At 38.7% G+C, this 142,764-nt stretch overlaps 21 protein-coding genes and 1 pseudogene across 24 annotated transcripts; 11 read left to right on the top strand and 11 right to left on the bottom strand.

The window, feature by feature from the left end:
• Nucleotides 1-1,418: 1,418 nt before the first annotated feature.
• LOC129726808 (PDZ domain-containing protein 8) lies at nt 1,419-69,083 on the bottom strand. 4 transcript variants are annotated; one of them, XR_008728415.1, is made up of 9 exons: nt 68,207-69,083; nt 23,034-23,231; nt 22,730-22,922; nt 22,300-22,510; nt 21,160-22,155; nt 20,162-21,101; nt 19,995-20,076; nt 2,639-3,046; nt 1,419-1,963 (listed from the first exon to the last, which is right to left on the bottom strand). XR_008728415.1 is itself a non-coding variant. In XM_055683929.1 (9 exons), the coding sequence occupies exons 1-9, from the start codon at nt 68,378-68,380 to the stop codon at nt 1,887-1,889; spliced, it is 3,009 nt and encodes a 1,002-aa protein (XP_055539904.1). In that variant the 5' UTR covers nt 68,381-69,083; the 3' UTR covers nt 1,419-1,886. The 4 variants fall into 4 exon arrangements, 3 of the variants coding, with proteins under 3 accessions (XP_055539904.1, XP_055539903.1, XP_055539906.1); XM_055683929.1 differs by having other exon boundaries at nt 2,906-3,043; XM_055683928.1 differs by having other exon boundaries at nt 2,906-3,046.
• An 8,796-nt stretch (nt 69,084-77,879) lies between these two features.
• On the top strand, nt 77,880-83,647 carry LOC129727408 (histone H2A). The gene is made up of 2 exons (XM_055685233.1): nt 77,880-77,887; nt 83,272-83,647. The coding sequence occupies exon 2, from the start codon at nt 83,273-83,275 to the stop codon at nt 83,645-83,647; it is 375 nt and encodes a 124-aa protein (XP_055541208.1). The 5' UTR covers nt 77,880-77,887; nt 83,272.
• Nucleotides 80,088-80,515, bottom strand: LOC129727405 (histone H3). The gene has a single exon (XM_055685229.1). The coding sequence runs from the start codon at nt 80,496-80,498 to the stop codon at nt 80,088-80,090; it is 411 nt and encodes a 136-aa protein (XP_055541204.1). The 5' UTR covers nt 80,499-80,515.
• Nucleotides 80,896-81,288, top strand: LOC129727407 (histone H4). Its single transcript, XM_055685232.1, has one exon. It carries the CDS (start codon nt 80,907-80,909, stop codon nt 81,216-81,218), a length of 312 nt encoding a protein of 103 aa, XP_055541207.1. The 5' UTR covers nt 80,896-80,906; the 3' UTR covers nt 81,219-81,288.
• On the bottom strand, nt 82,646-83,028 carry LOC129727406 (histone H2B). The gene has a single exon (XM_055685231.1). The coding sequence runs from the start codon at nt 83,018-83,020 to the stop codon at nt 82,646-82,648; it is 375 nt and encodes a 124-aa protein (XP_055541206.1). The 5' UTR covers nt 83,021-83,028.
• A 19,110-nt stretch (nt 83,648-102,757) lies between the features above and the next one.
• On the top strand, nt 102,758-103,414 carry LOC129729764 (histone H1B-like). Its single transcript, XM_055688582.1, has one exon. It carries the CDS (start codon nt 102,758-102,760, stop codon nt 103,412-103,414), a length of 657 nt encoding a protein of 218 aa, XP_055544557.1.
• A 1,399-nt stretch (nt 103,415-104,813) lies between these two features.
• LOC129729761 (histone H3-like) lies at nt 104,814-109,692 on the bottom strand (annotated as a pseudogene).
• On the top strand, nt 105,605-106,358 carry LOC129729775 (histone H4). The gene has a single exon (XM_055688593.1). It carries the CDS (start codon nt 105,635-105,637, stop codon nt 105,944-105,946), a length of 312 nt encoding a protein of 103 aa, XP_055544568.1. The 5' UTR covers nt 105,605-105,634; the 3' UTR covers nt 105,947-106,358.
• Nucleotides 107,551-107,968, top strand: LOC129732937 (histone H2B-like). The gene is made up of 2 exons (XM_055694409.1): nt 107,551-107,566; nt 107,656-107,968. The coding sequence occupies exons 1-2, from the start codon at nt 107,551-107,553 to the stop codon at nt 107,961-107,963; spliced, it is 324 nt and encodes a 107-aa protein (XP_055550384.1). The 3' UTR covers nt 107,964-107,968.
• A 387-nt stretch (nt 109,693-110,079) lies between the features above and the next one.
• Nucleotides 110,080-110,490, top strand: LOC129729766 (histone H3). Its single transcript, XM_055688584.1, has one exon. The coding sequence runs from the start codon at nt 110,080-110,082 to the stop codon at nt 110,488-110,490; it is 411 nt and encodes a 136-aa protein (XP_055544559.1).
• Nucleotides 110,491-111,709: 1,219 nt separating this feature from the next.
• On the bottom strand, nt 111,710-112,387 carry LOC129729762 (histone H1B-like). The gene has a single exon (XM_055688581.1). The coding sequence runs from the start codon at nt 112,385-112,387 to the stop codon at nt 111,710-111,712; it is 678 nt and encodes a 225-aa protein (XP_055544556.1).
• A 12,922-nt stretch (nt 112,388-125,309) lies between these two features.
• On the bottom strand, nt 125,310-125,709 carry LOC129729767 (histone H2A). Its single transcript, XM_055688586.1, has one exon. It carries the CDS (start codon nt 125,682-125,684, stop codon nt 125,310-125,312), a length of 375 nt encoding a protein of 124 aa, XP_055544561.1. The 5' UTR covers nt 125,685-125,709.
• Nucleotides 125,710-125,936: 227 nt separating this feature from the next.
• Nucleotides 125,937-126,311, top strand: LOC129729772 (histone H2B). Its single transcript, XM_055688591.1, has one exon. The coding sequence runs from the start codon at nt 125,937-125,939 to the stop codon at nt 126,309-126,311; it is 375 nt and encodes a 124-aa protein (XP_055544566.1).
• Nucleotides 126,312-127,581: 1,270 nt separating this feature from the next.
• On the top strand, nt 127,582-135,123 carry LOC129728981 (histone H3.v1-like). Its single transcript, XM_055687455.1, has 4 exons — nt 127,582-127,984; nt 130,011-130,200; nt 132,466-132,819; nt 134,612-135,123. Exons 1-4 carry the CDS (start codon nt 127,582-127,584, stop codon nt 135,027-135,029), a joined length of 1,365 nt encoding a protein of 454 aa, XP_055543430.1. The 3' UTR covers nt 135,030-135,123.
• Nucleotides 131,467-132,196, bottom strand: LOC129729769 (histone H2A). Its single transcript, XM_055688588.1, has one exon. The coding sequence runs from the start codon at nt 132,194-132,196 to the stop codon at nt 131,822-131,824; it is 375 nt and encodes a 124-aa protein (XP_055544563.1). The 3' UTR covers nt 131,467-131,821.
• LOC129729768 (histone H2B) lies at nt 132,422-132,823 on the top strand. The gene has a single exon (XM_055688587.1). The coding sequence runs from the start codon at nt 132,449-132,451 to the stop codon at nt 132,821-132,823; it is 375 nt and encodes a 124-aa protein (XP_055544562.1). The 5' UTR covers nt 132,422-132,448.
• On the bottom strand, nt 133,815-134,243 carry LOC129729773 (histone H4). The gene has a single exon (XM_055688592.1). It carries the CDS (start codon nt 134,209-134,211, stop codon nt 133,900-133,902), a length of 312 nt encoding a protein of 103 aa, XP_055544567.1. The 5' UTR covers nt 134,212-134,243; the 3' UTR covers nt 133,815-133,899.
• A 780-nt stretch (nt 135,124-135,903) lies between the features above and the next one.
• LOC129729765 (histone H1B-like) lies at nt 135,904-136,560 on the bottom strand. Its single transcript, XM_055688583.1, has one exon. The coding sequence runs from the start codon at nt 136,558-136,560 to the stop codon at nt 135,904-135,906; it is 657 nt and encodes a 218-aa protein (XP_055544558.1).
• Nucleotides 136,561-138,945: 2,385 nt separating this feature from the next.
• Nucleotides 138,946-139,571, bottom strand: LOC129729777 (histone H3). Its single transcript, XM_055688595.1, has one exon. The coding sequence runs from the start codon at nt 139,563-139,565 to the stop codon at nt 139,155-139,157; it is 411 nt and encodes a 136-aa protein (XP_055544570.1). The 5' UTR covers nt 139,566-139,571; the 3' UTR covers nt 138,946-139,154.
• A 377-nt stretch (nt 139,572-139,948) lies between these two features.
• LOC129729776 (histone H4) lies at nt 139,949-140,567 on the top strand. Its single transcript, XM_055688594.1, has one exon. The coding sequence runs from the start codon at nt 139,976-139,978 to the stop codon at nt 140,285-140,287; it is 312 nt and encodes a 103-aa protein (XP_055544569.1). The 5' UTR covers nt 139,949-139,975; the 3' UTR covers nt 140,288-140,567.
• A 658-nt stretch (nt 140,568-141,225) lies between these two features.
• LOC129729771 (histone H2B) lies at nt 141,226-141,600 on the bottom strand. The gene has a single exon (XM_055688590.1). The coding sequence runs from the start codon at nt 141,598-141,600 to the stop codon at nt 141,226-141,228; it is 375 nt and encodes a 124-aa protein (XP_055544565.1).
• Nucleotides 141,601-141,834: 234 nt separating this feature from the next.
• On the top strand, nt 141,835-142,227 carry LOC129729770 (histone H2A). The gene has a single exon (XM_055688589.1). It carries the CDS (start codon nt 141,853-141,855, stop codon nt 142,225-142,227), a length of 375 nt encoding a protein of 124 aa, XP_055544564.1. The 5' UTR covers nt 141,835-141,852.
• The last annotated feature ends 537 nt before the right edge of the window (nt 142,228-142,764 follow it).

The following is a 142,764-nucleotide window of genomic DNA, read 5'->3' on the forward strand; positions in this document are numbered from 1 at the left end:
GTCGATGGTTGTGGGGTGGCATGATCCACTCACAACCAACCTAATTGGCCTAAATTCAATTGTAGCCGGCACAGGGAGATTTTCTGAGGCGAAAATCTGTGGGATCAAGCCTTCCGTCGCATGAGGAAGTAAAGCCGTTGGCGCCGGTCAACAACGGATCATGAGTTAGGGTCCTGGGTGGAATCGCCTCCCCGGGCGTCGGTGATTGGCACAACAACAGTGGCAGAACTAGACCGACGGAAAATAAGCGAGCATGAAAAAACTCTAAATTTCACTGTGCTCTTAGTAAGATGTTTGATCAATATGTTAGAAATCCCATTGTCACCTGGTGCTTTCATATTTTCGAAATTTTCAATCATTGACTTAATCTCATTCAGGTTAGTTTTTATTATTTCTGTCTACATCGTTCTATTTGTGTTGAAAAAAATTAATTCAAGATCAATGACATAAGCAATTTCCAAAATCTCCGCACAAAACGTACGTAGTTCTCATTTCTAAAAAAATGTTAAAATACGTTTGGCGAAAAACGACATGTTTGTTCAAGACTGTATTCAGACATCGAGCCACTTTCAAAAGAAAAAGAATACGATGAGTGCACTGAACACTTGTTCTACCGTAACCATTTACAAGCCTCCTCACGAAATCTTTGAGCCTTTTGTTAATTGGACACAAGGAAACGATCACCATCTTTTATAACCAGAACTGGTTTTGAAGGTTTCTCTATAATCTTCGATAGCTTTTAAAAAGGTTTTGAATATGGTTTCAATTTTTTCAACTTTAGTTTTGAAATTTTGATTTCTCAGAATAGTGAATCTATGTTTAAAATCATGCTTGAAATATTTATAAATAGTTTTGAAAACAGGGCTAGGAGAACGCTGATATTGACGTCTGCGAACATTTTCGACAATTATTCTTGAATCAAATTTCATTTGAGCCTTTGAAATTATTCTGTTTGTGGTATTAATAATTGCACATTTCAATACTTTCAGAAAGGTAAAAAAAGTTTATTAACTTCATTTTACAAATTTAGCTCTTTATTGAAGTTATTCTCAATATGAGTTTTATAGCCTTGTCAATTAGCCTTGTGATAATTAAGACCAGAACTCATAGACTTTGAAACTAATTCATATGATGTGAAAAAAGTTATTAGAGGATTTTCAGAATCATAATCAGCATATCAGCATCATATTAACTACATTTCTCTACATACATGACTTTAATCAGTTAGTATCAAATCGATCGTTGATGGATTTTATACAGAAGAAAAATATGAAGGACTAATCGGAGATGCAATATCCTGAGGAACAATCATTAAACCAAATTTTTCAATTGGATTTACTTTGAGAATTATTCCATGATCGGAATTTAACTGCAAATGGATAATGTGATACTATACCCTTAGATCTATCAAACATAGATTTATTCTGTTTACAATTTTCATTTATTTTCATGAAACTTGTATTTCTTTTATATACTTTCAATACTCTGTTGCCACCAAATAGTTCAACCTTGCTTAAAACACTTTGCACGCGCAGCCGAGACTGCAGAAGTAAGTCGAAATGGATGTATAATTGTATATGTCTGATCCTATCAATTCAATCAATAAAGTCATGTATATTGACTAGTTTTGTAAAACAACTGCGTATGTGAAGCGGGTTTCGTGTAGTGTATGTAAGCGATTTTTTTTCTGCTGCCAAGGGAATTTTGATACCTTCTACATCAAAGGTTTGCGGAAGTATGATAAAAACCGCTTATAGTTGATTGATGTGTTAGCGCTGCTGTTTATAAGTGTAGTGCATTGGTTTCTGCTGTCTAGAGCAGTGTCCTTACTCAACTCGAAAAATACGAGAATAGGTATATTTGAGTATAGTCAAGTTGTAGTTGATTCAGAAGAACGATTCTCGCGGTAACCCTGCGCCCATCCGCCGGAACAGTTCCCTCTCCCAGGGGGATGAGATGGATCCTAATGGAAAAATAGTGTTAGTTTCGTAGGTAAGTAGTATTCACGACCGGAGCGAACTATTTATGGAGATCACACTTTTAGTTTTGACATTGGTCTCATTAATACTATGGAAGCTGGGTTGCAAAACATATCACTTATTCTAAACGCAAATAATGTTTTCTTTTTTTTTCGCTAGAACCGTTCAGCTTAGACGTGCACAATCGCTCATCCATGGGTGACCGAGCAACGGAAAACATACAGTTATGGCTTAACCACTCTTCTACTCACTGAGAGTTATCATCAGCTTATCGAGAAGTAAATACTATAAAACCACACATAATTATGCAGAAATGATTGCATTCCAAAAGCTCATAATCGCGTGCTAAATGTATTCACCGTACTTCGGTCTCCCTGACAGATGTTGCCAACTAACATTATCTAATGAGGGTGCTTTTAAACCATTGGTTTGGTGTTATTTGATCGTCCAACGGGGAATGTGGTGTGCTTTTGGGTTGATGCTTTGAACTACATGTTTCGCTAAGCTGCTACGACAAATGCTACGGGTCCGTTGATCAAAAAGCAGCGTAAATCCTTGTCAAGCAGGGGGGGCATGATTCTGTTTACTATGTGGAATGTGGATTCAGGTGTTTTGGTATGTGGGAGTGAGCCATCGATTGGCGTTGCTCTTACAATTACCACTTCTAGCGCTGCTAACACTAGCGGAACGTTGGAAAAGGCCCATCGCTCGTTTGCGGCACGACGTGAGCCGCCGTGAGCGAAAAGGACTTTTCCGACCATTCGAACCGCCAGCAATGAAGGATCTATTGAATCGTTCGTCTGCTTCTGCGTTCTCCCCCTGCAATAAAGCGCCCTCTGGTAGAAGGTCCACCAGGGTGGATGGCTCTAGCAGAGACCCTAGCGAGAGCTGCCGAAGCAAGCGGTATTCTCATTGATTTAGATTACCCTGGGCATGCTGCAAACCGGAGCACAAGTGAAGCATCAAAATGCTTAGCGCCTGGACGCGTTCCTCCGATTGACCCGCCAGGAAGGCCGATCGGGTGCCGTCTGGTGTTTGAACAGAGCTTTTCGGTTTCTCGTCCTCTGCTGGAATGAAAAAAATAAACGTAAGTAAGTAATCAATGCTTTTGGATCGGGACTAAATCATGTGTCAAAGTATGTAAAGTAAGTATGTCGTCAATAAGAGTAGAATGGGGGAATTCATCAAACAACTATGAAAGATCACGTAGTGAGTTGGGGCTTTAAAAAACAAACCACGTAGTCTTCGTTGTTTCAGAACTTCATGTTTCTCTGTTACCATCAAATACCAATTCATTCCAATACCAAGAGAAATGTTCTGTTTTACTGTTAGGAAAGTTACTATTTTATTTGAATTCAACGTTTATTTCATGTTTGCAGCATCTCAAGTTAGTCTGGCACTCTTTTTGAGTTACACTTGACAATTGCATAATACTTTTCTATTAGGGGTAATTGAGAGGATTGATATATTTTTTAAAGTAATCTACCCCATTGTCACGGTACCACTGAAGCTCGCATCGAATGTAATGGTAACTTTCCAAATCTGGTCAAAATTTTACCAGACCTTTGTGAGCCTTACTTCCTTTAAATTATCGAGTTCGTTGTCTTGTTTGTGACCAGACTTGGTTTTCTATGCACAGCTCGACAAATCAAGAACTTCCTGGCAAATTTATTGGCGAAATCGAGTTGAAATTGGCTGGAAAAACTATTTTCTAATAGTGACTTTGTAGAGCTTCCGGCCTGGAAGTTGACCAAAATTCATCTTTTTGATCCCTAGACCAACAGAAGACAAAACTGGTGATGTGAAGAATGAGTTCTGCGAGCTGCTTGTGAAATTTATGAAGAATCCCAATAACATGACATAAAAATATCGAAGATATGAACGCACAAGTCGAACGCAAGGAATTCTTTCTCCTCGTAATTAGTAACGAAGGTCTTTACTCTACCACCAAAGACAATGGTTTAAGGCTAGTTGATTTCGTCGCGATCAGGAAAACGCAAACCCATTTTGCAGTTCCGAATATTCAGAAGCACACATGAAGACACATGGTCACACGCTGATTGACGACCGATCTTTCCAAGAACCAAACGTCGACTCAGATCATTATTTAGTAATAGGTAATATTGACATCCGGCTGTCCAACGTATTTAAAGGGTGTTACGGTCAACTTCAATTTGTCGTATTATTTTTATCGTGTATCAAAAACCTTAACACCCCTAATTTTAAGGATTTGTGAATAGTATCATGTTAGCAGAATTGTTGAATCTACCAAACCAACCGTCACCAACGTAATAAAAGTGTTTGGAGAACGTTTGTCGACTGCTAGGAAGACATGATCGGGGGGAAATAGAAATCCGAAGACCGCAAAAACGATGAAAAGAGTAACCAGCAGTTTCAAGCGAATGCCTATCCGTCCAAAATCTCGCAAGCAAGCTGGAAGTTTCGTCCACAACTGTGGATCGAGCAAAAACACGAGCTGCACTGTCAGTGACGATAAGTTAAACAAGTTGACCAGACAACGATCGCGGAACCTGCACGTGAAGATGCCGATGAAGTTTGATAGTGTGGTACAGGATGATGAAACTTACGTCAAGGCAGACTTTAAACAGCTATCCTGGACAGAAATATGATACGGCAACTGGAAGAGGAAAGATGGCAGATATTTTCAAACACATTAAGCTGTCGTTGTTTTCAAAGGTATATCTTCCAGATTCCGAGTTGTGCTCTCGTCGTGTTCGGTCGCAATTTCATTTCGATCTCGATAGTGCCGACCAGTTAATCGCCTTCAAGGTCACCGTGCATTGTATTGCGTGTGCACTGCTGCTCGTTGCCGTCGTCTATTGAAGACAAAGAAACGCATCATCGCCTATTACTACCGTACGCCACAGACTGTACGTTGTGTCGCTACTGCGAGAGATCCAGTACCCGGCGTACTGCTGTTTGGCTATACTGGTGCTGCTGTGTGGCTGGAGCGGCTGCAGCTTTTGCTAGCGGACTCTTGTGTGAAGGACTGGAGATTGGCATCGCCCGTGTGCTGATTGCGGTGGAGAGCGGCTGCAGAAGATAAGTAGTTTTTTTTCTCTTGGTTTTTTTCTACAATATTATTTGTTGATTGGCATTTTGCGTGTGTGGCTTACGCGTCCAACATGGACGACGAACGCGGGGATGAAAACCCGCTCGTTCTACCGCCTAGCCCTCCAGGATACAAAGTTCCAAGGGTTAAGAATGGAACCCCGCAGGAAGCTACCCATCGGCTTAAGCAGTATCCGGAGGGCAAAGTTGGTATTGGGGCTGTATTTTTCCGGCCGAAAGTGAAAGCATTGAACACAATGCAAATATGTAAAGATATGGCACGGTTTACAGCCGTGACTGAAATTACCAAAGTACGCCCGAATAAGCTGCGTCTTTTGGTGTCCGACCTCAAGCAAGCAAACGAGATTGCTGCTTGTGAGCTCTTCACGCGGGAGTACCACGTGTACATTCCAGCTCGCGTAGTTGAGATTGACGGTGTGGTCAGCGAATCGAGTCTGACTGTCGAGGACCTGTTGAAGGCTGGAAAAGGCCTTTTCAAGGATTCTAGCCTTGAACCTGCCAAGATACTTGAATGTTAGCAATTACATTCAGTATCGCTCGACAAGGGTGTAAAAACTTACACCCCTTCAGACTCTTTTCGCGTGACTTTCGCCGGGTCTGCTCTGCCGAGCTATGTGTTCGTGGATAAGGTGCGTCTGCCCGTGCGCTTGTTTGTACCGCGGGTAATGAATTGCCTCAATCGCAAACAGTTGGGCCATACGGCCTCCCACTGTGGCAATAAAGCACGTTGTGGCAAGTGCGGAGAGCAACATGCGGATGACGCCTGTAATAAGGGTGCTGAAAAATCAGTATGGTTTATATAGGGTGTGGCAATTGTATTATACTTTCACATTTACATCTAGATTAATTTTCTGTATCATGTGTAAAACTACTATGATTTTATTTACCCAACCGTTGCTACGAAAGGGTACTACGTCATACCAATGTTTGGGTTTCATATTCTTGCAGCGCTTAAGTGTAATTAAATAAAAAAATTGGTTATTTCGCTGCCAAAATTAAGAAGATTAAGTAATGCATAATTGTGCAGTCCCCTGTTATGGTTCTACTAATGATTGTGCTGGAATAAGGACCAGTTTCGATTGCTCTCCGGAGAAACAGGCGTCACGAAAAAAGTGGATATAGTTTTGAGCAGTTGAAATGGATCATTCATTTTTGAAATCATAGTGCAGGTGTGCCAGAAAAAACAGGTACATGCTTTGAAAATATGGAATAATATCGTTTAGTTAGAACGAACTAGTTCTAGTTGTCCCATCTATTGACTGCCGTCACCTGATAAATCACCGGACCGTGTTTAAAGCTGTATTTCCAAAATGCGATAAAGCAGCCTACCTTGAATTTATCGAAAGTTTCGAGTGATATGATAAATTCAGATTCGGATTACGTGTTGTATTTTTCCGCCATTTCCAGTGAAACTGGCAGTTTCTTGCAGAGCTTCGGATCCAGTCAGTTAATGATTTCAAAAGAAACCGATATGTAAATACAGAAATTCTGTCAGAGTATTCTCAAGATAGAAACTACAAAATGAACAAATCAACTGCTCATCATGTCCTTCACAATTAAATCGTAAGCGTAGAAAAAGATGTCCAGACGCAATTGATGATTTTGGTCCATCAGATTAAGAAAAAAAATATCGGCATAAATTTATGAAATCATACTTCTTATGTTTGTTGACTATAATACAAGTCAAGCTATTTCAATTTTTATTTCAAGCAGCAAATGTGGGGTTGTCGATTAATAAATGTAGAAGTTGTGGATTCGAGTCCAAAGTACATTTTTCAATCGGTTACCTCACATTTACTGTTTGAAATATAAATTTATGAAATGAAACAGATCAACATTTGGACGATCTTTGAAAAGCCTACGCAAAGATTACTTAGAAGAAGAGAATACACCAACACGAATACCAGTAAAGAGCAATAGTAAAGACAACAAAAATAAAATTAAATTAACGAAATTGACAAACAAAAAATAAATCTAAATTAATTGAATAAAGATTGCAAAAAGTCTTGTATAAAATGTATTAAACGTTAGTTCAATTTTTAGAATAATTTTGGAAGTTTCTGATTATAAATTAGTGAGTTTTTAAAATAGTGCGGTTGGAATTACTACTGTTTCGTTTGCAACACCAATTTCACTTCTTATAGTGCTATAAGTTATAGCATATATCCTAATAATTTGTTGGTCGTTTCGCAAAATTTCCTAGTCATCTTGTGGTTTCGGTACTGCTTTTTATTGCAAAAACCAACTGGTTTGAATGGAAAAAACAACAAAAAAGACAGTGTGAGAGTAATACAATCCTCTAATATATTATTTAAAAAAAATTATGTGTGAAATAAATATAAATATAATATCAAAAAAAAATATCCATATGAGATTGTACAACAATTTGCGGTATGACGTCACCACTGTTCACTTGGATGGTGTTTACATTTTTAGACTCGCCACTACAATCTTACTTATACTTCTTCCACACCCTATATCAACCATACTGCTGAAAAATGCCTTTATTGTGGACAGACTCCGCATGAGCTGTCTGCATGTCCCGCGTACAAACAGCGCCAAGAAAAGAACAAGCGGTCTCTGAAAGAGCGCTCTAAGCGCACTTTCGCAGAAATGCTCAAAGAGGCCGCTGCCACCAAACTGGTTTCCCCGAATCTCTTCGAGGTCTTGCCATCCGATGAATCTGATTCTGACGATTCAGTTGGGGAATCTTCTTTTGTTGAACCCGGGAAATCTAGGAAGAGAAAAAACCTTTCTTCTCCTAGGCTTCCTAGGAAAGGACAGAGAAGGTCTCCATCTGAAGTGACTGATACTAAGAAACAAAAAAGTGCTATAGAAAATCCGAAGCAAACTCCTCCGGGATTGGCAAAACTGAATTCAAATAAGGAGTTTCCGGCACTTCCAGGAACATCAAAAAACTCAACTGTTCCTTCTTTTTCGTCCAAGATTCAGCCAGAATCTGGACTGCTGAAATTTTCAGATATTGTGGACTGGATTTTTGAAAATTTCAACATAACTAACCTCTTAAAAGTCTTCTGCTGGAATTTCTACCAACAGTTAAAACGTTTTTGAAGCAGTTGACTGCTAAATGGCCCCTCCTTGCAGCGATCGTATCCTTTGATGGCTAATTCATCGGCTGAGATGAAGGATTCTATCTCTATTTTACAGTGGAATTGTAGAAGTATCATCCCCAAAATTGATTCATTTAAAGTTTTGATTAATAAGCATAAATGCGATGCATTCTCCCTCTGTGAAACTTGGCACACTTCAAATATAGATCTTAGCTTCCATGATTTTAATATAATTCGCTTCGACCGAGACACCCCTTACGGAGGAGTACTTCTAGGGATTAAGAAGTACTATTCCTTCTATCGTATTAACCTCCCCACGGTCCCAGGCGTCGATACAAGGTAAAGAGCTTTGTATTGCTTCAATATATATTCCTCCCAGAGCACAGGTTGGGCAACGGCTGCTCTTTGATTTAATAAGAACTTCTTCCCTCACCACGTTTGATTTTGGGAGATTTCAACTCTCACGGCGTGGCTTGGGGTTCCCCTTCTAATGATAACCGTTCCTCTTTGATCTATAACCTCTGCGACGACTTCGACATGACAATATTAAACAACGGGGATATGACACGCGTTCCGAAACCTCCAGCGCGCCCCAGTGCTTTAGATTTATCTTTATGTTCAACATCGCTACGGTTGGATTGCATATGGAAGGTAGTCCTTGATCCCCACGGTAGCGATCATTTGCCTATTCAAATTTCAATTGATAATGGTTCAACTCGCCCGCGATCAGTTAATATTCCGTATGACCTCACACGGAATATCGATTGGAAATTATACGAGGAAATGATATCAGAAGCTGTCGAGTCGATTCAACATCACCCACCACTTGAAGAATACAACCTCCTCGCGGGCTTGATTCTCGACGCCGCGTTGCAAGCCCAAACGAAGAAATATCCCAGCGTGACGATCAAAGAACGGCCTTCCACTCCGTGGTGGGACAAAGAGTGCTCCGATGTCTACACGGAAAAATCCGACGCGTTTAAGGCCTTCTTTTGGGTGAGAGGCCAACCCGACGACTTTAAGCGGTATTTGGAGCTTGAGACCAAGTTCAAAAGCTTGGTCCGAGCAAAGAAACGTGGATATTGGCGCCGGTTCGCAAACGAAACGTCGAGGGAGACATCGATGAGCACTCTTTGGAACACAGCCCGAAGAATGCGAAATCGTATAACGGTCAACGAAAGCGAGGAGTCTTCAAGTCGGTGGATATTTGATTTTGCCAGGAAAGTATGTCCGGACTCTGTTCCTGCGCAAAACTTTGTTCGCGATACGTCTCCGGGCCACGATGCGATAGAATCACCTTTTACGATGGCAGAATTTTCAGTTGCCCTCCTGTCCTGTAACAATAACGCGCCTGGGTTAGATAGAATCAAATTCAACTTGTTGAAGAATCTACCCGGCAATGCCAAGAGGCGCTTGTTGAACTTGTTCAATAAGTTCCTGGAGCAAAACATTGTACCGCAGGATTGGAGGCAAGTGAAGGTGATCGCCATCCAAAAACCGGGAACTCTTATAGGCCGATTGCAATGCTATCCTGTATCCGGAAATTGATGGAAAAAATGATACTCCGTCGTTTAGACCATTGGGTCGAATCAAACGGTCTACTATCAGATACTCAATTTGGCTTCCGCCGTGCCAAAGGAACGAATGATTGTCTTGCGTTGCTTTCTACAGATATTCAGCTAGCGTATGCTCGCAAAGAACAAATGGCATCTGTGTTCTTGGACATTAAGGGGGCTTTTGATTCCGTTTCTATTGACATTCTTTCGGGCAAACTTCACCGACAAGGATTTTCACCAATTTTGAACAATTTTTTGCATAATTTGCTGTCCGAAAAGCATATGCATTTTACGCATGGCGATTTGGCAACTTTTCGTATTAGCTACATGGGTCTTCCCCAGGGCTCATGCTCAAGCCCCCTTCTTTACAATTTTTATGTGAATGACATTGACGCATGTCTGGCAAATTTATGCACGATAAGACAACTTGCAGACGACAGCGTGGTCTCTGTTACAGGAGCCAAAGCTGCCGATTTGCAAGGACCATTGCAAGATACCTTGGACAATTTGTCTGCTTGGGCTTTACAGCTAGGTATAGAATTCTCTCCGGAGAAGACTGAGACAGTAGTTTTTTCTAGGAAGCGTGAGCCTGCTCAGCTCCACGTACAGTTAATGGGTGAAACGATTTCTCAGGTTTTGGTATCTAAATATCTTGGTGTCTGGTTCGATTCGAAAGGCACCTGGGGATGTCACGTTCGATATTTGATGAAAAAATGTCAACAAAGAGTGAATTTTCTCCGGACAATTACTGGATCATGGTGGGGCGCCCACCCAGGAGACCTCATAAGGCTTTACCAAACAACGATATTGTCGGTGCTTGAGTACGGGTGTTTCTGCTTCCGCTCCGCTGCAAACACCCATTTAATCAAGCTGGAACGATTGCAGTATCGTTGTTTGCGTATTGCCTTAGGTTGCACGCATTCGACCCATACGATGAGTTTGGAAGTTTTGGCGGGCGTTCTCCCATTAAAAGTCCGCTTTTGGAATCTGACTACTCGTATTCTCATCAAATGTGAGGTTTTGAACCCCTTGGTAATTGAAAATTTCGATAGGCTAGTTGAACTTAATTCTCAAACCCGTTTCATGACTGTGTATTTCAATCACATGTCTCAAAGTATAAATACTTCCTCATACACCTCCAATCGTGTCAACTTATACTTCTGTTTTTACTGTGTTTTTCGATACATCCATGATGGAAGAAACTCGTGGAATCCCGGATCATCTACGCGTGCAGCAGATCCCTAAAATATTTTATAACAAATATAAAAACATCAACTGCGACAATGCGTTTTATACTGATGGATCACTTCTCAACGGGTCCACTGGCTTCGGTATCTTCAACAATAATTTTACCGCCTCCTACAAGCTCGATAATCCTGCTTCTGTTCACGTCGCAGAATTGGCTGCAATTCAGTATACCTTAGGGATTATTGAAACAATGCCCACGGACCATTACTTCATCTTTACAGACAGTCTCAGTTCTATTGAGGCTCTCCGATCGATGAAGGATGTAAGGCACTCTCCGTATTTCCTGGAGAAAATACGGGAACATCTGAGTGCTTTATCCGGAAAATCTTCTCAGATTACCTTAGTGTGGGTCCCCTCTCATTGTTCCATTCCGGGCAATGAGAAAGCGGACACTTTGGCTAAGGTGGGCGCAACAAACGGTGATATTTATAACAGACCAATTGCCTACAATGAATTTTTAAAATTTTCACGTCAGAGTACACTTGTCAACTGGCAGGCCTCGTGGGATAAGGGAGAACTTGGGAGGTGGCTACACAGCATCATCCCAAAGGTTTCCACCAAACCTTGGTTTCGGGGGTTGGATGTAGGACGAGATTTCATTCGCATGATGTCTCGGATTATGTCCAACCACTACGGGCTAGATGCACATCTCTTGCGTATTGGGCTGGCGAGCAGTAATCATTGCGTTTGTGGATTGGGGTATCAAGACATTCAACACGTGGTTTGGGTGTGTGCTGAATTCTGCGACGCCAGATCTCTACTCTTGGATACCCTCAGGGCCCGAGGAATACAGCCCTATGTGCCAGTTCGTGATATTCTCGCTCAGCGAAACTTGCCATACATGCTACATGTTTATAGCTACTTGAAGAGCATCAAGGTGCCAATTTACCAGCGAAACAAAAATAAAAACATGTTAGTTTTAGTATTAGATTTAGTTTCAGCTCGTAGTCGGCAGCGAGGGTAAAGAATTTGCCTTTAGATTATAAGGTATTCTATACCATAAGGCATTAGATTTAATTGGCCCCGTAAAACATTAATTTGTATTGTGCCGTGTCAAATAAATGTTGTGTGAACAAAAAAAAAGGTATATCTTGTGTGGCAGGCCATCCTGTGGTTTGAAGAGCAACATTTTCATCCCAAATGGTTCCAAAAAATTTATGTGCAGGAGTGCCTGAAAAAACTTCTGCTGCCTTTTATCAGACTAGACTGTTAATCCGTTGTGTTTTGGCCGGATTTGTCATCTTGCCATTACGGAAAACGGCAATGGAGCCGCGAACAACGTCCAGGTGGTAACAAAGGACGCGAACCCCCTTAACACACCAGAGCTCCCCCAATAGCGAAACTCTGGGCTATCATCAAGCGTAACCTCAAGAAGATACGAAAGACAATTGTCAACGAGATGCAGTTCTAGGCTAACTGGCGTTCTGCAACGAACAAAGTGACCAAAACGGCTGTACAAAACTTGAAAGAAGGAGTCAAGAGAAAGGTCCGGCACTTCGCATTCGCTAAAAGAGAAGCTTGAGTCAATATTTTTCAAACAAAAGAAACATGATTTGAATTTTTAATGAGAAAAAAAGACCGATTTACACACATTTTTGTTCAACCAATTTTTGACCGTAACACATCCAGGGGTTGTTAACTGAAGGTGCTACAGAGTACACTAGGAAAGTTGATCGACGGAGCGATGAGTCAGTTGAAGTTGACCTGAACAAACCGTGGAAGCACATCCAACACACGGTGAATGCAACAGCGCGAGAGATGATAGGCCTGACAATGGGAACCACCCTTAGTGGATGGTTCAATGCTAAGTATCTAGAGATGACGGAAAATAAGAAAAAAGGACCCACGCAAACATGTGAATATCAGTAGTCGAGTGGCTTCAGATACGGAATAAATACCAAGAAGCTTACTAGGTACAAAACGAGGAGCTTCTACAGAGCGATTGACGGAGTCAGGAACCTGTGTAACGACAGGGTGGAACCTGGTTACCGATAGGTCTCAAATGGCCAGGCATTGTAAACAACACTTCGAAATGTTGTTGAACGGTGAGGAAATTAGTTAAGCCATCAAGGGGAACACGAGAGAAATAGAGGAGGATGGACAAGTTGTGTATCAGCGAACTTGTGACGTGGTGAAAAAGGGTTGTAAAGAACTTAAGAACCGTTTGAAAGACGGCTTACCGGCCTAACGTTTCAAAGTCGGGAGCGAATGGTGTGGTCTGAGAAGAAACTACCTAAATGACCAGGTTTTTTTATGGTGGGAAATCTGCAGGTAACAGACAGGGTGTGGGGATGGGTTATCTAGGGCCGACCCAATAAAACCCCCAGTCTCCAGATTTAATATTAAATGCTCCCTAGAACTACCGTTAGGTATTACTTCAGGGAACCGGCCTTTGTGCTTGATGCACCCTCTTTTTAAATTCGGCTAACTACTAGAAAACAAGAAGTTAGCCTACTCCGGCACTTCGATGATCACCCGTCGATTGGTGCCTTGTAGTGCTTGGATTATCCGGAAATTAATCGCGCTGACCACTCTTCAGATGGCCTTGTCCGCGCACATTGTACTAATCAAATTTTTCGGGGTGGTCCGGTCCGCTCACCACCAACACATCGCTGCTGGCTTGCACGAAACGAGGACATACGAAGAACACATGCTCTGCAGATTCCTCCGCATCTGAGCACTCGAGACACCACGGCGAGTTTGAATGGCCACATCTATGCAGATACTGCCAGAATCAACCATGGCCTGACAGGATCTGTGTCAGGTGAAAGTTGACTTCCTCATGTCGCCTCTCGACCCATCCGGCTACCGCCGGTCTATATGTCTACCATTGGTAGAGTTGGACCAGTATGTTAGTAGAGTTGGAACAGACTGTCTTGGTGACGGAGAGAACAGCATCCACCGTAGACCTACACATGCGGAAAGTAAACTGGTTGCTTGATAAACCGTTTCCACCTTCCTTGAATCCCACCAGTCTATTGAAAAAAAAAAAAACCTTTTCGGCAACAGGACCAGTCTCTGTCGCTTCCAATTATATGGAAAAAGGCAATCTTTCAAGCATTTCTGTATGACCGCCCTGAACAACCCGGGGGCTACCTTCATGGCCGTTTCAATGGTCATGTTCGGGATTCCGTCCAGTCCTGGCGTCTTGCTCAGCTTCAACGAGTTTGCGATATCAAGAAGTTCCTCGTTCGTAACACTTACCGCCTCCTCGACCTCTGCACGGCTGCCGTCACCTACAGTTTGTTGTGGTTGGACAACCGGAGGCCAGGGACTTGGATCGTGGCATGGAAATAGTCCCTCACTGATCCTTGCTAACATCTCTGGTGACTGTTCAGTCTGTGCCGACCCTCCCCTAGTGTTGGCCATTACGATCCTGTAGGCGTTACCCCACAGATTCGTGTTGGCATTAGCGTATAGGCTCGTTCGCTCGCCTACTGGTTGTGACTCGAATGCGGTACAATGCTCCTCTCTTTGTATGTCAGTACGCGCCCGCCGCAATCTCCGCCTCGCACGACGGCACGCTCTGCGGTGTTCTGCTATCGCGTCAGTCCACCAATTTACGGGCAGTCTTCCATTTCTAGGTTGCCTTATCCTAGGTACGGGCGTCGCACGCTCGCTATAATATAGCAGTTAGGTTATCAGCACTCGGGTGACACTACCCACCTTCGTGTTTTCTTCCCCAAATACATCAGCATCGAAGTATGATGTACTTTGTAGTACCTTTGCGTGACTTCCTCTCAACAAAAAATAAGTCCCTCTTATCAATAAAATTGGCCAGAAGGATGCATGACGAAACTCCTCCAGCGAATTATAATTGGTGGTATTTGGCAGGAGGAACGAGGCTCGGAATAGAAGAACAGTAAGCATGTAAAATAAAGGGTAGCACGTTACACACAAGCACTGAAAAAAAAAATAATTATAATAATAATCATGCCATTTTCCAATAGCGGTATTGCTAATAATAGAAGTGCGGGATACAGCAGACACCCGGGCATGTCTCACAATAGATCCGTAGTCCATACAGGAAAAAAAACCGTCGCCTACCCTCCAATTCCTGAACCAGTGTTGCCACATTTTCATCTGTACTGGGAGCTACAAAAATCTTTTTCATTTGTACTATTTCCGGGAAAAATTTGTACCAAAATCTGTACCACTGGCCCAAAGTCTTTTTTTTATATTTTTGAAAAAACAACTTCAACGTGAATTGTTTAGAGAAAACTGTGACTGCGTTGACTAAGTTTCAATTTCAAATCACTAGCTCGTTTGTCAATAAAACTCTTGCACACTTAAGAATGGGGCTCGGTAATGCATATTACCGAGCCATTGCGGTTCAATCTCCTGAAAATTCAGCTAAAAACAATGAAAAAAAACAACGAGATTTACGGAAAATGAACAGCAGCCGTTTTTTAACCGAGTGATGCCATTCTCGGCAGCGAATTTCTGAGATTTGGCAGTAAATTCTAAGTGCGTATATTGCAAGATCGCATTCATTGTAGTGTTGCAGAGTCGGTCGAAAAGTTTTGTCTAATCTTTTCTAGCCATTTGAACTTATCTGTACATTTTCTCGAAATCTGTAATCTGTACGGTACAGAATCTGTACCGAAAAACCGTGAAAATCTGTACATTTCCAGATAAATCTGTACAGTTGGCAACAGTGTCCTGATCAATCCTGGGCTGTAGAACGTCACGACTCCTCGCTATTTCAACTGTAGGTGCACTTATCACCGATGTTAGCCAGATTCAAGTTGAGCTTCGCTAAATCTTCCAACAGGATAGACACAATTTCTTGCACCGGGAGCCTACCTGTCGCTTTTATGACCGCCTTAATAGACTTTTCCGCTACCCAGTTACCGTTTCCGGATGAGATGCGGTACGGGTCTGGAACGATGGTAATGTCGGATTGCGAATCGCATGCTGCTTGGTATAGCAGCTGCTGTGCCGCGTAGCAGTGATTGAGGTTTATTTGGATCGCCCTCACGCCTGCGGCTTAATAACCGGCTTGCTTGCCGGACACTTCGGGCCCCCGTTGTGTGTTTTCCTCCCGTTTGCCATTACATACAATACACTTTGGAGGCTCCATGCAACCTCTACTTACATGGCCTGTACAGCCGTATCTTCTGCAAAGCTAAGACCGATCGATCCCTTTGTATAACAACGATCTATGCCCGCTCTCAAAGCACCTAAAGCAGTCATCGAGCTGCTGGAAAGTACCCAGGGGGCATACCTTTCTCTAGTGGCAGCTTTATGGTGGCTATCTGGGTCCCTGCTGGGACTTCACGGAGGCGAATGGCCTCGGTGGTAACCACCACTCCACACTACTTTTCGAAGGCTTGTGCAATGTCGTACCCTTCGATAATCTTGTGTAGATTCTGGATAGTCACCTCCTGGGTGAGCGCCCGAACTTGCACGCCCTCGCCAAGCACTTTTTGAGCTACCGTTTTATAAGAAGAGCCCTTTCCCTTTGCCTCTTTGCGGAGTTCCAGAATCATCTCACCGCTACGGGACCGACGGATTGTCCTGACATCCGCGCCAAAGTCTTTCGCCTCTCATGGCCTTCATGACTTCAGCGTACTTAGACCCATCAGTTTTGAGAATGAGTGCGTCGCTCCTACGCTTCGCCTTGCCTTTACACGGTTTATCGGGGTGTTTTCACGCTTATCCTGCTTCTGCCGCTTGGTGCTTACTACGGTAGTCCATAGACCGTTACCTGTGGCTTCACCCTTCTCTCCCTTGGAACAAGTTGGCCAGGTTGGCGAGCCAGCCTCTGAGCTTAGCTCTATCAACCGTCTTTTGGTGCTCGCGGGAGTCGTGTCCCCTGGAGACTGCCTTGTCCTCTTTACGGAGCAAACCTCTGCGAAGGTTAACACGTCCGTTTGCACGCATTTGGAAACGGTAGCGATTTCTCGCTTAAACACGAGATTGCGAGCTTTTTAGCTGCTTACTCTGGCGCTTGCGCACGCTTTTCCGCATCTTTGATACTCCTCAGGGTTTTATTGAACTGCTTTCTTGCATCGTTGATGAAGATACGTAGCAACAGAAGATTCTGTATTAAGTCTGTCTGTATTAAGTTAGACAGGCAGAGCTTTAACACTTGGGAGCGTATTCATTTGGCTTTCAACTACATGCAAGGCACCAGAAAAACGCTCATTCTTTGTCACCGTCGTTGGTGTCGCCCTAGGCGTAGTCGTAGCGTCGCGTTGGACGTACCAGCCTTTGTGCCAACCTTCCCTGCATCTTATGTTCTCAGTGGAGACCGTGAGATGCCGCCTCTGGCAAATGGGTTAAGCAGCCCATCAGACTCTACTGTCAATTCCTTTTCTCCTATTGTCCTACCCATTTTGTTTAAGTGGGTCCCCCTCCCAGCCGCAATTCTTGTCCATAGTGGAGTGGTCGCCCATGTGGCCCCATGGTGGCCTATGCCGAAACAGTGAGGTCATGGCTAGGGCAGGTCGCCCATTGCGCCTTATGAGCAACTATGTCGCCCCCAACCGGCGTAAGTCAGGAAAGGGATTTTGGTCCTAAGACCAATTCCCACCATCTTCTGCTGCATAATTTCCACCAGGCAATGAGTGCGGAACGTAGTGAAAGGCCTGCTAGATTTTACGAGACGGTGACCCCTACATCCGTTTGCGACCTCGCCGTTTCATGCCGTTGTCACACTACTAAGAAAGCTCGGTGCACAGGCGCCAGCTCACATCGTGGTATAGGAACGGGTACCGACTCATATCCTTAACTCTGCGATCAGTTGCCATAATTGGAGCCTTACTGGTATCGGACCCAATGGGCGTGGGGTAGTGCATTTAGGTGATGGAAGAGGCCCTACTCGCTCCGTCCGACCTGCTTACGGGTACCATGGCTTTTGCGGTCTGAAGTCCTACAAACTCAAGAAACTCCCTACCAAATTCTCATGCGATTTTTTGATATTACAATGGCTAGAAATTATACAATTATACCGAAGAGTATTACAGGACAAAAAAGATGGCTAAACTCTCGAAGCAATATCTTGTTTGGCAAGTAGTTTGAACCTGTGGCTGAAAAGCTCATCCTGTATCATCACAGGTACAATCTACAAGGAAATTTGACAGAAGAGTATCCACAAAAACGGGTGTTCAGGATCAATTCAACCCTTAATCAAATATGTTCCAATACAATCGACCGAAATTAGGTCTACCTAACACATTATCTTACTTTGAGCCCGACGGTACACTCATGCGCTCACTCAGATCACAGTCACATAATCAGTCTAATAAAGAAATTATAATCGAACACATCGTTTTGATAATTGCTCTCCCGCCGGTCATACCGAAACCCTTTGTCGTTCGGTACGCGTACGCAATCGAGTGGAATTTTTCTGTTTTTGTAAATTTTCTCTCGGTAGTCTAGCGTAACGAAAAAGTCGCAAACTTTGTTAAATAAACCACGCGAGTTAACACTATCCTGGATAGCAAAATCCTAAACAACGGTTGCTGCCTTTCTTGATGAGCCATGATGTAAATACTTTGTTTTGAGCGGTATAAAGCCAATAATGTCAATATTGTACCAAAAATCGCCAATCCGCCCAAGTGTCAAAAGCTGCTCCCAATAGAAAGATATTGGGCTCTGGTGAAGCGAAAGCTTTCAGGAAAGAAGCAGGATGTCAAAGATGACAAATATTTTCTTTCAATTTGGACCAGAGCTACCAGCAAGATCACCGGAGACCCTTTACAAATCCTAATGGATGAAGTGAAGCGCAAAGTACGAGATTTTTACATCAATGGAGTATAATGATGCTTTGAACCCGTGAATTTGTAAATAGTTTTGAAATAAATAGCCATGTAAGAAGAAAAATGCTTGGTGAGTTTTTTATTACATTTTTTGGGTGTCCGGATAATGTTGCGAAACTTTACGTACTCTTCATTGCGGTTCTGTTCACTATACAATTTCAAGCTATTCCTCAAAAAAAAAATTAAAAAGAATAATATTTGAGTTATAAGTTTAGTTCATGAGTATCTTTTTTAAATTTTTGAGCGTGTTCTTTCACCACTCGAAAGTGACTTTTTGATATCGAATGGCCCAATTCTTGTGAGGCGAAATGGGTTCTGTAACCTTGCGGCTACGCAGCTCCCCGTAAACTTTGGCCGTATGGGACAATAAAATAGATGTGGAAGAAAGGATTGTCTCCCCGAACCAATTGTTCATAGTTTTTTTTTTTTTTTATTCTCGCTTATTTTCCGTCGGTCTAGTTCCGCCACTGTTGTGGCCAATCACCGACGCCCAGGGAGGCGACTCCACACCCAGGACCCTAACTCACGACCCGTTTATTAACGGACCGGCGCCAACGACTTTACTTCCTCATGTGATGGAAGGCGTGATCCCAGAGATTTTTCGCCTCAGAAAATCTCCCGGTGTCGGCTAGGATTGAATCTAGACCAGTTGGGTTGGTTGTGAGTGGATCACGCCACCTCACAACCATCGACACCTATGTCGGCGGTGGGATTCGAACCCAGGCGTCGAGCGTGGTTGGCGGAGACGTTACCAACCACACTAGGCCCCCGCTCTTCATAGTTTTTATCATAACTTTCAGTACATATGATGCATTAGAAGTTCTCATTTGGAAGTTTAAAAAAACACGGAAGCCACAGAAGAAGAAACGTGAGTGTGTTGACCAAAAACCGCGATAGGCCACACAGCAAGGAGGAGATATGAAATTCACCAAAATATGACAGCTTTAATACTGCACCTTTAAATTCATTAAAGATTTTTATTCCAATCGTCAAAATATAAGTTATACTTTTATGTATGTAAAATAAGAGCAATAATTATAGGAAATATGTATATCGAACTGAAAATATAACTAGGAAATCATATTTCATCTGGCTTCTAATCACTATGCAAAAGATTAAAATTTGCTTACAATAAAGGAACGAACTTGAAGTAACTAAAAAGGACTCTTCGTATACTGACCAATCTTATTGAATATCAATAAAATATTCTTTCTCGATATGCAAAATTATAACCGAATTAAGCTAACCCAAGCAACCAAAACCGAGCCAGATTAATCTTACCTTTGGTGCAATCACCCTTGGCGGTGCTTAATACCGATTGGTTCAGAGTTTCGCAGTCCAGTGCGATATGCAGCTTGGAAAGCTGGAAAGAGAATACCGAAAGGAGACACGTAAGACGCAACCGGCATAGTGGAAGCGCCCTTTCCGGGGCACCGCGTTTCTCTCACCAGCTTGTTGATCTTCTCGGTTCGCACATCTGACTCGTACTCGGCGTAGATTGCTTTACTGGAACTTTTAGCCAGCGACATCAGCGTGTCAGAAGAGCCATACTCAATCAACGGTGCGACCAATTCCACTATCTGTTCCATCTGTAGGTCTGTGAGATCTTCCGGTAGGCCTTCCAATCGCTGTACTACGACCGTAAAAGGATTGGGGTTTATGCCGGCAAGTGATTGTTTACGCGGTGTTTGCTGTGGTGTCGGGGGTAAACTTTTGCTACTTTGGTTCATGGAAGAAACCATTGGAATTGCCAGATTGTTTACTGAATTCACTCGTTTCAATCCTTGTGTCAGTAGATCGCTGAAACTCTGACGATGGGATTCCAGTCGAGACTTAGCTGCCTGCTGTTGTTGTTCCTCTTCGACAATATCGACGAAGTCCTCAATCTCGATTGTAGGAGAATCCGCTTCAGTCACGCGAAATTCTGGTTGAGAACTTGTTAGAGGAATTGTCGGTGCTGCATCGCCGACATTGCAAACCGTGGAGCTTTGACACTTATTGATACACTTCTTGTGGCAACACATGGCACAGTCACGGCACTGGACAGCGTCCTTGAGCCAAATCTTCTTGCCACAGTAATCGCATTGTGTGGTCCGATGGAAATGCGTTCGAATGAAGTCATGCTGTTGTGATGTCTGTGAGGTTTGCTGTGATGGGGTTTTCGAGTCGACCGGAGAATCACTTTTGTCATTGTCATCCATCTTGTCGGCCGAACCCCGGCTAATACTGATCAGTTTGAGCTTTTTAATATTTTCCGTGCTACTTTTCATGGAGATACTGCTATTTCCTGCGGAAATGGCCGTGCCACTCCAAACAAATGACATCAAGATATCTCCGTAGCAATAGTTCTGATCGAATCCTGACTGCATAGAGAGCGGATGGCTTGATCTGGAATTGGAGAATCGATTAGCTTTGCTTGACACGCATATAAGTTATAAAAACTTACACATCAATTGCTTCCGGTGGAAGCAAAGGATACTTCTTCAAATGGTGCCCTAGTAGAGATTCATTACATTCCAGCAGAATACTGTTTACAGGTATATTCAAATAACCGAGTAATCGATGCTCGTCACTACTTTTTCCAAATACATTAACATTTAAGTACGAAAACTGTTCCATCAATTGGAAATTACACAAATCCCCCATTCGTATGAAGGAGTTAAACTCACAATCTACCGATGCGTGCTGGGGGAAACTATCCCCAAGTGATTTTCTACTAGCTGCTGATGACGTATCATTTTCCGACGATTTCCCGGATGTTTGATCTTCTTTCTTTGATTCCGGACGCTTCACTGGTGTATTGCCAGGCGTATTTGAATGGCTGGATTCTCCACCGCTTTCCTTTGAACTTCGCCGGGAAACTTTTGCCTTCTCTTTAGCAATGCTAGAGCCGATCTGAACGTTGTCCAAATTTTTAGTGAAACTTATATTCAAATTCGGGTCAATTTCCTCGTAGTCTTCCAAATCATCCAGCAAACCGTCATTCTTGATCGTACCGGAAACAATACGCTCGATGCGCAGCACAAACATGGGTCTGTTCAGAGATTTCATAACTTTGGCGACCTGATTGATGGTTGTGACTCGCTTCCCTTGAATCGAGAGTAGCAGATCTCCACGCTTAAGTTCCGCCTTCGACGCCGGTGTGTTTGGTATGACCGCTTCGATGGTGACAAACTGATCCTGTTGCTTGAACACGATTCCGATCTGTTGATTTTTAGCTTTGTGAATTTCAACATCGAGTGAAACGATCAGATTATTGTCATCCTGCTGTCTGGCAAATACCCAGGGCATGTGAGCCAGCGTCAGGGTGCAGTAGACGTGAGTCAATCTTGATGCGGTATTCAAGCGGCTGATTTCCTCTACGGTGACTTCCAGCGTTCCGTTCGGGACAATTTCGTTCAAATCGTAGTCTTCCTCTACGCGGTGGAAGAACGGTTTGTACCTGTGAAGGAGAGATACAGTGAAAACTACAACTAAAACTATTTGTGAACAGTGCGAAACACGACACTGCTGAAGAAATAATAATTCTTGGGCTCCTCAACCATTAATAATGCAACTATCAGTGCAAATGCAAAAAAAATCTTACCTCAGCTTATAGTTAGGGAGAGTGTGTTTCCGTCGTATTGCCTTACGAATTTGATTGGATATTAAGCTCGAAACGTTTGATTGCATTTGACGTCCTTGGAACTGCGATTGCACCTCTAAATCCACCTTCGGATCACCAACGAAGCTCAGAGACCAATGGGTGTATGGTTTGCGTGTAAACTGTAGCCGGGCGATACCAGACACCTGTTTGACTGTTTGGTAAAGAGAAAAGTGGAATGATGAGTTGCGATTTATTTTTATATAAATATACAGTTGAATTGCTTTATAGCGACATCGCAAGGGACCGTCGTTATAGAGAAATGTCGCGATAAAACGAATAATTTTTATGAATATAGAGCAGAAGGAATCATTGAGATTGTCGCTATAGAGAGATTTGTCGCTATATAATTTGTCGACTGTAGTTTACAAACCTTTCAAATCCAGTGACCCTTTTTTGCCGAGTACCATATCAGCGTCGATAGACAACCGAAAATGTCCCTCGTAGTGTAAATCTAGCAGAACGTCTAGACTCTCAATATGATCTTCCTCGGGATGCAGCTCAACCTGGTGAAGTCGAAAGTTTTTTATTTCCGGGAACTGATTGCCCAAATCGAGGTCTCGAATCTACAGAAAGAAAAAAAAATCAGTTAGAATCTTGCGACAATTCGTTTTCCCATCCGACCAAATCCAATGACAGTGCATTGCAGGTGTCGAAATAATAAAAATAACACTTACCGACAGCTTGTCGAACAGTTTTCCGGTGGTGGTTTTACTGATTAATTCATCCAGCTCGAGTGACAGCTTCCGGTGGAACCACTTCCGAACGCGGTTCGAATGGCGCAGTTCGAAGTATAGGAATTGCAGTATTAAGTTAATGGCCATTATGGTCGATTTACTCTCGGCATCCGGCGCTTTAATGCTGGCTAACAGTGTCTGAAAATGAATCGAGAGAAAATAAAAACCACGTTGAGGTGCGATAAAAAATACCTAGCCTTAAGACTAAAATGAAAAAAAAGGTTGAGTGAGCTCATTTTTTAACATTGAAATTTACACGCATTTAGTTTACATCCATTAGTTTCTGAAAGGATAATTAAAAACAATTTTCCAGTACAAGCGAAGATGATTTTTCGATGATTCCAAAAAGGCAATTTGCTTTGATCGTTGTTCGCTACTATAAAAGGCCACCTCCTGCCACGGTTATTAACTTAGTATGTACATTGAATTAATAGTCTCGAAGCTTCTATGTTCAGTACTGAAAATGTTTTGCTTCGTTCCAATGTTTTTGGAAAATCCTTTTTTCAATCAACAAAAAAATTTTATGGGGATGACTCTATAAATGAAATGATATTCAATTTAAAATAAAGTTTACACGATAATTGGGAGTTTTGATATCTATTAAGGTTAAAATCGGTCTCTGGACTGATGAAAGAGTTAGACAAGTCTATCGAAGTTTCATGTAAATATACAAGACGAAAATAAGACAGTAAAAAAAAATTACCTTTGTTTAAATGCACATAAATGGAGCATTGGAAACCATGTAATATTCCGTGTGGGATTATATTCACATGCAATGTGATTGAATATATTGTTAATTTGCATGCATATTTATATTTAAAGCTTTAAGTTTGTATCACTTAACGAACAAATTTACATGGCTTAAACGATTCTGTATTGTGCATTATTAACGGTGTGAAATTGTGTATTATTTTCACTTTATATGCTAGAAACCGTTATGTGCTTTCATTTGTGTTAGTTGTAAGTTCCATTTTTGGTACTGAGTTGATAGTTAATCAAGACATTTTTTTTTATTCCGCGTCCTGTTGCTTCTAATCGGTCATGGTATAGTTTATAAGACAAACTTATCCCATTCCATCTACGTTATTACGCGTTATGTACGAACAGTCACTGTATATTGTGCAACTAATGTCCAGCAGCGGTCTCCAAGCGGCGGTGAATGTGCAAAGTTTTCACATTTATTCATCTGGAGCACACAGAGGACTCACGCTGTTGCATGTTGAAAGAATTGCCCAGAAAGGCTTCATATAACGTGAATTAATTCACCTGTTTTGTGCTGACTCAGTGTCGTAATAATGTATAGACTGTTTCTATTCGACAGTATTCATCTAACAACTATTTCCGGAGTTAGTAGTATTGTTCAGGTAACCAACAAGCAATAAAAATAAAACTCAAAAATCGTTTTCGTGTGATTGATTCCAGGGTAACGAAATTTTAAGAAGTCAGATTGAGATACAAAAATAAGATCAACACAGTACAACAAATTAAAAACAATTTACTTTTTCTTCTGTGTATAATATTTGATGTATTTCGATGCAAAAAAAAACAAATTTTCCCGAGTTTGGACACATTTCACTTTGAGGGGCAACAATGGCGCCATTTTGAATTTCTTAGAAATCGAAAATTTTTAATGTTTTTTCGACGCTATGTTATTTTAAAGCAAAATATCAAAATTCTAAGAGTTTGTCTACATAACAACCAAGATCTAAGATCAGACAAAAACAAACCTCAAAACGAAAACAGTTTTGGTATAGTTTTATTAATTTCACAAAGCAAAATAATATCAAGTATGTACAGCATTAATTGATCCACTAAATTGATCTTAATGAGGTAGTCAAATTATATCTTATATTGAGGAAAAAAGTTTCCGAAGTCGATTGGTAGGTATCTGATCCACGCAAAATGTCAGCAACATGTCAATTTTGCCCCAATTCCCCTACAATACTGAAAAAGAATCATCTCGACGGATGATCAACTTATTTGAAATCTGTTTAATGTAATATCCAATATACAATAAAAAAAATTTCTTCACATAATCGTTCCCCTTTTACGGGGAGGGGGTCGCATTTTTCGCCAGGACCGGTCAAAACATGAATATCTCGCTTCAACTATGAAACGGAATCATCTCGTCTTCGATAAAGTTGATTCATTTAAAATGAATTATGTCTTTGGAAATTCATTATTCGCATAATTGTCCTATAAGCCATCTCTTCAGGGAGTTAATTCACCAATGTGATTATCATTAAAGTTTTTTGTTCGAAGAAATTTAGGTATATATGCTTAACATGTCACAATCACTGCACGTAGTACTTGATGGGCCTCCGTGGACAGTTTAAATAAAAGACTAAAGGAATGTCCTTTTCCCCTCTCCCCTTTACCCCCCCCCCCCCCCCACACGTACAACTTGTCTACGTAGAATGTAAATGCCCTCCATAAAGTCACTCGCAATCCAGTCAACGTTGTTTAAAAAACGAAGAATTGATTGAAATTTTCAAAATGATCACAAAATACAACAAGGTATACAGCCCTAGGGGTTGTATGAAATGGTAACGTAGGACTAAATGTATATATTATATGCTGAGATAAACTGTTCATAGGCAACACTACCGTTTATATTTGATGGTCGTTATTGTAAAACTAACGATGCATGAGTACATGAAAATTTTACACTAGCAGTAGTTGCGAAAATTGTCATAACTCTTATTTTTAAGCATCTATAGTTCTTAAAAGAACCGATTCCATAATCTTCAGTTAGAAATTCGTGCTACAGAACGCTGATGATCGCACCATCGGTAGCATTGAATATTTTGCTTGACCGCGGATAATAAAGTTTACTCTCCGCTGTGCCCTCCAGTAGCTGTGCCAGCTAAATATTCTGCCGTATGCAAAATAAAGGTAACATGAAGCGGAACTTTTTACACGCAGTCTTTTGTATCGAGTTCAGCCTAGATTATTGCCATTAGGGCGTGGCCACGCAGCTTAGAGAAAGAGAAACAAAACAAAACACCTTCGATACTACTGAGTGTTTTTCATAAACATCAAAAGAAAGTTTTGCTTTCCCGATGCGAAAATCACTCTGGTTCTTAGATTAACTAATTTTCGTTACTAATATTTGACTGATAACGGTGTTCGAGTGGGCAAAAACAAACAATTAAACCGGAAAATCATTCAGTTCAGCAGTGAAAATGCTTGAAATGAGGGTTATATCTTACTGTGATAAACAATTCGTAGGCAACACTACCGTTTATCTTTGGTGCGCCCTGGTCGTTATTGTGAAAATGATTATTAAGAAATAGATGAACATTTCACACTAGTAGTAGTTGTGAAAATTCTCATAACTCTTATCTTAAAGCATTTATAGTTCTGAAAAGAACCGATTCCATAATCTTCTGCTCGAAATGTATGCTACAGAACGCTGATAATCGCACCATCGGTAGCATTGAATATTTTGCTTGGTCGCGCATAATTTAATTTGCTCTCCACTCTGCCCTCGAGTAGCTGTGCCAGCAAAATATCCTGCAGCGTACGTTGGTAACTGTTTCTGCCGTATTCAACATAAAGATAACATGTTCCGCAGTGCCTGGAAGATGACTCGTATGCAGCTCTTTTTTCTTAATGTCACGTACCTCTAACAGCTTTACCCCACGCGCTAATGTGTGACAAACAAGACTGAAGCTGAATTTTTTCCACGCAGTCTTTTGTATCGAGGTCAGCGTAGATTTTTGCCATGAGGGCGTGGCCACGCAGTTTCGAGAAAGACAAACGGAACAAAACACTTTGTTGAGTCAAAATATGTAGGCAGTGGAATTTATTCCGTCCATGTTATTGTTATCCGTGCTCGGGAAGCTAGCCAACAGCGAGGGAAATGTATGCGAAAGCTTGACCTTGGAACTTTTCACCTTTTACCACCATTAAGCAGTAAAGCAACAATGTTAAACATTATATCGTCAGTTGAATTCAATACTGGCACAACTCAAAATTCATAGTTTCGAGAAAAACGCGTTCAAAAATTTGCGTCAAAAATTTCTTTTTTCATTTGCGTGAAAAATTACAATTTTAAGACTTCCCATTTTTATTGAACTTGTTTGGGTCTATCATGTGCATATAATCAGCAAGTTATAAGAATTGTAACCTCATTTTTCTGTTTTTTTTAGGGTTATTTTAGATTAGTGTAATAAAGGCACATCTACTATATTTCTGGAAATATTGTGAATTTTGAAACGGGTATTTTTGAGATAAAACTTTATAGTATTTGCTATCGTTTGCCATCAATAACTCAAAACTGCAAAATTTTGAGTTGTGCCGGTATTGAATTCAACTGACGATATCAAACAATTGTTACACATGTTATCTATCTACCGACATATAAATGACTATGATGCATTAAGTCGTTTGCTTGCTATAATCGCTTGAAATCAGACGCAACACTTGCCAGTTCCATTTTCAATTTTACAAAATGTAATCTAGTATAGAAAACAAAGACGTAGTCCTACGTCAAAGAACCGAAAAACCCACCATCCATTCACCTAAACGTCGACCTTCATACCGCTTGTTCACTCTACTTTCTTTATTTAAATCTCTTCAAACTAAGTTAGTTTCAGCTTTAAGTAAGAAAACGTTCCTACGAATGGCTTCTATACAATTCCCTCATATGTTAAAATCGCTAGACATCGTGCTTCTAGGAAATTATCGAAACCCTTCCCACTTTATGATCAATCCCCCTTTACGCTGCGTTTGAGAACAAATTTCCTTTTTCAAACATTTTTCGGCAATTGTTATCTTCTCCGATTCTAGGCTTTCTATGTCTTCTAGGTTTTCAATTCTTGGCTTTGTCCCTGTCACCTATAGTTACCAGGAAAGGAGAACTGATCGCTGCTATTCTTTTTGTTGCCCTATTCCATCGCCAAGTGGCCGTCGTCATTTCTCTCACGGGAAACAAGGTGTCTAATATCAGCACTTTATTCCGGCGAACGAATATCGAGGAAATATACTTTTTCAGACTACGCAACGAAAGGTTGCATCGAATATCTGTCTGTCTGTGAAAATGGAATTTTGTCCTCGAATGGACCATTGACTGAACTACGCAACGGTTTAATTAAACAGCCCGTGCGTTGCACGGTATCCGATATCACAGAAGTTAGCAGGAAAACACTTCCTCAGGCACGACACCAGAAGTTTTTATAAATCAGAAACTGGACTGTGTCAAGCTCTGCAATGTTCAATGACAGGGAAGGGAACCTGATTATCAATGGGACACTCTTGAGGCTATGCTTTTAAAACAACACTTCGAGGTGTTGTTGAACGGTGAGGAAGATAGAACCGTCAACAGAAATAGAAACTAATTAAAGAAGGATGGAAAAGATGTGAATCGTTCAAGCTGGGATGAAGTAAGCGCTAATGCGTGTAATCCATCGTTTCATCCTGAAAGTTTGGGTCGAAAACAAACTCCCATAGGACTAGTTGGACGGACTAATTTGCCTGGTCTATAAAAAGCCCTTGACTCGATGGCAGTAATTATCGGGTCATAACACTATTAATTCAATTCTGTTTGTAAGATTCTCTCCCACAGACCGTTATTATAAAAAAATGTACCAAAGAATCTGAGTACACCACTCGATTCGTTATGACGTCCAGAATGTCTGGTCAAAATTTCAAAATCATCGTACGGTACATTATTGAGTAATGCCCTTTTGAAGGTTGTAAAGTACAAAAAAGTGTTATAAAAATGACGAAATACTTATTGTAAAGCATGTTTTTCAACCACCATTCTATGAAATTACTTCCAAAATAGTTTCTACATATTCCAAGGGTTATATTTCAAGACGTTAACAATTGGTGAAAAGATTTATTTGAAAATTCCACAGTGCACAGTGGTCTATACTCGAAAAATCGTGAACGTTCTAGATTTGACTGTGAAAAATTGATTTTATGTACTCATTGTCTTCAGCAAAATTGTTTCATAGAACAAAGCCTTACTTTTGGCGTTTTTAGTTTTTTAATCAATTCACCTAACAATTAGATAAAAAAAAAATTTCCTAGTTTCCAATATACCATATTGCTTCCTTCAGCAAAGTTGTGGAAAATTTCAAAAGATAAACAATTGCTGAATACCGCGATATTCTATCTGTACGTTGGACACTACAAAATAGAGTTTTTGTGGAACAGCCCTCTTTAAAATCAGTTTTTTGTCTATAACTTTTTCTATGATTATCAAAACAATAATGATTAAAATGATTAAAAAACTAAAAACGCCAAAAGTGAGGCCTTGTTATATGAAACAATTTTGCTGAAGACATTGAGTACATAAAATCAATTTTTCACAGTCAAATCTAGAACGATCACGATTTTTCGAGTTTAGACCACTGTACACTGTGGGATTTTCAAATAATTTTTTCCACCAATTATTAATGGCTTGAAATATAACCCTTGGAATGTGAAGAAACTATTTTGGAAGTTATTTCATAAAATGGTGGTTGAAAAACGTGCTTTACAATAAGTATTTCGTCGTTTTTATGTCACTTTTTTGTACTTTACTACCTTCAAAAGGGCATTACTCAAAAATGTACCGTACGATGATTTTGAAATTTCGACCAGACATTCTGGACGTCATAACGAATCGAATGTTATACTCAGATTCTTTGGTGCATTTTTTTATAATAACTGTCTGTGGGAGCACCGTGGGCGTTATTTTAGACCAGTTCGTGACGTTGGACGGTCTGAAGCAAGGTTGCAGTGTCTCAAATCTGTTGTACAACACTGCGTTAGAGGGTGTAGTTCAAAGAACTGGGGTGAAAAGTAATATTATCGCAGAGTCTAATTTGCTCTCTGGCTTTGTGGATGTTATTGATGTCGTCAGTATTGACCGCAGAGTAGTGAATTAGGCATGCGTGCCTTTTAAGGAGCAAGTAACGGGAATTTTACCTTATCATCAACTCTATCGAAACAAAGTACAAGATGGTTTGTAGAGAGTTCGGAAACTCGTCGAGTATTGGTATCTCTGGAGTAAATTTGTCTACTTTGGTACTTTTGGGACATGTGACAAAGATGTTAGCCGCGAAGTGAAGGAACGAATAGCAACAGGGCTTTCAATGGTTTACGTATCCAGCTGCAATCTTTACAGAACACTGATTCTTCCGGTGGAACTCTACGATCATGAGGTTTGTTTGATGAGAGAGCACTTGAGCTTGGTCGTAGTATCCTGCGTTCAATACTTAGCAGTAAACAGGAGAATAGGATGTTGTAGTGATGGCTCATATACCACAAGGTGTACCAAGCATACCAATATGCGGATATCATCAAGCAGATAAAATACAGCAGACTACAGTGGACTGGCCAGGCGGCACCCGACAGAAATCGGTGACTCCGTGGTAGACCCCGTCCTCGTTGGATGAGGACACCAGATCAGCAGTTTTAAGGGCGATTGGAGAAGACTAGTTCAAGATCGAGCGATGTGAAGCCGTATCCTGGATTCGGCAGTGAGTCGTTGAAGAACTTTCACCGTAGAAGTAATGTATGTAAATTTGTTATTTTTTGTGATTTTCGGTGTTTTCTGATTTTTTTCTACAGGCAAGTTTAAATTACTTTCAACAAAGACGTCTAATTTAAGTAAATTTGATTGTATTTGTAAAATTAACGCATTTCTAGTAATTTTACAACCCGACATATGCAGCAACCTGGACGGCAACCTTCTCACGAACAAGTATGAGGTGATTGAAATGTGGAAGCAGTACTACGACGAGCACCTTAACGGCGACGTAACAGTGGTTGCTGGGGAAGTGGTAGTAGATCTCGAAGTACGCGCGGATTACGACAGAATTCCAGTCCCTGACCTCCAGGATGTTAAAGAAGATGTCGACCGGCTGAAAACCAACAAAGCAGCTGGAGATGACCAAATCTCCAGCGAGCTATTGGAACACGGTGACGAACTACTGACTAAAGAGCTACACTGCATTATTGCCACGGTTTGGGAAGAGGAGTTAGTACCAAAGGAGTGGATTCGTCGACATGAAATAGGCGTACGTATCAATCAATCGAGATCAGTTATGGCAGATTATAGACGCAGTAGTTCAAGTCTTGGAGACACTCTCGAATCCTCTCGAATCTCGACGAAGGTTACGGCAAAGTGATGGATTATCGTACTTGATATTCAATATCGCTTTGAAAGGTGTAATAAGGAAGGGCGGGTATTAATACGAGCCGGGCGAATTGGACTGACCATGAACTCATCAAGACTAAATACATGAGAGAAAGAGGTTCCAGAGAAGACATTGACAACCTTCCACCAGGTATTCATATTAGCGGTGATGAAATCGAGGTGGCAGACGAGTTCGTGAACCGGGGCTCACTGCCGACAACGACACCAGCAGAGAAATTTCTTTGAAATTATGGTAGGAGATCGTGCTTGGAAATTAGCGTCAAAAACTTCTTATGTCATTTTCACAAAAAAAATCGAATTTCAGGACTTTCCATTTTTATTGAACCTGTTTGGGTCCAATATGTAATGGGCATGTTGTACGAGTTCCAACCTGATTTTTCGTCTTTTTTGGGATTTTTTAAATTTGTGCTATAGAAGCACATCTAAAAATAAAAAATAAAATTTGAAACGGGGCTTTGTGAGATGAAATTGCCATTGAAAATTCAAAAATTATGAGATGTGCCAGTATTGAACTCAACTAGCGATATATTTAAGATTACATTGGACGACAAAGGCGAAAAGAGTATTGCCCTTGAGCTTAAACTGGAAAAATACGAAAGATTACAACTGTTCAACCATTTTCATGAATTTTTGTGTCCCTTGCGTGCTCGGAAGTCCTTCAAAGGTCGCAGAGTAATGGCTCACCGGGTTCGTCGCTTCTACGTTCGTTTACAAGAACATTTAAAACACCGAAGACTAATTGTTTTTCGCTTTAGTCGATCATTTGTTAACACAATGTTGACCAAGGGCTCAAAATGAAAATAAATGACAGATTATAACTTTTTAACCGTTCCCGTGAATTTTGGTGCCCTTAGTCACCTAGAAAAAACGTAAAATCTTCAAAGATTCATGCGTGTTATGATATGTATGACATTTTGGAAAAGACAAGCAACTTTCATTTGTAAATTATATGTCTATTTAATACTTTGTTCTTTTTTTTTTCTTCATCTAGAATACTTTGTTATTATCTTTATTGATTTTCATAGTAGGGTGTCGAACGTCTTCGATAGTGGTTTTCTTCGGCAGCAATCGTATGCAAAAACCTTCCGAAGAAAACCACTGACGAAGACGTTCGATACCCTAATTATCCTTCTTTTAGACTAAATCTAAATAAAAAAAGTTCAAATCAGTTTGAGATAAACTCATAATTAATTAATTAGTTAATTTGTGCTTCCTCTCAACCTTTAAGATGAGGTTAATTTGGGATAATTTTTTATGGTAAATTCAAGTTCATTGTTTTGGATTTTTCTGTTTTTGTAAGAACTTATTGAACCGAAATTGATATTACAAATGGTTTACTTTCTGTTCAAAACGATTGAAATAAGTTTGGTTTCTAGCAGCGTTTTTATTAATTTTGAGTGAAATTTGTTGTATTTTTCCCTTTTTTATCCTACTTGCAGAAAAGATTATATCTTTTCAGCTTCTACAAAAATATCTAGCCATACTGAGATAACTTTTAAGTCCATTTTGTTTTTATCTCTTATTTTTGTGTTTTCCATTTTCGTATTTTAGAAGCTCTCTTCAGGAATTTTGAACTAAGTTTCGGTTATTTCCTCTTTGGCCTCCAATTTTGTTATGCTAGAAGTCATTTAGAGTGTATTCATAGTCTATTTTTTATCTGTGTTTAGAAGTGTTTTCAATCTTCCGAAACATAATTTGTGGTTTTATTTCTTTTGGTTTATTCTGTGCTATAAAGCGTAACCGCTCCTATATACGTATCAACATCTATAATCATTTATTGCTCTTAGTTATCCAATTTACCGTCAAATTTTCCATTTTTTTTTTCAAAGTGGAAGTAATTTTAATTTAAAAAATCGAGAGGAAAAATACAAGTGATCAGAAGCTTTACTTCACAAGAAAATAACCAAATTTTACCGTAAATTGGGCAAATAGAAGCGATAATATGAGTCTGGCAGTTGAGATGAATATAGGAGCGGTTCCCCAATAGAGGCATTTGTAGGTATTTGGATTTAGTTGCTGGTTTAAGCTATAAAGCTATAGAATTTCTAGCATAAACTTGTATGAGATCAACATTTCAGCTTTTTTTACAAAAAAAAAGTGGAAGAGGTTGTTTATAAGAAACGACCGCAAGGTTAACGTAGAATTACGACAGCCTGTCTTATGTCAATAAAATTTTGCAATAGCTTTGGGAATAAACTCGATTAGGGTTAATCATTTTAATGGTGTGAAGCGATATATTTTTCTGTATATGTTTCGTACATTATTTTTGCTTTAATGGAATGGAATGGGATAACTGGAAAAATAGGTGTGACTAAATTATTTCCAGTTATACCATTCTACAACGTTCGAAAAAAAAAATACATCTCACTCATTCTGGGTCAGAGCGATCATTTGATAAGCTCCACCTTTATTTTTAGTTTTAAAGTTTTTCCTCAGTTTCGTAGCACGGATGTACAAAAATTATTTCTTGTGGACGTTTTGTCGAGCCGGACCGATAGCACTCTCATGAAGGCAACAAAATAACATGTATTGTGTCGTGTTGCGCGGCTTGGAAGGAAAAAATGTTTTTTCCCCGTGTTGCATGGAAGCAGATTGTTCTCCGGGTTCGAATCACCGTAACTTTAATCTTTTCGGGTTTCAATTGATTTTTTTCGGTGAGATTTATTAAAACAAAACAACTAAATAGTTTACGTTTCAGCTTACTAATTTTTCAGCCATCCTCAGAACTTTAATTATACGAAAAAAAAAATACAAATTAAAATAATGTCACATATTCTTCGAAATATCACAAATGTTACAAGACTTACAAACTATTTTTTTTTTTTCGTGTGCATCACCGTGTGGATCCCTCTAACTTCTATCCATTCTCATTTTGCGCGCGTTGTCGATCAGCAGGTTGATTTTTGTTCTCGTACACCTCTCTGAGTTTTTTAACCATGCCAATGTATGTATTGGAGAACCCCAGTGCATCGCGTTGTAGATTCACTGATCTGTTCCCGCTCAGTTTAATGTGGAGAGCCTCCACCGATATTCTGCTTTGCTCTCTGGTAATCTGCTCTAGTATTCGAGTGCGGGAGAAATCGAACTCGTGTCCGTTCTCTATTGCGTGTTGCGCTAAGCCTGTTGTAGTTGTTTGTCTCCGTACGTCATATCGATGTTGGGCGAGGCGCTTTTCCAGCGTTTGTGAAGTTTGCCCCACGTATTCCTTGTCTGGACATGCTCCACATGGTACGCTATATACCAAGTTAGTTTTTTGCATTTTTGGTATGTTGTCTTTAAGTTTTGAGAAAACAGTGTTCTTAACTTGGTCCCGAGGTTTGTGCGACGCGATGATGTTATGTTTGCGTAGTACTTTACCCACCTTCTCGCTCAGACATGGTATATACGGTAACGATACATATTTTGTTCTCTCTCTGGTCTCCCGCCTATCTTCGAGAGTATTGTACGCTGCATGGACTCGTTGTTTGAGTATTCGCTGTAGGAAATGTGTCGGGTAGTTGTTCAGCAGTAGTATCGATTTAGCTTTTTGTATGCTTACAACTCTGCTCTCGACGTCCGTCAGTTTAATTGCTCTGTCGAAAAGTGCGATTGCAGAGTTTTTCTTGTGGGCATATGGGCTTTCCGATGTGAAGTCTAGGTACCGACCTTTTTCGTGTTTCGGAAACCACATTTTCGTTATTTTTGCTTCTGTCCTTGTTAGTGTTATGTCCAAAAACCTCAGTGAACCGGATTGTTCCTTCTCCACCGTGAATTTGAGTGACATTTCCATCGTGTTAAATTCACGTACAACGGCATCAATTTCGTCTTCTTTCCCTATCACGAAGCAGTCATCAACGTATCGTTTGTAAGTTGTCAACGAGATTCCCTTGTGATGTAGTTTTGCCATGCATTCTTGTTCCAGTTTTTCCATAACGATATTTGCAACTACAGGTGATAAAGGTGAGCCCATTGGGACGCCAAAACATTGGTTGTAGACCTTCTCTTCGTAGTGGAAAAACGACGCACTTAGTACCGTTTGCATCGCCTTTTTGAAGCTGTCCCATGGAACGGTTGTGTAATTACGCAACTGGTGCCATTTCTCTTCAATATATTCATATACTTTGTGCACAGGTACGTTTGTATAAAGAGAAACAACATCTAGAGAGTACATCACGCATCCCTCCGGTACTTCTATATTCGAAATTTCTTCCGCAAAATCAAAACTGTTCCGAATATGGTACTGTGTTTTCCCCACAAGGTTTTCGAGAATCCCCGCCATGTATTGGGCCATCTTATAAGTGGCAGATCCCACTGTTGATACCACTGGTCTGAGCGGACGGTTCTCTTTGTGTAGTTTCGGTAGGCCGTAGATACGTGGTGGATGGGAATGAAACGTTTTTAGTTTGTTTTTGATGTACGTCTCTATATGCCCTTCTACCCACCATTCCTCTACAATGTCGTTCAGTTTCTTTAGTGTTTTATTCGATGGATTACTTTTCAGTAGTGTGTATGTGGCAGCATCGCTTACTAGCTCCGTCATTTTTTGTCGATATTCGTCTGTCGTCATCACCACAGTTTTGTTTCCCTTATCCGCTCTGGTTATGCAGATCTCGGGGTGTTGTTTCAGAAAGCGTTGGCTGTGCATTATGTCCTGATGTATCCAGTTATTTTCTTTTGTGCGTGGTTGTTTCTGATAGTTGATGTAGTTTGAAACCATGGTTGAGACATCTGACCTTATTTCGTCCGCTTCTGGAATGGTTTTGATCGCTGTTTCTACATCTGCCACGAATTGAACGTACGGTATGGTTGTCTTATTCTGTATGTTGAAGTTCGGTCCTAGACGTAGTGTTCTTTCCAGGTAATCTGGTAGCTCCGTTCCCGTTGTGTTTTCCACCCATTCCGGGTGCTGTTGAATTGCTTGAACTTTCCCGTTTTTTAGTTGATTCAACTTTCGTATTTCCGTACTTTTTGATTTTTGGTACGTATTGGCGGCTCTTTTTTCCACCATTTCGTGGGCTTTGTTCCAGTCCCCTTCAGCCATTGTACTACGTGTTTTGTGTGATAGATAGTTCTTCTTTCTCTTCAAATTATCCAGTAACCTTTTACTGTCTTTTATAACTACACTTATCATTCGGATTTTCTGCCTACGTTCCAGATTTTTTATCTCATTTTGCGACACTGTGCAATGAAGATTTATCTTCACATTGTAGTCAAGGCACTTTGGGACTAATTTGCAACGTCTACAATTCAGCAGAAATTTTATACGATTTTTTATTCTCGCCATCTTCACTGCTGTTTTGAGCCAATCTTTGCTTATGGCTCCCGTTACCACTCCATACTTTTGTTTTATTTCATTTATGAAAAACATTTTTCTTGATCAAACTATTTATGTTCTCCGGGTTCGAATCACCGTAACTTTAATCTTTTCGGGTTTCAATTGATTTTTTTCGGTGAGATTTATTAAAACAAAACAACTAAATAGTTTACGTTTCAGCTTACTAATTTTTCAGCCATCCTCAGAACTTTAATTATACGAAAAAAAAAATACAAATTAAAATAATGTCACATATTCTTCGAAATATCACAAATGTTACAAGACTTACAAACTATTTTTTTTTTTCGTGTGCATCACCGTGTGGATCCCTCTAACTTCTATCCATTCTCATTTTGCGCGCGTTGTCGATCAGCAGGTTGATTTTTGTTCTCGTACACCTCTCTGAGTTTTTTAACCATGCCAATGTATGTATTGGAGAACCCCAGTGCATCGCGTTGTAGATTCACTGATCTGTTCCCGCTCAGTTTAATGTGGAGAGCCTCCGCCGATATTCTGCTTTGCTCTCTGGTAATCTGCTCTAGTATTCGAGTGCGGGAGAAATCGAACTCGTGTCCGTTCTCTATTGCGTGTTGCGCTAAGCCTGTTGTAGTTGTTTGTCTCCGTACGTCATATCGATGTTGGGCGAGGCGCTTTTCCAGCGTTTGTGAAGTTTGCCCCACGTATTCCTTGTCTGGACATGCTCCACATGGTACGCTATATACCAAGTTAGTTTTTTGCATTTTTGGTATGTTGTCTTTAAGTTTTGAGAAAACAGTGTTCTTAACTTGGTCCCGAGGTTTGTGCGACGCGATGATGTTATGTTTGCGTAGTACTTTACCCACCTTCTCGCTCAGACATGGTATATACGGTAACGATACATATTTTGTTCTCTCTCTGGTCTCCCGCCTATCTTCGAGAGTATTGTACGCTGCATGGACTCGTTGTTTGAGTATTCGCTGTAGGAAATGTGTCGGGTAGTTGTTCAGCAGTAGTATCGATTTAGCTTTTTGTATGCTTACAACTCTGCTCTCGACGTCCGTCAGTTTAATTGCTCGGTCGAAAAGTGCGATTGCAGAGTTTTTCTTGTGGGCATATGGGCTTTCCGATGTGAAGTCTAGGTACCGACCTTTTTCGTGTTTCGGAAACCACATTTTCGTTATTTTTGCTTCTGTCCTTGTTAGTGTTATGTCCAAAAACCTCAGTGAACCGGATTGTTCCTTCTCCACCGTGAATTTGAGTGACATTTCCATCGTGTTAAATTCACGTACAACGGCATCAATTTCGTCTTCTTTCCCTATCACGAAGCAGTCATCAACGTATCGTTTGTAAGTTGTCAACGAGATTCCCTTGTGATGTAGTTTTGCCATGCATTCTTGTTCCAGTTTTTCCATAACGATATTTGCAACTACAGGTGATAAAGGTGAGCCCATTGGGACGCCAAAACATTGGTTGTAGACCTTCTCTTCGTAGTGGAAAAACGACGCACTTAGTACCGTTTGCATCGCCTTTTTGAAGCTGTCCCATGGAACGGTTGTGTAGATTGTTGCGTGCTTGATACTGCCGACGGTAGACATTAGCATGAAGGTGGAAATATTGCTGTGATGTCAAGCAAAACCCGTCTTCTTCAAGACGTTACATCTTGTTAATAAAGTGTTATGAATTTTCTAAAACGGACTCAGCACCGTGAGCAGAACTTGCTGAACTTTTCTACTTGGAATCGCATTGTTTTGCATATACCGCTTGTGATGCACAGTATCGATGAATCGTAATATACATCACACTGCTGCGCAATTGCAGCAGCATCAAACTGCAATCAAAGTTGCAGTTTAGTAATAGCCATTCATTATGCTCTTTCAAATACATTTAGTAGCTTTGAAAAAGGCTGGTTGCTGCAGTTGCAAATTTCATTCAATTATCGCATAAAAGCTTCATGGTCCAGATAGCGCGCGATATCCGCTCTGACATAGATTTTTCACACGTTGTGGAATGGGATAACTGGAAAAATAGGTGTGACTAAAGTCGCATGGAAGCAGATTGTTGCGTGTCTGATACTGCCGACGGTAGACATGAGTATGAAGGTGGAAATTCTGCTGTGATGTCGGACTATAACCGTTTTGTTTTAAGACGCAATAGCGTAAGTGCTGCATTTCTGTTATATGCTGCCATCCAGCACTAGAACAAGTATATATTACAACCGGCCACCAACACATTCTTGAGGCAATGTTGAATTTTTCCGTCTGTTACAAATGATGAAAAATCTTAACTACCTCAATCACATAATTATGGAGCACCAACAGGTGCTATTATATTTGACAACAGTAACAAACTGGCAAGTTTGTTCAATTATCATCATTTCGGATAACCATTCGCCGATGATTCTAATTCTCCCGTTTTCTTTAGTAGAATTGCTTGCCATTTCCAATAATTCTGCAGCTACCGAAAACTCCATAACAGCCGCCAGATAGTCAGGTGCTTAAGTATCAACGCGCCCAGCGCGATCAGCCAGAAATTGAAACCCGGCTTTTCTTTCTTCTTCACGATCAGCAACCAACGTCCTTATGGTATCGGCACAATCATGGAATAAATTATACATAAAACACAAAGCGCGCATTCTTAGTCAACTAGGTATATTCTGTCGACCTTGTTGGGGAAGAAGCATTGTGCGACCAATCAGACGTCGACATTTGCGTTTCGACAAGGCTTGACAATTTTCAATAGTACAATCGTTCGAACAATCAGATTACAACGTTCTGCATTTGTATGGGTGCTTGGTTGATTTTCCAATCGATTACTGCAAAAATGACGAAAATCGGTTGGAAACTGACTGAGCTTAAAACGGTTGAAAATGGACAATTTTTGTGACGCTCTCGATGTTTTTGGTTTTTGAAAATGGATCCCTGTGATGAAATTGGTCCCCTGTATATGTTGCCGTAAGACGTAATTCTACGTCAAAGTTTTAGCAATATGTGAAACAATTTTCGTTTTCAATCACTTCCAACTCCGGAACCGTTCACAGCAAAAATTTGAATCAATTTTTGCTTCGCTATTTCTGTTCTTTTGGTCCGTTCAGGAAGAACTTTAAAGGAGTTCTTTTCATTTATCGCCTCTATGTTCCATGTAGTTTTGAGCTGGATTTGAAATTGTTTTTGCTATTGTTTTGCTGACATTGCTTTGTATTTTTAAGAATTTTTTGGTTAAATAAACAACAAAAAAACGCTTTTAAAATTTTCTTTGTTCAAAAATGTCAACGCGAACAAAAAAGACGATTTTAAAGGTTTCAAGTAACACCAATTTACCACTCTTACTTAGTACAAAAAAAAACAGAATTATCCTCCCTTATCAATGCATGTATTCATTTATGAGATGGAACATACAAAATTATTGAGACAGGCAAAATTCTGTCAATTTTTCAATAGTCAGAACTTCACGAAAAAATGAATCAATATCAATGAAACCGGTTTCGTTTTACTGGGAAATTATTCTTGTTTCCAAAAATTACTAGGAAATCCGACGGGACCAACGAACACCGGAAATGTTCCAGATTTTAGAAGTGTGTGTCAAAATGTGCATTCTTGCAACGCGTAGAACTTTTTCTGACACCTGATTTCCTTTATGTTTAAAAGCAAAGCCTTGGTGCTACATTCCGATTCGGAACTTGACCTTCTGTTTACTATACACAGACTTCGCAGCCAACTGTTAAGTATACAGGACAATTGCGGGGCTAGCGCTACGATCCTACTGACACTAACAGTCTCTCCCGAGTCAAGACTCCAACCTACGACGACTGGCTTGTTAGGCCAGCATCGTACCTCGAGACCAGCTGGGGGGGCTTCCTTTAGGTTTACATGTTACAAGTAAACTAGAATTCATTCCGAGTTCATTGGTACCCTAAGGTTGAAAATCCGACAAGGAACCATCGAGATATGAATTAATTAAGTATGTTTTTTGCAGTTTTTTTGTTGTCGTACCCAAAAGCACACGAAACAGTTTTTGTTAGAACCGCTTTTTTCTCTAAGAGTTTCCACTCTAGTTTGTTATGAAGAGTTTTTGGTAACTAAATTGTCTATCTAAAAACCTCCATTTGAAAAAAAATTTAATAACCGATATTGTTAGAAACACTTTTTGTTTTTTTTTTTAATTATATTTTTGCCTTTCTCCTAGAAAGGTATAGCAATCACTTGCAAAACCGAAAGTGTAAAAGTGCTCCAAAGGGCCGAATGGCATATATCACTCGACTCAGCTCGACGAGCTGAGCATTTTCTGTATGTGTGTGAGTGTGTGTGTGTATGTGTGTATGTGTGTGTGTGTATGTGCACATATTTATTCTCACTCACTTTTCTCAGAGATGGCTGGACCGATTCTCATGAAATTAATTGCAAATGAAAGGCCTCATTGTCCCATATGACCCTATTAAATATCATTGTAATCGGATTTTTAGTTTAGAGGTTATGTATCAAAATGTGAAAATCATGAAACATCAATATCTCAAAAACTACGCAACCGATTTGAACAAAATTGATTTCAAATGAACGGGCTACCTAATTTAACCCTTAGCTTTTGAGTTTCATAAAGATTGAACTTGTGGTTCAAAAGTTATGATAAGAAACGTGTTTTGAAGACTACTTAATCTCACTCATGTTTCTCAGAGATGGCTGGACCGATTTTCATAAAATCAGTGTCAAATGGAAGGTCTAGTTGCCCCATAAGACCCTATTGATTTGTTTTGCAATCGGACTATTACTTTGCCTGTTATGTTTAAAAATGTGAAATCCAGCTTTGAAAAGGAACATATTTCGAAGATTACTTGAACTCACTCATTTTTCTCAGAGCTGGCTGACCCGATTTCCACAAAATTAGTGTCAACTAATTAGTCTAGCTGTCTCGTAACACCCTATTGAATTTTACTGTAACTTCGTCTGTAAAGTACCAAGATGTGAAAATCACGAAACTTCATTATCTCAGAAACTACACAACCGATTTGATCAATATTATTATCAGATGAGCGGGCTAGTTAAAGGTTAACTGATGAATTATGATTGAACACGTGGTTTCAAAGTTTTGCTGCCCTATACGTTCCCATTCATTTGATTATAATTGAACCTAAGCCACCGTTATGTATTACATTGTTAATAAAACAACGAAAGTCTATTATTTCAAAGATTACATGACTTATTTGAACATAACTAGTGTCATATGAACAAGTCATCTCTCGAAGTTACAAATAACAAACTTCATAACAATTTGATATGTGGCTCAAAAGTTATGGAAAGAAAAGAAATTCAAAGGCTATTTAAAACTATACCTGCTTTGATTGATATATGTGGTCTCCACATAATTTAAATGTGGTTTTGTACTATTTTAACGTTCCAAATTCATTGATTCCTGGCGATGTGTTTAGAGTCTACAATTTACAATGTCTCGGCATGAACTTAAACACTTTTTTAGCTCAATACGCAATCGCAACGCTTATTGAAAAAAAAGTTTGTAAGTAAACATTGTATTAGAATATTAGAATATTATATTTTGTCTACTTCTGATTGACGAAATGAATAAAGAAATGCACGACGAATCGGCCATAGGATATGATCAAAGTCAAAAGACAAATCGTTTGAAATGATTGGTTTTGTCGAAATGACAACATCCTCGACTTTTGGCTTCTGTACATCGCCCTAATTCTGATTCTGATATTGGGTGGTATTCGGTCATTTTCAGCAAATTTTCTGGCATCAATCTGACACCGGAAATACCCATATAAAATAGCTAATTTAGTTATTTTGGTTGTTTTCCAGAAACTAACAGTGGTCGTCTTTAAATTCAAAATGGTGTCAAGGGTCAACGTTTGGTTTCTATGCATCATCTCGATTGCGGAAATATACATGTTGAGTATTATTTGATCATTTTCGACTGTTTCCTATAAGTTGCCATTTAGCGATTCAAAATGGTGCCTGAGGTCAATTGTTAGCTCATTGCATCATTCTGGTTCCAGAGATACTCATATTGGATGGTATTTGGTTATTTTAGGCTGTTTTTCACAAACCGGAAGTCGCCATCTTGGATTTCAAAATGGTATTTAAGATAATTTGTGGCCTCTGAGCGTCATTTTGGTTAATAAAACACCCATATTGGGTGTAATTCGATCATTTTCCGCTGTTTCCTAGGAACCGGAAGTCGCCAACCTAGAATCCAAAATGGGGTCTTTGGTCGATTTCAGCTGCTGTGTATCATTTTAGATCCGGAGATACTCATGTTAGACGGAAATCGGCCATTTTTGGCTGTTTTCCAGAAACCATAAGTTGCCATCGTACAATTCATAATGGTGTCTGAAGTCGATTTGTGGCTCCAGTGCATCATTACGATTCCGAAAATACCCATATTGGGTGGTATTTGGTCGTTTGCTGCTGTTTTTCCGAAACCGGAAGTCGCCATCTTAGAAATCAAAATGGTATCTGTGGTCGAATATAGCTCCTGTGTATCTCCTCCAATATAGCTCCTGTGTATCCGGATATTATTATATTGGGTGGAAATTGTCCATTTTTGGCTGTTTTCCAGAAACCGGAAGTTGCTATCTTACATTCCAAAATGTTGCCTGAGGTCGATTATGGAACATATTTGTTACCACTGAAAACATTTACCCGTCAAATATGGTTCCATTTAGTTGATTAGTTCGCGATATGTTCAGAAATTCGTGCAGAAACATGTACTTCCAGAAGAGGGAGGGGCGTCGAACCATTATGGACATATTTGTTACACTTTTAAAACATCCACATGCCAAATTCGGTTTCATTTGCTTGGTTTGTTCCTGAATTGTGCAGAAATGTATGTTTCATTTGTATTGGACCCCTTCTTTCCAGAAGAGGGAGGGGTTTCAAACTATCATAGGAACCTTTATCGGGACCAAAAACCCCTACATACAAATTTTCACGTCGATCGGTTCGGTAGTTTTCGAGCCTATATGGATCAGACAGACAGACCGGACTGCATTTTTATATGTATAGATTACAACATCAATATTTTAGAACCTAAAGAGTGAATATACATTTATTGGATTGAAGCGTTCTTGAAAATCTATTTTTACGAATAAAAGTTTGAATGAGAAAGGCTGGGTCTGACCGCTAAGTGGATTAATTTAGGTTTTTTAGTGTGGGATCTGAAATTTATTTTTTTAATATTTTTAAATACAAGTAAAGATAATTTTCTAGAAGTTGTCTATTGACAGCTTTCTCTATCTCTCGTCATTATTAAGATTTGTTATTTCAAAAGAACGAGGTTTAAATATTTCAAACCTTTTCAAATCTTAGTTCAGATAAATTTACAAAATAATTCTGCAAAGTTGCTTGGTTTAATAAGGCCTACACATTCACAAAGTTTCATTGCGTCCTGCTAGAGTGCCCAAGGAAAATTGTACCCAACAAGAGAAAAAAACTGCCAAAAACAACATCTCGGTGATTCTTCGACAGATTTTCAACCTTTGGGTACCAATGAACTAGGAATGAATTCTAGTTTATTAGAAACATATAACCTAAAAGAAACAAGATGTCAGAAGAAGTTCTACGCGTTGCAAAAATGCACATTTTGATACACACTCCTAGAATCCGAAATGTTTCCGGTGTCCATTGGTCATGTCGAGTTCTCAAGTAATACTAGTAAAATGAAACCGGTTTCATCAAAATTGATTCATTTTCCGTAAAATTCTGGCTGGCTATTTCGAAATTGACAAAATTTTGCCTGTCTCTATCATTTTGTCTTTCCCCTGCATGTACTATCTCATAAATGAATAAACGCATGGCGTCACAGAATCTCTCACCAAACTCAGATGTACAAATATACCAATTTTTATTTTACAGGTTTCAGCTGTTTAAAAATTAATCAAGGTTAAGTATCGTCCCCACCTTAACAATGTCAGCTACTCGGAAACCGTTTTATTTTACTTTCATGATAAACTATTCAGCAGTTTAAAAATAATGAAGGTTTACTTATACTCCTCCTTCTTCTTATCGCGCCACTACGATACAGCAGAATCAATATGTATAAGAAACACACCTTCTGAGATTTGCTTTATACAAATTGACACAGTGATTGAGTAAGAAGTTTGCAAAGAATAAATTCACTGCTGCTTCCTCCCCATTCTTACGGCTATAGAAATTTTGCATTCGCAATCTTGGACTATGACAAGAAATGCGCGATTACTAGTTTTCTTTTGAGTGTCTTGGGTATACTATTCAGTTGTATTTTCTCCATTAAACATGTTTGTTTGCCATTAACCGAGATGAAAAATCGTTAGCATTTTATCGCAGTGCTGATGCAGTGAAGTTTGGTTTTTATGATATTATTCAAATTTGATATTTGTTCACTTCACCATTATCAAAGCTTTCTACTTCACGTATATTGATATCACATAGACACAATAAATGAGTATGAACTACTTTATTTTTAGGTTGATACTTGCTAGCATTGGTTACATCAAAACGTCTATTGGAACAACGATGAATTGCGGGATATTATCTTAAAACGGCTTCTGTTGTGCGCTTGGCATCGTAGAAAACTCAATTATCCCAGGCTTATCAAGTTGAAACGTGCGACGGAGCACATTTAAATAACATGACAAATTCTAGAAAATGATTTACCCAAGGATAGCTTCGGAATATACAAAAATTTCACCTTTCGGAGGCAATAGAGACCAGTTGCTTGAAGTACCAAATAGCTCCAATAAAATTTAAAATTAATGCGCAAACAATGACAGGTTTCATTTAACTATACTTTTGATATTATTTCATTACCAGCAATCCGCTCTGGCTTCAACTGCGGCTAATTCGTTTTATTGACGCCAAATACAATCTCTCACCTACTTCAATAGCAACTGTATTCCAAGAAAAAGCATGATCCAAACCATCATAAATTACAGCAACGGTGATGACACTGATATGGACCGAAACGGCACGTGTTTCTGGCTGCAACTTGTGTGGTAAACAAGCCCATAACATCATCCCTTGTCGATTTTCTGAATTATGAAGTTTTCAATGTGAATACATAATTCACTTTCGTGGGTTGCGAGGCCGTAGGCGAGAAAAACAAATAACCATGCTTGTCAAGAGCTTTTATCCCAGTTGTATGGATTAATTTTCATTTAGGCACTCCTACGTACGAGATAAAAATTGAACGCAGAGATGGTTAGTAATGGATGAAGTGTCAAATAACGAAACAAAACTGGTGAAACCGTAATTTTCTAACATTTTTCGAATAGACAACATTGCTAACGCAACCATCATCACTGCAGGTATCACCATAGAGCTGAACAAAATTATCCTTCCATTCGGTGAAATTTTCCTGCATCTAATTCTTTTCCTACACTCGCTCGTGGGCTCAAATCGTACCGCATGCAATTTAGTCACCACCCACATGCAGCCCACATGACGAAGCATAACGACCGGAGCACCATAATAAATTCTGAGGATTTTGCTCTTGCTAGTTTTCTAATGCTATCACAATGCTAAGTATCTTTTCAACTGTATTGCAGTTTTTAACAACAACAACGATCGAGAACTTTTGAATAAAATACAATTTCACCTTATCAACAGCAAACTATCAGATTATTTATTATCTGAAATTTCAAGGCTACATTAAACTTAATAATATTTTTTTGCGTCCGATTTCACATAGATAATATAACAAGATAAAGAACGTGTCGTGGTTAGTTGAGAAAATCAACAGTCCTGCTACACAAAAAAATATATCATCGTGATGCTGTTGCAACCAGCCAGTAAGAAGGTATGCACGAAGAACAAACGTAGCCTTCTGCACTGTTTGAGCTGAAGTTGGTTCATTAACCACTGCGGTTTCCTGTATGAGTTGGTCATACAAACAAAAAAACTCCTGTTCAGGTCATGCGGGATTTCGCTCTGGCACCACTTTAGACTGGCAAGCGCAAGATTCGATAGTTTAAAACTTCTGCTTCGGTGACGGTTTTGTGGCCTGTCGTTCCACAATAGGAATATCGCCACTTGTTCTACGACCCATCTAAATGCTGTATACCTGCTTCATTAAAATTCAAACGAAGTGTCGAGGTGAAACATTTTATACTTGAAATTTCAGGTGTTTGCATAATTCATTGTCGTTAGCGTTTGTATGGTGTCTCTTCAGGAGCATTTACAAATTACTTATTAAACATTTTACATAACTCACTGTTTTGGAACTTTGTTTTATCCAGGCTCTTATCTGAAGCTCCGAGTCAGTCTTTAAATATACAAAACTTTAACTCTGTTTTCTCACACTTTACGTTCTCAAGCAGTAGCAACTGTAGTTCAAAACCGTTTTCCTGATTCAGCAAGTAAGGTGGAAAACTCACGAACTGACACAAATAAGTTTGTTTTCGATGACCCAGTGATTAATTATAAACGTTAAAAACTTTATCTTCGAGGCGTCTGCGAAGTTTAGCTGAAAAGTTTTTATTATTTTCTTGAAATTTGGAATACCCACAGGTATCCGCTCACTTTAAAAAATTCAAACAGATCAACTTCTTAATCAAGTGGAGCAATTTGGCAAGTGATGAGTAAAAAATTCACAACTGATTCTGTGTATTAGCATAGCATTATTACTTAGAATGGAAAGTTTTCAATTGCAGCTCCATTAACAGCATTTCGGTGTGGGCGCTCATCCGCGATGACAGTGCAATAAAGAGTCAAAAATCATGCCGTTGCATAATGAAGCGGTGTTAAATTTATGCATTTATTTTGTACGCGGTAACCGGGGAAAATGGAAAATGCTGATAATTTTTCACGCCAGTATCTTGTGAAAAGCTCTATTTGCGAAAGGTGTGCATTGTACGGCTGCAGTTGAAAGTGTTCCTTCTAACAAGTGTTGCACTTTTTATTGTTTGCTGAAAAAAACAAGTAAGCTTTTCGTCTCATGTCGAATGCTGTCTGGATCTGGACTGTGCGATAAGCGTGTTACATTTTGCTGGACAACTGTAAATTCTAGACCTTGGATAGTTGAATACTGTTCCCATTTTTTTCTAGTATTTAATATCGTTCAAACCGATTATTAAAATTTCTTTATTATTTCGGACTGAATGCATATTAGTTTTATTTCTCGCTGTGTTTTGTTTTCTTTCCGTGTGGAGCAATATAAATTTGAATACTGTTTACTGACCGTTAAACGCTTTACTCAATTGAAAAAGATGTTCACGACACACAATAGCACTGGACAGAATGAGTAATGACCAGCAGGGTGAATAAATTGTTCACTGTTGTGTGAAGCAATATGCTGTGTAATGAAAATCTGCGAGGTCAGCTCCAGGGGATGTCAGAAGAAAATAACCAAACTCACGGATAAAAATAGCTCAACGTAAAACTCCGAGTATTTTGAAAATTTAGACAACATTCGATTGTATGCATGCAAATTATCTAATTCATCTAATTTTGTTAAGAAAAAATTTAATAAATAGTGTATCAGAATATCAAAACTTTTTTTCTGAAACAAACATTTGATTTAATATTATTAAAGTTAGTTATTAAACTTATTAAACCTTTTTAAAATTTTATATGTTATACTTGTATTTGTACAAAATCTGGGAAAAATCAGCTAAACGGGTGACAACTAAAATTCTGGAATTTTTAGGGCTCTTTTACTCCAAAACAAACACGCTCAGAGAGGAATGATAATATGTATATGAAAACTCTATCGTTCCTCTTTATGCCGGTTTTTTTTTGTTTTGTTTATGCATGCTCCGTTCGGTTCAAAATGGTGTCCACACAACGAGCTTTCCGCAAGTGCATTTTACAGTTCGCTATGAACTGCACAACAATTTCAAAAAAAACTTCTCGGTGAACCATTTTGAAAGCGAACACATTCCGGTTTTTATTATGTATGGCTTCCTGCGAACCTAAACTAGGGGAACTGCTCCATAATTCATCTCATTAAGCCGATATTCACGAAGAATGCACGGATTAAACACCAAATTTTCACGAAATCATTGAACGAAAAAATAAATATGCTTGCGTGCTCTAATGGAATCAATATTTTTCCTGAATTTTGTAAAACAAACCATTTTTCACAACGCTTCCATAACCATCTCAAAACTTAATTCACTGCTCAATTATTCATCTAACGACGCTCCATATCATCACACTGTTAATCATGAATGAATCACATTATGATGAATGAACGTAGCCACAGCCCGTCGTAGCAGGTTACCTAGATATGTGCAAAATTGGTAACCTAGATAACCACTGCAGTGCCGTCGACTTATATCAATTATGTCGGAATAATTCAACATTTTCAGTATGAGTTTTTCGTATTAACAGAAACTGATTTGGCAACTTTTGATTTTCTTCAACGCAGTGAAAACAGATGAAAATACATACAGTTGAAATTTAGGAATTGTAGAAATTCATCTCATATATTTCTGCTAATTCAAGCTTGTTTCTGGAAATTTGTGGTGAACATTTCAAAAATTGAAGTATTCTTAGTGTAGTAAGTGATTTTGTTTAGTGATTAAAATAAAAAGTGGTCCGCTAGTGAAGAAAAAAAAACTTTGGTTGGCTGCTGAACGAGTCCCGTTGTAGCCGTATAGAACAATGCGCGGATTTTGTTTTCTGAGGTTGGTTGATTGAATTAAATGAGTTTTCAAGTGCAGATGCCCGACTATAATATCAAATTTAGAGTTTTTAAGTGAGTTTCTGAGAATTATACTTTATGAGGAATCTGAAGTGAACTAAGAAGAATCCATTCCATGGATTAGCAGCTTGGTTTAAGAGAAAAATATGCGTTTTCTCCTGTTTTCATTTGTTTTTCCATATTGTATGAAATGAATATATGGGCTGAGATAAATAATGAAATAAATGGGATAAATAAATCCCCTATAATCCGCCAGGAAGGTAGTGGAAGACCGGCAGAGTAGTGGTCAGAAAAGGACTTTTTGCTTTTTGTCAAATCATGGTTCAATCCTAGTGGATTAGCTATCAATCAAAATATATACCAGAACTGGAACAATATTATGATTCCCTTTCTTCCAAAACACCATACAGATGAAAAGTATGTGTTTCGGTCAGAGAAAATATCTTCACAGCACGTCAAAAAAACACAAACGTTTTTGAACAGCCACTTGACTCCATATGTACCCGAAAAATACGCAACTCAACAAATCCACCTCAGTGTCGCCCAATCGAAGATTTCTTTGGGATTTTGAGTTTCTTCGGTGTAAAAATACCTGGAGATCAACGAATTGCGAACAGTTAATCGGTAGAATTAAGAGATACATTCGAAAAGCGGACTTGAAGGTCGTACAACGCTCTTGTTTCGGCACGATAAGAAAACTTCGTCGGGAGGCCGGTAACGTACCTTTCCCAAATGTTCAATATTTTTTTTAGTTCACAATGGATGTATCTTCATGAGGAATGAATCAGTAGAACAGCTGGAAAAACATTCCATAAAAAATTTAGTTGTCACCCGTTAAATAAAAATAAACCTCATTTGAATATCTAACTTGTTTTCAGATTTTTAAACCTTACCTATTCGAAAAGCCAAAAAATACGAAGATGTGTGATTTGAGTGATTGTTTCAGACGATGAAGCTTACAGCGGTAAACTTTTGATTCCAATTTGATAGTTTACTAAAATACTAAAAAGTCATTTTCAATTGAAAATCGTCAGGCGATAGTGACGCTGCTTACGTTCGCTTCTTATTTAAAATCATTAGTTTTTGTTTTGGAGCACTTTGTGAGTCCCTCGTATGCCCTTGCACTAGTTTTGGCAGCTGAACGGCTCGAAAATGAAACAATTGATAATTGAAAGCGAATCTTAACAGCGTGACTATAATCTGGAGGTTTTCAATTGCAAATGACTATGAGTTCTGACGGAAACAGAGGCCATCTATAAAATACGTCACGCATATTGGGGAAAGAGGTGTTTTTCCCTGTAAAGACATCCACAAAACCACTTGGAGAACGGGCTATGTGTGTAATTTTACAAGAATCTTTGATGCTTTTAGCATGGTGTCTTAGCCAATTGAATATTCTGCCCTAAAACCAATTTTGTATCACCCTCGACTGTGTCCCGTTTCCCAATTCCTTGGTCAATACCTGTAATATTACATATACTTCCCGCTTTATAAACCTAAAATGCAATGTTTTCGCACGAAAATGGAATTAATTTGTAAAGTAACTTGGAGATCACCTAACTAACTCACACCAAATCCAATGGACCATCCGTCTTCTCATCAATGGCCGGTTTTTCTCAAACATTACCTAAGTACGCATCAATGTTGGAGGAGATATCGAGAACCACAACCTATTTGCGATATGTTTGCGCTCGGAACTGTCGACCATGTATCAACACGGCAAAGCCAAACCCCACGGCTCGACATCAAGCCGCTCTGGAACTCCCTGGCTACGTGCATCAACTCTAAACGGTACTACCCACAATGGAGGAGCTTGGTACATAACATTTCAAACAGGGTTGGAGCCGGAAGTACCAACCATACTCAAAATTTGATTAACAGAAACGACTGGTATGACATCATGTGAGGCATGCATCATGCATCAATCAGACGAAGACCTGTCTGGCATTAGCTGTATCTACGATCTGACGCTATTGTACTCGATCCATAGTTACTCGTCGACATTCTTGCAGGCTGCATAGACTGCGGAGATCTCTTTCCACTTGGTCGATCCTCCGAGCACGTTGCGCGCCACGACGCCGCGTTCCTATTGGGTTTATTGTCCAGAACCATTTTGACTGGGCTTTCGTCAGACAAACTTACGCCATGCCCAGCCCACCGCATCCTTCCGATTTCAGTCGTATGGATCATAAAGGGGTTGCTGTAGGAAACTGATGCACCTCGTGGTTCATTCGTCGTCTCAATGTCCTATCTTCCAGCTGCACCGTAGATCGTACACAGCACCTAGCCCTCCACGAGCAAGGTCCATGTTTCGTTGCTCTAAAAGACTTCCGGTCTTATAAGTGTTTTATAGATGTTCAACTCTGTGGAGCGACGAATTTTGTTGGATCGAAGCATTTTCCGGAGTCCAAAGTAAGTATGATTTCCGACCATAATGTATCTTTGTCGGACCTCGATTACGTCACCGTCAATTAGAATCGGTGGTGAAAGGCTAACAAAGTCTTCCCTCGAGCCTCTACTTCTCATGTACTGAGCCATCGACGTATTTATAACTAGTCCGAATGGAATGGCCTCTACCTTTACCTCATGTCTGCTGTTTACGTCATCCTATCAAAGTTGCGTGTCATAACTTCAATGTCGTCGGCAAAGCCGAGTGTCTATCCTCGCTCTTCTAATGACACCTTTCATGATAACATTTGCCAAAGCTAATCTCGTTCGGTTGTATCATACGCTGCTCTGAAGTCGATGAACAGATGATGCGTGGAACGTTGTACTCGCGGCATTTCTGGAGTACTTGCCACTGATCCATGGAGGCGCGGGAACCAATGAATCCAGCCAGCCCCACAAATTTCTTTGCAATAGGTGATAGACGACAACATTGAAGTTGGAAGAGTACCTTGCAGGCAGCGCTTAGCAGCCTGATCGCACGATAGTTGCTACAATCCAGCTTGTCGTCTTTTTTATACGATTCCTTCCATCTATTCCTCCAGTCACGTCTCGTCCTCCTAGATGCTGACAATAACTCAGTACAGTGCTCTAGCCAGTGCTTAACCACCATATTTTAGAAGCTCGCTTAGTAATTGATCACTACCAGAGGCTTTGTTGTTCTTCAACCTGCTGATTTCCTTCTCAATCTCCTGGAGATTTAGGGCCGAGAACCCGTCGTCATCTAAACGAACTTTTAGAATCATTGCCGTACAACCTTCGTCTGCGGTAGCATCGCCGTTGAGATGCTCGTCGTAGTACCGTGCATGCGAATCAGACCTGGACGATTTACCTAGGCCAGACGACGAGGAAGAGCAAGGATAAGTACAAATGGAATCAGAGCCACATGACCACGATTCTTAGGCGAAAAAAGCTTGAACGTGAGAAGTTCTATTAGAAGTGCCGCAAGCCGACGTGTGCACCGACGCGAATAGGAGCCATCTCACGGATGTCAGCGAGGTTGGCGACAGGTGAAAGCAGCATTTCGATGGACTCATAAATGGCGATAGAGCGAGCAAAAGCAGAACAGAAACTGACCACTAGGTCAGCAGCATATGGCCGAGTACCAGCCCACGATATTGATGAAGTTCGTTGTGAGATCGGGAAGCTAAAGAACAACAAAATCACTCGAAAAGACGGACTGCAGAGCGAGCACTTCAAGTATGATAGAGAGACGCTGGCTATCACACTGCACTGGGCCATTTCCACATGAAGGGAGGAGGGAAAGCTGCCAGATGAGTTGATAGGAAGAGTCGTTGTCGCAGGACTGGAGTGACTTGGAGAGATTTTCAATTCTACAAAACAAACAATATCGCACGCTAGTCGGTGGGGCTAATAGCGGTCTCGATCAGATTAGTTTAGATAATTCGTTATCGATATTGTTTTTGGCACATTTTTCATGCGTAGGATAAGTACAACGATACACCGTACTCCAGTGCTGAGTCGAGAAAATTTCCAGCTTGAAAAGATCCTCGCCCTGATCGGGAATCGAACCCGACATCACAACAGTGTGGGAGAGCTAGCCGATCGGCATCGCTAACCACAGAGCAACAGGGATCACCAATCCGATAGATATTACAGAAATGTCGCTACTGTGCAGCTGTGTTGTTGACTGCTTCCTGCACCGAACGATCGTGCTGTCGTAGACAGTAGAGCATCGTTAAGAGTACACAAAGAAGAAGGCTCAACCCAGACAGAACAGCAAGTCCACTGTCCATTGTCTATTTCGAACCCAAAGCAGGACCAAAGTCGAAATCTTTGAACATTGTGCAAATTTCGAAAGACCTGACGTCACACTACAAAACCGTGACGGAAAACTTAAAAGTAAGGCCAACCAAGCTCCGTGTCGTGGTGAATAACTTAAACAGGCCAACGATATAGCTTGTTCCGAGCTCTTTACTAGATCGAGTCTGTCCGTCGAGTGCCTCTTGAAGGATGCTGTTGGAACAGCAGCCTTCCTGAGGTAAAAATACTTGACTGTTAACAATTGCGGTCTGTGTCGCTCGTCGGCGGTAAAAAATCAATAAGGCACGGTGCAGCAAATGTGGAGAGGACTATGCTGAGAATACTTGCAGTGTAAACGCTGCAAATGTATTCACTGTGGGGAAAATTGGCATGAGATCTCCATATGCGTGGTGTACATGCTTTGATCTGCTGTTTCCGGATGATACTGACACTTACGATCCACTAACAGAAACGTTCTACGTCAATCCTGGGGAGTCTAGAAAGAGGAAAAATATTTCCTCTCCTAGGCTTCCCAGAAAAGGCCCTAAGATTTTTTAAGGTGGATTGAATAATATGAACAAATCAAAAAATGCTTCAGTAAAACCAAAGCAAAATGGGCTTGGATTTTTTTTTATTTATTGATTATTGATTGGTTGAAATTTAAAGTCTGAGAAGAAGTTTCCAGCACTTCCTGGAACATCTAAAACCCTAGTGGCTCCTCTTGCATATCCAGATAACCAAATAAACTCTGGATTGATGAAATTTTCTGATATTGTCGACTGGATTTTTGAAACCTTAAAGATACCTAATCCAATTAAAAAAATTCGCACAGTATTGCTCCCAACAGGTAGATCATTTTTAAAGCAATTAACAGCCCAATGGCCTCTTCTTGCAGCGGTTGTATTCTTCGATGGCTAATTTATCTGCTAATGTGAAGGATTCTATCTCTGTCGTACAGTGGAATTGTAGAAGTATTAAATTGATTCATTTAAAGCTTTAATAGAAAAAAAAAACAAATGCGATGCATTTTCCCTTTTTGAAATATGGCTTACTTCGAATATTAATCTTACTTTCCGTGATTTTTATTGTTATTCACCTTGATCGAGTCACCCCAAATGTAGGAGTACTTCTAAGAAGTGCCATTTTTTCTATAGTATTCCTCGATTCAAGGCATTGAAGTTGTCGCATGTTGAAGGATAATACAAAGTGAAGAGCTTTATATTGCCTCAATATATATTCCAACCAGAGCACAGGTTGAGCAACGGCTGTTCTTTGATTTAATTAACCCGTAAAGACCCGGGACGGAACTTGTTTTTTTAAAATGCTCGTTCTCAGCACTGGAACGGCCGATTTGGGAAAACTTGGAATTTTATTCAAGGGGAATAGTTGCTCTAAATTTTGGTAAAGGTGCCACCCCTCTGTAGCCCTCCCCGTTTTCGTGAGATGCAAATATGTCTGTGTTTTTTTCTAATTTTTCGAACAAAATGAGCTTGCACTGGGAATTTTCATACGTATCAACTGCTCCATGTATCAAATCATGCCAGGTAGATAAAATATGGTATGTAAGAGTGAATTTTGGAGTTTCCAAAATATTTCAGTACAAGATCACAAAACTACGTATTTTTATAAAAATTCTTCTCCTCTCACCCCGTTTGATTGGGAGATTGGGAAATTTTAGCTTTCATGACGTGGCTTGGGGTTCTTCTTCTTTCTTTTTGAAAATTAAACTACTAGGAAGGTAATTTCCCCTAAGACCAATATCGTATCACCCTCTACTATTATGTCCCGTTCCTAGCATGCCACGATCAACCACCCGCACTGCCTTATGGGAGTTATTTTTGTAACTAAGAAAATGTGTCTATTCAACAGACAATATTGTTTTACATTATTGGATCAATTGCACGTTGAAATCAAAGCGACAAAACTACATATTGCAACGAAAAAAGTGCTCTTTCGCCAAGACAACGCTCCAGCGCATTTTTCTAGCGATACGCCTTGACGCCAAAATTGACAACGAAATATTGAAGGACTAATACAATAAGTCATTACTACAGAGTCCCGGGATATAATTTCTAGGGAAATTTTAATTCAAATCCCGGGATCCAGGAAAATGTTTTTTCAATGGAAATTATTGGAAAACCGGTTTTAAGCTACAAATTAATGCCAGACTTTTATTTGTTTATGACTAGCTTTTATTCACCTTTCTTGGTCTTTGATTTGTAATTATATATAAACAAACCTGGTATGACCCAAGTAAAAAAATTGGTTTTATCAAAGTTTTATAGCGCTGTTTTGTCTGTATTAAGCGCTATAAACCTTTAATAAAACCAATATTGTTACTAGGGGAATCATCTTTCTCACTCTTTGTCTAATAATATGCTCCTTAGGATGCTAACAGAATGAATGCGAAAAAACTACCTTTCAATTTTCGTTTAGCGATAGTGTCTTCTCGAAAAAATGCCCCATGAAAAATCTGAGCTCAATTGGACTGGAAGTGGAGCCTCAAAGCGGTCAGAGTTTAACTTTTTGACTATGAAAAAATGCACAGATAGCAAATAGTTTATGAAATGTAGAAATCGAAACATTATTTTTGATACAAAATATCTTAAACATGCAAAAATGTATCAAACGTCGAGATCTGGTGTCATCTTAGAAAAAAAAATAAGAAAGATAGAGTCCCAAGTCCCAGGATTTTTTTTGAACCAGATCTCTACGTTCAAGTTCATTAAGCAGACAATGTGTGCAGTAGGGAAAGCGAAATTAAGTGAGCTGGAGATAAGATACAGATTTGGAAAAATATACCGCATTCCGACGGGACTTGAACCCGCCATCTCCCTGTCTCCGGCATGGTGTTTTGACCAATTAAACTACGGGGGGCGGTGGTACTGCTCTACAATCTATATGCGTATCATATTCCACTGCCTACTTATTCTATTACTCATCCCTAACTACACACACTGCTGTGCAAGCGTTATTTATACGACTGGAAGGAATGTCTTATCACACACAGAAGAGTCAGCTGACGCTGATAACTCTTATAGACCTGTGTGATCGAGACCAAAGTCAGTCTGCTTGCAAGTGTGACACAACAACGGAAGGTGCTCCGTAGGGCTAAATTAGCAAGAGCAATAGAATAAGTCGGCAGTGAAATGTGATACGCATATAGATTGTGGAACAGTACCCCCGTCCCTCGTAGTTTAATTGGTCAAAACACCATGCTGGAGACAGGGAGATTATGGGTTCAAATCCCGTCGGAATGCGGTATATTTTTTCCAATCTGTATCATATTTCCAGTTCGCTTATTTTTCGCTTTCCCTACTGCACACATTGTTTGCTTAATGAACTTGAATGTTAACGGGTAGAAGCCGTTGTTTAAAATAGAAATTTAGTTCGACAGATCTCTACGTTTTCCTGTTTCTGAGATATTAATCATAAAACGATCGATTTTGAAAGTTTCAATTTTGCATGAGGACTTTTTTCGGGAAATTTCGAAGTCTTATCCCTTCTTATGACAAAAATGAAATCCAAACTAAATAAATCACCCCTCTTTTACTTTTGCATTTTTTTCTCATTTTTCGAGATCCAGGGATTTCGTGAGATATCTAGTTTTAATTTCTCGAATCTCGGGGAGCTGAAAATCATCAGGAAATGGACGCTCTAGAGGTTATCTCAAATTTTTCATCAAAATTATTTTTTAATTACAAAAAAATAACTAACTTCACCGTGCAATAAAACATCTAAGAATTAAATTCCAACAGCACGCTCCATATGTAATAATAAAAAGTTTTTTTTTTATGGCACACGATTATACGTAGCCCTTGAGGTTGGTTTTTAATTGGGGCACAGAAAGTTTTTTGCTCGATGCTTCTGCTCTGCCTGCATCGTTTGATTCATATCTCAAAAATCAATAAATGACATCGCTACTGGCTACGAACTTGTGCCCCTGTTTAATAGTTGTCACAGGTTTACTATCTATCCATGGACAGCGAAAGGCTGCCGATAGAATGAACTCTTTGTTAGTTGTTGCGAGAACGCGACTCTGGCGCTTGACAACGAACGGCAACGTCACGTTCTAACCGATGCCGATGCTCTGATGCGTGAAAGTTCAACCTCCTCAATATGTATTCGCTCTTCGCTGTTGACTTCCTCCACACGAAAGCATGAACCATCATCGACACTTGCTACGCGCCGCAGGAGTGTCAATAATTAATTCCATCTGTTTCCGCCGCTGTGCGAAATCCGGATCGATATGAAATTGAACAATTATATACGGCGAATGGTTCAATTGACTTACTAATCAGTTCTTGCATCGGATAACAACACACACTGAGAGGTTTAAAAATAAGTGTGGCACGTGGTGCACGAGGGTAAGTGTGGTGAGGGTGAACCATATTTTTCTCAGTTTTCCGTGTTACTTGAAGCTAAATATTGAAGTCTGGAAAATCGATGATTTTGATAGAAACAAAAACTACTATTACAACTTGCCTCCTGGCAACTTGTATACCTGGCATTCTATCCGGCAGAGGCATATTAACTAGCAAGCAATTAACTCTAGCCTTAGTCACTTCGTATTCCTTTGACCGGTGATGTCATTTGGAAAATAATCACCCGGCTCCGCTGGTGTAGGCTCGACTCTTTTTTTACAAACAGGTTCCCGCAAGCGAATATTTCAAAATAGGTACCTATTAATTGCTGAAACTTAATCTTTACTGCGGTTGGTGGGTAGAAAAAGGGAAAACAGGTAGCAAAAATATAGCTTTTTTGTTTGATAATGGTGAGACCGGATTACGAATATATTGTGATGGTAATATCTATATTATCTGTATTCCAAAAATATATGACAGATTCTATTGAGAAGAGCTTTTTCCTTTTCAGTATTTGATTCCATTCTAATAAGGTTTTCGAATATTGTATAACAGCAATTTCGACATAGGATCATTGAAAAAGTTCAGAATATGATAAAATAAGCACATCAATTGCGCCACCTGATAATTGGCTTAAACGCATGTGTTTTTGATATATTTGAATACTCATTGATATGCATGCTTGCGGTAGCGGTTTTGCAGTGTACATTGAATCACAGCATTTCCAGTACGACGGACTGTGAAATAATAGTTCGTATGTAAAATGTACAGAATCAATTAAAAGCATACCACTGACACCATCGATTCGCTATTGCAGCACAGCTGGTCAAATCGACGCGATAAAATGCTTGTAGTTGAACCTGGTTGTCGATAAATAAAAATTTCGTTTTAGTATGGCTATAGAATAACATGTTGTACTGTATTGAATACGAGTTAAAAAAAAATTAATGATTTCATGTCCAGGTACTTGAGGACGTTTAGCCGTATAGCTGAAAATTTTCGTCGTTTATTTCCACCCTATCAAATAGAAAAGATTCGAAACATCGCTGACTTCATATCTCATAACCTGGTGGTGTGGTTGGTAAACGACTGGACAGTGCGTACCAGCAGTACAACCCGTACTAGTTGGCATAAAATAGACCTCAATGTAGTCCTGAGCATACTGCCCAGCAACTCCTATCTCCACCTCCACGTCATACCGATTGGGATATGTGCAACCAAGATCGGTGAATTACTGGAGACATGGTCGTATACTAACAGGAAAGAAGGAGCTGTTCCGCTAGGGGAGCAGCTTAGCGTCTATTCCCCAAGTCAGGGGCGGCCCAAAAACCAACTGATTCCGTGCGGCTGAATTATCAAATGCGGGGTCTCGCCAGCGAGACTAGTCATCGCGGAACGTCAGAGCTCTACTGAAACAAGCACGCGTAAGTATCTCAGTCAGGGTAGTGCGGAAAGTGTAAGTGGAGCCATCCAAGACATGCGGTGACCGAAGACGAGTGAGCTTGAGCTCCAAGCGGTAGATCCTATCGCGGGAATGACCTTTAAATTACACATCTTCTTCAGTGACGACGACATGGACAAAAGAGGCGTCGGTTTCGTCATACAAGGAAAACTGATCAAGTGTGTCATCAACGGAAATTCTTCAATTACCGCACTGATAAGCGATAATCCCGAGGAGGAGTTCTTTAAGCTTTTCGATAAAACATATAGAGAGTGGCCAAAACATGACATGGCGATCGTCATCGAAGACGCTAAAGCATAGGTTGGACGGAAGCAGTTATTCCGTTTTATCATTGATAGACATAGCCTCCATGCTACCAGTAATGAAAATGACCTGAGGTTGGTGAACTTCGCCACAGCCGGAGGGATGGCAATCTGTATATCCAAAACTACATGGCAACACTCTAATGATGAAGACTGCTCACAGATCCACCATATTCTGGTTGACGGTCTGCATTTCTCAGACGTCTTCGTTGTGCGGATTTTCCTAGACCCAAACGTCGACTCAGACCACCACCTCGTGGTAGTAACGATTTGCGCCTGCCTGGCCAACGTGTACAACTTAAGCACTTCAAGGAAGATACGATTGGATTGTCAAGAAGTGACGAACGAGAAAGACCGGGCCCGTACTCGTACTGCAAAAAATCATGTGACACGCCAGATGAGAAGGTGTTATTGAGAAGCTACGTTTCTTCATTTTTCTCGAACTCGAGTCTCCCTGGGACTATCGTTAGCCATTGTTTCAGGGAGAAGGGCGACTGTGCTTAGTGCACCCTCTTTTTTTTAACGACTTGGCTGACTTCGTAAAGGCAGAGTTAGCCTTCACTGGCATTTCGATGGGTGTTCCATCAATTGGTGCCTTGCAGCGTGAGAACGATCCGGAAAGCAGCCGTGATGACTGCTCTCCAGGCGCTCTCATCGTCGCACATCTTTCTCAATATCAGCACATGCTCAGCGGTTTTCTATTTCCTCACATTGTGGACGCATAAGTGACTCCGCGTGCCCAAAGCAGCCATGGCCTGACAATATCTGTGTCAGGTGGAAGGTAACTGCCCCATGGCGCCTATCGATCCATCCGGCTATCTCCGGGATGAGTCCGTGTGTCCATCTACATTTGATAGAATTGGACCATTCCCGCTGCCACATACAACAAAAATCGATTGAACATCGCTAGCCGCCAGTATCGCAACTACAACCGATATTTGTACAACCGGTACGTGAAACGCATTCAAAATAATCTTTGCACACACCCAAAACAGTTCTGGTCGTTCGTGAATGATAAACGGAAGGAAGCCGGATTACCCTCTTCCATGTTTTTGGGCGATTCCGTTGCTAACAACGAACGTGAAAAATGCGATCTATTTGCCCAGCAGTTCCAGCAAGTTTTCAACGGTTTTGTTGCCTCTCCCGAACAAGTCAGTATAGCCAGCAATGCAGCTCCCCGAGACGTGTTTTCATTTCGACTGCCGCTTATTAATACAGAGGATGTTGTCATTGCCCTGAGTAAGCTGAAAGCTTCGTATGCCGCTGGACCTGATGGTATTCCTTCAGCGGTTCTCAAGCGATGTGGAGAAGTTCTCTGTTCGCCAATCGCTAAGCTATTCAATTTATCTGTGCAGCAATGTAAATTTCCTGACCGTTGGAAATTTTCGTATTTGTTTCCAATTCACAAGAAAGGTGATAAACGCAACATCTCTAATTATCGTGGCATCACATCCTTGTGCGCTTGCTCTAAGTTGTTCGAGATAAATATTAACGACGCTTTATTCGCTAGCTGTAAACATTATACTGACACCGAGCAGCACGGATTTTTCCTAAACGGTCAGTAACCACAAACTTAATGCAGTTCGTGTCTCGCTGTGTACAAACCATGGATTGTGGTTTTCAAACTGATGCAATTTATCTGGACTTGAAGGCTGCGTTCGATAAAGTGGACCACGGGATACTGCTTGGTAAAATGCTTAGGCTCGGTATAACATCGGATTCCGTACGCTGGTTTGAGTCGTATTTGACTGAGCGTAGAGTTTGTCTGAAAGTAGGATCTGTTGTTTCAGACCGCTTTTCCAATATGTCAGGAGTTCCTCAAGGTAGTAACCTGGGTCCGCTACTTTTCTCTATCTTCATCAACGACGCTGCTCTTCTGCTGCCACCAGGCTGCGGGCTGTTTTATGCTGACGACACGAAACTGTTTAAAAAAATTAAGTGTTTGCGTGATTGTATGGAGCTACAGAATTACCTGGACACGTTTGCGAGTTGGTGTGGAACGAACTGCTCAACGCTGAGCATAGATAAATGCAACACGATCTCTTTTAATAGGAAGCGTACGCAAATCGAATTTACATATTCTATTGAAAATCAACATCTTTTCCGTGTGGAGTGTGTAAAAGACCTCGGAGTAATTTTGGACCACGAACTGACATTTAAAACCCATTATGACAGCATTATCGCTAAGGCAAACCGACAACTTGGGTTTATATTCAAGATTGCTGATGAATTTCGTGATCCGTTATGCTTCAAATCATTGTACTGTTCCCTTGTGAGATCAAACCTAGAGACCAGTTCTGTGGTATGGAGTCCTTTCCATGCAAATTGGTCACACAGAATGGAAATGGTGCGGAAAAAATTCATCCGCTATGCTCTCCGCTTTTTCCCTTGGCGGGATCCACAGAACCTACCACCATAAGAAAACCGCTGCCGACTTCTCGGTATTCAACCATTAGAACATCGACGACAAATCGCACAGGCCGTCTTTGCTGCTAAACTATTGACTGGCCACATCGACTGCCCAAGTATTTTGACCCAGCTCAATCTATACGCTCCTGAAAGACCACTGCGTAACAGAAACTTTTTTTACTTGGAACCGCGCAGTCGACTTTATGGTTCCCACGATCCGATTCGCGCCATATCCCGCCGCTTTAATGAGTTTTATGAGTTATTTGACTTCAATATGCCGATCAACGCTTTTCGTCAGCGAGTTATTGATGTTTTACGAACAACCTGACTATATTTTTAATTCAATAATTCATTAAGACTCATCATTGTCAGATGAATATAGATTGTGAAATAAATAGATTGTGAAATAAATCTGTTACTTACAGAGATCCCAAAAAAGAGACTGGGAGCAATATACACAATATTTGCGAAAAGATTTACCTTTAAATTGTAGCAGAATTGAAACAGTTTCAGAATTGGAATCTATGACAATTCAGCTAAATGAAATGGTGATAAATGCATACAATAATAGTTGTCTCGCCAAACAATCGTCATCAAGTAGGGACGTGCCATGGTGGAACAAGAAGCTTGAAAGTCTTCGAAAAAATAGTCGGAAACTATTTAATAAAGCAAAACGTACTTCAGACTGGGCTCAATATAGAAGAGCCTTAACTGAATATAGCAATGAAATCCGGAAATCTAAAAGGAGGTCTTGGGTTCAAATGTGTGAATCTATAGAAAGAACTCCAGTTGTTTCCAGATTACAAAAGACTCTTGCCAAAGATCATACCGTTGAGCTTGGCAATCTAAAGCGTCATGACGGAATCTGTACTAGTGGTCCTCGTGGTACCTTAAATCTAATGATGGAAACGTATTTTCCCGGTTCTATTGAAAAGACGGATTCAGCCATCTCTGATTTAGTTGAAATTTGTATTACGCAGACTAGCTCTGGGTATGCTAGAACGGAAAATACTGTATCAGATGTGGGGGATGAAATTTTTACGACAACCTGGTTCTGGAAAGTGCTATGAGATCCTTTGAGCCCTTCAAGTCTGCAAGTGTAGATGGAATATTTCCAGCATTGCTTCAAAAAGGTGAAGCAATACTAATTCCTTCTCTCATTGAGATTTTCAAGGCCAGTTTAAGGTTGAATCATATTCCATCAAAATGGAGGGTAGTAAGAGTAATCTTCATACCTAAAACTGGGAAGCGTGATAAGACGCATCCTAAATCATACAGACCCATTAGTCTTTCTTCGCTTTTGTTGAAGACAATGGAAAAAGTGCTGAATGATTTCATTCATACATCTTACATGCAAACAAAACCGCTTTCAAAGTTCCAGTTTGCCTATCAAACTAGAAAATCCACTATAACAGCGCTCAAGAAAATTGAAAATAACAGCTGGTCATGAAAATTGAAAAGTCACTTTCAACTAAAGAAATTGCGCTGTGCTCTTTCTTGGATATTGAAGGTGCTTTTGATAATGCGTCCTATTCTTCAATGTCTAGTGCAATGAAGAACAAAGGATTTCACACGAGCATTGTTAACTGGATTCATACCATGCTTGCAGAAAGAGAAATCACTTCTGAGTTGGGAGGTTCGTCTATTACGGTAAGGGCAACGAAAGGATGTCCGCAAGGAGGAGTTCTTTCGCCACTTATGTGGTCTTTGGTGGTGGACGATCTTCTCAAAAGCTCAGAAGCAAAAGGTTTCGAAGTTGTGGGCTTTGCAGATGACATAGTCATCTTGGTAAGAGGAAAGTTCGACAACATCAATCAACAAGGCGGTCAGTGCATTATGGTTGTGCTCCAAAACCGTTGGAAGAAAGTGGGGCTTGAGTCCGAAAATGGTGATGTGGATATTCACATCGATTATACGTCCAAAACTGACCTACGCTGCGTTATTATGGTGGCCAAACACCAAAGGATTCACCGCCAGAACAAAGCTAGATAAAGTTCAACGACTTGCGTCCATTGCTATAACAGGAGCAATGAGCAGCACCCCATCAAAATCTCTTGATGCAATTCTTCATGTGTTGCCATTGTACGAATACATGCAAATAGAAGCAGAAAAGAGTGCATTGAGGCTCAAAAGAACATAAACTATCTTGTCAGGTGATCTTGTGGGTCACCTGACTATACTGGACTTTTTCAAAAGAGGGCCAGTGATGAGTATGAATGGAGACTGGATGGCACCACAGGATAACCATGATATTCCCTACAAGGTATGCGAAACGTCGCGTACAGACTGGGAAGTCGGAGTTCCTGATGTCCGTCCCGGTTCAACGATATTCCCCTCAGAGGGCTCAAAAATAGATACAAAAACTGGTGCAGGAATCTTCAGCCCTGGAATCAATATTTCAGTGGCAATGGGACACTGGCCAACAGTGTTTCAAGCAGAGATTTTTGCAATCCTTGAATGTGCGTATGTTTGTCAGACTAGAAAATACATGGCTTCTTACAGCCCAAAGAAAATTGGTCTTTGAATCCTGGAAAGGTGATTGGCGTCATACACCATATTTTACCTGACTGGGAGCGTGTCGGTGCAGGTACCTGATCACTCACAACAATAGTGGTCATTGTATTTTGCAAAGCGACACGTATAGCAATTGACTGGGATATATTACAAAAGTTCACATCAATGAACAACGTAATCCTAATTCCCTAACAAATAAAATATAGTGAACCCTTTTCCTACAGTGGACGACTCGTCAGATCAACTCAATTTTTGCGAAAACTCGAGGGATTATCAATAAACTTTCATCGGGAAACAGGTTAATTTACCCTAATTTGCCGAACTGTGCTAACCTATGTCTAATCTAAGAAGATAGAATTTATGATTGTGCGAAGAAAAAGATTTCATTTGAATAGAAAAAAAACAATACTGTTCTCACCATCTACTCAATTCACAGGTAGATTGAGATATACAACAGTCGTTGATCCTATACTGGAGTAGAACTATATTGGATGGACCACTTCCTTCAGTAGACCACCCTGACGAAAAACTGTTTATTCTCTCAATCTAAATTGAAATTTTGTGTAAATTATCCTATAGTGGACCTCTTGTCTATAGTGGACCACCCGCCAAATTAACTCATTTTATACGAAAACTCAAGGAATTTCCAGAAAACTTTGATCGGGAAACATCTCATCCAACCAATCTGCGTCCGTATCACGTAAAATATTTATACAATTCGGTTAACATATAGTGGACCGCCTACCTACAGTGGACCACTCGTCAGATTACCTGAATTTCTCATAACATAAATCGGAACTTATGAATGTTTTTCGTGATTCTGATGTAGATTCACTGGATAAGATGTTTTCCCGATGAAAGTTTTCTGAAAATCCCTCGTATTTTCGCATGAATTGAACTAACCTGGCGGATGGTCCGCTTAGGCCATTATAAGGTAATTAACGCTGGAAATATTTCTCGTGATTCTGACGCAAATTAGTTGGATAAGACATTCCTCGACGAAAGTTTCTTGGAAACCCTTTGAGTTTTCGCATAAGTTTCAATCTTATCCAGTTAATCTGCATCGGAATTACATGTATAGGGTAAATCAACCTATAGTTGATCGCTTTCCTATAGTGGACCACCCGCCAGATTGACTCAATTTATGTGAAAATTTAAAGGATTTTCAGAAAACTTCCATCGGGAAATATCTTATCCGGTTAAATTGCTCCGAAACCGCGAAAAATATTTGTAAATTCCAATTTATATCCAGAGAATAAATAGTTTTTAGTCAGCGTGGTCCGCTGAAGGAAGTGGTTTATCCAAGGAAGTAGTTCTGTCCTATGTTAAGAGAAATTGAGTTAATCTGACAAGTGGTCCACTATATGTTTTTTCCCCCATATCGATGTATAATGTAGAAAATTTTCTAACAAGAGTGTAGAAAAAATTCGCAAAATAATAAAAATGCTGATTTTTTTTGTTTTTCGAAACATTTTGTATAAAAGTTGATCTACGTTACTTCAATACCATACCAATAAGCATATGTTTACTCCTGCTGCATAATCATTGGGTAGCAGCTCTTCAATACTCTTCAACAGCACCAGTACGACATATGCTTAATAAAAGCTGCCTATAAAGTAAACATTGTTTTTTGGGGTAGAATATTTTCAGTAAAATGCTAAGTTTACTTGTTTTCTTATCAAATTAAGTTAAGTTTAGGCAGATCCATTTCAGTTACCAATTTTTATTTTTTTTGCATGAACGTGTTGAATGAAAACGCCAAAGTTTGAACGAGCTTTTCGAGCAAATTTACCAAAATTAGTTCCTAAGTAAAAATCTAAACAGTAACCTAAAATCAGCCGCTCAGATTCTGAATAAATTTCCTCTTGTTAACAAAGAGCTTCTTCTCACTACCTGTTTCAATTGGAATTCAACTCGCACATTATTTTCCGGCCGGTTTCACTATCAGACGCACGTAGGCTGTATTATTGTAGCGCTAACTTAGGCCCATTCTTCTCTTTCATCCATCATTATTACATACAGCATCAAAACTGGTCCAAAGCACATAGCATTCGCAAAACTGTACGATAATATCTTTAACTTTGCTTTTCGTGGGAATCGGTGGATTTTTGGAAGCAGTGATATCAATGAGTCTGAGACCAATTCTGTTCGTGAGCTCATGTGCACTGAATCGTCCTATAATCGATCTAGATTCCACCTCCTACGCAACCTGAGTATTGCAATCTTCAATAACGATTCTGATATGATGCCTCGTGCAGCTGTCGTATTCTCATTTCAATTGCGCATAAAAGGCGTCCCTATCGTCATCGTCGATTTCTAGGTGAGGATTTTGCACTTTCTTTGGGGCTGGCATAGAAGGAGTGGACCCCACTGCCACCAGTAGATGAGCTTTTGTGGCGTTGTCCGAGTATTTTTTTTAATCCATTTTTCAACCCTCATCCTCTCCTACGTAACAAAAAGTAACGCAACCACCTTCCCCTCATACAAATTACGTTAGACTGTAAATGACCCTACCTTCCAAGTTGATATAATTTGGAGTGCCTTGTAACACATACCTATCATTGTGTTCATTTCTTTATTAGAGAAGTTGTTCATCTTGGTCAAAACAAGATATTCAAACGATTAAAGAAAACATGAAAAAATGCCCTGGAGCTTAAACAGGAAAAATATAAAGAATATAGCTTGTTTAACCATCGCTACAATTTTGGTACCCAGAGACGTCTCGGAAGTGCATCAGGTATACCCAAAAACAAACAGAGAAATGGCGAACCCAGCGAGCAATTACTATTCGGTCTTTTGATGCACTTTCGAGACTATTCGAAGCGCCAAAAATCACAGTAACTATTGGAAAGCTTATCTTTTTTTATTTTTCCAGAGCTCTTGGGCGATACCTGTAAACATTTCTTGAAGTTTCGAAAAAATTTTCCAAAAAAAATCAAACGATAAAAATCAAAAGTTGTATTGTGCGTAACACAAAGATTAGAAATGAGTAACATGTCTTAATAATGTTGAAATTCATTCAAGCTCGAATATAATTTAGAAAGGCAAACCTATGATCTGGTAAATTATTTAATTGTGTCTGCAAGATTAACGTCTTCAATTCCAAACTATATTTATTATTCTGCTCCCAATAAACTTGCAAACGTAATTCACTGTTGCCGAAAACTAAATGTTAGAAGTTTATTATTATGCTCACAAGGCATGACCAGCGATTGCTAGTCGTTGCAATAAATAAGTCAGCCAGCCTTTGATAAAAGCTTGAAACTCAAGACCGATAAAGATTCGGCTACGTGTGTACGATTCTGAAATATTTACAATCAACGATTTCTATCTTCGGCAATAAAAGAAGTTTGCAGTTAATAGGCGATTTTAAAATTTCCAAATGCAACCCTTAATTTTTTTATATTTTCAGTATAGGTAACAGGTAATTATTAAAAAAAAACAAAAAGGATTTTTTTCATCATAAAAAGGATAAGTCAGTAGCTTAAGTCTTTGTTTCAATGTTTCCAAATGCTTAGCTGTGACATTAGAAGGGACTCCCAAATTTCAAACTAACGAAATACTTTTTTTAACCCACACTTAAAACGTACATTTTCATGGAAAAAAGGCAACAATTAAAGTTTGATTACATTTGACGTTAGAAAAGTTTATACCATAGCAAAGTACGCAAACATAAATCTACCTCTAAAGGTACGACTACGAACTAGTAAAAATGCTAAAAACTTCAACTATGAAGGTCTCGTTGAAAATTCCATGCACAGAAACGTAAAACTTTTATTTTATTAACACTTACATCCGGGAGCACGTAGGGTTCGCTGAAGGCTGACTTCCGGTACTGTTCCTGCTCGTCGCTCAGTTCCGGCAGGTGGAAATATCGCACGAACGCGTAGTACTGTATTAACAGCATCAGCACGGCGCCAATCACGCAGGACATCAGGCAGAAGAGAAAGAGATTTGCCAAATCCATCCTGTGTCCACCCTTTTTTTTCTTGGTTTTCAATTTTTCCGAAATAGATCCGTTCGTTGCGGGAACAGATAGTTTACACGCTTGCCGGCAACTACTAATTAAGCACTTTATCACTTGTTTTTCTCGGTTCAGGTTTCCGTCTTCGGCTGACGGGGGGCTGTTTACGGTTTGGATGAAATCACTGCCTTCAGGCGCACTTTTCAATTAGAACCCACACCCGAACAGATAAAACTGGGTGAGCCCGAATGACAGCGATTCGTTTTCGGTTTCTTCTAATACGGCAACATCAGCTTGCTATTCCGAGAGCTATTCTTATCAGCCGAAACCTGCTGCTCGTTTACCATTCAACGGCTTCGACATATTTTCACCGAACCATTTCATTTATAATCACTGCAACAGCTTCGGTAGAAGAAGCCCACTTAAGCAAACAAGACAAAGCACTGCTGAGGCCGTCGTAGCATGAGCATAATGTAGCTATTAATAAATGATTGAACGCGACCGAATCATTGTACTGCTTTTTTCGGAGAACTGACTGAATAATCTACATCTTAAACATGATAACTTTTATTGAAAAACAAATCCTACTATTGAAAATCTTCTTGCTGTCGTTGTTTTGTTTGCATATCTATTAATCTTTCAACATAAAAAATTGCTTGCAGTGCGAGCAAATGAACTTCTGCTGTCAAAGAGCACTTGGATCGGACTGATGATTAAACGGGACTGACAAGTTGCTGTCAGTTGTCCCGCAGGCAGAAATTGTTGATGCGACAAAGGTAAAGTGGTACGGATTTTATGCTGCTTGCCTGTTGTTTGGCTGAAGACTGCTTCCACTGGGGACGGGTAAACCTAAATCCATAGGTAGGTGAATGGTAGGTAAATCATAGTAAAGGGTAACAAAACTGTAGTAGAAAAAAAAACCCAAGTTCCGAATTGATGACAAATGTTTTACGTTTTTGATTAATAAAATTTAAAATACATTGAGGGCTCTAATGAAATAGAATGAACATCCCTCAGGTTACATTTTCATACGTTTCATTACGTTGCGCAGCACGTGGGATGTAGCGAACGGTTACCGCCACTGTTACTATAATGTATTGTAGCTTTAAACGTCAAATCACGCTCATCGAATCAATAGACAATCAGAAGTGGAATGATATACACGAATTGAGCCGCCCAACTTCTACCTTTAACAACTACCTTGTTACTTTTAACAATAAACCGCCCAACTTTTAAACCTGATAATACGTTCTAAACAGTACATGTTAACAGATAATCAAAAGGTACAATTTGCTGCTATACAACAGTATGTCACACAGAGAATATGAAAACGTTAATTTCCACGAATAACGGCCGATTTAATGTTTACCATAGCGCCACATTGCAAGCTGTAAAAGTAGGCTGCGATGGTACTAGGGTGTATGTAATATTGCATGCTGTTTTCAGAATTTATGTTTGCAATCAACACATTATATTTATTTTGTTACCAAAGCTTATTTTTGGCGTGAGGCAGATATTAGAACATAAGAAGTTGCTTTGAAAAATAAAAGCAATTCCACATTCTACTTTTTAATCACGACTGGTGGGACTGGGGGAATATGTGTAAATAGGCGTGTAAAAATGCTATGTAAAAAAGGTGTTGATGAAAACAAATATTTTAAAAGTCATAACAGTTTATTTAGTTGGTGTTACGTTTTTGGCAAAGTTGTCTTTCTGATAAAAAAAAAAATAAAAACCTAAAATCATTTTTTTCTTTATTTAATAAAAATGTAATAAAATCCCTACATGTTATGAATCTGATTTCTGACTACCGATAGGATAGTACGGTGCTGCAAAGGAAAAAAAATGCTAGAAGTAAGCAAAACATAGACAAAACACGGTCTAAATAGAGGACAAGACAGAGACGAAACAGAATAAAACAAAGACAACACAGAAAAAACACGGTCTGTATTATGACAAAACGAGACGAATCGAAAACAAGACAAAGACAAAACAAAACGGAAACAAAACAAAAACAAAATAAGGACAAAATAGAAACAATAGAAACCAAAACAATACAGAGACAAAACGAAGACAAATAGAGAGAAGACAAAAACAAGAAAAAATGTAATAAAAACCTTACATGTTATGAATCTGATTTACGACTACCGAGAAGATAGTACGGTGCTGCAAAGGAAAAAATGCTAGATGAAGACAAAATGCGGTCTAAATAAAAACAAGACAGAGACAAAACAGAACAAAACAAAGACAAAACACGGTCTGTATAAAGACAAAACGGGGACAAAACAGGACGAAACGAAAACAAAAATTAGCAAGACGAAGACAAAATAGAAACAAAACAGGTTTAAAACAAAGACAAAATAGAGACAAAACAAAGACAAAATAGAAACAAGTCATAGACAGTATAAAGACAAAATAAAGGCAACTAGAGATAAGACAAAAAAAAACAAAGACAAAACAGAAACAAAACAGAGACAAGACAAGAACAAAACAGAGACAAAACATAGACAAAACATAGACAAAACACGGTCGAAATAAATACAAGACAGGAACAGAACGAAGACTAAACACGGTTTAAATGAAGACAAAACAGAAACCAAACAGAACAAAACGAAAACAAAACAGGGACAAAACAGGAACACAACAAAAACAAAACGAGGAAAAAACAGAGACAAAATAGACACAACAAAGACAAGACTAACACAAAAAGAAGACAAAACATAAACCAAACAAAGAAAAAACAAAGACAAAACATTGACAAAACATAGGCAAGACGAAGACAAAGCAGAGACAAAACGTAAACAAAACAAGGACAAACAATGATAGGACATAAACAAAACAAAAAAAAACAAAGACAAAAACAAAGAAAAGGCAGGGACAAAGCAAAGACAAAATAGAGACAAGACGAGGACAGAACAAGACAGAAACAAGGCAAAGACAAAACAGCTTTAAAACAGAGACAAGCCGAAGACAAAACAAATACAACACAGGGACAAAGTAAAGACAAATTAGAGACAAGCCAGAGACAAGACAGAGACAAAACAGAAACGAGACAGAGACAAGACAGTGAGAAATCAGTGTTGAAACAAAGACAAAACAGTGACAAGACAAAAACAAAGCAGAGACGAATAGAGATGAGACAAAGACAAAGACAAAACAGAAACAAAACAGAGACAAGACAAAACAGAAACAAAACAGCAACAAAACAGAGACCAAACAGAGACAAAACAAAAACAAAACAGGGTTTCAATAAATACAAGACAAAGATGAAACAAAACAAAGACAAAACAGACAAAACACGGTCTAAATAAAGACAAAACGGAGACAAAATAAAATAAAGACAAGAAAGAGACAAAATTAAGCAAAATAGGGATAAGACACAGACAAAACCGAGACAACACAAAAACAAAATACAGACGACACAAAGACAAAACAGAGACGAGACAGAAACAAAACATAGACATAGACATAACAGAAACAAGACAGGGACAAAGTAAAGACGAAACAGAGTTAAGGCAGAGACAAAACGAAAACAAGACAGAGACGAGACAGTGATCAAACAGTGACGAAACAAAGACAAGACGAAGACAAAACGAGGACAAAACAAAGCCAAGACAAAGACAAACATTGACAAAAACAATGACATAACAGTAACGAAACAGACAAAACAGAGCCGAAACAAAGACAAAACATAGACAAAACAGAGACAAAACAAATACAAAGCAAGGACAAAGTTGAGACAAAGCAGAGACAAAATAAAGACGAAACAGATACAGAACAAAAACAAAACATTGACAAAACATAGACAAAACAAATACAAAATACGGACAAAGTTAAGACAAAGCAAAGACAAAACAAATACAAAACTGACACAAAACACATACAAAACACATACAAAACTGAGACAAAACAGGAACGAAACAGAGACAAAACAGAGATAAAACGTAGACAAGAAGTTAAAACAAATACAAAACAAGGATAAAGTTTAGACAAAACAGAGGCGAAACAAAAAAAAACATAGACGAAACATGGACAAAACAAATACCAAACAAGGACGAAGTTGAGACAAAATGAAGACAAAGCAAAGACAAAACAAAGACAAAACAGAGACAAAACAGAAACAAAACAGAGACAAAACAGAGACAAAACAGGGACAAAACAAATGCAAAGCAGAGGCAAAACAGACACAAAACAGAGACGAGACAAAGACAAGACATTGACTCAACAGAGACAAAACAAAGAGAAAACAGAGACAAAATAGAGACAAGACAGAGAAAAGACAGTGACAAGACAAAGACAAAACAAGAGAAAATGGAGACAAAACAAAACAAAACAGAAACAACAAATAGTCAAAATGAACACAAAGACATACTACCTAAAATTTAAAGTTATGGTCAAAATACCGTTATTTTTGGACCTCAGCGCATAAAATTTATTTAAACTCAATTATTGCACAACCGATTTTGAATGTTCTTGCATTTTGGCAAGGGACAAGATAGTACTTTCAAAATATATACAGTAGGGTGGGGAAAAATGATCGATTTTCCAGAACCAAGTTTTTTTGGTTCCTTTTGGGATTCCAAACAACCCTAAACTTGTCTGAAGTCGATTGGTCTTGTCTCCGCTTGGCGCATTGCATTTCAAATTTGCATGAAAATTTATATGGGGAAACCTACTTTTTTGCATTTACCTTTCTGGAGAGCTCAATAATGCTCTAATAATGCACTACATTATGTTAAAGTATAGTATTTTAGATGCCTAACAACTTTGCCAGAGACACTGAAGAGCTAGGATGTCCATAAGAAGAGCTATAGCTGTTCAAAGTTGAGTATGTCGATTTAAATGCAGAAAATCTTCTTTTCTGCCAACATTACCAATGTACCGGCATCAGTAGGATTCCCATCAGAAGTAACCTGTCGTAACGAGTTTATACACTAGAGTGGCCATTTTTGTAACATCATGCGATTTTGATGAGCGCCGGGCGAAAAAAGTTTCCTTTTCACTTCAAAAACAAGCCATGAAAATTTTAAGTTGATCCGAGTTCATTTGATGGACCCACAAAACGCTTATATTTAAAAAAATAAATTCTCATAAGAACGGCTGGTTTTCATTTCTTTTTAAAGTTTTTTGCATTTTGTTGAAATATAATTGTATATTTCGCGTCGAAATACTCTCTTTATTTATAAAACCATATGACTAGGGACATTCACATAACGCTAAATTTCAGCAATTTTGAATACCTTGCACCCCTAAATAGCGCAATTTTGCGGTGCAATGGACTCGCGCAATGAAACACTCCGTTGAATATATCCTCCTTCTGAGTATGTTACGTAATAAATGAATGACCTCTTATATTCAGATTGGACAATCGGATTTGTGAAGCAAAATTAATAAAAACTTTTTGTATGGATTTAATGTTAGTTTTAGTATTATTATGTTAGTAGTGAAACAGTTCCGCACTGGTGATGAAAATTCACTAGAATGGTGAATTTTATCAAATATAGTCGGTAGATCTCATGTTGATCGAATTGCAATTCTTATGAGTTACGATGGAAAATCAAAGTTCTTGAGCGCGTTTGAAATTGGTTAAAGTTCCGGCAAAACAGTCACCCAAGAAGTTCATAATACGCTTCATAAGTTTCAAAACTAACCAACAGTTCTTGTTCTCTTCATATCCACGAACTTTTATACAAAATATAGGGTAATCGCTCCATTATTTATCTTAACAGCTAGGTGCACCTATATTCATTTTATTTCTCTCATTTGTCCAATTTACAGTCAAATTTCTACAAATTTTGAAAGTAAATCTATTTCCTTTTTGTTTCTGTCAAGTGGTTTGAAGTTTTACGTTGAAAATATGATAAATTTGACGATAAATTCACAGCTTCAATGATCCAAAAGTTCGCTCAAAATTGTTCGATGAAGATTGCAATCAAATCAAGCAATTTTATGCAATCGCGGCGATTATAAAGAGCTCTTGGAGTTAGCATTCACATTTCTTGGTTGTGAAGCGACCCTGTTTCACTTATCATACGCAAAATTTATGGCAAAAAACATTTATTGCCTGAAAAAAAAATTTGCTTCGATCATTGATCATAAATTGCATTCGAGACATGTCCCTTTTCATAGTTAAACTTCACATTCAGGTATTTTTCGGATGTACGAATGCAATCCAATGTATTGATCAAGTTATGAATTTTCTACGTGATGCTTTCGCATATGCCGAAATTAATAGTCGTTTCAGACGCTGTAACTGAAAAGATGAAGAATCACTTATGGTATTTAATACCAGAATGAGTGATATTGGCTTGATTTCCTGCTTGAAATTGAACAAAAAATGATCAGGCGATTAAAAGCGAATGGTGCTTAAGGTGAAACGGTATTGAAGCCACCAACAGCCAATTTCAAGCCACCACTTCGAATTTTTAGAAGCACAAGACTCGGAAAAAAATAATGCATTCCCTGTGAAAACGCTATTTTATGTTTGCTTCACTGCAGCAAACATAAAATAACGTTTTCACATGTAGCGCATTAACTGTTACCGAGCCATGTGCCTTTGAAAATTCAAAGTGATGGCTCGAAGTTGGCCATTTTTGGTTTCAATACTGTTTGGCCTTAAATAGCTGATGTCGAATCTCGCAAGCATTCAATTCCTGAACTTTACTAGCATGTAATTTATCCCATCTGGTTTTATACGAAACCAATGCTTTTGTTTTGAACTTAATATGGGTTTTTTTGACCGTGACCCAGCCGAAGGGAAAATAATGAGGAATAGCAAACTTCTGTCAAAAATTATTCGCTTTAAACGACGCCACAGAACATGGTGTTAGATTCACGAAAAATTCTAACCGTGTTTCAAAACACAATGAAGACGAACTTCAGTTTATAATACACGTTGTTGATTTATACCGAAAAAATACACACCTCATTTAAAATTCGAACTTTTCAACAAACAGCAAAAGTTATAGGTTATTTTAAACTTAAATTAGTATAATAATATTACTGTTTTATAAAAATACAAGGGTATTTAAATACGTTTATCAAGAGATATATGTTAAAAAAAAGAAAAATTGTACTTAATTTTCATGTGAATCGATTTCTAAAATATAAACGCTTTGTGGGTCCATTAAATAAACTCCGATCAACTTCAAATTTTCATAGCTTATTGAAGAGGTCAGAAGGAAACTTTTTCAGCCCGGCGCTCATTAAGATCGATAGTTTCAAAAACGGCCATATAAAATATGGCCACTCTATTATACACTCAGCTGGACCAAGCAAACAAATTTAGGCCAATATTCTAGGTGTAAATAGAATCTACAACGTGTTTCAGAGGTTACTTCTGATGGAAATTTGACTGACGCCGGTACACTGGCAGTGTTGGCAGAAAAAATGGTTTGCAACATAAATTTCGACATACTCAACTTTGAACAGCTCTAGTATTTTTTTGGCTCACCCTAGTTCTTTTGTGTCTTCGGCCAAGTTGTTGGGCATAAAAAAAACCTACCGTTTGAAGTCATGAAACCTATGGTTTGAGCCATTTTGAGCTCTTTGGAATGGAAAATGCAAAAAAGTTGGTTTTTCCATACAAATCTCCATATAAATTTGAAATGCAATGCGCCAAGCGGAGACAAAACCACTCGACTTGCAATGAATTCAGGATTGTTTGGGGCCCAAAACAGAAAAAAACTTGGTTCTGGCTTTCTGCTATCAAATTTCGTTTTTTCCATATAACGATTCCCCACCCTAATATACAGGTATGTACTAACTTCACCAAAATATGATGAGTAATTTGAGCTTAAATCTATTGTTTTAAACTTCTCCACACAAGTTTTCAACTTAGTTTGGAATATTTCAGTTATTTTTGTAAGAAAAGTACTACGAATACTTTGCATTTTGAAACTTTATTCAATTACGAGTAGAAGAGAAGCTGTTTTATGAAAATCGACTGGTATTTCGCTGAGTTATATATTTTTAAGAAGCAGAATTTTTGGCTTTCGTAGTAGAATTATTTTTGGATGGTTTAGTCCATGATGTTACAAATGAAAAAAATGCAAGAACTTCTGATGTGACCTATTGTAGGTTATAGCTCTAGTCATGTGTTAACGTTTGCGGTGAAAAAATGGACAAAAATTGCCGATTTTTCATGGGGTACCTTCAATCACAATGACGAAACTACTCATGCATCATCAATCATAGTAACCCATGAGTAAGCAAAAAAAAAATTGACAGCTCTATCAGTAAAACTCTAACTGTGATGACGAAAAAAGGGAAGCTACTCCGTTCAGAAGTGTGCGCGCTCAAAGAACGGTACCCCGCCGCGTCAAAAACAGACATCGTGCGGCACTTTGTGGAAGCCGGCAACTACAACATCTTGACACTATTGGACAACGATCAGAGCATCGAAAGAAAGCTCGGTTCCGGACGGCCAACGACCCTGAGCAACAAGAAGCTTCAGAGGATGCTGAAGAGGAAGACCGAGGGGAGAGTGGCTAAATCGCTGCGTGCACTTGGCCGGGACGTTGGTGCATACGGTAAAAGTGTGAAAAAGTATCTGGAGACCATTGACATATATGTCAGGAAGCGGCAGTCCCGTCCTCTGGTCTGCAGTCAATTCTGGCCAGATTCAGCGACTACTCGGAGCGATCGTTGAAGGACATGGAGCGGCTGAATATCGATGTGGAACCGAAGTAGGCGAATCCGCCCAACGTTCCCCAGCTGCGTCCCATCGAGAATTTCTGGGCAAACTTAAAGCGCAAGATCTATTCCAACAATTTTGTCGCGAAAATGGAGGAGGAATTAACAAAAAAAACGAAGAGAGTTTGACAAACATGCCTACACGCATGTTTTCGTCCGCCATGGCGAATGTTCCGGTTAACTGCCGGAAGGCCGCACGCAAGGACGTAATATTTATTTGCGAGGAAGCTAACATGATAACCTTCCATGGGAAATTTATCATAGTCATAGTTTTTTTTTCATCACCATCTGAAAAAAGGCCATTACTTACCACGTTACTCGTGCCCATACTTCAAGTTTTTCAAATACCTAAAAAAATCATTTGTGAAATAATTGAATTTTAAATAAATATTCGCTGAGGTCAAAAAACAGTATTTTGGCTAAAAATTCAAATTTTTGGAGTGTTCGGAAAATTTCTGGTATGAGGGAAAATCTCAACTGAACAGACAACCTACACTACGTCACTTCAAGTTTTTTTTTTTTTTTTCATGTATGTCACAGTACTATCCTCTCGGTAATTGAACGCTGTGCTGTCATAATACTTAAAAAAAATAGTCGAAAGCCTAGGGTACAAGGATTCAACTGGGACCACGTATACACTAAAGTTAATTTTTACAAGATTTTTGGAATTTTCGCGGATTTCGCAATTCATGTGGCTTTTCACGCGAACATTTTGTGCTTCGATTGAAACGATCTTATACGGTTATTACCAGACTTTGGGTGCTGGTAGCCGCAGGGTTAACAGAGTCCGCTTCGATTAGCAGATGATCGTGAGCTCGAATCTTGTTAGAAGCAGGCCATTTTTGATTATCAAAGGGCTTAAGCATGGGTTCATTCTCAGGCTCCTCATTACCACCACCATCAACTCGAATCCGTTTGCTTTCTCAGAACATTTATATGCTTCCTAAACAACACTCACGCATCGCTAGAACCGCGATACACATACCCTTCGTAACGAAATGGCTTGCGTGAACATTCGTACTAGGGATGGGAAAACTATCAGTAACTACTGATAGTTATCAGTAAGAAAAAATATCATTAACTATCAGTAAAGTTTTTCTTTTACTGATATTGTCTGATTTTTTTTGTACGAGAGGTAGGTACTCTACAGTCATATAATTTTCACATAGGCGCAACTAAGAAAAGTTTTGGTGGGGGGAGAAAGGGGGCTATTGTTCCTAACTTTTCATTGAAAAAATATCGATGAAATAACGATTGAAAAAAATTTCGATAAACGCTTAAAAGCTTTTTTAATTAAATATTGTTTAACAAAGTATCGTAACAAAAAATCTCCGAATCTAATGGATTGAAGCGTCAACGCCAACCTCCTTCAGCAAAGCTGATTCAGCATTGAGTAGAGCTAGATATGAGAATCTACCAAGCCCATGCTAGAAAAAATCTTTCAGCATCTTTGGATTCAGAAGACGTTATTCTGAAAATATAGAGCTTGAAAATTGAAGAGCTAAGTTGAAACCTACCCTGGGAGACTGAGAAAATCAGGTTTCCATGAAAATACGTACTTTGGTGAATTCAAACTAATTTTTCTCAAAATGTTTGCATGCTAAAATAAATAATTCATCGCGTATGGATTCAGGAGACCTCACTTCAAAAATGTATAGACTAAAATTTGAAGAACGATTTTCTTATTTGATTTTTTATGAAAATACGTAGTTTTGTGATTTTGTACTGAAATAATTTAGAAACTCCAAAATTCACACTTACATACCATATTTCATCTACCTGACATGATTTGATACATGGAGCAATTGATACGTATGAAAATTCCCAGTGTTTGCTCAATCTGTTTGAAAATTAGAGAAAAAAACACAGACATATTTGCGTCTCACAAAAACGGGGAGGGGTCAAGAGGGGTGACACCTTTACCAAAACTTAGATCTACTATTCCCCTTGAATAAAATTCCAAGTTCTCCTAAATCGGCCATTCCAGTGGTGAGAACGAGCATTTTCAAAAATCAAGTTCCGTCCCGGGTCTTTACGGGTTAAAACTCAAATGCAAATTACTGATATTTACTGATAGTAATCAGTAACGAGTTAGAAATTACTGATAGTTATCAGTAAGAATTTTTAATGATAGTTCCCACCACTAATTCGTACGTTTCCGGTGTTGGATTTGGGTAGACGAACGAGCGCGTCGGTCGCCCTCTCGCAATCGATAAATTTGGAACTGCGATACACTACATGCCCAAGAAGAAAATTCGAAGAAGAAACTAGAAGCTTACTAAAAAGTGGAATACTGTCTATTATTAAGAAATTTTTGATCTAGAGAATATCATATTAGACTGATGAGGATTCTTAATCACATACGTTATTTTAGATACGTTCTTTGTGAAGCTCCTAGACAGAAGTTACAAGCGAACTCTTCTAAATAATAATGCTGGAATTTAAGAAATGTTTTTGACTAGAGAACTTGTCGGTTTTGTGCAACACTAACACAACTCGAATTGTGCATTTTTGAGTTTTCGATGGCAAACGATGCCAAATATTGGTAATATTTCAACCACGAAACCCAGAAATATAAATAAATTCATTAAAAATCCAGAAATATAAGTATATGAGCCCTAATAGCTCAAATCTAATATATACAATAAGGAAAAATAAGCGTTTAATTCGTAAATCTATAAGCAAGATTTACGAATTAAAAGCTTATTTTCCCTTATTGAATATATTAGAATGCACATAATAGACCAAAACAGGTTCAACAACAACGAGAAGTCTTAAAATTTGTAGTTTTCATATGAATGAAACAAGAAACTTTTGACAAAAATTTTCAAACAAGTTTTTCTCAAAACTATCGATTTTGAGTTGAACCAGTTGTGAATTCAATTTACAATATAGAGCCTTATAGGAGCAGTACAGTTATAGTTACAAAAAATCAGCTCTTCTTTCAAATTGTTTGTGGCCCTTAGAAGGGCCGTTTATTATGTACGATGAGATCAAACAAAAGCCGTTAACCACCTTAAGCACGTTCACCACGAATGCGGCGAGCCAATTGGATGTCCTTTGGCATGATGGTCACACGCTTGGCGTGGATGGCACACAGATTGGTATCTTCAAAGAGACCAACCAGATAGGCTTCGCTTGCTTCCTGCAGAGCCATAACGGCAGAGCTCTGGAAACGCAAATCGGTCTTGAAATCCTGAGCAATTTCACGAACCAGACGTTGGAACGGAAGTTTGCGGATCAGAAGTTCGGTCGATTTTTGGTAACGACGGATTTCACGCAGAGCGACCGTTCCTGGACGATAACGATGAGGCTTCTTCACTCCTCCGGTAGCTGGGGCACTTTTACGAGCTGCCTTTGTGGCCAACTGTTTACGAGGAGCCTTTCCTCCGGTGGATTTACGAGCGGTCTGCTTGGTACGGGCCATAGCGAGTGACTTTTACAACGTCGGATAGCTTTCTAGAACGGAAAAATTTAAACTGATGATGCCGAAGCAGGCAACGGATCCTATTTATAGTTCTAACAGAAGCCGTTACGCGCCGATTTTCAAACACAAACATCTGCTATCCCTTCACATACTACTGCGATGTAGGGGAACTAGAGTTAGTTTGCCTGTATGTACACCATTACACACACACAAAGAACATGAATTATTCTGTAGCATTAGGGAATTGGACAATGCTACCTGTATGTACGTTACAATACAGAGAAACAAAAATATAATAGGTAAGTAGTTGAAATTGTTGATTCGAAAACATATAAAAGCAAAACCAAACTTTGTGTTAGCATCTCAGTTTGAAACATTCGTTAAAAGACAAACTAACTCTACTTGAAAATGACTGGTCGCGGTAAAGGAGGAAAAGGACTTGGAAAAGGAGGCGCTAAGCGTCATCGCAAGGTTCTTCGTGATAACATCCAGGGTATCACTAAACCCGCCATTCGTCGTCTGGCACGCCGTGGAGGAGTGAAACGTATCTCCGGTTTGATCTACGAGGAAACCCGAGGTGTGCTGAAGGTTTTCCTGGAAAACGTGATCCGTGACGCTGTCACTTATACCGAACACGCAAAACGAAAGACCGTCACCGCCATGGATGTCGTCTATGCGCTGAAACGGCAGGGACGCACTCTGTACGGTTTCGGAGGTTAAATTGAAGAAGAAAACATATTCCCACAAAAGGCCCTTCTAAGGGCCACTAAATCAATAAATGAAAGTTAGTTGTTTTTCTCATTTTCAAGCTAGTATTTAAGAACTAAGTTTTGAAGCATCTTGAACACACAATTCACGCAGAAAACAAGCTCTAGTTTCATATCTCTAAAAAAAAATATCATCATCCTCATCAAAAACAATTTGACTAGAATCACTACTTTGTGTTTTGATCGAACTATGTTCATTATAATTGAAAAGCTATATTGATCAGATTGTTTTTGATGAAAATGTGCTAAAAGTTGAACATTATTAAATTCGTTAATTGAACAAACGAACGTTTCAAAATCGATTATTTTGACAAAAACATGTTTAAAAATCTGTGTTGAAAAATTAAGTTTTTATTTCGAAGAAAATTTCAAATTTTATGACTTCCTACATTTCGAGTCGATATGTGTATATTTTGAGCAAGCTGTACATGTTGAAACCTCATGTGTTTATCTATTTAAAGATATTTGGTTTTGAGCTAGAAATATAACTTTGGAATTTTCTTGAATTATGAAACACGTCTTTGTGGTAAGAAACTTTAATATTTAGCGTGATATGCCAATAAAAACTCAGAACCGTGAATTTTGAAGGTAAAGGATGTACGTTCAGACAAAAACATCTCTGTTGTGAAAAAAATTATATTTTACATTGCCTTAAACATTAATAAAATTGAGTTTCTTCATTTAAAGAATAATGTTGGATTCAATTTCCGCCAAATTTAGCTATGCAGTCTCCAGAAATAATATTCTATCATTTTATCAAACCCTTGATAGTAATCGTCATCGCCATATTCCAATTTATGTAAAAATGGTCAAAGCACGATAAACAACATATATATTTTTAAGCATGGAAATGGATTCCCTAATACGATTTTCATATAAGGTAAATAAATATATACCAAGATTAGAGTGATTTTTTTTCAAATATTCTCTCTGAATACATGTAATTATCTAGAGAATATTCCTCTAGATAGAGAAAAGTTTGAGAAACACTGGTAAACACTGGTTTTGATCAAAAGCAGATACTGGAAAAATTAAAGATTATAGATTTTCAACTATTTCTATGATATTATGTGTCTCTAACAGAGATAACTTTTTCGGTGACTTCAATTAGTGTTCCCTAACGAAGAAGCGATGAACCCGGCGAGTAATCACTCTGTGGCATTTTGACGCACTTCCAACCTAACTAGAAGCACCAAAATTTACAGAAATGGCTATAAAGCTATATTTTCAGGGCAACACTTTTTTCGCTTTTTTTAACCAGTAATTCATTATAATAACGGTAAATTAAAATAAGAAACTCAAATCCTCCTTCAAGTATTTTTGTTGGCCCTTAAAAGGGCCGATTGGTGTACGATAATCAATGCATGGCATCCGAAACATTTACTTGGAGCTGGTGTACTTGGTGACAGCCTTGGTTCCCTCAGAGACGGCGTGTTTGGCCAATTCTCCTGGCAACAACAGACGGACAGAGGTCTGAACCTCGCGAGAAGTAATCGTAGAACGCTTGTTGTAGTGAGCCAAACGGGAAGCTTCAGCAGCAATGCGCTCGAAAATATCGTTAACAAAGCTGTTCATGATGCTCATGGCCTTGGAAGAGATTCCGGTGTCTGGGTGAACTTGCTTCAGGACCTTGTAGATGTAAATGGCGTAGCTCTCCTTACGACGTGGCTTCTTCTTTTTCTTGTCGCCCTTCGTGATGTTTTTCTGGGCTTTGCCAGATTTCTTGGCGGCCTTTCCACTGGTTTTTGGTGGCATTTCTCTAACTGTTTACCTTCGTTTACTGAAAGAAAGTGTTGTTGTTTGCCACTGTGAGTCGCCTTTTTATACTCACACAAAACATATCAGAAGCGCGTCCCCTTTTTTGAATTCGCCCATTCCGGTACCTGCGAGATCCAACCCTCCGATGAGCAACTGCCATCTGCTGCAGTATATAAAGAAGGTTGAACCCTGCATTTGGTATCAGTTTAACGCTCTCTCAAACAACGTTAACAACAACTCTACTACAACATGTCTGGACGCGGTAAAGGAGGTAAAGTTAAGGGAAAGGCAAAGTCTCGTTCGTCTCGTGCTGGTCTCCAGTTCCCGGTAGGCCGTATTCACCGTCTGCTGCGGAAGGGAAACTATGCCGAACGTGTCGGTGCTGGTGCCCCCGTATATCTGGCAGCTGTGATGGAATATCTGGCTGCTGAAGTGTTGGAATTGGCAGGAAATGCAGCCCGTGACAACAAGAAGACCAGAATCATTCCGCGTCATCTTCAATTGGCCATCCGTAACGATGAGGAGTTGAACAAACTTCTGTCCGGTGTCACTATTGCCCAGGGAGGTGTTCTGCCGAACATTCAAGCCGTTCTGTTGCCCAAGAAAACCGAGAAGAAGGCTTAAACAATTATCCTATTCCAACAATCAAAAACCGTCCTTTTAAGGACGAACAAGTTTGTGCACGATGAGTTAAAACCAATTTTTCTACATCAGTCAATTTCCATTGAATTTTAATCTATATTACTCAGCACACGGATTAAGTAAATATTCTTGTTCGGTTCTTGTTAGTTACAATAAATTTGTTTATGATTCCATGCGATATTGATGGTGAGAATGTGACATGAAAATCTGTCTACCATGGAAATCGTCTAAGAATTCCAATTTTTTTATTTTGATTTGTCGTTATTATTATAATAACTGGTTGACAAAAGCGAAAAATATGTTGTCCGGAAGCTCGAAATTGTTGTGACCCCAATTTCGTTAGGAAAGCGTCAAGAGGCCGCAAAGTAATTGATCGCCGGGTTCGTTGCTTCTGCGTTAGTTTGTGTTTATCAGTATTACTTAACCTTCTCTCCATCAGGAGGTATTTTGACAAAATATTTACATGTCGTCGGTTCCGTGCAACACTGGCACAACCGTAAAACTTTGCAGTTTTGAGTTTTTGATGGCAAACGATGCCAAATATTGTTAAGTTTCATCCCACGAAATCCCGTTTCAAAATTCCCAAAAAATCTAGAGTTATGAGTAGAAGTGCCTTTTCTGCACAAATCGATTTTTTTAAGTTAGTAAAAATAAGGTTTTAACTTGTACAAAGCGCTCATAACATGTGCATAATAGACCTAAAAGTGTTGAATGAAGATAGGAAATCTTAAAACTTAAAGTTTTCTTGAAAATCGCAAAATAAATCTTCGACGCAAACTTTCAAACGCGTTTTTCTCGAAACTATGATTTCTGAGTTGTGCCAGTGTTGCACGAAACCAACGATATATTCCTGTTGAATAGAGGATATTTAAGAGAAAATTATCACCATAATTTTGGTATGTTTCATTGCCTAATATGGAGATCGTATTATGAAATCATTATATCGTCGGTTTAGTGCAACACTGGCACAACTCAAAAATCATAGTTTCGAGAAAAACGCGTTTGGAAATTTTCGTCGAAAATTTATTTTTTAATTTTCAAGATAACTTCAAATTTTAAGATTTCCAATTTTTAGCCAACATTTTTGGGACTATCATGCACATATTACGAGCACGTTTTACAAGTTAAAACCTTATTTTTACTAACGTTATAGGGAAATTTCGATTTGTGCATCAAAGGCACTTCTACTCATAACTCTGGAGTTTTTGTGAATTTCGAAACGGGGTTTTGTGTGAAGCAAATTTATATTATTTGGCACCGTTTGCTATCAAAAACCCAAAAATGCAAAGCTTTGAGTTGTGCCAGCGTTGCACGAAACCGACGATATGTTTTAGTCATTCTTTATGGCTTGATCATGACTAGGGACAGTGGTAGAGTGGTCGGTATTACCGACTTTTTGAAAAACCGGTATTTCGGTATTCATAAAAATAAAAACCGGTGAAACCGGTTAAAAACCGGTATTTTGTTCGGATTAATACAAACCAGACTCGTGGACTTTGAACCTACTTTTCCCACTACAAAATTCTTAAAATCATAGTTTGGGGAAGTAATGATGATTGTCCGCGAAAAAACGCAAGTCATTCTCTCTGTATTATTTAAAAATTAAACTGAAAAATAATTAAAGATATAGGGCGTCGAACGTCTTCGGTAGTGGTTTTCTTCGGCCGGTTTTCTGCCGCAGTTATAAGCAAAAACCTGCCGAAGACGTTACCTACTCAAATTTGGATTTGAAATTTATTTTTTGCTTAGCGTCTCAGGTTGCATCTATGTATGGACGTGTCGCTGCATAATCTTGTTTATGCATTTATGAGAACCTATGCTTCATTACGGTTTGGTTTTTTTGTAAGATTTGGACCTCTGCGACCATTGTTTTGATCTCTTGTGGTATATGTTCCGCATACAACACTGGATAAATATAACAGTGTTTGAAAAACTTTAATGAATGAATCTAGTGGTATGATTACGAAGAACATAATTTCGAAACTCATGTTAACGTAATAAAAATATGCAGATTTTATTTAAATTTTCTTTTACATCGCAAAACTTAGTTTCAAATTAGTGAATAATTTTAAAATTCTAAGAGAAACAATATTTGAAACTGTTGAGAAGAGTATATGAATGAAGAATAAAAAAGAAATAAAAAAAAATGACGATCAGACCAGAATTTACTTTTTACGAATCCGAAGGAATCGAAGGTTGATACTTATTTATTCTGTTCGATGCTCTTCAAACAGTTCGTCCAAATTATTTATTATCATAATTATGTTATTAATTTTAGCTCCTGATGGAAAAACGAAAAATGTGGCATATGAACAAGTTTGTAACTGAAATAGAAATAAATATTTGAAATGAGAGGTTGGTCAAAAATATATTTAGAAATTTTACCACGAGCAAACCCGGGAACATTCAGCTAGTTACTAATAAAAGCCCGCTGCGGTATGGGTGACGAAGCTTCAAAGAAACAGTAATTTTTAGGATGAAATATTGGCTGATTGTTTCATCCTGTGAACTCTTTGTATCAACAAAAAATAAATTTTTAATCCAAATTTATATTTATTAATTATTTCTTTAGTTTTACTTTTAAATAGCACAAAATGAATAAACTTGCGTTTTTTCGCTGACATGATTGCGATTACTGACTAGTTTGATTTTCATAATTTGTAGTTAAACTGGTAGGTTCAAAACCCACGAGTTGCCTCTGTGAGTATGAGTGTGTGAAGATATTAGCTGTTCTGCTTAAAAAATAAATGTTTTGCTTTATTGATGTGAAGCTTTTGACATACTATCGATACACATAAACACATCGTCTGAATCCATGCAGAACAAGCATAAAGATAACAAAAATTGATAAATGGGTAAGGGTAAATCAATATTCAATGTTGCTTCTGTCTAAATGTATTTATTATATACATCGTCATGTGATTTTTAACGCCTACCTAAGTGGGTATCATTCATTAGCCTTACAATGATTTATGAATATTGTGACAAGTTTTTTTTATTTAAAGAAAAATACCGAAAATACCGGTTTTTTCGCTTCTCCAATACCGGTATTTCGGTATTGAAAAAAATATCGGTTTCACCGGTTTTACCGGTTTTTGTTGTACCGGTAAACCACCCTAGACAGTGGTGAATCGAATTCCGCGAAATCCAGCATCGGCCGCGAAATTAACAAAAAACCGCGAAATGCCTCGAAAACCAGCAACACGGACAAATCTTAAGATTAATGCGCACCTCGATGGTAACGGAGGCCTTTTTTACTCAACCAATTTGATGGAATAGTACAACTGCTCTCTTCCAACAAGATTTTGTCAGCCTGGGTTGAATTGTTTTCGGCTGGCTCAGTTACTAGATCCTCTTCGAGCAAAGATTTTGGCGATTGGGGCCCTACATGATAGCCCAGAGTGTGCAAAATCGTAGTTACAAGATGTATCAACTTAGTTCAAGTAGTAAGGATTTTTGCATTTTAAAAAATAAGCAACAGTGAGATTGATATCATAATTTTGGTAAGTATTCTTGCACTTTTCCGGTTTGCAAAAAAAAATATCGATTCCCGGAAACTCAGTAGATGCGAAATGCAACGTGAGTCAGCATAACTTGAATAATATGTGCCTGCCGACACCAAAGTATGATTGAAGACAATTTAACACAGTACCGTGCTGGATCGAAGCCCGTACAGTATCGAAATCCGTACACCTAGACGTTTTTCTTCAGTTTTAAGCATTATAAAAATAAAAATTCATATAATAGTTACATGTACATGTCCGTTGAGCTGTTGGCCTTCTGTTAAATTAAACTATGCGTAGATAGGCCATGAAATAAAAATAATAAAAATAAAAAATCAATTGTGTATCGGTTTCAGTTGTCATTTCGTTGTATCGTTAGAGAATTTACTAAGAATACGTTCTTCAGATGAAAACGTTTTTCAAGTGGGATTACGTGTTTTACTCTGTGAATCTTCTTGAAATTGATGGAAAAGGTAAGTCTTCGTCATTTTCGAGCTGTATATTGTCTGGTGAATAGTGTAAATTGTATTTATTCAACAAAAACTGTGCCGTACGGATTTTGATCCTTGTTAATTGCTTGAATCGAAATCCGTACAGCGTGTGTATCATGCATATATTGTTGAACTTTCTTCTTGTTTTCAGCATATATTGGAAGAAAACAAGTATAAATATACGGCAAACAATTTCGAAGGAGCTGTGACTGAGGTGCGCTAGGGAAAGTCGTACCGGGAAGCTTCGAAAAGTTCCGGCGTTCCGGTTGCTACAATAAGGGGTGCCGCAACGAAACGCTACGAAAAATTGCACTATTTCAGCTGATATAAAAAATTAGAAAACCTTATGAAACTTTAGGAACAAATTGATCCTCAAAATATATTTATTCATAAATTTAAAGATAAATTATAAATAAAAGATGTTCATTTATGTACTTCTATATCTATACGGATTTTGATTTATTTCTGTATGGACTCTAATCCAATCTATATCGCGTGTGTGCGGATTTCGATTCAAAAGTGTACGGGTTTTGATTCAGACAAAAAACTGTGTACGGATTTCGATTCAAAACATGTTCTATTAAAACATGATTTTTTCGAGTTTGAGTGATTTTAATCATTTTGCTTGAAAATAGTGATAAAATATAAGTAGACTTATAAGTAAACATGTCAGTTTAAAGCAATATGTGATTTCTTGATTTTATATTGACCGTCGAAGATTATCATGTGCTTAGGTGTACGGATTTCGGTCCAGCACGGTAGTCCTCACTGCAAAGAAATCATGCATCGTTCGGTTAAATTCAGCACCTACATTAAATTAAATAGAACAATTTTTTTATTATATTACTAAGAGCACTTTATTTGGAGTTTTCTAAAGAAAAGAATGCCGCGAAAAAAACGCGAATTCTGAATATTTTTTATTTTGCCACCCGCGAATTTTCAACTTTTCTGCCGCGAATTACCACTGTCTCTAATCATGACATTTAACATAAATTAGACAGTTGGTTACGACTCATACAACGTGGCTTGGGCGTCGTACACAAATTACGTAACTCATGAATGGAGGGGAGGGGTTTGCGTTACTTATTGTGACATATGGTGGAGGGGGGGGGGGGGGGGCGTTACGTAATTTGTGTACGACGCACAGTGCGTTGACCCATAGACAAAAGTCGAAAATTTGATGATTTTTTTCGTCATTTTAAACTATTTTTTTATGTTACTGCAACCTTCTACCATCGTATAAGTGTATTTGTGCAAGTTTCTGACGCCTCTGACACGCGTAGTAAGTGGAAACAGAAACAAAGGTTAGCGAGTGAAAAAGTTCGTGTTTCATAAGACTGAAATTGGCGCACGACGCTTTCTCTCTGATACACAAAAACTAAGTGACTTCTAATCGTAACTTGGCATGGATTACATGAAAAATGATTTGTATAATCCATTTATATACAGTTGGTAAACATAAAGTTATTCACAAAAAAAACTGGAAAACATCAAAATTTTCAAACAAGTCGTGGAAAAATCTACCAAATTTTACCAATCTGAGATTTATGTTAAAAGTTACTATGAAAGGCAAAGAAATAATAGACATTAACTTCAACTGCTAATTTATGCGAATTTTAGACTTTTTTGCATTTTTGTAGGTCAACTAGCGCGCCAAACATACAAAACCTTATTTGAGAAGTGGCATCAGCAATCAATTGGCAGTAAAAATGATGCAGTTTTATCGACAACGGTAGAAGTATTTGGATTGAAAGATGCTTCTAAAGCCAGTGAGCCAGTTGTGAATCTACATGGTGCTGCGTAGCCGCAAGGTTACAGAGTCCGCTTTTTCAAGCGGATGGTCGTGGGTTCGAATCTTAGTAGAATCAGGCCATTCGATGTCAAAAAGGACTTTTGAGCATGGGTTTATTCTCAGGCTCCCCACTAGTTACGCTTCCTTTACGCTGAAATCTACAATACCTTTACGTGACTTCCTCTTAACAAAAATAGGTGCCTTTTATCGATAAAACTGGCCAGAAGGACGCACGACGAAACTTCTCCAGTGAATTATCATTGGTGATATTTGGCAGAAGGAACGAGGCTCGGTATAGGAAAAATAGTAGGCGTGTCGAAGAAAGAGTATCACATTACACACAAGCACTGATAAAAAATAATAATAAGCATGCCACTTCTCAATAGTGGTATTGCTTATAATAGAAGTGCGGGATACAGCAGACACCCGGGCATATCTCACAATAGATCAACGATTCTGGTCGCAGTGAGGTAGTCCATACAGAAAAAAAAATCGACCGAATCAACACAATTTATTTATTTATTTCGTCAATCATATATGTAGACTAGTTACATTAATTTCTAAACTATACACGAACATAAAACAAATTAATTTTGTGTCCTCAGCCTCAAGGACTTGAAATACTGTTTCAGTTTATACCGGGACACCATAAAGTCAATGGCTTCGCAGTGTTGATTATAAGAATTCATCATACTATTCATAGGTCCATTTTTTGCGTATTCCGTACGATGATGGTTAAGAGCAAATAAACTACGGTGTCGAAGTTGTCGAATGGGTGCATAAAAGTTCAATTTAGAAAGTAGTGCTGCTGAGTCAACGTTCTGCGAAACGATATCGTTTACAAATGAAGCCATCGCGTACTCTCGCCGTTTTTTTAATGTTTGAATGTCAATCAACAGGCAGCGTGCTTCATATGACGGAAGACGATGTGCGGTCCAACCTAGCTTACGAAGAGCATATAGTAGAAATTGCTTTTGTACTGATTCTATTCTTTCTTCATGTACGCCAAGACGAGGAGACCACACAATGCTACAGCATGCCAGTATTGACCTCACATAGGCAATATACGAAGTTTTGATAGTGTACGGGTCTTGGAAATTATAACAGAAGCGTTTGATAAACCCTAACATGTTGTTTGCCTTGTGTATGATAGTGTTATAGTGGTCGATGAAATTAAGTTTAGAATCTAAGATTATTTCTAAATCCCTAACTTTATCACATTTCTTCACATTCTGATCCCCTAATGCAATTACAATTTTGGGTGTTGTTAATTTTCTGCTAAAGGATATTACATTGCATTTTTTTACATTTACTTCAAGTAGGCTTTTCTTACACCAGATGTAAAATGTGTGGATTTCATTCTGAAATACATTGATGTCTTCTTGATTTTTTTATTTCCAAAAACAGCTTCATGTCGTCGGCATATATTAGGACTTCAACATTTTTGAGGATGAAGGAAATGTCGTTTACGTACAAAATGAAAAGAAGTGGTCCTAAGTGGGAGCCTTGGGGAACACCTGAAGTAACTTGAATGGGATTTGACTTTTTTCCATTGAATTTTATTATTTGTTTCCTGTTTGTTAAATATGATTCAAGCCACTTCAGGAGACCAGACTCAATTCCAATTTTTTGCAGTTTAAAAAGTAGCATTGGTATGTCAATACGATCAAATGCTTTGCTAAAGTCTGTATAGAGAGCTTCAACATGGTTCCCATTATCCATTGCATTCAATGAGTAATCTACGAATTCAAGTAAATTTGTGGATGTAGAGCGGCCTTTGAAGAAGCCGTGTTGTTTGTCAGTTATTCGATTTCTGACTTGAGCAAATATCTTTTCATTGACAATTGCCTCAAAGAGTTTTGGAATGCAAGAGATAATAGCGATTCCACGATAATTACGTGTGTCAGATTTACGCCCAGATTTGAAAATAGGCACTAAAAATGAGCTTTCCCATATATTTGGGCAGACTCCAGTTTCCAATGACATATTGAACAGCCAGAACAAAGGAGATGTAAGTTCCTTCGAAAGATTTTTCATGAGTGCTGGAGGTATTCCGTCAGGTCCAGGTCCTTTGGAAGGGTCTAAATTTCTCAGACCCTGCAAAACATCCTGTACCTGAAGTTGGTTGACACCAACGTTTCTTGGATATTCTGAATAAAATGCAAAATAATCGCGGTCGCGATTTTCTTCGGAAAATGTGGTATAGATTTCCTGGAAAAAATTTGCAAAGAGATTGCAATTTTTCTCCGAGTTATCACCAACAGGTTCATCAGGTTGCATTATTGATGGAAAATTGTCTGATTTTGGTTTTGTTTTGACGTAATTGAAGAAGTTCTTTGGACAAGACTTAATTTCTAGTTCAGTTTTTGTATTGAATTCTTCAAATGCATCACTGATTGCAAAGTTCAGTTGATCACATATTTCCAAGTAAATTGCTAGATTTTCACTGCTATTGTGCTTTTTGAAAATTATGTGAGCTTTTTGTTTGCGGTTTTTTAAATTTTTTATTTGTTTGTTAAACCAGACTGGATGTTTAGTGTTAGCGTGGCGTCGTTTTTTCTTCAATGGAATCTCTTGAGAGATAATGTTGTACAGAATTTTGTAAAAGACGCTAACAGATGATTCGACGTTTCCTTCATCTCTCAAAATTTGTTGCCAATTGACACAGTTTAATTTGTTTTTAATATTTGCATAGTTCGCGAGTTTCAAATCAAGGACTTCCTCATACTCACAGTCGTTGGGTCTTTGATATTCATGTAGAAATAAAGAATATTCAATTGCTGTGTGAAAATTTTCGTTTTTCCACAGTGGGCTAACTGATTCGGTCACACAGAAATCTTCATGGATATTCGTTAAGAGTAGGTCCAAATAGAAATTTTCACGGTTTCTTACATGGTTAACCTGGTTCAAACCTAGTTTAGCAATTTCGTCAAACATGAAGTGCAAAGTGATGTTATCTCCAACGACTGGGAGTAGGATGCTTTCGTTTTCAGGATCCAAGATGAAGTCAGCGGTGTTTTGATTGAAGTCCCCATAGATGTGAACTTTCACTTCTGGAGGTAGTTCAGATAAATTTTTTTCTGCGCAATTAAAAAACTTTTCATACGTAATTTTATTAGCGTTATGTGGAGGAAAGTACACAGAGGCGAATACGTGTGTTTCACCTGCTATGTGCGATTTTATCCAAATGTGCTCGAATTCTTGGAGTTTAGGTGCAGCAACAGTTTCTGAATTAAAATTCACAGAAACCGCTATGAGGACTCCTCCGCCTGACTTCTTCTCGGATTCTTGCATTGTCGGATGATTGCAGTTTGGTAATACTAATACTGTAATACTGTGCAAACTCTCTAGTCCATAATATTATCAAACTACATCACACATTTTTCACTAGTACCATAATTGGTTCACTACCCTAGGAAATAAATCAAGTTTTGATCTTTTGTATAGTATTTTTCATAAAAAAGTCGTTTGAATAGAAATTGTGCTGAAATAAAGCCTTATAAGAAGGATTTTGACTTTTGTCCAAGCTTTTCATATGTTCAACGCACTGTGCGACGCCTTGTTGGCATCTTTCGTTATTCGTCACGCTTTTGACGTTGTGCATCTTTCTTATTTTTCAATAGAGAGGATAATGAAATAATTATCAACTAATATTTATTCAGAGTTTATATTGTGTGTTCTGCGACAAACGGTGACATATAAACATTACATTTTTATATTACATTTTTTTAAATTTTATTTCATTAAAAGATTGTAATTGCTTCCGCAGTTAAGTAAATAAAATTGGAGGAAAATTATAAACCTACTTGTCAAGTAAAAAAACAAAGAATTTAAAGTAAACCTTAACCTAATCTTACTTCTATCTTACTGACTATAAAGTGGAAAAATCGTTATGATTGAGGATTTCAACGATTTGTGTCGGAACTTATTGGTAATTGGGTTCGACATATCGTTGGTTTCGTGCAATACTGGCACAACTCAAAAATCAAAGTTTCGAGAAAACAAAAATTGAACATTTTAGCTATCAAATTTTTATACCAAACAGTGTCGAATGCCTTTTCTATGTCTAGAAGAGCAGCTCCAGTGGAATAACCTTCAGATTTATTAGCACGAATTATATTAGTTACTCTAAGTAACTGATGAGTATGCCCATGGCAGAATGAGCAATTCTCGCTGAAACCGTGACATGAGGTCTTCAAAAAAGGATATTTTTGTGTCTTAATGATTGAATGTAGGGAAGAAATGAAAAAACCACTTTGGTTAGTTCATATTAATAGACCCTTCAAGCACAAATCGGTAAAACGGTTTTTACAAAAAATTATTTTTGAGCAATTCTTGATCTTTTATTGATCCATTTCTCTTAAATTTGTGATTGAACCCCCTGTAACCAACACATGGTTCCAAAGAGGAATGATAGAGCTTTCATTTGAAGTAGAAAAATATTATCCGCCATCTTGGATTTCATCAGAAAAACATGTTTTTTAGTAGGTTCGCAACCACCGATTTTGAATTTGACATCACCATTGGAAAGCAGAGAAAAAATGCTTTAAGATACATTCAAAAAATTAGGTAAGCATTAAGGTTACTTGATATTCAGGTCACTTTTCGGAATCGAACTCCGAACAGTTCAACGCATGACGCGCGGCCAATATCAAATCAACGCAATATGCTGAGCCTGTGGTGTGTGTCTGTATGTAGTGTATATTAGAGGCCATCCATATTACACGTGGACAGATTTTTAGCGATTTTGTTCCCTCCCCCCAGACTTCCCGTGCACGCGCTTTTTTTTTTTTCAAGCGACGAGAGAAATCTTTCTCTCGCTGGTAGAATTTCCATGCATGTGCGACGAGACGAGACACGTCACATGCAATTTGCAGGTTGCTCTTTCGCTTCTCTTTCGGTTCGGATTGCGATGCGCAAGGCGATGTTTCGTCGCACTACGAACTGAGCGAGACGCCCGTACTGTACATACTTGATACAGCTCGTGCGCTACAGCTCGTGAGACTTTCTCGTGTACACAGACTTCCTGTACACGCGCTGAAACGACGAGAGGTTTCTTTTCTTTTTTTCTTCGGTAAGAGACTGCGGCGCACCACACGTTGCCTTATCGCTTTACGAACTGAGCGAGACGCCCGTACTGTACCTTAGTGAAACTGTATATTAGAGAAATGACAAAGCACTCACCGTTGAGGAAACTGTCAACATCAAAACGGGCGAGCTGTATAATTTTGCATTGCCGTTATCCGTTTTGATGTTGACAGTCGCCTTAACGGTGAGTGTCTCTGCGTCTCTCTGGTGTATAGGCTGCCTACCGTACCTACATACGATATATGCCGTCAGACCCTTCTGAAGGTGTATTAATCGGAAGAATTCATAAAACTATATTACTACGATCAGATTATCACGAACCTTCAGAACCTGATTTGCAATAGCTATACACTAAGGTCGCTTTTACGCGTTTTTTTTACGTGGAATCCGGAATTTACGCGGTATTTTTTTCTTGCGGATTTCGGTTCCTCTTCACTCGGTTTGCAAAATTTACGCGGGTTTTTTTTTACGCGGATTCCGTAATTTACGCAGTTTTTTACGCGGCATGTATCCCCCGCATAAAAAGCGACTTTAGTGTACTCAATTCGAAAATTCTATCCAACACAACATGTACTAGAAAATATAAACAATTTCAATGGTTTTACTATTTTTAACTCCCGAAAAACTTATGCTGTAATTTCAAACCACATTTTTTATCCTTAGAACTACAAAACAGAGTTCTATCATAAGATAGTCAATGACATCTAAACCGACGAAAGGAACACTTCTGTTAACCAACGTAACACTCTGCATCCGGTGCATTTTCGTACCGTTAGCATAATAAGTATAGTAACAAAACGTTCTTATTTCATGTTAACAAAAGTCGGATGAATTAAAGGCTACTCCCACTGCTTCCGTTCCGGGACCGGGCCGTGGCTGATCCGTGTGTCATCCGGGCTCGTTTGAGATTGATTGCATGCGTTCTTACGAACGCATTCACACCGACGCGACGTGCCCAGACCGGAGCAGCGCTGAGTTGCCGTCGTGCTGCCGCCGTGCGAGAAAAAAACTATCGTTGCCGACGATACTTTGTGTTGCCGGGAGAGTGCACGGAAGGCATTCGGGTAGATGCGTGTATGTAGTAGTAACATATTTTCGGTTTTGCTTTGCATTTGCGTTCATGCATATTGCCGTCACAGTCAAACGTTAAATTATAGTTCGGGAAAAGTGTTGTGTTAAAAAAGTGTTGTGTTTTCTCAGCCAGAGCGCAGCGCAGGCACGGTTCGTACACGGCGCAGTGTGAATGCATTAAAGTCCCGGACGGGACACGGACACGGCCCGGATCCGGCCCGGCCCCGGAACGGAAGCAGTGGGAATAGCCCTTTAGCGCAAAGCAACGTGCGAGGCAAGCTCGCGAGACGAGCTCACGAGAATTTGCACGCAAGCTGTCTCAAGTACGCGACGCCCATGCACCGCACTCGTTAAGTTGAGAGACGAGATATCTTCGTGTACGTCGCAATAAAAATTCCCATGCGACGAGACATGGCTCGTACGAAGTTTAAGTTTAAGTTTTCTCGCTCGCACGCTGCACACAGCACGAAGCGACTGAATGAGAAACGAGACTTGTAGCGCAAAGCACACTGTCTCTTCTTTGTGCGAGCGAGATTTCAGGAAGTCTGCCTCCCCCTCCGTGGACAACTGCTCATATAAAACTAATTAATGTTAGATGATGTTTTTGCTACTGTTATATACTGTTGTTTTCGTTCATTAAACCACTATCAACAAACTTAGGTATGATATACTAAGGTATGGTATAAGTCAAGTATATCCCGAGTAATCTAGAGAAGATTTGCTTTACAAGTATGCCAGCGTAAATAAAGTAAGACTACAATCATCACTATTTTATTTCTAGCTAATTCTTATCGACGAAACAGGTTTGTTACCTAACGAAATTCAGCCAACTGATTATAGACTATTTGAAAATTACGTTGCGTGGGTGCACTTACTACATGTGAACTAGGAATACTGACTGTCCACATCATACGCACACCGCAGGCTCAGCGTATTGCGTTGATTTGATATTGGCCGCGCGTCATGCGTTGAACTGTTCGGAGTTCGATTTCGAAATGTGACCTGAATAGCAAGTAACCTAAAAGCTTACCTAATTTTTTGAATGTATCTTAAAGCATTTTTTCTCTGCTTTCCAATGGTGATGTCAAATTTAGAATCGGTGGTTGCGAACTTACTCAAAAACATGTTTTTCTGATGAAATCCAAGATGGCGACAAAACCCAAGATGGCGGCCAATTTTTTTCTACCTGAAATGAAAGCTCTATCATTCCTCTTTAAAACGATGTGTTGGTTGCAGGGCGTTCAATAACAAATTCAAGAGAAATAAATCAATAAAAAGATCAAGAATTGCTCAAAAATCGATTTTATAAAAACCGTTTAACCGTTTTGTACCCGAGGGGTCCATCAATATGAACTAACCAAAGTAGTTTCCTAATTTTTTACAATTTTCAATCATTTAGACACTAAAATATCCTTTTTTGAAGAACTCATGTCACCAGTGAGACGGTTTCAGCGAGAATTGCTCAATCCAAACTGCTCATTTGCACGAATTAAATTTTCATTAATATCATGAATGATTCGAATAATTCTTCCAAAAAGATTGCTTATAGACGAGAGTAACTGATATATTGATAACTTGATGCTTCAGCTGGATTTTTTTCAGGTTTTCAAGTTGGATTGACTTTGGCAGTTTTCCATTTTGAGGGAAAATATGCTGATTCAGAGCATCTGTTAAAAATTCTCACCAAGAAATTTAAAGAGCTGTCGGGAGGTCTTTTGAGGAGGATATAAAAAATTCCGTTATCTCCTGGTGCTTTCATGTTTTTGAAGTTCTTGATAACAGTTCGTAGGGTAGGGAACGGCTTAAGCAGTAGCGCCTATTTTAATCAGTCGAGGAAAACAGGCCTCAAACTCCTGCATTTTGATCTAAATCGACAATTTCAATGATGGAAACGAAAACTTTGATTGTCTAGCTGTCTTACGAATATAAGAAATACCGTTAATCACAAAGAAATCTGTGAACAATTGCAATTGAAACAAATCGAACTATATTGCAGCCATTCAGGAGCCACTTCGGGTGCTGAAAAAAAACGCCTGCAAAACAGATGGAAAATGCTTAAAATAGGTTCGGGGTGATTGGAATAGTGTCCCTCGATTGGTAATTTTGATTGATGATTGTTAAAGTTTGCCAACTTAGTTTTACAATCTGAAAACAAGTTCTGACAGAAAAAACGATAGAGAACAGATTGATATACTACTGTTTGAGTTTCACCCAACACATTTCGAGTATTTCGTCTGAATACACAAGCGGTTCCTAAAGCTGCTTAGAATATGTTCCCTACCTTATTTCATTCAAGTTTGTTTCCAGTACCTCTTCAGAAAGAAATTCTTGACTGGTGATCTGATCATACTTTTGTGATACTTCAATAGGACTCATTACGTTCAAATTGAAATTATGAACACTCTCGAACTGCTGAGTAAGTTTTAAAGCTTTTTGTTCATTCGTAATAAATATGTGGTCACCATCTTTGAGGACTGGAATGGGCTACGAAGGTTTCTTAAGAACTTTCGAAAGCTTCTAGAAAGGTTTGTAATATGGTTTTAATTGTTCAACTTCTCTCATGAAATTTTCATTTCGTAAGAGATGTTCGATTTCCTTTTGTAAATCTTTAAAAATATCTTTCGAAGCAGGATCACGAGATCTTTGATATTGACGTCTCCGTATGTTCTTCAAACGTATAAGAAGTTGAAGCTCGTTGACAATAATTAGTGTATTAAGTTTCATTCTAGCCTTAGGAACTGATAAGTTTCGGGCATTGAGTATAAAACTGCACAAATCATCCAATGCTCCGTCGGGTCAGCACTATTATGTAAAACATTATCACAATTCAAGTTTTCTTCGATCGTGGTACGATATCGATCCCAATTAGCCTTGTGATAATTAAACACAGACCTAGTGGAATTTAAAACAGTTTCACGGGATATGGAAAAATTTACAGGAAGATGATCAGAATCAAATTCAGTATGGGTTAATCAATCATTGCATGAATGACTTTGATTTTCTGATATCAAATCAATTGTGGATGGATTGCTGACAGAAGACAAAAACTTGTAGGACTATCAGGAAATAAACCTAAATAAAATCCAGCCGAGCAATCGTGAAATAATATTTTTCCATTGGAATTGCTGTGTGCATTATTCTACGATCGATGTTTTGCATTAAAATCACCGATGATAAAATATTTAGGTTTATTTTTCGTAAGTTTATGTAAATCTCCTTTGAAATGATTTTTCTGCTCACCATTGCATTGAAAAGGTAAATACACTGCGGCTATAAATAAAACGATGACATCTGTTTCGATTTCAATTCCAAAACTTTCAATAACCTTCGTTTCAAGATGGGTCATAACACGATATTTTATTTGACGGTGGATAGCTATTGCAACTCTACCTCCGGCAACATCAATACGATCGAACGCGTGAACTATATAATTGGGTTTTCTTTTTAGTTTTATATCAAGCTTTAAAAGCGTTTGAGTTACAACTGCAATATGCACATCATGAACTGTTAAAGATTAAAAAAATACATCTTCTTCCGTTTTTAAAGAGCGAGCATTCCAATTTAGAAAATTGACAACATTATTTAAAGTCATTGCTGAATTTCATAACAATATCAGTTGTAAATTTTATACCTTCTTGAACACCCTCGTACATCGAGTTACAGTTCAGCAGAGTGGGCATTTGCTGCAGCATGGATTCTTGTAGGTAGTAAATCTTCTCGGGAGTTGGACGACCTAAATCAATACTGGCTGACTTTTCAGCACCAAGCACGAAAGGCTTGTTACCGGTTGAATTCGAAATTTTACCTGAAAAGACACTAGCATATGAAATGCCTGGTGCCTGAGCAGGATTATTTGTTTTAAATTTGTTGTTTTCTAAATTTGAAATATTACCTACAGACACACTAGCTACAGGAAATGCTGGTGATGCCTGAACAGTATTGAAAGTTTTTTGAATACCCACATTAATATTATTGACAACAGGTTGTTTTGAATACCTACGTTGTCTAGAGAAAGTAATTTTTGACCTAACAGGACAATCAAAGAAATTAGACTTGTGTTTAACTTGTGTGTGTGTGTGTGTTCAATTTTGTCAACACAAATTCGACGTTATGCATCGATGTTTCCTTTTTCGCAACATGTGCTCGCTTGTTTTTGACCCGAATCTCATGCGCCTTTTTCAGAAGATCGGAGATGTCTTCTCGCCTGTTGATAAATGGGCATCTCTAAGCAGCCTTCCACATCTAGATCTCTATTTACGTCCACTGCTCAAGCGGCTCGAAGAGATTTGTGGGCCTAACGGAACCACCTAAGGTGTCTATTGACTACCCCACGGAGGATTGGCGGTTAATTTGGAAAATAATATAATTCGATATCTATTGATCAACAGTAAACTTGAGCACTTAAAGTTGATGTTTCGGATAAACAGCTCCGACGGTGAAAAAAGCTTTTATTAATATTTCTTTAATATTATTCTTCACTAGTTCTTTAACTCTTTTACTAGAGTTATTTGAATCAGTTCTATTACAATGTTTTGTCTTAGCATTTGAAAAGCTTCTAGAAATTATCACAAGCCGCACACATGACTTCGATCAGCATTTCATCCCAGATTATCACCAAACGACTCTTGAAAAGGTTCTACTTCACCCAGCATGTATCCCCAAAAACTAAATTTCAATGGATTCAAACCGGTGAAGGATGCGGGTCATTAGAAAGTGCTGAGAAAACACGGTAAATTTTCTTTGCACCATTTCTGCACAACAGTGCCTTATGCGCGTTGAAGATGGCAATATTTACTACTATCTGTCAAAATTTGGTGTTTTTTTTTCTCGCTTGTTTTCCGTCGGTCTAGTTCCGCCACTGTTGTGGCCAATCACCGACGCCCAGGGAGGCGACTCCACACCCAGGACCCTAACTCACGACCCGTTTATTAACGGACCGGCGCCAACGGCTTTACTTCCTCATGCGATGGAAGGCGTGATCCCAGAGATTTTTCGCCTCAGAAAATCTCCCGGTGTCGGCTAGGATTGAATCTAGACCAGTTGGGTTGGTTGTGAGTGGATCACGCCACCTCACAACCATCGACACCTATGTCGGCGGTGGGATTCGAACCCAGGCGTCGAAAGTGGTTGGCGGAGACGTTACCAACCACACTAGGCCCCCGCTCAAAAATTTGGTGTTGATAAAATTAAATACAAAAACGGTATGAACTTTTGAATTATTCGACATTTTCACCAAAGATGACTAGAACAAGATACCTGACTCTTGCAGAATTCATCGGACATGATTGTCGCTGCGCGTGAGCAAAAGTCGAACTAATTTTCACACTGTTAATATGATGTATACTTAACGTCAAAATCAACTGACGACAAGGCGAAGACATGACTGCTGAAAGGTGAAACAATTTTTTTTTTCAGTATCCATGTGGACGACTTCACGGTGCTGCCATCTGAAAAATGATAATAACGTGTACGAATGTTTAGTTCTCAAACATAAACTTTCCGGAAGAATCAAGAATTATCGGTGCATCATTTAAAATTAAGCGTGCCATCAAAACTTCCTGATAACCGCTACGAGCACGCTCTACAGCCAAGTTTTCCATACTTGCCGAGGTTAATAAAGCAAAAATCGGGTATCCCGATGAACCTGATGATATGCACAATTGTTCTGAAACCTGGTTCTTGACATATCAAACTTTAAGTTTTTGTAGAATGGGACCTGAAAATAAATATAACTCCTCAATATAAACCCCCACTCTGACAGTCAACTTCACACTTTTCTTTCGTACTTTGAAATGCAAAAAATATGGCAATAGCATTAAGTGCAAAAAATGACAATATAATCTGCATGTTATCTTAAGCGTCGAGCTGACCAAACTGCTACACCTTTTTAATATACAATCTTGAACAGCTTAACGATCGATGACAGACTATGCACGTAAAATCGATTTTGCTCATAGTGACAATTTTATGAGAATTTAAGTTATCAGATGGCAGCAATAACCGTCAGAAATCGGCCGTGTTCAAAATGTATGAAAAATATGGAAGTAAGGTATCTTGTTCTAGTTATCTTTGTTTTCACTCAGATTTTTTTCAGATTTTTTGAATATTCAGACACAATTTGGATAGACTCTTTTGAAACAGCAGTTTAGAATCTAAATGAAGAACTAAAGCGTGAATACAAAATGAATAACAACAGTGCAAGGTTTCAACAACCAAACATAGTTTAACTGTCCATAGTTATTGAGAGTAAATATCAATTATGTCTGCATTGCATAACACACATAAATCAGGTAAGTTGGACAAACTATCTGTGTTGAATTTAAAAATGTTTTCCTGGAGTATTTTTAATACTATCTGGAAAAATGCTGATACTATTTTAACAATCACTGGAATTTTGCTCAATTAAATTCTCAAGTACCGTGACAGTGCAATTTATGCACGCAATACTTTGATTAGTTTGGAATTAGTAAGCAATTGTTTTATCAACAATTGTTACATGTAACAACACTACCCGAGAAGGTTATAACAACTTTTAGAATTCAGTAAATTTATTTTTTATTCAACCCTATTTCGTATCGGAAATAAAATAAGTTTTCAATGACACATTTTCCAAATCAATCAGTATAGAGAGGCATACGTGTGCTGCCAATAATGATTTTGAATTCGGATGGGTAAAGCTTCAGCATTACATTATAAATGTGAAATATTTACTCACTAAGGAAGCAAATCTATTCATTTATCGAATAACAATTACTTAACTGGCAAATAAATTTATAAAATACGAAAAAATAACTATTTTTCAACAACACTCAAGTCCCTGTTTTGAGCTCCGTTACTTACAAGCAATTTTTCATGACGACCAGAACAAAACATTCATTTTTTTATTTAGTTATGGGAAGTTTATGAATGCTAGAAGACTTATAGCGAATAAATATATTCTATAACAGCATATCTACTAACAATTAAGGTGTTTTAAATAGCAATATCACAAAAATGGTGTTCTACGTATTCGTAACAGTTTTTCTACCCATATCAATGCTTTCCCTAGCACAGACGACAGAAATGTATACCTATCAAACTAAGGCTAAATGATTCATAATTCGTATTTCATCACAGTCTCGTAAGATTTCGTAAACTTCAAAGCATAATGGCTGATACTGCAACTGCTGCTGCTGTTGCTCCGGTCGCTGCCTCACCGGCAAAGGCACCAAAAAAGGCCAAGGCGTCTAAGGGAGACGCCAAAAAACCAAAGAAGCCAGCAACTCACCCTCCAGTGAACGACATGGTTTTGACCGCCCTCAAGACCCTCAAGGAACGCAACGGATCCTCGCTGCAGGCCATCAAGAAGTATATCGCCGCTAATTACAAATGCGATGTTGCCAAGTTGGCTCCGTTCTTGAAGAAGGCTCTGAAATCGGGTGTCGAGAAGGGTACGCTAGTCCAGACTAAGGGATCTGGTGCGTCCGGTTCTTTCAAGGTTAAAGCCGATGCAAAGAAACCAGCTGGAGAGAAGAAGGCTAAGAAACCTAAGAAGGAAACCAAAGCTAAGAAACCTGATGGTGAGAAGAAGGTTGCCAAGAAACCAAAAGCCACCGCTGCCAAGAAAACCGGTGAGAAGAAGGCCAAGGCAGCTCCTGCTAAAGCGGCCAAGAAGGCTGCTGGGGTGAAAAAAGCTGCTGCTCCTAAACAGAAAGCCACAAAACCATCGAAGACCGCGGCCAAGAAACCGAAAACCCCGAAACCGAAGAAGGCTGCTGTTCCGGCTAAAAAGGCTGCCCCGAAAAAGGCCGCTGCCAAGAAGTAAACATCGAATAGAATTAACAGAACTCAGAACAATCAGTCCTTTTTAGGACTACCAAAGAAGTATTTGAAGAAGTTAGTTTGATTTTACTGCACTGTCCACAAAAGCATAACTGTGCCAAATGGAAAGACATGAAGGGTGAAAAAATGCGATGCTTCGACTTTCAACCATTTGTTATGTTCCTCAAGGCAAGAATTATTTTACCTTATTCGAGGATAATAATTCTCAAGTAATTTGCGATAAGGTCGTAAATTTAAACGTAAACAAAACGAGTGAGGGATGATTTGGGCTTGTGAAGTACAAGAAATATAACTTTTACTCGTTTTATTTACGTTTAGACATAGGACCTTATCACAAAGTAGTCGAGAATTCATTACCCTTCACAAATTACTATGAACCTACTTTGATAGTGAAAATTAAGAAAATAGCTTCTTAATTCATAATCTTCTAAGACGGGATTGCTATACATTAATTCACAGACACCAGCTGCAAAATGAATGCATGTCAGTTCCATAGTCATTATATTTTGACCGATGAGTTGCGCACGGGCTTGAGAATACAACATTTGAAGTCTGTTAGTATGAAAGGTTGACAGAATAATTGTCTTATTAAGGCATAAAATTAATTTTATCGTAAAAAATTGAGCCAATTTATGTTAGCGTCAGTTTCGCGCAACACTGGCACAACTCGAAAATCGAATTTCGAGAAAAATGCGTTTGAAAATTAACGTCGAAAAATTATTTTTCAATATTCAAGAAAACGTTAAATTTCAAGATTTCCAATCCATATCTAACACTTTAAGGTCTATTATGCACATATTTTAAGCACTTTGTACAAGTCAACACCATATTTTTATTGACTTTAAAGAGAAAGTTCGATTTGTGCGGCAAAGACTCTTCAACTCATAACTTTGGATTATTTTTGGAATTTTGATACAGGGTTTCATGGGACGAAACTTAATAACATTTGGCACCGTTTTGCCATCAAAAATGCATAATTTTGAGTTATGCCAATGTTGCACGAAACCGACGCTATGTGGTGTTTTATTAGGAAAATTTCTAATCGAGTTTGTTAGTTTCTAGAAGAATTAAGATACAAAGAAGCTGCCTTGTGCTTCATTCAAAACTGATAAATATCCATATCACTTTAAGCAAACACAATTGTAATACTATTTACTGCAGCTTAAGTCATATTACCCGAATGTTAGATCCAGTGTGTTGTGAAAACCAATATCTCTAAATTCATTCGAATTGAAGTCAACATTTTGGCTGCAACAATAAAGATATTTCCTTTTTCAGATATCGTCAGTTGAATTCAAGCATATCTTCATTCAAATTGTTTGTGGCCCTGAGAAGGGCCGTTTGTTATGTAAGATGAGATCAAACGAAAGCCGATAATAGCCTTAAGCACGTTCACCACGAATGCGGCGAGCTAATTGGATGTCCTTTGGCATGATGGTCACACGCTTGGCGTGGATGGCGCACAGATTGGTATCTTCAAATAGACCAACCAGATAGGCTTCGCTAGCTTCCTGCAGAGCCATAACGGCAGAGCTCTGGAAACGCAAATCGGTCTTGAAATCCTGAGCAATTTCACGAACCAAACGTTGGAACGGAAGTTTGCGGATCAGAAGTTCGGTCGATTTTTGGTAACGACGGATTTCACGCAGAGCGACCGTTCCTGGCCGATAACGATGAGGCTTCTTCACTCCTCCGGTAGCCGGGGCACTTTTACGGGCTGCCTTTGTGGCCAGTTGTTTACGGGGAGCCTTTCCTCCGGTGGATTTACGAGCGGTCTGCTTGGTACGGGCCATAGCGAGTAAGTTTCACAACTTCGGATAGCTTTGCAAAGCGGATAAATTCAAACTGATGATGCCAACGCTGGCAACTGACCCTATTTATAGTCCTATCAGTAACGGCTTTTACACGCCGATTTTCAAACACAAACATCTGTCATTCTTCCACATACTACTGGGATGTAGGGGAACTAACGATAGTTTACCTGTATGTACAATATAAGACATACACAAAGAACAAGAACTATCCCGTGGCATTAGGGGGAAATAGGATTTTGCTGCCTGCATGTAAGTTGCAATACAGAGAAACCAAAATATAATAGGCAGTTAAAATTGTTGGTTTGAAAACATATAAAAGCAAAACCAAGCTTTGTGTTGGCATCTCAGTTTGGAACATTCGTTAAAGGACAAACTAACTCTAGCTAAAAATGACTGGTCGCGGTAAAGGAGGAAAAGGACTCGGTAAAGGAGGCGCTAAGCGTCATCGCAAGGTTCTTCGTGATAACATCCAGGGTATCACTAAACCCGCCATCCGTCGTCTAGCACGCCGTGGAGGAGTGAAACGTATCTCCGGTTTGATCTACGAGGAAACTCGAGGTGTGCTGAAGGTTTTCCTGGAAAACGTAATTCGTGACGCTGTCACTTATACCGAACATGCCAAGCGAAAGACCGTCACCGCCATGGATGTCGTCTATGCGCTGAAACGCCAGGGACGTACTTTGTACGGTTTCGGAGGTTAAATTAATTCGACAGAAGATATTCCCACAAAAGGCCCTTCTAAGGGCCACAAAGTGATTAAATGAAAGTTAATTATTTTTCCAATTTTCAAGCTAGTGTTGTAGAACTCAGTTTTTAAGTATCTTGAACATTCAATTCATGCAGAAAACGAGCTCTAGTTTAAAACCTCTAATAAAAAACTTAGATCTCCATCCTGATCGAGAACAATTTGACTAGATTAGCTATCTTGAAAATTGAGTTGTGCCAGTATTAAATTCAACTTAGGTAAGCAGTAAATAAAAATTTACCACAGAGGATTGAATATGTACGTGCAGAGAAAAAAATCTTTGTTGTGAATAAAAGTTATATTTTAGATTGCTTTGAACAAAAATTGGATTGAGTTTCTTCATTTAAAGATTATGTTGGATTCAATATCCGCCACATCAGAAATAATATTTACAACAAAATATATAATTCTTTTATATTTTAAATACTTGGTGCTAATGAATTCGTCATATTCAAACTTAGGCTAAAAATCTTGATCAAGCCATGAAGAATGGCTCAAACAAGACATACGACAAACATAATTTTAAAAAATAGCAATGATTCCTTAATACGATTTTTATATTAGATAATAGAATAAACTGAAATTAAGATGATAATTTTCTTCCAAATATTCTCTATTAAATAGTAATACATGTAAATGTCTCGTCAAAATACCTCCTGATAGAGAGAAGGTTGAGTAACACTGGTATACAAAGGTTATGTCCTAGAGCTTAAATTAAAAATGAAGGATCATAGCTTTTTAACCATTGCTGGTAAAGAAAACATTTGCAGAGATATAGGGTAGATAATCCAATAGTTGTGGTAGCACCAATAGTTGCGGTATCGCTTTTAAATTCATCGTTTAAATTAATTAGAGGTGAATTTCTTATGCTACATGTTGAAGAAACAATAGATTAAACATAAGTACATACGTTACTATATCAATATGTACTGAAAATATCCAAACTACTGGAAAAAACTGTATTTTTCAGAAACTTACCTGGAAGGCACCCTTCACTACCTATTTTCTTATTTTGTCCACAAAGTTTTTAAGATATGTGTGTGTTTTTAGTACGATTAATGCTCATATAATTATTTTCCCAGATAGTAGATTATTATAGAAACTGTTTCACAGGTGAAGTTCGTTAATTGGTGATCATACTATCTATAAATTACTTCCTCCTCTATTGGATCACAGGATACACTGTTCTCCTGTAGTTGCGGTATGTTCCGCATTTCTGATTTACGTTTATTAGAAAAGATTATGTGGGACTAATTGCGAATATTAAGGATAAGTAGGTACTAGGGGACATACGTAAATTATGTAACTTATCACTGTGGAAGGGGAAGGTTGGGTTCAAAAATTACCACACCTTCCCCTACCCCCGCGTTTACATGATCGGGCACAAAGTCTGCCGCCCTCAGCCCTAAAATGCTACGTTACTTATGTATGACCTCTTAATAGATGCTTACTCACTGCTTATGGTCTTGTAATTCTTTTGACGAGCCTTTCGCAGTATGTACAGTCAGAAACTAGATGGCTCTTTTAGTAAACACTAACGTAGAAAATGTAGGCGCAGACATGGTACGAAGCAGAGGTGATAGACTTTAGCTTTTTTCAAGAGAAACACAAGAGAAAGAGACGTTTAGGATAGTGTCTAAAATTTTACTTGAACAAAAAAAAAAGATGACAAGAAAAAGAAGAAGCCACGTCGTAAGGAGAGCTACGCCATTTACATCTACAAGGTCCTGAAGCAAGTCCACCCCGACACCGGAATCTCTTCCAAGGCCATGAGCATCATGAACAGCTTTGTTAACGATATTTTCGAGCGCATCGCTGCTGAAGCTTCCCGCTTGGCTCACTACAACAAGCGTTCTACGATTACTTCTCGCGAGGTTCAAACCTCTGTCCGTCTGTTGTTGCCAGGAGAATTGGCCAAACACGCCATCTCTGAGGGCACCAAGGCTGTCACCAAGTACACCAGCTCCAAGTAATTGTTTCGGATGCCATGCATTGATTATCGTACACCAATCGGTCCTTTTTAGGGCCAACAAATGATACTCGAAGAAGAATTTGAATTTCTTATTTTATTTTATCATTGTTATTATGATGACAAAAGCAAGAGAATGTTGCCGTGAAGCTCAAATTAGATGCCCTAGAAAGATTATAACTTCTCAACAACTCCTGTAAATTTTGGTGCACCTAGTTTGGTGCTAAATATATCCAAAGGGCGGCTCGCCGGGTTCGTCGCTTCTGCGTTGGCTTGCGGGAAATATCAATCTGCAAATGTTATATTTGCAAGAAATGGTTAAAAAGCTATGATCCTTCTCCTTTTAGTTTGAGCTCTAGGACAAAACCTGTGTTTACAAGTGTTACTCAACCTTCTCTCTATCAGGAGGTATTTTGACGAGACATGTATTCCCGTTTAACAGAGAATATTTGGAAGAGAATTCTCACCTTAATTTTGATTTATTCTATTGTCTAATATAAAAATTTTATTACAAAAGTTCACATCAATGGACAACGTAATACTAATTCCCTAACAAAAAAAATATAAAAATCGTATTAAGGAATCATTGCCATTTCTAAAATTGAGTTTGTCGTATGTTTTGTTTGAGCCGTTCTTCATGGCTTGATCAAGAATTTTAGCATAAGTTTGAATATGACGGATTCATCTAATCATAATATAAAAGAACCATCATATTTTTTTGTAAATACTATTTCTGATGTGAAGAAATTGAATCCAACATAATCTTCAAATAAAGAAACTCAATCCAAGTTTTTGTTTAAAGCAATCCAAAATATAATTTTTATTTACGACAAAGTTACTTTCCTCTTTACGTACATTTTCCATCCTCTGTGGTAAATTATTATTTACTGCATACCTCAGTTGAATTTAATACTGGTACTCACACTTAATTTTTCTCGGCAAACTTCCCAACAGCTGATCAAACTCGGCGAAATTTTTGCGGATGCCAGCAATACATTTCTACGAACATTCGGCAAATATATCGGTCTACCGTGAGCCAGCGAACGTTGACATTTCATTTACCAATGTTCTCTAAAATTTTGCCGGAAACTTGTGGAATATTTCACTGAATTTATCAGCTTTTGAGTTCTCGGCAATAAAATCAAAGTGTGCTTCTTAATAATCAAGATAGCCCATTAGTCTAATTATTGTTCTTGATCAGGATGGAGATTTAATTTTTTTTTTTCGAGATTTGAAACTAGAGCTCGTTTTCTGCATGAATTGAATGTTCAAGATACTTCAAAACTTAGTTCTACAACACTAGCTTGAAAATGAGAAAAATAATTAACTTTCATTTAATCATTTTGTGGCCCTTAGAAGAGCCGTTTGTGGGAATATCTTTTGTCGAATCAATTTAACCTCCGAAACCGTACAGAGTGCGTCCCTGGCGTTTCAGCGCATAAACGACATCCATGGCGGTGACGGTCTTTCGTTTTGCGTGTTCGGTATAAGTGACAGCGTCACGGATCACGTTTTCCAGGAAAACCTTAAGCACACCTCGGGTTTCCTCGTAGATCAAACCGGAAATACGTTTCACTCCTCCACGGCGCGCCAGACGACGGATGGCGGGTTTAGTGATACCCTGGATGTTATCACGTAGAACCTTGCGATGACGCTTAGCGCCTCCTTTACCGAGTCCTTTTCCTCCTTTGCCGCGACCAGTCATTTTGAGGTTGAGTTAGTTTGTTCTTCAACGAATGTTTCAAACTGAGATGCCAACACAAAGTTTGGTTGAGCTTTTATATGTTTTCGAATCAACAATTTCAACTACCTGTTATATTTTTGTTTCTTTGTATTGTAACGTACATACAGGCAACATAATCCTATTTCCCCTTAATGCCACAGTCCACAGGAGTTCTTGTTCTTTGTGTATGTTACATGCTGTACATACAGGCAAACTATCTCTAGTTCCCCTATATCACATTAGTATGTAAACGGATAGCAGATGTTTGTGTTTGAAAATCGGGGCGTAAATGCCGTTACTGTTGGAACTATAAATAGGGTCAGTTGCCTGCGTTGGCATCATCAGTTTGAATTTATCCGTTTTGGAAAGCTATTCGACGTTGTAAAACTCATTCGCCATGGCCCGTACCAAGCAGACCGCTCGTAAATCCACCGGAGGAAAGGCTCCTCGTAAACAGTTGGCCACGAAGGCAGCCCGTAAAAGTGCCCCGGCTACCGGAGGAGTGAAGAAGCCTCATCGTTATCGTCCAGGAACGGTCGCTCTGCGTGAAATCCGTCGTTATCAAAAATCGACCGAACTTCTGATCCGCAAACTTCCGTTCCAACGTTTGGTTCGTGAAATTGCTCAAGATTTCAAGACCGATTTGCGTTTCCAGAGCTCTGCCGTTATGGCTCTGCAGGAAGCTAGCGAAGCCTATCTGGTTGGTCTTTTTGAAGATACCAATCTGTGCGCCATCCACGCCAAGCGTGTGACCATCATGCCAAAGGACATCCAATTAGCTCGCCGCATTCGTGGTGAACGTGCTTAAGGCTATTATCGGCTTTCGTTTGATCTCATCTTACATAACAAACGGCCCTTCTCAGGGCCACAAACAATTTGAATGAAGATATGCCTGAATTCAACTGACGATATCTGAAAAAGGAAATATCTTTATTGTTGCAGCAAAAATATTGACTTCATCTCGAATGAATTTAGAGATATTGGAAGCTGCATTACTATAGTATTTCAGTTATATTTGCTTAAAGTGATATGGATATTTATCAGTTTTGAGTGAAGCACAAGGCAATTTCTTTGTATCCTAATTCTTCTAGAAACTAACATTTGGACAAACTCGATTAGAAATTTTCCTAATAAAACAAAGCATAGCGTCGGTTTCATGCAACACTGGCACAACTCAAAATTATGCTATTTTGATTTTTTTGGCAAACGATGCCAAATATTACTAAGTTTTATCCCACGAAACCCTGTATCAAAATTCCCAGAAAATCCAAAGTTATGAGTTGAAGTGCCTTTGCTGCACAAATCGAAATTTCACTATAAAGTTAATAAAAATAAGGTGTTAACTTGTACAAAGTGCTTAAAATATGTGCATAATAGACCTTAAAGTGTTAGATATGGATTAGAAATCTTGAAATTCAACGTTTTCTTGAATATTGAAAAATAATTTTTCGACGTTAATTTTCAAACGCATTTTTCTCGAAATTCGTTTTTCGAGTTGTGCCAGTGTTGCACGAAACCGACGATAACATAAATTGGCTTCATTTTTAACGATAAAATTGATTTTATGCCTCAATAAGACAATAATTCTGTTATCCTTTCATACTAACAGACTTCAAATGTTGTTTTTTCAAGCCCGTGTGCAAATCATCGATCAAAATTAAATGACTATGGAATTGATATGCATTCATTTTGCAGCTGGTGTCTGTGAATTAATGTATAACAATCCCGTCTTAGAAGATTATGAACGAATAAGCTATTTTGTTAATTTTCGCAATTAAAATAGGTTTATGGTTAATTTGTGAAGGTAATGAATTATTTTTCTCGAATAAAGTAAAATAATTCTTTCCTTGAGGAACATAAACGGATGAAAGTCGAAGCATCGCATTTTTTCGTCCTCCATGTTTTTCCATTTGGAACAGTAATGTTTTATGGACAGTGCAGTAAAATCAAACTAACTTCTTCAAATACTTCTTTGGTAGTCCTAAAAAGGACTGATTGTTCTGAATTCTGTTAATTCTATTCAATGTTTACTTCTTGGCAGCGGCCTTTTTCGGGGCAGCCTTTTTAGCCGGAACAGCAGCCTTCTTCGGTTTCGGGGTTTTCGGTTTCTTGGCCGCGGTCTTCGATGGTTTTGTGGCTTTCTGTTTTGGAGCAGCAGCTTTTTTCACTCCAGCAGCCTTCTTGGCCGCTTTAGCAGGAGCTGCCTTGGCCTTCTTCTCACCGGTTTTCTTGGCAGCGGTGGCTTTTGGTTTCTTGGCAGCGGTGACTTTTGGTTTCTTGGCAACCTTCTTCTCGCCAGCAGGTTTCTTAGCTTTGGTTTCCTTCTTAGGTTTCTTGGCCTTTTTCTCTCCAGCTGGTTTCTTTGCATCGGCTTTAACCTTGAATGAGCCGGACGCACCAGATCCCTTAGTCTGGACCAGTGTGCCCTTCTCGACACCCGATTTCAGGGCCTTTTTCAAGAACGGAGCCAACTTGGCAACATCGCATAAGTAATTAGCGGCGATGTACTTCTTGATGGCCTGCAGCGAGGATCCGTTACGTTCCTTGAGGGTCTTGAGGGCGGCCAAAACCATGTCGTTCACTGGAGGGTGAGTTGCTGGCTTCTTTGGTTTCTTGGCGTCTCCCTTGGATGCCTTGGCCTTTTTTGGTGCCTTTGCCGGTGAGGCAGCGACCGGAGCAGCAGCAGCAGTTGCAGTATCAGCCATTATGCTTTGATGTTTACGAAATCTTACGAGACTGTGATGAAATACGAATTATGAATCATTTAGCCTTAGTTTAATAAGTATACATTTCTATCGTCCGTGCTAGGGAAAGCATTGACACGGGGAGAAAAATGGCAACGGATACGTAGAACACCATTTTCTGATATTGCTATTTAAAACACCTTAATTGTTAGAAGACATGCTATTATAGAATATATTTATTCGCTATAAGTCTTCTAGCATTCATAAACTTTTCATAACTGAATAAAAAAAATGAATGTTTCGTTCTGATCGTCATGAAATATTTCTTGTAAGTAACGGATCTCAAAACAGGGACTTGAGTGTTGTTGAAAAATAGTTATTTTTTTGTATTTTATCAATTTGTTTGCCAGTTAAGCAATTGTTATTCGATAAATGAATATATTTGCTTACTTCGTGAGTAGATATTTCACATTTATAATGTAATGCTAAAGCTATACCCATCCGAATTAAAAATCATTATTGGCAGCACACGTATGCCTCGCTATACTGATTGATTTGGAAGATGTGTCATAAAAAAACTTATTTTATTTCCGATACGAAATAAAATTGAATAAAAAATAAATTTACTGAATTCTAAAGGTTGTTATAACCTTTTCGGGTGGTGTTGCTACATGCAATTGTTTATAAATATATTGCTTACTAATTCCAAACTAATCAAAGTATTGAGTGCATAAACACTGTCACGGCACTTGAGAATTCAAATGAGTAAAATTCCAGGCTGGAGACTAATCATTGTACTAGTATCAGCAGTTTCTTCCAGATAGTAATAATAATACTCCAGGACAAGATTTTTGAATCAAACACAGATAGTTGGCCGAGTTAGCTAATTTTTGGTTTTTTCAATACAGACATAATTAAGATTTATTCTCAATTACTACAAACAGTTAAACTATGTTTGGGGTCGCTGAAACCTTGCACTGTTGTTCTTTCTGGATAGAGAGGCCGTTTTATTTCTTCTTAAGACTCTCAACTGCTGTTTGAAAAGGGCCTACCCGAAACTTTGTCTGGATACTCAAAAAAAAAAGTTCTAAGTGAAAATGTCAAATAATGCAAAAGTTCATACCTTTTTTGTTTTTATTTTATCAACACCAAATTTTGACAGATAAGTAAATATTGTCATCTCTAATGCGCATAAGGCACTGTTGTGCAGAAATGGTGCAAAGAAAATTTACCGTGTTTTCTCAGCACCTTCTAATGACCCGCATCCGTCACCGGTTTGAATCCATTGGAATTCAGTTTTTGGGGATACATGCTGGGTGAAGTAGAACACTTTTAAGAACCGTTTGCTGATAATCTGGTGCGTGTGGCTTGTGATAATTTTGAGAAGCGTTTTCAAATGCACAGGCGAAAGATTTGAACTGATTGAACTATAACTTTACTATTCTATTATGATGAACTAGTGAAGAACTAGTGAATTTTATGGAACTCTGGTTTGTTCGGAGTTGATACATTGATAAAATTTTGTAGCTTGTTACTAGTAGGTACTAACTAGTGAAATTAGTCTAACAATAAAGTGAGTATTACCATATAATAAGCATAATACGATTACATATTTATTAACTTTAAAATTTGGAACTTTGAAAAAAAAAATTCTATTTTTATGAACTCTTGTTATATTGATCGGACAACCAATGTTTTTATAATTGTAAGAACTTGTTTATTTCTGACTTTTGAGTTTTTAAGCAATTGTTGCAATACGTAAAAGCAATTTTCACCGTCGGATCTGTTTATCCGAAACATCAACTTTAAGCTTACTGTTGATCTATAGATATCGAATTATTTTCCAAATTAAACACCAATCCTCCGTGGGATAGTCATATAGACACCATAGGAGGTTTCGTTAGGCGCACAAAAATCTCTTTGAGCCACTTGAGCAGTGGATGTAAATAGAGCACAAATAGGTGAATTGAGAGCGGGTCACCTTGGCGAACCGATATCTGGATGGAGAAGGCTGCCTAGAGATGTCTATTTATCAACAGGAGAGAAGACATCTCCGATCTTTTGGAGAACGCTAATCAGAAACAACCGAGCACATGTTACGGAAAAGGAAACATCGATGCACAATGTCGAATTTGTGTTGACAAAATTTGTGTAAAGTGGAAGTGAAGTGCATTTTGTCCTGAAATGCCAGGACGAACCAAAAAAGTTCGCTTTGATGCACGTAAGGCTTCTCCTCCGAGTGATTCAGAAAGCAATTGATATGAAATTTTTTCCACTATAGGTGATCAAGAATTTGAAGCTTCTCGTTCGAAGCAAAATGCCGGTATGAAGAAAGCTAAAGTTCCACCTATTGTGGTGATAGTTGCAAATTTAACAGCTTTTCGTTCAGAATTTTCATCATTTCTTTCTGATTCTTTCTGACCTTTTAAGGAGAAGCAGCGAGATTGGGACTTGTCATTAAATCTGCCAAAACGAAGTACATGGTAGCTGGCATAGAGCGTGGGAGTTCCCGTGGTGTTGACGCTGAGGTGGGGAACTATTTGAAGTGGTTGACGAATTCGTTTATCTTGGTACGCTTGTGACATGTGACAACGATATGAGCCATGAAGTGAAACGACGAGTTGCAGCTGCGAACAGGGCCTTCTACGGACTACGTAACCAGCTAAGGTCCCGTATTTTGCAAACTCGCACAAAACTAGCGCTGTATAGGACGCTGATACTCCCGGTGGCCCTTTACGGACATGAAGCATGGACGCTGAAGGAAGCTTATCGACGAATGCTCGGAGTTTTTGAGCGTAAAGTTCTGCGATCGATACTTGGCGGTAAACTGGAAGATGAAGTGTGGCGCAGACGCATAAATCACGTGTTGTACCAGGTATACAAACATGCTGATATAGTGAAGGTAATTCAGCGGGACAGGCTTCAGTGGGCTGGACATGTAGCCAGGATGCCTGACGAGAGAGAACCCAAAACTATCTTCAGAAGGGAACCAGGAAGAGGCCGTCGACTCCGTGGTAGGCCTCGCACGTGGTGGGTGTGCGCGGTGGACGAAGATGAACGATCTGCAGGTGTACGAGGAGACTGGAGAACGGCTGCCCAAGACAGAAGAAGCTGGACATCTCTAATTCGTTCGGCCCTAGACCGGTGAACGGTCCGTTAGTCAACAAAGTAAAGTTAAGGTAAAGTAAGTAAGACAAAGACTAAGACCAAGTAATTTTGATGAATTGTCAAGCCTATGGCCATGGAACTCGCATCTGCCATATGACAACAAAATGCATGATTTGTGGTAACTCTTCTCACACAAAGGACATCTGTCCTGTGAAAGTTTAGTTTAGATTAGAAAGGTAGTTTCAAATGTGTAAATTGTGGGGGTAAACACAAGTCTAATTTCTTTGAACAGGACGGTCAAGAATTATTTCCTTTAGACAACGTAGGTATTCAAAACAACCTGTTGTCAATAATATTCATGTGGGTATTGAAAAAACTTTCAATGCTGTTCAGGCATCACCAGCATTTCCTACAGCTAGTGTGTCTATAGGTAATATTCCAAATTTAGAAAACAACAAATTGAAAACAAATAATCCTACTCAGGCACCACCAGGCATTTTATATGCTAGTGTCCTTTCTGGTAAAATTTCGAATTCCAAAAGCAACCAGCCTTTCGTGTTTGGTGCTGAAAAGTCAGCCAGTATTAATTTAGGCTCCCGAGAAGATTGACTACCTACCTACAACAATCCATGCTATAGCAAATATTCGCTCTGTTGAACTGTAACTCGATGAACGACACTGTTCAAGTAGGTGTAAAATTTACAACTGATATTGTTATGAAATTGAAATTCAGCAATGACTTTAAATAATGCTGTCATATTTCTAAATTGGAATGTTCGCTCTTCAAAAGCGGAAGATGTTTTTTTTAATCTTTTAACGGTTCATGATGTGCACATTGCAGTTGTAACTCAAACGCTTTGAAAGCTTGATATAAACCTAAAAAGAAAGTTGCAATAGTTATCCACCGTCGAATAAAACATCGTGTTTTGCCCCATCTTGAAACGAAGGTTATTGAAAGTTTTGGAATTGAAATCGAAACAGATATCATCGTTTTATTTATAGCCGCAGTGTATTTACCTTTTCAATGCACTGGTGAGCAGAAAAATCATTTTAAAGGAGATTTACATAAACTTACGAAAAATAAACCTAAATTTTTTATCATCGGTGATTTTATTGCAAAACATCGATCGTGGAATAATGCACACAGCAATTCCAATGGAAAAATATTATTCCACGATTGCTCGTCTGGATTTTATTTAGTTTTATTTCCAGATGGTCCTACATGTTTTTCTTCTGTTAGGAATCCATCCACAATTGATTTGGTAGTAACAAATCAAAGTCATTCATGCAGTGATTTGTTAACTCATGTTGATTTGGTTTCTGATCATCTTCCTATAACTTTTTCCATATCCCGTGAAACGGTTTTAAATTCCACTAGGTCTGTGTTTAATTATCACAAGGCCAATTGGGATCGATATCGTACCACGATCGAAGAAAACTTGAATTGTGATATTGTTTTACAAAATAGTGCTGACATTGACAGAGCATTAGATGATTCGTGCAGTTTAATACTCAATGCCCGGAACTTATTATTTCCTGAGGCTAGAGTGAAATTTTATACACCTATTATTGACAACGAGCTTCAACTTCTTACGCGTTTGAAAAACATACGGAGGCGTGAATATCGAAGAACTCGTAACCCTGCTTAGAAAGTTATTTTTAAAGATTTACAAACGGAAATCAAACATAGATTCATTTGCTTGCGAAATGAAAATTTCATGCGAGAAGTTGAACAATTAAAACCATATTCCCAACCTTTCTGGAAGCTTTCGAAGGTTCTTAAGAAACCTTCAAAGCCTATTCCAGTCCTCAAAGATGGTGACCACATATTTCTTACGAATGAACAAAATGCTTAAAAACTTTCTCAGCAGTTCAGCAGTTCGTAAATCTTACGAATGAACAAAAAGCTTAAAAACTTGCTCAGCATTTCGAGAGTGTTCATAATTTCAATTTGTCTTAATGAAAATGAAGTATCGCAAAAGTATGATCAGATCACCAGTCAAGAATTTCTTTCTGAAGAGGTATTGGAAATAAACTTGAATGAAATACGAACTATTATCAAGAACTTCAAAAACATGAAAGCACCAGGAGATAATGGAATTTTTTATACCCTCTTCAAAGGACTTCCCGAAAGCTCTTTAAATTTCTTGGTGAGAATTTTTAACAGATGCTTTGAATCCAGAGCCAGAGTCACTCCAATTTTAAAACCTGAAAATAATCCAGTTGGAGCATCAAATTATTGTCCAATTAGATCACTCTTTTCTATAAGCAATCTTTTTGAAAGTATAATTCTAATCATTATGATGATGACACATATTAATGAAAATTCAATTCTTGCAAATGAGCAGTTTGGATTCCACCATTTGCATTTGACTACTTAGAGTAACTCATATGATTCGTGCTAAGAAATCTGAAGGTTATTCCACTGGAGCTGCTCTTCTATACATAGAAAAGGCATTCGATAGTGCTTGGTATAAAGGTTTGATAGCTAAAATGACCATTTTTTGTTTTCCTCTTTACATCACAGAAGTAATTCCAAACTACTTGACTGACCGCACTCTTCAGGTTAACTATTTAATTGATAAATCTGAAATATTGCCTGTTAGAGCTGGTGTACCTCAAGGAAGTATCCCAGTCATATATAATATTTTTACTTCTGATCTCGCTGATTTACCAACAGGATGTGAAAGATCTCTATTTTGTGGCGACACAAGCATTTCCGTAAAAGGAAAAATCCTTCGTGTCATATGCAGTATGCTGCAAAAAAGTCTAGATATATTTTCTTCATATTTGCAGAAACGGAAGATTAATCCAAATGCATCAAAAACACAATTAATTATTTTTCCTCATATTCCAAAAGTTTCTTTTCTCAAGCCCACTAATAATCATGTTGTCAGGATGAACGGTGCAATCCGAAATTGGTCTGATCAAGTTAAACACTTAGGGCTAATTTATGATAAAAATCTTACTTTCTTATCCACAACAAAGTGCAATAAATATATAAAATGTTTGTATCCTCTAATCAACAGAAATTCTAAACTTTGTCTCAAGAACAAACCGTTCTTCTTTTTCTGTGTGGACTCATCACTGCGACCAGAGCTTAAATCTATTGCCCAGGTGTTTTCTGTACTCCCCACTTCATATTATCAGCAGTAACACTATCGAAGTAGGTGATACGCTTATCATTTATATCAGTGCTTGCGTGTAATTTTTTTTACCTTTCCGTTTCAAGCTCACTGCTCTACTATACCGAGCCTTTGTCCATCTCAACAATATCGCCTAATTACAATTCCCTGGAGAGAACTTTCAGAACTTTATTGTAATTGGGACTCATTTTCATTAGGAGGAGAGTCAACAGGGGTACTGTAGAATCCAGATCGAAGGAAGTGCACGTGGTGGGGAGCCTAAGAATAAACCCATGATAAAAGTCCTTTGACAACCAAATGGCCTGATTCTACTAAGATTCGAACCCACGACCACCCGCTACCAAACCGGACTCTATAACCTTGCGGCTAAGAAGCTCGCTTTTAATAAACCGTTAATTTACAAACAAATATTCAGACCAGCTAGGTATGTCCCTAGCTCCCCATCTGGACGAGAATGCATATAGTCCCCATCTGGACGAGAAAGAAGATGCTTCGAAGGATTCAGAATAAATGATATTGAAGCGTTCTCGCTGGTTTAGTACACAGGCTTACTAATGTGGAAACAGTAGAAAATATCGTCGGTTTCGTTCAACACTGGCACAACTCAACATTTTGCATTTTTGAGTTTTTGATGGTAAACGATGCGAAATAGAGTAAGGCCGTTTTTTACGCGTTTTTTTACGCGGGTTGCTTTTCTCAATTACTCGAAAACGGTACAAGATATCGACCTCATTTCAGAGCGGGGGCCTAGTGTGGTTGGTAACGTCTCCGCCAACCACGCTCGACGCCTGGGTTCGAATCCCACCGCCGACATAGGTGTCGATGGTTGTGAGGTGGCGTGATCCACTCACAACCAACCCAACTGGTCTAGATTCAATCCTAGCCGACACCGGAAGATTTTCTGAGGCGAAAAATCTCTGGGATCACGCCTTCCATCGCATGAGGAAGTAAAGCCGTTGGCACCGGTCCGTTAATAAACGGGTCGTGAGTTAGGGTCCTGGGTGTGGAGTCGCCTCCCTGGGCGTCGGTGATTGACCACAACAGTGGCGGAACTAGACCGACGGAAAATAAGCGAGAATAAAAAATAAAAAATCGACCACATTTCAATCACGTTTTCCGTTCAAAAAAAAATCACAATTTTTGGTGTAAATACTCAAAATTTAAAATATTGCATTTTGGTCTTTAGATTGGCCACTATCATATTCAAACGAGATTTAAACGTTTTAGGACGGTTTTCTTTGTTATATTTGCAGCTCAAAAAAGTCGTTTTTTACGCGTGCCCAAACAAACGCATCCCCCGCATAAAAAACGACCTTAGTGTATAATGAAGTTTCATCCCACGAAACCCCGTTTCAGTTGTCCCAAAAAATCCAGAGTTATGAGTAGAAGTGCCTTTGCTGCACAAATCGAAATTTCTCCATAAAGTTAGTAAAAATAAGGTTTTAACTAGGACAACGTGCAAAGGCACTTCTACTCATAACTCTGGAATTTTAGTAATTTTCGAAATGGGATTTCGTGTCATGAAACTTTAGGGGTTATATCTACCAAATGCTCAAAAAACAAGACTTTTTTCATGAATTTTTTTACAGGATATTTGAGATGTAAGGTAAGGATATAAGTAATATATCATTGGATTGAGCAACTCTAGCAGAATAGAAAAAAAAATTTATTGCTATTTTTGTACAAAATGGCGACTGTGCAGCGATTGTCGTGAATCGCTTTTTTTTTTAATTCTTCCGCGGCGAGCAGTAGAAGTCGTGCCCAACTCCACCTCTAACCAAAACAAAATTTTTTTCACTATCTACATAAGTGTCGCTAGTGAAGTACACATGATTATAATTTTAGAATTTTTCTTCGCAAAATGGCAACGGTTTGAAAAGCATAATTTTGTTTCGACAAAAAAAATCAACTTTGATTGTTTATAACTTAAGTTGCTGTTAATCAATCGCTAAAATCGTGTGTACTTCACTAGATAATCTAAAGAAGAAGCTACAGTTAAAATTTCAAGTCAACCAGATGTAAACTTTTTCAGTTCTACTGCTCGTCGATTTTGAAAACATGGTTTTGAGAAAAACACGTTTAAAGTTTCAAATTGCTATAAATCTTAAGAATCGCAACAGTAAAGCCCCTAATAATTTTTAAACCTTCAGTCAGCTACCTCTGTGCCGTAAAGTTGTCCTTTCTGGGCTTTATCTTCCTCTTCTTCCTTTTATTTTCGTGGTATGGGCCGTTCAATAATTACGTAAGCATATTTTTCCACTTTTTCAACCCCCCCTACCTCCCTTGTAAGACATCGTAAGATTTTTTGATACCCCCCTCCCTATGATCTTACTGCCAGCATATATAGATTATTATATAAAACTCAACACGGTGTCTCTGGTAGAAGAAACTTATCCAAAAAAAAATAGTATCGCTCTTATACATACAAAAAAATAGTATCGCTCTTATCATTCGAAAGCTCAAGGTGTCCCCTTTAATATGCTACTAAAGTTAAAATGGTCTATCGGCGGGTCCAGAACATTTTTTTTGTAATTGAAAAGCTGGTGGAATGGGAACTATGTATACTTATCAAGGGATTTTGGTGCTGGGAGGCCCGATCAAATAGTGAAACAATATTTGGCATAATCTTAGATTTTTTAAAAAGGGTAAAGTGGGGTAAAAAAGACTAGAAAATTTTGAGTCCAAAAACTGCTGGAAAGACAAAAAAAGCTATAACTTTTTGTACGCCTAATCGATTTCTCTGAAAATTGATAAGGTAATTCTATCCTTTAAAAATATACAATGTCGGTTATTGAAAGTTGCTTCGAGGTTACATAATTAGATATTTACATTTTTCTTCAAAAACATGGTGATTTTTGGAGTTTTTTTGTCATCAGAACTAGGTCTTACAATTGAACAATACGTTTTATAAATCAAATCAAGAGCTTTTATTGGACGTATTCAAAAAGTGCACCGTTGAAAAAAAAATCGATTTTTTCATAACAAGGTTTAGGCCACCATTTGAACCTGCATTTAATTTGCTGGCTATAGCAGGCTATAGCTCTATAACATCCCAGTCTCAAATTAGCTTAGAAAATTGACCTCCAAAAAAAATCTCGGGTTCGGGTCAGGTTAGGGTTTCCCAAAAATAAAATTTTCGGGTTCGGGTTTGATCGGAAAAAAAAGTTTCGGTTCAGGTCGGGTTCGCGTTTCAACCGAAAAACAAAATTCGGGTACCGGTCGGGTACGGGTTTGAAAAAAGCCAAACCTGACCATCTCTAGTAGCCAGTACTTCAAACATTCTTAATGGTACAATAAGCATACCGAATTGCAGATGCATTCTACTCAAAGTTACAGTACCTGGACATTAGAGTTTGAAATGCCATTTCCCCAGGCCCGGATTTAAGTGGAGGGGGGGGGCAAATGCCGCGGGCCTTTCGACACAAGGGGCCCCCCTGGTTCTAGACCAGACGTGAATACAGGTTGGCTTTTTTTGTCTTGCTCATTACCTTGCAGCGAAGCGTTAAATCATTTCAACAAATTTTTTTGAGAAAAGAGACCCCACGAAAATTTCTGTCCCGGGCCCCCAACACCTGAATCCCACTCTGCATTTCACCCCACTAACACCTTTCCCGAAAAACTTATATGTACAAATTTTTTCATGGATGAACAAACCCTGGAAATTTAAGCTCGATTGGGGAACATCGATACAAAACGGAGTTGCGCTCCTGATACAATGGGTTTAAATAATGATTTAAAACATATATGAATAATGATATTTTCTCGGTCGTTACTAAAACGGCGCATTTTTTAATAACATCAAGTGAAAGCTCTTGAGTTGCTCTATAAAACGTATAGCTTAATTACAGGGTCCAGTTTTGTTGACTAGCAAAAAAAGAGCTGTAATAATCACCATTTTTTGTAGAAAAATGCAAATATCCTATAATGAAACCACGACAGCAACTCTTAACAACCGGCACTTTATAGTTTTTAATAGGATAGAATGTCGATTTTTGAAGAAATCAATCAAAATCATCAATCAAAATCAATGTAATCAAAGTCACAACATTTTATTTGTTTTCAGCTGATTTTCGACTCCAAATTTTTAAGAGTCTTTTTTTTCCAAAAATCTGATATTATGTAAAGCTTTGTTTTGTTATACAAAAAACCACCCTGAATATTTCAGTACGATCAGGCAACCCTGATAACCTTTTTGTATTTCTGAAACATATTATTTATTTCCATTTCACTAGTTTTTCAATTACAAATATATGTTCGAAAACAAATTGTTCTAGACCCCCCGATATAACATTTCAATTTTGGTAGGATATTAAAGGGGACAGTTCAAGCTTTCGAATGACGAGTATTAGAGCGATACTAATTTTTTTGGATAAGTTCTTCAACCAGAGACACCGTGCAAACTTGTCACTCATATTTAAGTACTTTTGAGTATAACTCACAGTTAAAAAGTAACAAAAAACTCAAAAAAAGAACGTACATAACGAGAACGGCTGATCTACTAAACAAATGGAAATTGTGAGAAAACACGTGCTGTAGTGACGCTATAACGGTCGGAACTTGATGCAGCGACCTCTATACTACAAATTTGAAACACGATATCGATCATAGGTAACTTCTGCTAGTTTACAAAGCCTCGAAATAAAAAGAAAAACGAGCATCGCCAAAATAAACGAAATATGTTTTTTAGGAGCATGGAAGTTGTTCGGAAAAAATAGGAATTTCGAGTTTAGATCAGTACTTGAGCGATGTAGATTTTGATTCTAGGATAGTTTAAGCATGATTTAAGCCAATAAAATAAAATGACAAGAAAAAAAATTTTTGGTAGATATAACCCCTTAACAGTATTTGGCATCGTTTGCCATCAGAAACTCAAAAATGCAAAAATTTGAGTTGTGCCAGTGTTGCACGAAGTCGACGATATCTCTAAAAAGACGGAAAAACGAGGTTACAACTCATATAAGGCTGATACAAATTTCGAATTCTTTTTATGTCCAAGGTTATCAAAGTGAGCAGAGGGGGTGGCAAAAAATAAATAACACCGAGACGAAAAAAAAAGATATATCTTTGATCAAAGTTTGTATGCAAGTTATGACGTTTGTAACTTGCACTCAACTAAATGTTGAAAAATAACACTTTATTATTATTATTATTTATTTCGCTTGCCTTTTGACGACACTCTCGCTGTCACTGGACTTGTTTGTTGCTAAGTAAAGCATTTATGCTATCGGAAAACCAATGAAATGAACAAAACTGTTTGAGCTTTTTTTTATTCCCCTTCCAATATTCAATATTTTTGAAGGGGGGGGGGGGGGGGGTGACATAAAATGAAAATAAAATTTGTAACGGCCTAACTTGCTTATTACATGCACATGATAGACTCAAACAAGCTTAATAATAATAGGAAATCCTGAAATTGTAATTTTTCACGAAAATGAAAAATATAATTTTTGACGCAAATTTTCAAACGCATTTCTCTCGAAACTATGAATTTTGAGTTGTGCCAGTATTGACATCAACTGACGATATGTCTTATTGGTTCGTGCTGCGCATAGTCTGTCCGATGTTGTTGGAGTCGCTTCGCTGTCTCAATGGTCGAGGAATAATGTTTACGTTATTCTGAGCAAGAATTCATGGTGCATTTACGTCTCCTGAGAGGACCTCGGCCAGAAAGATGGTCCCCAGGATTTAATATATGCATAATAGACCTAAAAGTGTTAAATGAGGATTGGTAATCTTAACCTTCAAAGTTTTCTTGAAAATCGAAAAATAAATTTTCGAGGCAAATTTTCAAACGCGTTTTCTTGAAACTATGATTTTTCAGTTGAGCCAGTGTTGCACGAAACCGACGATGTATTCCCGTTGAATAGAGAATATTTGGGATTATTTCTAACAAGCCAGTCGTCGTAGGTTCGAGTCTCGACTTGGGAAAGACTGTTAGCGTCAGTAGGATCGTAGCGCTAGCTCCGCAATTGTCCCGTATACTAAACAGTCGGCTGCGAATTCTGTGTATAAATCAACAGAACGTCAAGTTCCGAATCGGAATGTAGTACCAAGGCTTTGCTTTTTATGCGCATATTATGAGCGCGTTGTACAAGTTAAAGCCTTAAACTTGAAGGGACTTCTACTCATAACTCTAGATTTTTTGGGAATTTTTAGGTTTCGTGGGATGTCAAAATACCTCCTGATAGAGAAAAGGTTAGGTAACACTGATAAACACAAGCTAACGAAGAAGCAACGAACCCGGCGATCAATTACTCTGCGGCCTGTAGACGGATTCCTTACGAAACTGGGGCCACAAAAATTCACAGAATAACCTTTTTAGGGCAGCTGTTTTGAGCTTTCGGACAACATATTTTTCGCTGTTGTCAACCAGTTATTATAACAATAACGATAAATCAAAATAAAAATTGGAACTCTTAGACTATTTCCTTGCTAGACAGATTTTCATGTCGCATTCTCACCATCAATATCGCATGGAATCATAAACGAATTGATTGTAACTAACGAGAAGTAATTCGAATATAGCTCTTAGTAACGAACCAGAATATTAAACAATTCCGTGTGCTGAGAAATATAAGTTAAAATTCAATGAAAATAAACTGATGTAGAAAAATTGTTTTTAGCTCATCGTGCACAAACTTGGTCGCCCTTAAAAGGACGGTATTTGATTGTTGGAATAGGATGATTGTTTAGGCCTTCTTTTCGGTCTTCTTGGGCAACAAAACGGCTTGAATGTTTGGCAGGACACCTCCCTGGGCGATGGTGACACCGGACAGAAGTTTGTTCAACTCCTCATCGTTACGGATGGCCAATTGAAGATGACGCGGAATTATTCTGGTCTTCTTGTTGTCACGGGCTGCATTTCCTGCCAATTCCAACACTTCAGCAGCCAGATATTCCATCACAGCTGCCAGATATACGGGAGCACCAGCACCGACACGTTCGGCATAGTTTCCCTTCCGCAGCAGACGGTGAATACGGCCTACCGGGAACTGGAGACCAGCACGAGACGAACGAGACTTTGCCTTTCCCTTAACTTTGCCTCCTTTACCGCGTCCAGACATGTTGTGGTAGAGTTTTAGTTTACGTTGTTTGAGAGAGCGTTAAACTGATGCCAAATGCAGGGATCAACCTTCTTTATATACCGCAGCAGATGGCAGTTGCTGATCGGAGGGTTGGACCTCGCAGGTAACGGAATGGTAGAATTCAAAAAAGGGGACGCGCTTCTGATATGTTTTGTGTGAGTATAAAAAGGCGACTCACTGTGGCAAACAACATCACTTTCTTTCAGTAAACGAAGGTAAACAGTTAAGGAAATGCCACCAAAAACCAGTGGAAAGGCCGCCAAGAAATCTGGCAAAGCCCAGAAAAACATCACGAAGGGCGACAAGAAAAAGAAAAAGCCACGTCGTAAGGAGAGCTACGCCATTTACATCTACAAGGTCCTGAAGCAAGTCCACCCAGACACCGGAATCTCTTCCAAGGCCATGAGCATCATGAACAGCTTTGTTAACGATATTTTCGAGCGCATTGCTGCTGAAGCTTCCCGTTTGGCTCACTACAACAAGCGTTCTACGATTACTTCTCGCGAGGTTCAGACCTCTGTCCGTCTGTTGTTGCCAGGAGAATTGGCCAAACACGCCGTCTCTGAGGGCACCAAGGCTGTCACCAAGTACACCAGCTCCAAGTAATTGTTTCGGATGCCATGCATTGTTTATCGTACACCAATCGGCCCTTTTAAGGGCCAACAAATGATATTCGAAGAAGAGTTTGAATTTATTATTATATTTTATCGTTATTATTACTATCACAAAAGCGAAAAAATGTTCCTGTGAAACTCTAATTTCAAACATTCCTGTGAATTTTGGTGCGCCTAGTTTGGTGAAAAGTATTGCAAAAGGCCGCAGAGTTAGTGCTCGCCAGGTTCGTCGCTTCTGCATTGGCTTGCAGGAAATATCAATTATATCTCTGCAAATGTTATCTTTGCCAGCAATGGTTGAAAAGCTATGATCCTTCATTTTTTAGTTCGAGCTCTAGGACATAACCTGTGTATACCAGTGTTACTCAACCTTCTCTCTATCAGGAGGTATTTTGACGAGACATTGACATATATTCCCGTTGAATAGAGAATATTTTGAAGAAAATTATCACCTTAATTTTAGTTTATTCTATTGTCTAATAGACGATTTCATTATTACCAAGTATTTAAAATATAAAAGTACCATCATTATTTCGTTGTAAATACTATATCTGATGTGGCGAAAATTGAATCCAACATAAATAATCTTCAAATGAAGAAACTCAATCCAATTTTTGTTTAAAGCAATCTAAAATATAATTTTTATTCACAACAAAGATTCTTTTCTCTGTAAGTAAATTTTCGATCCTCTGTGGTAAATTTTTATCTAATGCGCACCTCAGTTGAATTTAATACTGACACACGCTTAATCCATCTCGGCAAACTTCCCAGCAGCTGATCGAACTCGTCGAAATTTTTGCGGATGTCAGCAATATATTTCTACGAACATTCGGCAAATATATCGGTCTAACGTAAGCCAGCGAACGTTGACATTTCATTTGCCAATGTTCTCTAAAATTTTGCCGAAAACTTTTGGAACATTTCGCTAAATTTATCAGCTGTTGAGTTATTGGCAATAAAATCTAAGTGTGCAACTCAATATTTTAGATAACTAATCTAATCAAATTGTTCTCGATCAGGATGGAGATTTAATTGTTTTTTTTTTTCGAGATTTGAAACTAGAGCTCGTTTTCTGCATGAATTGATTGTTCAAGATACTTCAAAACTTAGTTCTACAACACTAGCTTGAAAATTGGAAAAATAATTAACTTTCATTCAATCACTTTGTGGCCCTTAGAAGGGCCGTTTGTGGGAATATCTTTTGTCGAATTAATTTAACCTCCGAAACCGTACAGAGTGCGTTGTTGTAAAACTTACTCGCCATGGCCCGTACCAAGCAGACTGCTCGTAAATCCACCGGAGGAAAGGCTCCCCGTAAACAACTGGCCACAAAGGCAGCCCGTAAAAGTGCCCCGGCTACCGGAGGAGTCAAGAAGCCTCATCGTTATCGTCCAGGAACGGTCGCTCTGCGTGAAATCCGTCGTTACCAAAAATCGACTGAACTTCTGATCCGCAAACTTCCGTTCCAGCGTCTGGTTCGTGAAATTGCTCAAGATTTCAAGACCGACTTGCGTTTCCAGAGCTCTGCCGTTATGGCTCTGCAGGAAGCTAGCGAAGCCTATCTGGTTGGTCTTTTTGAAGATACCAATCTGTGCGCCATCCACGCCAAGCGTGTGACCATCATGCCAAAGGACATCCAATTGGCTCGCCGCATTCGTGGTGAACGTGCTTAAGGTGGTTATCGGAACGTCATACTACATAACAAACGGCCCTTCTCAGGGCCACAAACAATTTGAATGAAGAGCTGATTTTCTATAAATTGCATTCACTATATAATTCATTGTGGGTGGGGCAAGAATTCACGACTGACTGAGAAACTGATAGTTTCGAGAAAAACATGTTTGGAGATTAGCATCCAAAATGTGTTGTTGTTGTTTAAAAAAAAGAAATTCTAAGATTTCTCGTTTTCATTTAGCTTGTTTAGGTCTGTTATGTGCATGTTATAAGCAAGTTGTAAGAGTTACAATCACATTTTTCCATCTCTTTGAGGATATTTTAGATTTAAGCTATTAAGGCTCATCTACTCATAACTGCATATTTTGTGTATTTTGGAACAGGGCTTGTGGGAAGTGTAGTACATATTTTGCATCGTTCGCCATCAAAAACTCAAAACTGCAAATTTTCGAGTTGTATTATTATTGAATTCAACTGACGAAATCATCCGGCCTGGAGCTGTAGTATAACCGAAAACACTAAATATTTATGCAAACTTTATGCAATTCTTACCGTTATTTTATTTTGCTCGATTCACCTAATGCATATAGGTACAAGTACCGATTAGTTCATCAAATACTAAAATTTTTTCTGTGATTTTTTTGCTGTTAGTGAGAACATAGTAGATTGGTCCAATAAAATGCTAAACAGAAAAATGAAAACATGTTTAGGTGTTTTCAACGTAAATCGCGTATTTTAAATGCAAATCAGCCTTTCTGTACGGGAAGGAACTTTTAGGTAAAAAAAATTTACTTACTTTTAAGTACTGATGTCATCATTAGGTATGCGAATAAATGTTTTGAATCATCAGTGTCAAAAATTTCATACTATTTTAGCCTAGAATAGAGCATTCGTTTTTGCTTTTTTTTCACCAGCTTTTTGCGTATTATTCACCTAAACCAGAACAAACGTAAATTTACGTTGTAGGATTTACCGAAGTCATGCCACTTACCGTGACATGGCTGCAGAATGAAAACACCGTTAGTGAGTGTATGGGAGTGACCTTACATAGGGCCGATGTTATATAAAAGGCGATGCGACGCAATACGCATCATTTCTTATGTGGGGAATAATATCAACAATGAGGAGCTTCGTAGCCGCAAATTACAGAGTTTGCTTGATAAGCGGGTGGTCATGGGCTCGAATCTTAGTAGAGTCAGGCCACTCAGTGTCATAGGACTTAAGCATGGGTTCATTTTCAAGCTCCTCCTTACAGAAAAAAATTTCTCCAGATTGAATAACTCGTATCAAAACCTTCGTATCTAAACTTCATCCACTCATAGCATATTAGACGCTTTAGTAAGTAAGAAACGTTCAATCACAATTCACAAAAAAACACTGGTCGCGGTGGAGTCCATAAAAGAAACCCAAAAATGAAAAATGACGCACGTTAACACACATTCCGAACAGTTTCGCCGCGTGAATGCTTCCATTCGTTTTCTGTAAAACATCGACCTATAACTTCTTTCAGCAGCTAGGAAATTGAAGTAGGATGTGATGGAAAATATCGAGCAAAATCGTTAACGAAACCTTACCTTACCAAACAGTCCCTAGCCGTGGTGTGGCCTTTGCTGTAGGTAAGAGTCGTCTCCATTCCACTCGGTCCATGGCTGCAGTTCACCAGCTCTGCAGTCTGTGTAGGGTCCGCAGGTCGAAAGCACTCGAAGATTAAATCTATAACCCATAAATTTCTCGTTCGAGGCCATACACAGAATGAAGGCGATTCCGTGCATTCCGCAATCGAGCCGGAAGTCAAACTGCAACTCAAAAGAGGTTCTATATTTTTGCCAGATGACTTCATAGAATCGATAAGTGCAGGCCAGGAAACGCGGAAGACCATACAAGGCTGTTGAATTAAATCATAACAGCTTTTTCAACTTCAAAAATCTTCTAAATAATAACAAAAACGTCACGAAAACTATCTATCACAAACGAAGAAGTCAAGTTCAACGACATTGGATGCTCTTGGATTACGCAGAAGGACAGCGACAAAATGTTCTTGAGAACGGCCCATCAAGAAAATACATTCCAGGAGATCGACAATCGCAAGGGAAAACGACAGCACTGAACAAAAAGAATCCGAAATACCCAGTAGAACCTGAAACATCTCCAGTATACCGAACCAAGCGCGAGCTACCAGAAAACAAGAGAATAGATGGAACTGATGTGTAACAATATTATTCCGAAACGATGCAGATCTTTTTACATCATCACCAATGCTTAATTTCTTAGTTTTTCTTACTTTATTAACGTGGGACTACGTCTTCGTTTCTATACTGGTACGCATTCTGTAAAATTAGAAATGAAACATGCGAATGTTTTGTCAGATATCAAACGAACGTAACAGCATAACCACTTAATGGATAACAATAACTAATATGTTGTTGGATAGATAGAATGTTGTACAATTTTGTAATACGCTAGTTATCAGTATTATTTCATTGTTGAGCGGTAAAAATTGATAAAAAGTTTCAAGGACAAATTTACGCGAATAATGAACCAATAACATGCGAGCATTCTCAGCACAGACGACATGAATAGACACCAACCATTCCCTGTGATACTCTGATATCAAAAAAATAATGACAGTCTCCCAACAGGTCAATTTATGTTTGCTTCCATGAACTTAGAATTTGATGTCTCAAAAGTAAAAGCTTTTCGTTAAGTTTGAAACAATCCTTTTTCTTGAACAACTACTAAACCTGCTGTTAGAGCGTAATAAAAACTGATGTCTTGAAAGAAAACATGCTGGTAGAAGCAACAGTACCGTATAGTATATGTTGAGCAGGGCGCCGCTGGTTGGTTTCTTGCCGTCTATCATTGCAACGGTACAGGACTACTATTCACGTGCAATCAAGAAATTGTTCAAATTAAAAGGTTGTTGTAAACTGTTTGAAAAACCTTCACCTTCCAGACATCAAGTTAGTCTAAGTTCATGGAAGCAAACGTAAATTGACCTGTTGGGACGAGGAGACTGTTTTTTGCTATTGATACAGAGAAAATCATAGGGAATGGTTGGTGTCTATTGATTCCGCCTCTGCTACGAATGTTCGCATGTGATTAGTTTAATGTTCACGTAAATTTTTCCTTGAAACTTTTTATCGATTTTTACCGCTTAGCAATGAACCAAAAATGATAACTAGCATATTACAAAATTGATCAACATTTTATCTATCCAACAACATATTGGTTATTGCTATACACCATGTGGTTTTGCTGTTATTATTGTTTGAAATTTGGCGGAACATTTGTCAGTTTCATTTCCAATTTTACAGAATGCATCCCACTATAGAAAACATCGACGTAGTTTTAGGTCAAAAGAACCAAAAATACTGGAATACCTGTTTATTGTATTTTTTCGTCGGTGAGTTTTGTGGATTATAACAAAGTCTAAACAATGGAAATCAAATGCATTATACTATTGACAGTTATTCCAGAATAACAAAAAGATTTAAATGCAAATTTTCAAACGAGTTCTCCTCGAAAGTAAACATTTTGAGTTGTGCCAATATAAAATTCAACTGACGTCATTGAATGCACTAAAATAAATTCAAAACGCAACTAATTGCCTTAAAATATCTAAAACCACTGAAATTTTCCCGGATTACTTTCAAATTCCCTAATATTCCTGAGTTTTCCTAAAGAATATTTAATGTCCCTGAAATTCTTCCGGATTTTTCGAGTAGCCGCTACTCTGAAAAAAATATATATTTAAATTCTAACTCATCTTGCACAAATTTGTTCGTCCTTAAAAGGACGGTGTTTTGCTTGTTGGAATAGAATGATTGTTTAAGCCTTCTTCTCGGTCTTCTTGGGCAACAAAACGGCTTGAATGTTTGGCAGAACACCTCCCTGGGCGATGGTGACACCAGACAGAAGTTTGTTCAACTCCTCATCGTTACGGATGGCCAATTGAAGATGACGCGGAATTATTCTGGTCTTCTTGTTGTCACGGGCAGCATTTCCTGCCAATTCCAACACTTCAGCAGCCAGATATTCCATCACAGCTGCCAGATATACGGGAGCACCAGCACCGACACGTTCAGCATAGTTTCCCTTTCGCAGTAGACGGTGAATACGACCTACTGGGAACTGGAGACCAGCACGAGACGAACGAGACTTTGCCTTTCCCTTAACTTTGCCTCCTTTACCGCGTCCAGACATGTTGTAGTAGTGTTTTAGTTTACGTTGTTTGAGAGAGCGTTAAACTGATGCCAAATGCAGGGATCAACCTTCTTTATATACCGCAGCAGATGGCAGTTGCTGATCGGAGGGTTGGACCTCGCAGGTAACGGAATGGTAGAATTCAAAAAAGGGGACGGGCTTCTGATCTGTTTTGTGTGAGTATAAAAAGGCGACTCACTGTGGCAAACAACATCACTTTCTATCAGTAAACGAAGGTAAACAGTTTGAGAAATGCCACCAAAAACCAGTGGAAAGGCCGCCAAGAAATCTGGCAAAGCCCAGAAAAACATCACGAAGGGCGACAAGAAAAAGAAGAAGCCACGTCGTAAGGAGAGCTACGCCATTTACATCTACAAGGTCCTGAAGCAAGTCCACCCAGACACCGGAATCTCTTCCAAGGCCATGAGCATCATGAACAGCTTTGTTAACGATATTTTCGAGCGCATTGCTGCTGAAGCTTCCCGTTTGGCTCACTACAACAAGCGTTCTACGATTACTTCTCGCGAGGTTCAGACCTCTGTTCGTCTGTTGTTGCCAGGAGAGTTGGCCAAACACGCCGTCTCTGAGGGCACCAAGGCTGTCACCAAGTACACCAGCTCCAAGTAAATATTTCGGATGCCATGCATTGATTATCGTACACCAATCGGCCCTTTTAAGGGCCAACAAATGATACTCGAAGAAGAATTTGAATTTCTTGTATTATTACATCGTTATTATTATTATTATAATTGCAAAAGCGAAAATATGTTGCCGTGAAGCTCGAATTAGATGCCTTAAAATATTATAACTTTTCAACAATTCCTGTGAATTTTGGTACCCCTAGTTTGGTGAGAAGTGCATCAGAAGGCCGCAGAGTGAGTGCTCGCCGGGTTCGTCACTTCTGCGTTGGCTTGCAGGAAATCGCATTTCTGTCTTTGCAAAAGTTATCTTTGGCAGGGGCACAAAACAATCATAGGATTGGTTGAGAGGCTATAATCATTCTTTTTTCAGTTTGAGCTCTAGGACAAAACCTGTGTTTACCAGTGTTACTCAACCTTTTCAGGAGGTATTGTGACAAGACATTGACATGTATTCCCGTTTAATAGAGAAAATTTGGAAGAAAATTATCACCTTAATTTTGGTATATTTTATTGTCTGTCTGTCATTCTTCATGGCTTGATCATGAATTTTAACATGAGTTAGAATATGACGAACTCATTGTTACGAAGTATTTGAAAAATAAAAGAACCATCATTATTTGTTGCAAATTCTATTTGCGGTGTCTGCATTGCTAAATCTGGTGTAAATTTATCCAACTTTAAAAGAAGAAACTCAATCCAATTTTTGTTTGAAGCAATCTAAAATTCAATTTTTATTCACAATAAAGATGTTTTCCTCTGTAAGTACATTTTCAACCTTCTGTGGTAAATCTGTATTACCATACCTCAGTTGAATATGATACTTGCACAACTCAAAATTCAGAATAGCGTTTCTAGTCGAATTGTTCTCAATCAGAATGTTTATTTAGGTTCTTTTTGAGATTTGAAACTAGAACTTGTTTTCTGTATGAATTGATTGATATGGATACCTCAGAGCTTAGCTATAAAACACTAGTTTAAAAATAAGAAAACAACTAACTTTCATTTATTCATTTGGTGGCCCTTAGAAGGGCCGTTTGTGGGAATATCTTTTGTCGAATTAATTTAACCTCCGAAGCCGTACAGAGTGCGTCCCTGGCGTTTCAGCGCATAGACGACATCCATGGCGGTGACGGTCTTTCGCTTGGCGTGTTCGGTATAAGTGACAGCGTCACGGATCACGTTTTCCAGGAAAACCTTCAGCACACCTCGGGTTTCCTCGTAGATCAAACCGGAGATACGTTTCACTCCTCCACGGCGCGCCAGCCGACGGATGGCGGGTTTAGTAATACCCTGGATGTTATCACGAAGAACCTTGCGATGACGCTTAGCACCTCCTTTTCCGAGTCCTTTTCCTCCTTTACCGCGACCAGTCATTTTTAGCTAGAGTTAGTTTGTCCTTTAACGAATGTTTCAAACTGAGATGCCAACACAAAGTTTGGTTGAGCTTTTATATATTTTCGAATCAACAATTTCAACTATTTTTGTTTCTCTGTATTGTAACGTACATACAGGCAGCATAATCCTATTTCCCCTTAATACCACAGCCCACAGTAGTTCTTGTTCTTTGCATATGTTTTATGCTGTACATACAGGCAAACTATCTCTAGTTCCCCTATATCACATTAGTATATGTAAATGAATAGCAGATGTTTGTGTTTAAAATCGGCGCGTAAAAGCCGTTAATGTTAGGACTATAAAAAGGGTCCGTTGCCTGCGTTGGCATCATTAGTTTAAAATTTTCTGCTTTTGAAAGATATCCGACGTTGTGAAACTTACTCGCTATGGCCCGTACCAAGCAGACCGCTCGTAAATCCACCGGAGGAAAGGCTCCTCGTAAACAGTTGGCCACAAAGGCAGCCCGTAAAAGTGCCCCGGCTACCGGAGGAGTGAAGAAACCTCATCGTTATCGCCCAGGAACGGTCGCTCTGCGTGAAATCCGTCGTTACCAAAAATCGACCGAACTTCTGATCCGCAAACTTCCGTTCCAACGTTTGGTTCGTGAAATTGCTCAGGATTTCAAGACCGACTTGCGTTTCCAGAGCTCTGCCGTTATGGCTCTGCAGGAAGCTAGCGAAGCCTATCTGGTTGGTCTTTTTGAAGATACCAATCTGTGTGCCATCCACGCCAAGCGTGTGACCATCATGCCAAAGGACATCCAATTGGCTCGTCGCATTCGTGGTGAACGTGCTTAAGGCGATTATCGGCTTTCGTTTGATCTCATCTTACATAACAACCGGCCCTTCTCAGGGCCACAAACAATTTGAATGAAGATATGCTTGAATTCAACTGACGATATCTGAAAAAGAAAATAAATTTTCTCTATTGTTGCAGCCAAAATATTCATTTCATCTCGAGGTAATTTAGAGATATTGGTTTTCACAACACACTGGATCTAACATTCGGGTAATGTAACTAAAGCTGCAGTAAATAGTATTTCAGTCAAAGGGTTTGCTTAAAGCGATATGGATTTTTATAATATTTTAATTTAGCACAAGTAGCTTATTTTCATCTTAATTAATCTACGAATCAAGATTGGGACTTAACAGTCCCTTATTGATTTCATTACATTACCAACGTTTTCTTTTTGAATGCGGCAACAAAAATCCTTTTTTTTTTGTTAGGATTATGAATGCATGTTAGAAAACAAAAAAAAGCTAGTGAAGTGGCTTCATTTTTAACGATAAAGTTGATTTGAAACTGAAATTTTTTGACATCAACATTTTGACGTCAATAGTCTTCAAATGGTGTATTTTTGAGTCCGTGTGCAACTCATTGATCAAAATTAAACATTATTGACTTTACTTTGCAGCTGGTGTCTTGGAATAAATTAAATTCACAATCAAAGTATGTTTGTAGTTAAATTGTGAAGATAATGAATTATTATTCTGAAATCCTGAATGAAAGTCTAACATGAACATCGCATTTTCTCGCACTCCTTGTCTTTACATATGGGACAGTTATGCTTTTGTAGGCAGTGCAGTAAAATCAAACCAACTTCTTCAAGTACTTTTCTGGTAGTCCTAAAAAGGACTGATTGTTCTGAATTCTGGTAATTCTATTCGATGTTTACTTCTTGGCAGCGGCCTTTTTCGGGGCAGCCTTTTTAGCCGGAGCAGCCGCTTTCTTCGGTTTCGGGGTTTTCGGTTTCTTGGCAGCTGCCTTCGATGGTTTTGTGGCTTTCTGTTTAGGAGCAGCAGCTTTTTTCACCGCAGCAGCCTTCTTGGCCGCTTTAGCAGAACCTGCCTTGGCCTTCTTCTCACCGGTTTTCTTGGCAGCAGTGGCTTTTGGTTTCTTGGCAACCTTTTTCTCGCCAGCAGATTTCTTAGCTTTGGTTTCCTTTTTGGGTTTCTTGGCCTTCTTCTCTCCAGCTGGTTTCTTTGCATCGGCTTTAACCTTGAAAGAACCGGACGCACCAGATCCCTTAGTCTGGACTAGTGTACCCTTCTCGACACCCGATTTCAGCGCCTTCTTCAAGAACGGAGCCAGCTTGGCAACATCGCATTTGTAGTTAGCAGCCATGTACTTCTTGATGGCCTGCAGCGAGGATCCGTTACGTTCCTTGAGGGTCTTGATAGCGGCCAAAACCATGTCGTTCACTGGAGGGTGAGTTGCTGGCTTCTTCGGTTTCTTGGCGTCTCCCTTGGATGCCTTGGCCTTCTTTGGTGCCTTTGCCGGTGAGGCAGCGACCGGAGCGGCAGTAGCAGCAGTTGCAGTATCAGCCATTATGCTTTGAAGTTTTAGAAATCTTACGAAAGTGAGATGAATAACAAATTATGAAACATTTACCCTTAGTTTAATAGGTATACATATCTGTCGTCCCTGCTAGGGAAAGCATTGACCCTGGAAGGAAAACGGCAACGGATACGTAGAACACACTTTTCTGGTATTACTATTTAAAATACCTTAATTGTTAGAAAGTATGCTGCAATAGAATATATTTACCTGCTATAAGTCTCCTAGCACTCATAAACTTTTCATAACCGAGTAAAAAAATGAATGTTTAGTACTGGTCGTCATGAAAATTTGCTTGTAAGTTACTGATATCAAAACAGTGATTGGAGTGTTGTTAAAAATAGTAAAGTTTTTGTGTTTTAGCAAATTTATTTGCAAGTTGAGGAATTGTTATTCGGAGAACAAATATATTTGTGGCCTGAGTGAGTAAATACCTCACTCCCAGAATGTAATGCTGAAGCGATACGCATTCGAATTCAAAATCGTTATTGGCAGCACACGTATGCCTCGCTATACGGGTTTCATAAGAAAACTTATTTTAGTTCCGATGCGAAATTGGATTGAATAAATTTTAAATTTATTTGAAATTTTTGAAATTTGTAATAATTTGTTCCATTGATGTTGTTTATTCAATTGTTAATAAAAATTTTGTGTACTAATTCCATGCTAATATCGTCGGTTTCGTGCAACACTGGCATAGCTCAAAAATTATAACTATAAAACTATACAACTATATTATAAATTATAACAACTCGAAACGCGTTTGAAAATTATCGTATTTTTCAAATTTCAACTTTTTTTCAATTTTTTTTTTAATTTTCACAGTTTAAGATTTTTAATCCTTATTCAACATTCTTGGGTCCATTTTGCACATAATATTATTAAGAGCACGTTGTACAAGTTAAAACTTCATTTTTACTCTTACCTGATGGACTATATTTTCCGAAAATTTCTAACTAACTATAGTACATTTTTCAATCACTTCAGGCACAAATTCAATCAGGCACTTCTACTCATAACTCTTGATTTTTTATGAATTTTGAAACGGACTTTCGTGGGAGAAAAGTTGAAAGTCTTTGGTATCGTTTGCTTTCAAAAACTCAAAACTAAGAAATTGCCAGTATGCACGACCAGGGTTGATATTTGTTGACACTCTTAAGTGAAAGTGAAAAAAAGCATCCATAAACGTTATTTTTTTACAATCCTTTCAGAGTTCTCCCTTCCCGCTTTTTGCATGAAAGTGAACTGTCAAAACACCTCATTATATTTCATACGATGGAAGCAAGACAACAAAATCAGTTAACGAAGATTGTCAGGGCATCGGTCAGTGTCAGTGAAAAAGTGTTTCGGTGATGTTCATTTTGGTTGAGTGGACTGTTTGGTTTTCTTTTTCGCTTTGAAGTGAAGATCATTTGGTTGGATTTGTCGTCAAATTTTATTCCGTAACCGTGAACGATGCGCGCGATCTATTTCATCTGAGTATAACAGCACGTTACTAGGACGAAAATCTAGTGTATCTGGAAGAGTGCTGCGATCATTGGAAGTGAAAATTGAAAATCATTGGCTGTAATTTTCGAAGAATTTTGCTGGGGAAAATGACTTTTATCAGCACTGTGCACGACCCCGACGAATTGATCAGCTTTCGACTTGAGATAATTTCAAATCATTCAAATCAAATCAAATCATGATTTTCATGATGTATTTGTTTGAATATAGCTCCTTGTTTCAACAGACTTTATATTATTTTCTCTAAATATTCAACCGCATAACAGACGAGTTGTGGATTATCACACTATAGGGCTTTTTTGGAATGTCCATCAGAAGTAGGTGCAGTATTTTTTGGAAAAATTTTGTGCAATTTTTACATGGAGTTTCGATTTGCTTGGAAATGATACATTTTTGAAATTTATTACTTGTAACAAGTACTAGTGAAATTAATATATTAATGATGTGAGTGTAAGTATACATATTCTTTGATTTCAAAATTCAGGAAATTGAAACAAACATAAAATAAAATTATTATAATCGTAAAAACTAGTTTATTTCTGATTAGTTGAAGCTTATTACAAGCTGATATTTACATTTTGATAATGATTGAATATTTTGTGAACAATTTCAAAGTTTAATAAAATTTGTAGATTTAGGTCTCAAGAGTTCTTCTATGCAGATGTCTCAATAGCGTTATTGCAATATAGCAATTTTCACAGTCGGTTCTTTTCATCCAGAACATCAACTTTCTTGGCTCAAAGTTTTTTTTGATCAATACAAATAAGACACTCCTTTCATTCTTGTGAAGTGAAAGAGCCTCAAAGAAATTCCAAATCACCCGTTATGCACACGAAACAATGAAAACGAGAATGCTTAAAATTTGGGGAAATAAAAAACAAATGATGCTTATCTTCGGTAATCGTTTCTCGCGAAACTATCGAGTTTGAGTTGTGCCAATCTTGATTTAAACTTACGATATAGACCCTCAAATGAGTAATAGAGTGAATACAAGTTATAAAAATTCGAATCTTCATTCAAATTGTTTGTGGCCCTGAGAAGGGCCGTTTGCTATGTAGTATGACATTTCGATAACCACCTTAAGCACGTTCACCACGAATGCGGCGAGCCAATTGGATGTCCTTTGGCATGATGGTCACACGCTTGGCATGGATGGCGCACAGATTGGTATCTTCAAAAAGACCAACCAGATAGGCTTCGCTAGCCTCCTGCAGAGCCATAACGGCGGAGCTTTGGAAACGCAAATCGGTCTTGAAATCCTGAGCAATTTCACGAACCAAACGCTGGAACGGAAGCTTGCGGATCAGAAGTTCGGTTGATTTTTGGTAACGACGGATTTCACGCAGAGCGACCGTTCCTGGGCGATAACGATGAGGCTTCTTCACTCCTCCAGTAGCCGGGGCACTTTTACGGGCTGCCTTTGTGGCCAGTTGTTTACGAGGAGCCTTTCCTCCGGTGGATTTACGAGCGGTCTGCTTGGTACGGGCCATGGCAAGTAAGTTTTATAACTTCGGATAGCTTTCAAAAGCGGAAAAATTTGAACTGATGATGCCAACGCAGGCAACTGACCCTTTTTATAGTCCTAACAGTAACGGATTTTACGTGCTGATTTCCAAACACAAACATCTGTCATTCTTTCACATACTACTGTGATGTAGGAGAAATAGAGATAGTTTGCCTGTATGTACAACATAGGACATACACAAAGAACAAAAACTATCCTGTGGAATTAGGGGGAAATAGGATTATGCTGCCTGTATGGAAGTTACAATACAGAGAAACAAAAAAAAAATAGGCAGCTAGAATTGTTGATTCGAAAACATATAAAAGCAAAACCAAACTTTGTGTTGGCATCTCAGTTTGAAACATTCGTTACAGGACAAACTAACTCTAGCTAAAAATGACTGGTCGCGGCAAAGGAGGTAAAGGACTCGGTAAAGGAGGTGCTAAGCGTCATCGCAAGGTTCTTCGTGATAACATCCAGGGTATCACTAAACCCGCCATCCGTCGTCTGGCGCGCCGTGGAGGAGTGAAACGTATCTCCGGTTTGATCTACGAGGAAACCCGAGGTGTGCTGAAGGTTTTCCTGGAAAACGTAATCCGTGACGCAGTCACTTATACCGAACACGCCAAACGTAAGACCGTCACCGCCATGGATGTCGTCTATGCGCTGAAACGCCAGGGACGCACTCTGTACGGTTTCGGAGGTTAAAACGGTTCGACCAAAGATATTCCCACAAAAGGTCCTTCTAAGGGCCACCAAATTAATGAATGAAAGTTAGTTATTTATCTCATTTTCAAGCTAGAGTCTTAGAACTAAGCTTTGAAGCATCTTGAACATTCAATTCATGTAGAACAAGCTCTAGTTTCAAATCTCAAAAAAAAAACCTAAATAAACATCCTGATTGAGAACAATTTGACTAGAATCGCTATTCTGAAGCATGAGTTGCGTCAACATTAAATTCAACTGAGGTATCGTATTAAAAATTTACCACAGAAGGTCGATAATGTACGTACAGAGAATAATATCCTTGCTGTGAATAAAAATCGAATTTTAGATTGCTTCAAACAAAAAATGGATTGAGTTTCTTCATTTGAAGAATTTGTTGGATTCAATTTCCGCCAGACTTAGCCATGCAGACACCAGAAATTGTAACAAAATATTATGGTTCTTTAATTTTTTTAACACTCCTGAATAATGAATTCGTCATATTCTAATTTATGTCAAAATTAATGATCAAGCCATGGAGAATGACAGATTTACAATAGAGCATACCAAAACTAGGGTGATAATTTTCTTCCAAATAATCTATTAAACGGGAATACTAGAGTTCAAACTAAAAATTAAATAGCTTTTTAACCTTTCCTATGATTTTTTGTACCTCTGCGACGAACCCGGCGAGCACTTACTTTGCGGCTTTTTGACGCACTTCCTATCAAAGAAGGGGCACCAAAATTCACAGGAATGGTTGATAAGTTACAATCTTTTAAGGGTAACTCATTTGAGCCGTACAACATTTTCTCGCTTTTGCGATTATAATAATAACGATCAAATAACATAAAAAATTCAAATTCTTCTTCGAGTATCATTTGTTGGCCCTTAAAAGGGCCGATTGGTGTACGATAATCAATGCATGGTATCCCAAACATTTACTTGGAGCTAGTGTACTTGGTGACAGCCTTGGTGCCCTCAGAGACGGCGTGTTTGGCCAATTCTCCTGGCAACAACAGACGGACAGAGGTCTGAACCTCGCGAGAAGTAATCGTAGAACGCTTGTTGTAGTGAGCCAAACGGGAAGCTTCAGCAGCAATGCGCTCGAAAATATCGTTAACAAAGCTGTTCATGATGCTCATGGCCTTGGAAGAGATTCCGGTGTCTGGGTGGACTTGCTTCAGGACCTTGTAGATGTAAATGGCGTAGCTCTCCTTACGACGTGGCTTCTTCTTTTTCTTGTCGCCCTTCGTGATGTTTTTCTGGGCTTTGCCAGATTTCTTGGCGGCCTTTCCACTGGTTTTTGGTGGCATTTCTCTAACTGTTTACCTTCGTTTACTGATAGAAAGTGATGTTGTTTGCCACAGTGAGTCGCCTTTTTATACTCACACAAAACAGATCAGAAGCGCGTCCCCTTTTTTGAATTCTACCATTCCGTTACCTGCGAGGTCCAACCCTCCGATCAGCAACTGTCATTTGCTGCGGTATATAAAGAAGGTTGATCCCTGCATTTGGCATCAGTTTAACGCTCTCTCAAACAACGTAAACTAAAACTCTACTACAACATGTCTGGACGCGGTAAAGGAGGCAAAGTTAAGGGGAAGGCAAAGTCTCGTTCGTCTCGTGCTGGTCTCCAGTTCCCGGTAGGCCGTATTCACCGTCTGCTGCGAAAGGGAAACTATGCCGAACGTGTCGGTGCTGGTGCTCCCGTGTATCTGGCAGCTGTGATGGAATATCTGGCTGCTGAAGTGTTGGAATTGGCAGGAAATGCTGCCCGTGACAACAAGAAGACCAGAATAATTCCGCGTCATCTTCAATTAGCCATCCGTAACGATGAGGAGTTGAACAAACTGCTGTCCGGTGTCACCATTGCCCAGGGAGGTGTCCTGCCAAACATTCAAGCCGTTTTGTTGCCCAAGAAGACCGAGAAGAAGGCCTAAACAATGATCCTATTCCAACAATCAAAAACCGTCCTTTTAAGGGCGAACAAATTTGTGCACGATGAGTTAAAATCAATTTTTCAACATCAGTTACTTTTTCTGAATTTAAACTTATCGTCAGTTGAATTCAACACTGGCACAACTCAAAAATCATAGTTGCGAGAAAAACGCGTTTGAAAATTAGCGTCGAAAATTTATTTTTCAAATTTCAAGAAAACTCAACTTTAAAATTTGAATTTCGTGTGATAAAACTTTACAGTATTTGGCAACGTTTGCCATCAAAAATCCAAATGCCAAATTGCTTTGTCCAACATCGTCTGCGATTGCCTTGAATAAAAAAGGCGCTAAGAAAATACTACTGGTTGGTAATTGGCTGGACAGTGCGTACAGTAGTACACCCGTACTAGTTGGCATAAAATAGACCCCAGTGTGGTTCAAAGCAGAATGCCCAGCAACTCCTATCTCTACCTCCACGTGGTACCGACTGGGATACGAGTAACCAATGGAAGATCAGTGAACCAGTAGAAACTTGGTCGT

This window comes from Wyeomyia smithii, chromosome 3 (genome assembly GCF_029784165.1).
Source record: "Wyeomyia smithii strain HCP4-BCI-WySm-NY-G18 chromosome 3, ASM2978416v1, whole genome shotgun sequence".
NCBI classification, from domain to species: Eukaryota; Metazoa; Arthropoda; class Insecta; order Diptera; family Culicidae; genus Wyeomyia; species Wyeomyia smithii.

Coding starts and splice junctions, on each gene's coding strand:
- LOC129726808 (XM_055683928.1), bottom strand. CDS start 68,380: ATGGATTTGGCAAATCTCTTTCTCTTCTGCCTGATGTCCTGCGTGATT. Junction 20,077..20,161: donor CCGAGAAGATCAACAAGCTG/GTGAGAGAAACG, acceptor TTCTCTTTCCAG/CTTTCCAAGCTGCATATCGC. Junction 3,047..19,994: donor CAAGGGTGATTGCACCAAAG/GTAAGATTAATC, acceptor TTTTCATTCCAG/CAGAGGACGAGAAACCGAAA.
- LOC129727405 (XM_055685229.1), bottom strand. CDS start 80,498: ATGGCCCGTACCAAGCAGACCGCTCGTAAATCCACCGGAGGAAAGGCT.
- LOC129727407 (XM_055685232.1), top strand. CDS start 80,907: ATGACTGGTCGCGGTAAAGGAGGAAAAGGACTTGGAAAAGGAGGCGCT.
- LOC129727406 (XM_055685231.1), bottom strand. CDS start 83,020: ATGCCACCAAAAACCAGTGGAAAGGCCGCCAAGAAATCTGGCAAAGCC.
- LOC129727408 (XM_055685233.1), top strand. CDS start 83,273: ATGTCTGGACGCGGTAAAGGAGGTAAAGTTAAGGGAAAGGCAAAGTCT.
- LOC129729764 (XM_055688582.1), top strand. CDS start 102,758: ATGGCTGATACTGCAACTGCTGCTGCTGTTGCTCCGGTCGCTGCCTCA.
- LOC129729775 (XM_055688593.1), top strand. CDS start 105,635: ATGACTGGTCGCGGTAAAGGAGGAAAAGGACTCGGTAAAGGAGGCGCT.
- LOC129729766 (XM_055688584.1), top strand. CDS start 110,080: ATGGCCCGTACCAAGCAGACCGCTCGTAAATCCACCGGAGGAAAGGCT.
- LOC129729762 (XM_055688581.1), bottom strand. CDS start 112,387: ATGGCTGATACTGCAACTGCTGCTGCTGCTCCGGTCGCTGCCTCACCG.
- LOC129729767 (XM_055688586.1), bottom strand. CDS start 125,684: ATGTCTGGACGCGGTAAAGGAGGCAAAGTTAAGGGAAAGGCAAAGTCT.
- LOC129729772 (XM_055688591.1), top strand. CDS start 125,937: ATGCCACCAAAAACCAGTGGAAAGGCCGCCAAGAAATCTGGCAAAGCC.
- LOC129728981 (XM_055687455.1), top strand. CDS start 127,582: ATGGCCCGTACCAAGCAGACTGCTCGTAAATCCACCGGAGGAAAGGCT. Junction 130,201..132,465: donor AGAATAGATGGAACTGATGT/GTAACAATATTA, acceptor ACCAAAAACCAG/TGGAAAGGCCGCCAAGAAAT. Junction 132,820..134,611: donor ACCAAGTACACCAGCTCCAA/GTAAATATTTCG, acceptor GTTGTGAAACTT/ACTCGCTATGGCCCGTACCA.
- LOC129729769 (XM_055688588.1), bottom strand. CDS start 132,196: ATGTCTGGACGCGGTAAAGGAGGCAAAGTTAAGGGAAAGGCAAAGTCT.
- LOC129729768 (XM_055688587.1), top strand. CDS start 132,449: ATGCCACCAAAAACCAGTGGAAAGGCCGCCAAGAAATCTGGCAAAGCC.
- LOC129729773 (XM_055688592.1), bottom strand. CDS start 134,211: ATGACTGGTCGCGGTAAAGGAGGAAAAGGACTCGGAAAAGGAGGTGCT.
- LOC129729765 (XM_055688583.1), bottom strand. CDS start 136,560: ATGGCTGATACTGCAACTGCTGCTACTGCCGCTCCGGTCGCTGCCTCA.
- LOC129729777 (XM_055688595.1), bottom strand. CDS start 139,565: ATGGCCCGTACCAAGCAGACCGCTCGTAAATCCACCGGAGGAAAGGCT.
- LOC129729776 (XM_055688594.1), top strand. CDS start 139,976: ATGACTGGTCGCGGCAAAGGAGGTAAAGGACTCGGTAAAGGAGGTGCT.
- LOC129729771 (XM_055688590.1), bottom strand. CDS start 141,600: ATGCCACCAAAAACCAGTGGAAAGGCCGCCAAGAAATCTGGCAAAGCC.
- LOC129729770 (XM_055688589.1), top strand. CDS start 141,853: ATGTCTGGACGCGGTAAAGGAGGCAAAGTTAAGGGGAAGGCAAAGTCT.